Genomic DNA, 144179 nt, shown 5'->3' with positions numbered 1-144179 from the left:
TGGGGTGTGTGCCAGAGCATGCCTTCCCTTCCACAGGCAGGGCACAAGATCAAGCAGGTGGCAGAGAGCGGCACTCCGCTACTGATTGCCTTCAGCGAGAACGACCGGGCCATTAACCCGGAGGTCATCTTTAACATGGTGGACCTGATTGGCACCCGCAACGAGGACCTCTGGCTCTACGACGCCGACGGCAAGCTGGCCAGAGAAGGTGAGCAGACTGCATATGCGGTTCTCGGTACGAAAGGCTCCCCGTCGGCCCTAGCCTCCCCGGTACAGAGAGCCGACGTCACTTACTTTATGCTAGGGGCACAAGATGCGTGCACACTACTGAAGCTCCCGAAGCTTGCCTGGGAACCATGCCACAGTGCTGAAATCAATGACTACAGTACGGTGGCAGTCTCGAGTCGTGTTGACCTGGAGTGGGCAAACTGGCAGATTGCAGTCTAGCTTAAGTCCTAGCGAAAACCAACATGCCTTTTGACCGGCTGTCAATTTGCCAGTTCTTCTGAGGTACTGTGTGTAAACATTGTCAGCCAATCGGAAGGCTTGATTCGCTTGTTTCTCCAGCTCGAGTGGACGCCATGATATGTGGCCACTCTGGGGACATTCATGGACTCTAACCTAGGCATTTGGTGCGAGGAATGCTAGTGGCTCTCCGTTTTTATACTATGGTTAAGTTTTCACATCGGTACAGCCAAATAGTTTTGTATATTTCTCAAGCTGAGTAAAGCCCAAGTAATCATGCAGCAACTGCTTTTTCTTTGCCAACAGGACAGAGGCGCATAAAAAATGAATGAATCCCGCATTTATATCTTCTAAAGTTTTGCGCTTCATTACGAATTATCAAAGTAAAATTGTCGGCTTGTCGTCACTTCATCTTTGCTTTTGGGTATCTGAAAGTCGGGCGGCTGCCTCACCAACTGCTAAGGCTTTTGAGCTTTTTTTTTTTTTTTTTATTGAGCTGTCATTTTTTTTGCAACGTAATAAAAAAACTTGGCTTAGATTTATTTCTCAATGTTCATAGCCTACGCTATATATATGTTAGTTTTTGTCCACATTTAACAGTACTTGCAGAAACATAGAGAAATACAAGCAGCGTCCACCTTCTCAACTCGCGGCCCGAACGAGTGACTGCTTAATCTGGGGCCGAACGTATGCCGCCAACATTTGTCATAGCCGCGTGTTGCAATCTGGCAAGAAACATGGCGCGTGCCGAGTTTTACACATTGTTTGGGTTGTGCTGTTCCCCTCATTGCTGCGATGAGCGGGAGCCACTGCCCGAAGGGTCATCGAGGCATTAATTTTCATGAGCCCAAATCGAGTGCTCGCACAATGCTCGTGTCCAATGTATTGCCCACATTTAAATGTTGTCACCACTGGCTAATGCCTGTAATGACAGCAGCACTGCGATGTGCGTGGCCGTGCTGTGGACTTTTGCAGGCAAGAGACTCGAAGGGCAACTCCACCCAATTCAAAAAATTTTGAGATTACGAGTTATTTTACAATAAAAAGCACTAAGAAAAGGCACTAAAGTCAATTGCTTCGCGAAAAATGAAACATATCTTGTGAAATCTTACTTCAAGTATGAGCAGAAACCGAAACTAATGCTCTTTCGAGCAACGTTGGCTTCGGGCCGCCAAAAGCATGGCTACTACGTAATACGAGCGGTCGCATGATCCTCTACACAACGACTGGCAGGATTGGAGTTGCCCACCGTTTTGGGCGGGCGTATGCAAGTCACAAGTGTCGTCTGCACCGCAGTCTTCCCTCTTCATTTTATTTTGGTGTCTACGATATCCGGCGACGTCTTCACAACTGGCATCTGTCTCTTCATATTGTGAACAAAACTCCAAGAGACAATAATCAAAGCCGGCGAGGCGACGACGGCGGTTGGGACACGGGAGATGGTGGAACGGCTGGACTGGCCGGGCGGCTCCCAGGGATGGAACTGCTGCACCGATTGCGCCACTTTGTGCCTAATGACTTTTCATGCGCCGCACTGATACAAGAGTATAAATAAGAACAAAATTGCGCCAACGTGCATCCAAACTGAAGTTATAAAAAAGCCTCGTCGAAATTAGCCGTCTTGACGTCACATTGACACCGGAACTTTTGGCCCAAATGTGACGTTGGTGAATTCGGATCTGAAGATCTGCATCTGAAGGTTTGCACCTGCCGCCAACGTTGGCTGCCGTTGCTGCATGCTCACTGTGCTTTTCTGAAGTCCTGGAGTCACTTCAGGTGAAGATCAAAATAGTAGAGCAGACATGTGACTATTGCAATCTCACAGCTCGCGTTAGCCCACCCCGCGGCCCCGCGCAGAAAACTTATAGAGGCGAGTGAACAGTGAAGTGTATGACGGAGCAAGATACGAGCTGCCCGATAGTGGTTGCACTTTAAAGATTGTATGCGCAATGTCATGAGCTGCCTCAAGCGATTTGGCAGTGATGTCACAAAAGTGCTTTCGACAGCACACTTGCCGCAAGCTGTGAGGTTTCAAAAAGATTACTCAGAAAGGTTAGAGGTTGAAAAGCAAGAGGACGAGAGGCAGAAGAGGAAGAGCAGTGATGCGAGGGAGGCGAGCACGAAGAGAGTTCGTCTTCAAGGAGAAGACCGACAACTTGTACAGCGCATCATCTGTTTGCAAACTATGCACTTGAGCTTGCACAGTAATTGATTGAATCTGGTTCCAAAAAAAAAAAAGAAAAAGAGATGAAGAAGATTGAGTCTGGACAAGTGCTGTAGCGGAGGCTAATGCGAAATTGGCTCAGAATCTTGAAAAAGTGAAGTGTATCCATCAGAAATTGACTGAAGTCCCAATAGATTTATATGTACAAAGCCAATTATTGTCTTATTCTAGTCACTGAAAAATGAAAGACCATTTTCATACTTGCATTTTTATTTTTTCGTGCACCTCACTAGGTCAATGCTGAGCGATATAAGCTAGTATTTGTACCTGTTTATATTGGCCTCTTTCCATTTCGGTTTTATCATGTGTCACACTGTCATGTGCAATTTTGCTTTGTATATTCTGTGTAATTTGCACATAATTTTGTGAAAAATATGTGCAACTAAAACGTTTATTGAAACTTCCGTTAAGTTTACATGCAGTTATCTGCATGCCATGTTTTCTTTAGTTTTGAAAACCAGGTGACATTTAGCCTCTATTTCAAGATTCTTAAAACTAGTATGCTGCTCCCAACTTGCTCCAATACCTCGTTTTTCCTGCTCCCAGCCTGCTCCAAACTGCAGTTTTATCTGCTCCCAAGTTTGCTCCAAATCTGCTTTGCCCAGTTCCATCCCTGGGCTCCCAAGGCTAAGAAGTGTGCTGCGTAGGCCTTTTACACCAATCACACGGGCACCGCTGAGCCAATGCAATTTGCCAACACCCAGAGGAGACGCTGCTGATATCACCTGTTACGCTTACCCGGAGAAATAAAAGTACACACAAAAATCAATGCAAAACCCTCCCGCAATCGAACCTGTGCAAGAATGTGCACAGCACTACGATATAAAAACGTGCTATTGCAGACCTCGAAATCCTTACCTGTCACTGAGCAGCATTAAAAAATAGATTGGAACATGACAATATTAATTTGCAACACGAGAATGACGGTATAGGCAAGGTCTAAGACTCTTTTGGTCAATCTTAGTGGTGTTGCTTGCATCACAGTCTTCAATCTTCTTCCTTGCACTCATGATGGTAGTGTAGGTTACGTTTTTGTGTGGGCCTGCCGAGTGGTGTGCTGCGCCTGTAGCAGCTTTGCTGTGCTGCAGCTCGTAGACGGCGTCAGCTTCAAGCGGAGAAGCTGACGACCAGTCTGAGGTGAAGTGATCGACGCTGTAGGAGGCCGCATTTGCCTGTTGTTGCGTCATTCTCTTGTCTCGTCGGAACCGTGTTGACTTCTAAAGTCACGAGTGGGCTCGGCTCAGCGATGAAGGCTGGCGCGCTCCGAGAAGGAGTGCCTCGGTTGCATTCCAAGCATTATGAGTCATACCCGTTGGGGAAGTTCGGCTGAAAGGACACTTGCTGATTGTGTCCGTGCATGGCTGACGAGGCCACAAAGCCTTTGAGTGGCATCGGGTTTTCGGCATTCACTTGGGGGTACCATTTAGAAACGCAGAAGGTTCCTTGGGTCTGGGTAATGACGTGTTTATTTCACGACAACACCACACGTTTGTCCGAGGGCCAACAGAGTCAAAGATAACGGCGCTGTCTCTTTTGACAGGATCGCCAGCCGGAGTTTGCGCTGCTGCTATTGACAATATCACGGAGGGGGAGGATAGGATAAAGAAAGGAAGGCTCCGCCGAGCAGAGCCTCCCCCAATGAGAGTCCCTCTCGTCGGATCTCAGCCGTCTTATATAGCCCGCGGGAATGGACGCGCCCGATGTGGTCGGATGTAGGTTGGCTCCCCAGAGGGGTGGACGCGTTCAAGTCAAGATCCCGAGGGGTGTGCCTTCGGCAAATCAGTTGAGAAGGGCAAGGGAGAGCCATTCGCAAGGGAATACGGCCTCTCCTCGCATCCGCGGGGCGCCCTGACAAAGTGACGCCCCGTGGCCTGTTTGAGCGAGGCCTAGATAGGGATGCGGGGAACACGTGGTTCTCACAGTAGATATGCTTGGTGCAAGTTCGAAGTCCACAGCGATGTCTTTTATCTTTCGATCGCTGTTCTGGCGCCCTCAAAACCTTCACTTTTGTTTCTTGAGAGACGGCTTTCTGCTTTGTCGCCATTTGCAGCTCCGCAACGCGTGGCGTGGTTGGCTTGTTGGCTTGTTGGCTTTAGTCTGCACTGGTTCTTGATGTCGCACACAGGGGTCAGCAGCGGTGCCCCTGCCGTTATCCACTCGGTTCATAGGTGGTGCTACCTCCCGAAACACACATTTTGTAGCGTGAGCTACACTGGCCGAGGTTGAGCAGTTTTGTGTGGCTCCCAAAGAGCCGTGCTGCGCATGTGCGAAAAGCAGTGACATCACACAACGCACAGCTGGTGCGCCGGAGCTGCCGCCGCGGCGCGCGCCTCGCCGGTCTGCGCATTCCAGAGGAGTGACGTCGGCCGCGGCAGTTGCACTGGCACCTCTGCGTGTCCAGCTGTGCGCCTCCGTTGCGCAGTAGCCAAGTCTGACGCTGCACCGGAGCCGCTTGATAGCGCCTCTCATTTTGTGCGCATAAGCTCACGCTACATATATCCTGGCATAGCCGACCTAAGCCACCGCAATTTTTTTGCACGTCGAGCAATCTAAGCTTCCGGAAGTTTTCATTCTTAAACTTCTTTTTGTATTTTTTTCTACATTTTAATAACTTTTGTAGTATTTTGTGATGCTAGAAAAGCAGGAATTGCTTCGCTATAACCGGTAGCGGGTCAGATCTCACAGTTTCGGTTTCGTTATAAAACTAGAACTCCATTCAAATAAAGCTTGATCAACTGAATTTCGCGATTAGTTTGCTATATCCGGTAATTTGCTATATGAGTGTTCATATAAAAAGGCTCAACTGTATCCTGAATTTCAGAACACCAAAACCAAACGGAAGGTAAAAGCTGTAAATTCAGAAAACATCTTAGGGGTAGCTAAAAAAAATCACCGGTGTGCCCTTTAATGGTGATTTCATATGTGCAATTCAATTTCAAATATCTCGTCTAGAACAAACAATACGACAGAATATGAAATTCCAGTTATGTCATTTTCTGTAAGTTTATAATTTCTCATTAAAAATTCCTTTTTTCATCAATGTGCAATGATTGCAAGGGTCCACCATACATCCTGAAACTACTAACATCTTTATGAAGCTGGTTTTTCTAGCATAAATAAATTACAGATCTGAGAGCAAATCGTCTGGGTGTACTTAGCAGTCTATGTTATTGCTAGGATTCCTTGTTTTCTGAGTTTATTTCTCGTGAAATTCGGAGAGTGTTTATCAGAGTTTACTTTTCGCTGAAAATTCTGGGTTTATTCAAGTTTATTTTTGTTAGATTCCCAATTCTCTGAAATTCGAAGTTTATTTTAGTGTGTTCCCAACCTTTTTAATTCAGAAACAGAATAAATAAAATACTGGTATCATGACCACTGATTTCTATTGTAGTAGGCTGGATCGCGGACCGCGGCCTCGGCAGGTGGGGCCGATTGTCGCCTTTGGCGGCCATTGATTGACACCACCAAAAGCATGGGACTCTGTGGGGAAAACATAAAAAAGCGCCGTTTTCCCTGTTTCTAAGCTGTTGTCGGCACTGAAACTTCTTGGCTGCTTTTCGGGAAGCCTGTCAAGTAACATGTGTACAAACATGAAAACTTGCAGCCCTCACAGTTCTTATAAATAAATGTTTTGTGGTCGAGTGTGACTCCGCTGGGCGAAAAAGGAAGTGCAGCTCAATGAGGCGAGAGTTGCCTGGAGTTACCGCAGAGTCGGTGGCGATTTTGTTGAGTTGGGTTTAGCAGACGACAAGCTCGAAGGCTTTGCTACGTGGAATTTGCTCACTCCCGGAAAACCGCTGTCGAGATAAAGCTTCTTTGTCATTCATCAACTTGTGGGCCTCCCCGAGGTCGGTTTCATTGACAGCAAGTTTTTTTTTGTTTACTCCCCTACGAGAGCAAGCTTGCCAGCTCAGCTGTAGGTGCTCTGCTGCGTTTGATTTTTTTTAATTGGCGTTCGAACGTCTGACAAATACTGATTCGATCTCCAAACACCCGACATAAGGATCACAGCATGCCATAAAATACTTGCCTTTGAGCACAGCGTACATGCTTGAATATTCTTACTTTTGTGCATTTCTCCCATAGACTTGCGTGTATTGCCCGGTGTCAAGCAATGGCCGCCAATGGCGACACCGACGGGCTCGCGATCCAGCCTACTACAATAGAGATCAGTGACCATGACCCTTTATACTGAAAGAACCTTGACGAGCTAAAAGGCAAACCCCTTGGTCAGTAATTTGAGATTTCAAAGGAAACTGAAGTGTCATTTCCTCAGGACCACTGACCCTGTGCTCGACAAAGTTTATTTGTAAAAAACGCGTGTTTTTTGTTTTCTATTTTGCCATTGTAACCTTAAAAGTCTGAGCCATTTGGATAAATCCGAATTGATAGAAATATTACCGGCAAGTGTTTTTCAGATTTTTTTTTTTTATTCGAAAACATGGAACCTTAATTATAGCTAATTACTTCTAATCTATTGAATCTAGGAAAAAGCAAGATATAAGGTGCTGTTTAGTTGTTTCTGAAAACAACAATGCCAAGTTTATTGATATTCATTTATGCAAACATCAAAAGTTCTGTAATGCAACTTATAACAGGGGTGGTCCAGCTGCGCCAATTGCGCCATTTTGATAAATTCTCCTTTACCTGCGCCTTGATGCGCCTGAAGACACAAATTGCGCCAAACTGTGCCAAACCACGCCAAACTGCGCCAAAAAGGGCTAGTCGGTCCGTGAACGAATCCTTTTTTGGAAGAATGGCGTTTTCGGCTGGCAACCCGGTGGGAGTTTTATTTTCTAGGCTAGGTGGCGCAAGCTGCCGCCCGATATAAAGGGTAGAGCCGTTACCATAGCCATCACAATCCAATTCAGGTTTCCGGCCCAGTGGCATTATTGCGCATTATTGTTTTGTTGCGACCGTTTTGATATGCGGCATTGTGGCTGTTCATTTCTGCATCGCCACTACTAAGTCCTCTTGAAGATGAGCCAACGTGAGTGCTTTTTTTTTCTGCATGCGCATTTTAAGTTACAGACCCCATAGTAGAAATTTGCTTGGACGCTCGTTCATCGGCAGACCAGCGGCATCAATACCGAATCTGGTACTCTTTTCGATCGTGTGGTCGTTGCTTGATTTCCTTGTTGCGAATTGTTGCGTGTTCCTTTTCATGTCAAATGCCGTAAACGATTGGTCACTCCTTGGTTGTCATACTGTCGCACTGCGTGTGAACTCGGAATAGAGCTTACAAACATGTTTAATAAATCGCTATAGTTTCGGATTCTCGGACGCCTTGAGTATATTTATCACAATCACGAAAAACAGGTCGACTTACAATTGTGTAAATACATATTCACCGCGGTAACTTTAAAGCTTGTAGATCATGGCAAAAAAGTTTTGGCGTATTTTCTTTTTTTGTTTAAAATTGTAATTTTGTCCTTTTTTTCTAGAGCAAAGCACCAAGTTTAAAGACTCAGTACTCAGTGAGGTGGACTCAAATAATGATTTAATTAGTCTCTGGTGCAAAAAGGGAACTCACAAAACTGATGCATTTTGCGTCCTCTGCAATTCATCAATTTCCTGCGCACAACATGGAGTAGCTGCCATCAAACGTCACGCAGCATTGAAGAAACATGTTGAAGCTGCTGCAAGGCACAGAGATGCAGACGGAAACCTTCAGCCCCCCAAATTGGTGCAAGCCGCATTGGATTTCTCACAAGGTGCTTCTGGCACATCACTCCAAGACCAAGTGTGGAAAGCAGAATCAATTTTCGCTATGTCCGTTGTTTCAAAGTCTATCCCTTTCTCGTGGGGAGACAGTGCTACGGGAATGTACGAGTGTATGCTCCTGGACAGCGAGGTTGCTAAGAAGTTTAGCGTCAGCAGGTCCAAGTTATCACGCATCGTGTCCGATGGACTCGGCCCTTACTTCAAGTCCAGAGTTGTGAGTGAGCTGTGCCACCCAAATGTTTTCTTCTCCGTGATGATCGACGAAACCCCAAAGCCAGAGCAAAGAATGCAGCAACTGGATGTGCTTGTTAGGTACTTTTCTAACAGCCAGCAACAGGTTGTCGTTGAGCATGTGCAATCGTACAACCTCGGGTGTGCCACCGCGGAAGTAATTGTGGGCTGCGTAGAAGACGCGCTGACTGAGCTACCGAAGAGAGGGCTTGTTTGTTTTTTCAGTGACGGGCCTAACGTCATGAAAAGCGTGAGGAACAAGCTCCAAAAGGATATGCCATCAAGTTTGGTTGACATCAACAACTGCAACCTTCACAAAGTCCACAATGCTTTTGCAAAAGGTCTCGATGCGTTTGGCTCGGATGTTGAGGAGGTCGTCCGAAACGTCTACTACTACAAAAGCGCTGTTCGTGCTGAAGCCCTCGGAGAATGTCAGGAGGCTCTAGGGATTGCTTCTCATCTGTTTCTGCGTCATGTCTCCAATCGCTGGCTCACACTTCAAGATTCACTGTGTCGCGTCCTAGAACAATTCGAAGCGCTGAAGTCATACTTTCACAAGGCAAGCATGACAAAGCAGCGAGTGGACACTCAGAATCTTCACAGCAAGCTTGCTGCAGCATTTTCAAAGAAAGACCTTTATGCCAAGGTGTTGTTCTTGAAGAACTGTGCCGAGCTTTTTTCTCGGTTTCAGACACTGTTTCAGAAGCAAGAGCCCCTGCTACACATACTCCACGCGGAGTTGCTGTCTCTAGTCCAGCGAATCCTCAGCCGTTGTTTGAGGAGTGCAGCCTATGTGGACAAGAGTGCGGAGGAACTGAAGAAACTCTATGTGCAGGAGTCTACCCTGTGGAAAACCAAACCAGAAGTGGGTATGGACACTGAGCAGGCAATGCTGAAATGGGATCCAGGTGAAAAGAAGCGGTTACTTCTTGGGGCCCGTGCCTTCTACTTGGCTTGCTCGAAAAGACCTCCTGCAGAAGCTGCCTCTTGGCAATAAAGTCCTTCAGCTCACAAGTCTCTTGGGATTGCAGCCCAGCGACGTGGAGTCAGAAGTCCGATCCTTGCGATACCTTGCTTCCCAGCTGCCTCAAGTGCTTGAGAGCGACCACGTGTCATCACTGGTCGATGAGTGGCATCTGCTGAGATGTGACTCTGCTAAAAGCCTTCAGTTGATGGAAGATGGACGGATCAACACTCGTTGGGCTACAATATTTCAACAAAAGTGCGCAGCTGGTCAGCAGAAGTACCCACTGTTGGTCAAGGCTAGTAAAAGCGCTGCTCTCTCTACCTCATGGCAACGCGGACTGTGAGCGAGGCTTCAGTGAGAATAAGCATCTCCTTGAAGGCCGAGCCTCATTGTGCATTGCGAGCATCAACGGATTGCGGCAAGTGAAGACCTACCTGCAGAGGTATGATGGAGATGCCACAAAGGTGCTCCTGTCACCAGACCTTCTGCGAAGCGTCAAAAGAGCAAGAGCCTGGTATGAGGAAAGAATTGGAAGCAGAGAGGCCGACATGAAGAGAAAAAAGCCTGACAGCGCACAAGTTGATGCTGACAAGTCGCATGACAAGCGCTTAAAGAAGCAGTTGGAGGAAAGGGTGATCTTGTGCCGTGCGTTGCTGAAGAGGGCGGAAGAGACCATTGGTGCAGGACTGAAGTGCCAAAGCTTGGAAAAAGTAGAAGGTGGCCAAACTATGTTAGCTGAAGCCAATGCTACTTTGTCACGCACTCTTTGCGAGCTGGACGAACTGAAAAAGAAATGCAAAAAGCCTTGAGTCAATATTTTTTTTTTTCACCTCCGATATATAGCCTACAGTCAAAAGGCAAGAAGTATTAAGCAGTATTTTAGTTTTCATCTGTGATGTTTTGTTACATAGTTAAGCCTTAGCTGCAAGAATGTTCTGTCATAAATAAAATGGTTTTCTTATGGTGAGTTCTTTTCTTTGTAAATTACTATATGAAATTCAGATGTTCGTGACACACACAGACATATATATATATGGGGGGTGAGGTAAGATCGACAAGGGCAGCCGTAATATGTATATATATAATAATAAAGACATGGCACAGAACTGCTCTATGTTCATGCTGCTCCAAAATGTTTAGTTTTCCTGATACCAAGGTGCTCCAAAACGAGCTTTTCCCTGCTCCAAAAGGGGAGTTTATGTGATATGAATTGCTCCAAAATTGGGTTTTTCTTGCTCCAAAAATTGCTCCAAAACCTAAAATGGCTGGACCACCACTGTTAAAAAAGTTAAGAAAATCATGCTTCCAAGTTGTTTTTCTTCTGTGACTTTTATCTTCTGAATTCATAGGAAATAGAATTAAGCTTTAGGATGCAGTCCAGCTCAACACAGAAATACCAAGATGCCTAAAATGTGTTTATGCAAATGGTATAAAAAACCCAATCCAAAAATGACCGATAAAAAAAAAAGACAGAAAATCATTGAGCTTTTTTTTTTATGTGCGTGTCCAGGTTCACAGGAGTCCTGTCAGGCTTGTGCCTCTTGGCCATTCTCCTTAGCTTCTCCCTCTCCGTGTGATCCTTGTCAGTCTTGCTTTTCCTTATCGGGGCTCCTGCGGACCAGACAGTTCCCAGTGCAGTAGCCGAGCTGCTCTGATACCTGCTGGTCTTCACCATGCCTTGGTTGAGGCGAGACACTGCTTGAGTGACAGCCCTTTTCACACCAACCAGGGAGTTGTGCTTACTCTGAGTTTTGGCCCCAGATCACCGAGTGTAGGTACTCAAGGCCGATCAGCAACATACCTTTGCTGCAGCATTTAAGGGGGACCTGGTCGCCTAGCCTCGTAGCGGTTTGTTGTGTGGCAATGACTCCTTCTGGTTTGCCAGTGGTTGTCTAGGAGCACCAGGAATCGTCCCCTTTGGCACAGTGCCTGCGGTCCGGGGCTTCGTTTGTCGACGTCATGTGCAACAAAGTTGCCTCCACCACCGCCTTCATCCCTGGGACGTTGTGCCTGTGGCTCCTCAAGGTGTATCCATAGGGGTCCATGATTTTTTTTTTATCTTGTCTCGAGTCAGCTTCTCTCTTCCTCAAAGATTCTCCCCTTGTGCCTCCTCCTCTGCCAAGTTGGGAAGAGCTGCCCCCATCCACTTGTGCACATGGTACAGGCAGTCCTTCTTCTTAACATCAAGGCAGCCCTAAACTTTCTCCTGCGGCTGTCTCTGTCAGAGAAGGTAGTCGTGTAGTGCAGCCCATTCCTCCCTAGAGACCTCTTGAACAAGATCTAGCTGCCTTGGCTTCTTTTCGCCCAGCATTGCAGTCAACAATTTTTAGGCACTTGTGGTTCAACCCAACCACCATAGCCATTGTCTTGTGGGTCAGTTGCGCCCTGGCAGCCACGGCAGTATCCGGAGAGGACAACGCGATCCAGCACTAGGCCCGATAAGACAGCTTGAGAATGCGTCCCACTGAAATGTTTGAGTGGTATTCACGAGTCTTTCGTATCTCATTGAAAATGGTGTCCACGTTTCCAACGGGGTGAGAAAGCTCTGGTATGAGCCCTTGACCACCTGTACACTTGCTGCTTCTATAGCTGTTGCTGCTGCCTGGCAAGCTTGCTCTATGGTCTCCATGTGTCCCCTGAAGGTCTCATGCTGAGGCCCCTTGTGGGAGACGTTCAGGGTGGTACGCAAGCCCGCGAGGGCAGTTGCACCTTTTTCTATGCTTGGGATCCTCTTCATTGCTCCCAAGTTGATCTCGAAGGGCACGATCTCAGTTGCTCCGGCAACTCTTGGCAACGAAAACTGGTGCTCGGCGAAATTGCAGCTTGGGCACGTGAGCACTGAGTTCACTGCTAGGCCATACTGCCTCTCGTCGCACTTTGAAAGTTCACCAGTGGCCATCTTACACTTGCTGCCTTTGGACGCAAAGGGCTTCCGCAGAACTTTATTGTCCGCGATGACTTACTCTATGCCGCGAGCATCGTCGCTCGCCATGCTGACGTCCAAGAGCTTGAACTTTCACAAAGTCACAGACTTCTCCGCTGACAAACACTTTGTGTCATCCGCAGTTTGTTTGCGTTCCGCACACGCCTCTTTCATGTAGAATTCAGTGTCAGTGTGATTCGTGCGCGAGCTTGGTACAGCCATGTCCATAAGTGGTAATGTGCCTTGCGGTATTCTGGAAGTTGTTGGTTCAGTCACGTCCACAAGCGACAAAATGGCTTGCTCTGCCGCCGAACTTGACACTGTCGTTTTCAACAATGTGGTGCTTTTCTTATTGCAAGCACATCTACATTTACTGTTCACTTTCCACATGCTCACTTTCAAACAGGCGTCCCCCACCATCGAAATGTGCAGAATTAAACGGAACAAAAACGCGAAGTGGGCAAATATACACGAAAATTAAAAGCTAAACAAAACGAGTGTGTCAGGGTTCAAAATATTTACAGAAACGATGAGAAGAAAACCAGGGGCACAAAGAACACTTGAAAGCACAGCAAACACTAAAAGTTTAAAAACGGGAGCTGGAGAAGTGCAAAAGCAGCGTGCGTCTCCAACGGCGTAGCGAACGAAAGCTGACGACGCATACAGTCAAACCCGTTTATAACGAACAGCAGGAAATGGTACGATCAGTTCGATATAGCAAGTAGTTTGATATACCAAAAATCATTTACAACGAGCTTCCCCGATGCGTTCGTTGTAAGGCGAAGAACTTCTCTTTCTTTCTCATCTCTTTGCTTCCGCCTTGTAACTTTGGACTAAAAGTTTTTTAGTTTCTTTTTTGCATGCGTGCAGTTTTTTTTTAGCTTGTTTTTTTTTTCTGAATCGCTTCTCTTCGTGGGCAACCGCTTTGGGATGAAAAAAAATTTTTTTTTTCTGTGTGTGCGTGCAGTGTTTTTTTTTTTAGCTTTCTCCTCTTCTGAATCGCTTCTCTTCTTCGCTCAACTTCGTTCGCAGCTTAAGCTTCTAAAATTTTCTTTATTTCCTACTTTTCTCTTTTTTTTTTGGGAGGGGGGGGGGGGGCGGCAAGGGACAGGCTAGATGATGATTGTTTGCGTGTTTTTAAAAGCCTTCTTGGGGGAAAAAGTTTGATATAGCCAATGTGTTGTTCCTTATAAAAAGTACTTTTTACATGCGTTTTGATTTCAATTTTTCATGAGTTCGATATCGACAATAATTAACTGTATGTGGGTTCGTTCTAGACAGGTTTCACTAGAGCACGCTAGAGAGTGCACTGGGGAATTCAGGAGAGCAGCCACACGCTTTGCCCAGTCAGCGTCCTTCGAGCTCTGCTCATGCTCTTCCGAATAGCATCGATGACGTCGCTGCCTTTATGCAGACGCTGCTTCAAAGTGCGCCAAAACGAATTGCGGGAAATCTGCTTTCACACACGACCAAGATGGCGTCGGTCGGTTCTGTGGTTGCAGAGCTTCATTGGCTTGACACTTGGTCATTTTTTAGACTCTAGGTGACAAGTCGGGCCCTTCAATGCTTACAAGTTGTCATTTTGTTTGTGCTTAGAGATTGAATTGGGCATTAGTATCTTGAAAGAATATACTTTGAATAAAATTTTATTTGTTGAAATGGAATTTTTTACTATGCAAGACCCATGCCCCTTAAAAGAAAACTCTGCTTTCATCTTTGATATTGTACTGCAACAAAGGAGCTTCTTGGTCAATGGGGTTGTGTGCAAGTATGCTTGAGTCGCACTAGTGCCAGTAAGCTTGTCAGAAATCAGAAACATTTCAGTCTAATATCGTTGCATAACCCCTTTTAATGCATGTCAATGTCTGTACATACGAGTCACATTCGTTCAACATGGTGCACTCAGTGCAGTGTAGAGCTTCGAGGAAGATTGCCACTACCTTTCTGCGTAGTTCCGATAATTGGAGTCTCGTCTAAGTACTAGAATGAGAAGTAAAAGTGAGCAAGGATGTTTTAAGGCTTCTTTGGTGACTGGGATGCTCGCTTTCAGGTGCCCAAGAAGGCTCGAAGAAGGTGCTGCTCTTCAAGAAGGGAGGCCACTACCTGTTTCGCCGTCACCCAGAAGTCATCAACTCGGCCATTTTGGAATGGCTGCACAGGGTCTGCCCACCGGGCAAGTGACCACGGTGACTACACCCTCAGTTGCAGCAACCTCCAGTTGTGGCATCCCTCAGTTGCGGCATCCCCCGGTTGCGACATCCCCTAGTTGCGGCATCTCCCAGTTGCGGCATCCTCCAGTTGCCGCCCACCCCAGTCGCAGCATCCCCAGTCGCAGCACCGCCTAGTTGCAGCAACCTCTAGGTGCAGCAACTCTTAGTTGTGGTGCACCTAGCTGTCAGCCTGGGTCAGTGGCAAGTTACACGTGATCCTTGCTGCTTTCTTTCTCGCTGGCTCGAGAAGGGACTGCAGTTGGGTTCATGTGAACCGTTTTACGTCCACATATTTTGTATCCTTGGCCCTAGCACTCTTAGACGGAGACCTAGGGACATATGAGGGTTGAAAGTGCAGGTATGTATTATTAAGCACTCATCCAAGGGCCTTTTTCGATACAGTATCCTTTCTAATATATGCAGCACCTGTTTAGATGTAGTGCCTATTGTAATAGCCATGGGCTTGGATAGGGCGACTTCCAGTATGGCATCTCTTTGGTGTGACCTTTGTTCTAAACTGGTGTCTGACAGGGGTGATCGTATGGTATACTATAGGTCACTTGATCCCAACGAATCAGTACTATATTCAACTTGCTTTCATTTCACCCATCTTTTGTACTTCTGTCTTTATTTTATTTTATTTAGAAAAGCTGAATCTCAATTATGGCTGCATTAGACTTTGGAGTAGAGGGCTCTTGACCTTTTATGCAAGTAACCAAGGACAATCCAACGATGGCTTAGGCTTGAATCAACCGGTAATTTTTTATGAATGCATGTTGTTTTGTCTCAGGAATGTTTGTTCTCTTTCCCCTCGCAAGTTTTCAGTTCGCTTCAGGACTGCAATGGGGAGCAGTGCTGCAACTTGTTTTTTAGTCGTTACTCTTGCAGGATTAAGAGCAGTGGAAAAGTGTACCTTGCTCTCGTAAACCTATTACTTCATCTTGAAACGAGCACAACAAAGGATTACTGGATTTAATATTTCTTTGGTGACATTTGGCAAAATTGGTGTAGAATTTTGTTTCTTTGCAAGATTTAAAGGCACTAACAGTGCAGGTCCAATAAAGTTTATTTGTACCAAGCTTTGCATTTAGCCTTCGACTACAAACCTAACCTTGCTTTATAAAGTTGTCTGATTGTGTTTTCACCGAAGACATCCAACCAAGATCTTCCTAAGTGTCAGAGAAATCTGCAACTCTTGACAAGGTCCATGCAACAAGAGTATTTTGTGACAGCACTGTCGCTGGTGAAACCTTGGAGCACCGGGCTTTGAACAGTACTCGCTATTCTCACGCCTATGGACCAGAACCAGAAAAGAGACATTGAATGCTTGTTGGAGGTAGAATTCACCTTCAGCACCCTTAGGTGCACCTCTTGCTGATTGTCCCGATGATGTCAGAAATCACTCAAGTAGGATTTATGTTCTCTTCACCTTTTTTCTACCCTCAGATAATTTCACACTGGGTATTCTGGAGCTCATAGTATACTGTAACTCCTCCTGTAATGCTGTTGAAACTGGTCTGAGTCAGAAGAAAAGACCAACAAAGTTTCTATACCTACTGTATGTTCTGAATGCCTGTGGGTTTGTAGGCAAATTTCTTGTCATCCTTCGTGCTTTCTCTGTAGGAGTAATAGAAATGCTGTAGTATGAGTGATTGTAAGCCTCTTGAAGTAGGCCTGTAAGCGTTCGCTGTCTGTGTAAAACAATCGGTTTCGCGCACTCTTTCGACGAAGGTGGCAGTTCTCTGCACGCCGTTCGGAAAGTGTGAGGAGGTTGGGTGAGTGCTGGACACTCCCAGGCACTTCTGAATTTCGGCACCCCTTGAAGCTGCGATATCTACACTCATTCCGGCTCTTGCTGCACATTGCTCAGCTCTGTAGCCCTACAGCACTTTCCCATTAGGCGCTTTCTGGGTTTTGATTATGTGAAGAGTGCTAACATAATCTTTTGGTTGGTAGTTTCATGGAATCGCATTGCTGTAATACACTCGGAAAGCGATGAAATGTGGCATACCAACAAACAATATTACTGTTTCCGTGCAAAGCAGACAATGAGTTTATGGTAGGGACACTGTGTTCACTTTTTGACCACTGTGGCGCCTCTCGTGTTCTGCTTTCAACTGATATGTAGACAGGAGCTCTGGAATATAAGTCTTAATCTGCATAGCCGCGCTCTGACAAGTAACCCGTCGCAAGCAATCTCGACCTTCGTTTCACATGTTCCATTTCCCAATTGTTGGGAGTCTGCTCTCAGTTCTCCTTTGTTTACACTATTTTTTGTGTGTGTATTTGCCAGGGTTATGTTTTTGTTCTTCTGCACCAGTTTCAAGCTGCATACATTGGAGCACTACTGTCGTTATGGTTTTGTGTAAAGACTTCTGTGCTTTGCAATAGAACAACATTTTTCTCCATTTCTGTTGAGCAAAGAGCGGTGCCAAGTGTTCCGACTTGATAAAAAAATTCTAGAATTTCAAGCATTGCTGTGTATGACTAGCATCTGGCATCTTTGATGTGCATAAAAAAAATTTCTTTCTCTTTATCTTTATTTTTTGCCTTTCAATCTATTTTTTGTCACTCTATCTTGTGTGTGACGGTTGTGTCAGGGTGCCGGCTTTAAGCAAACACTGACATGTTGTGAGATTAACGTAATGTCCCTAGATGTAACTCTGAATTCGTGAAGAGGTTGAAAGAAAGGGGCGAGACCGTACTATCACAATCAATATGAGTGAGTACACAGCTCCGCATGGCCCGCGGTACTATGAGTGCCCCCTGTCGATTCCTTTTTGAAGTATAAGTGCACCTTGCGGTTGAAACATAACATCTTTAGCAATTGCCATACCACTCTGCACTTCCAGATCGTCTGCTAGCGAAAAACGGTCGGCGAAACCGCGAGACTGTTCACCAATGACAAAGAGCATTTTTTGCTAACGATGTGCGCCAGCAAAAATAACTTGTATTAATATTTTTAGGGTCATCCTTTTGATTAGGAAGTTTTAGTAGACGATTTTCATGGCTCCGTTAACAATACCCGATGCCTCGCTAACGCCTTTAAGCATGCATCGTATTGTTATCGGAGGTATCAAAACAATCAACAAAGATTGCCTATTATTTACTTTGCGTGAGTTCGGCGAGAGCATATGACCACCGATGTGCACAGACAAGAAGTTAGCACAGTGCTAGCTTATGCGATACCTTTTGCTCCCTGGTACTGTAAAAGCAACATGACACAACATAAAGTAATCGCAATTCGGCGCGTGTCGCGGGTCCAACGTTGTATTATTCTTTTTGATACTGATTTTCCCCGCAAGAATTATATGCACTAACAGACGACCCGGAAATGCAGAGTGGTGCAGCGATCGCCTCACGATATGTCTCGACCACAAGGTGCGCTCATAGTTGAAAGAGCAATCGCCAGGGGGCACTGATAGCACCCCGGGCTACGCGGAGCGGTGTGTGCACTCGCATTGATTGTGATGGTACAACCCGATACAGCCTATTGCTTTGTACCATCTTATGAACAACTGATGTTTGCTTCGAAAGGTAGAATGTTCACCTCAACACAAATACTGCATTGGCCGTTTTGAGTGTTGTGTGTCGGAAGCAGCGTGCGCATCATTTTCACATTAGCAGCAAGTACCACTTGCTCGCGCACATGCCGAGTGAGCTGTGTGGCCTTGAAAGCCATCCATCCCCAAGCTGATATTGCGATGGAAGCTATGTGCTCGTTGGACCAGTCGCACATCTATTTTTTGCCTTGTGATTATGCTCCTGCTCTGCGCAGAGAGTGGGCTGAAGCGACAAGAGGGAGGCAGCTGATTGGCCCGGCAGGTGCGGTGGCCCCACCGCTGTCTGCTCGGGGATGAACGGCTTACGGAAAGACAGTCTCGTAATGAGACGTTTGTGAGAAAATGTTTGGGCTGCTTCCGGGCCAAATTTTGCGCTTCCGAGCACCTGACATTTTAAAAAAGTGTGGAGGCGATGACTGCCAAAAGTATCAAACCATAAACAAAATTTAGCGACTCCTGAAGGCCATCATTTTTACACCCGTGATGTCGGTCTTTGTCTCACGTTCGTTTTGACTTGTGCTTTGAAATTTCCTGTTAGTAACAGGGGCAGCGATATATATATGAGCTCTCATCTTGAACCTCGGCTCACAGGATTGCGCAAAAACGTTTTGTGGCTAAGCGTGCGCTTTATCGTGACATTATTTTGTGTTGCGTGCGACTGAAGTTCCTGTTGCTGATACTCGATGTTCTCAAAGTTTGAAACCTGGAGATAAAAATAAGGTGTGATAAACAAACTGATTCTTGTATAATGATAAAAGTCTGTTGTTTTTTTCTCATTTTTGTGATTATGTAGAGATTCGTCCAGTTAAGAAACTCATTCCTTAAGCAGCTCACCCATGCCCTTGCTCTATTTGCTGTGTAGTGCACTTGGTTTTTGGCAAGTCTGCTGATGCAACTTTTCAGCACCAATATTTTGAGTGCATGCGACACAGAATGTGCAGTGGTGTGCGCAACTTACTTACACCCTTAATTACAAAAAGGTGACATTTTCATAGTTATCAATACTCTTCGAGTAACACATTCACCACAAAGTACTCTTTTTTTTTTTGTTTGTTTGGCACTGGTTGGAACACACTCTTTTAGGCTCCTTTCTAATTCTTCATTTGCACTTTCTCTGCATATTTGGTGTTTGTCACTAAACTTTCTTTTCACCTTTTCTGTGCCAAGGAGATCTTTCTTTTGTAAGTGAAAGTCTGACACTTTTCTGTCATCGATTTTTTGCTTGCCATGTTCTAAGTTTGTAGCACCTGTTCTAGCCAGTGTTGAGCAGATATTTCATACCTCGGAAATTCCAAAGCTATTTATTGAATCTTTCTGTACTTTTCCTGTGATCTGAAGGATAGCAGCTTCTGAATCGGGTATTTCTTTTTAGCTGAGCTTTGTTTAAGGCACTGTTCTAAGTAACTCCTGGGCTAATGCTCTGTTGTCCTATTGTCATGCTTAAAAGAAATAAGTGTGTAAGGGGACTCCACAGTTAATAAAATATATAATTAATTGAATCATGTTTCTTTGAATTTGTTATACAGTCGATCCCCGCAGTAACAAAACCGCCGGGGAAGGAAATGTTTTTTGTTCTTGCTAGAATTTCGCTGTTGCGAATATGGACAAATAAGCACACATTACTTTCCACAACTAAAATTGATGCTGTCCTTGGATTTCAGAACCTTAGAAAGTGAGCTGCACGGGATACTGAACTTCTCCAGAATATTTGACTTCTTTCTGCCAGCTTCGGCGATGAGTGCAGACTTCTCCTGGAGCGTCAAAAATCTTTCGAGGCGGCATCTTTCGACAGGCCAAACAAAAGAAAGTAAACATGGCGCGAGCGGTCTTGGCGTGCACGCAGCAGATGGCGAAATGGCAGCGGGCGGCCGGCGGTGTCATCACGTAAAACGTCGGATACCTACGTGGTTGCCAACAAATGGGGTAACAAAATGCTGTTTTCAGCGACCAAAAAAAAAAAATTTATCTCGTTGCTATCATCATTAATATTTGACCGAATGTGAGCAGCAATGGCCGCGCCGATGCTTGTCGGAAACGTATCTGTCCGACTTGTCAGATGAGTGTGCTGCTTTTCGTACTTCTGGGTGGCTCATGTGCCGAAAAAATGCTGCAGATTAATGCGGGACTGCTTTTTAAAAACTCCTCGCTGTTGAGAGGGTGCAAAGGCATTGAACTCTGAATCCCGGAGAAAAGCTCACCGGAGAAAAGCTCACCGGAGATAAGCTCACCGGAGATAAGCTCACCGCAAAACCGGCGGATGCGGAGAAAAGCTCACCGGCCATTGAGCGTATGCGCAGAAAAGCTCACCGTTATTTTTTCTTCTTTTTATATGGAGGCTGTTGGATCGTGCGTAACATATATCAATTTATTATCATTAAAATTCGTCAGCTTTGTAAAAAATAAAATGTCCTTTTGTAATATTTATTAAGCTTAATGGGTATATTGCTCCCAAATTAATAACCGCGGGTCAGTGTTTTTTGTGGCTTACTCTCTAGGCAACGAAAGCCTAACTGAAAGCTTTATGAAGTTGAAGAACAGGAAAAAGTTAAAAAAAAAAGTAATGATGACTGCCTAAAACCTAGAAATCAAAGGTGTAAATGCCGAAAATTCAAAAGTGCACGCGCAACACCGCGGTGCCTGAAATTCTCTTTGAAGCTTTTGTTAACATTTGAAAACAGGATAAAACAGTCAATAGGATATCGAGGCTTCTTTCTCCCACGGACATGCACGCTTTCTAACCGTTCGTGCTGGTGTTTCCACACGTTCCCTTTGTGTGATAGTGTCCTTCTACGGTGCGCCAGCCATGACCTTCAGAGGTGCACACTGTCTCCGTTGTTATTCGTGAGCTATATAAGAACTAGTCATTTGTAAGGTTGGTAGCGGATTGGGCGAGTTGGTAAACGTTTTACATGATGAAAACCGCTCAAACAACGACGACGACAAACACGACACGACGAAGCTGTTCGTGCAACTAAAGTTTTGTTAGTGAAATTAACAGAAAGAAAACAGCGTAGCCGCCACTGATTACATTAACAAACATCTACTTATCTATTAGGCAAAACACAACATTTGGACCTCAAACGATTCACACACCGCTATTAGCTCGCAAAAAACAAACCTCTTTATCTGACAGAGCTACCGACGGCGCACCCTCAGCTGTCAATAAATTGTTGCCTTTTTTACCGGTGTGGGATGTTCTGACTTTATACTTGCGGCTTCATTAATTTACAGAATGGGTGATTACCAATTTCTGAGGAATTAGTAAATATGCCCAATGAACCTCAAGAATATTACAAAAACGAGGACATATCTTTAATGAAGTAACGAATGCGAATTGTGTTAAATTGCCACGTTTTACGCAGAATCAAGCTAAGCTAAAAAAAAAAATATCGGTGAGCTTTTCTCCGCATCTGCCGGTTTTGCGGTGAGCTTTTCTCCGGTGAGCTTATCTCCGGTGAGCTTTTCTCCGGTGAGCTTTTCTCCGGTGAGCTTTTCTCCGCCGCCCTTGAACTCTATGTCATGAACGTTTGTTGGGGCCGCCAGATTTCTTTGTTGCCGCGACAATTTCGTCCTTGAGGGCTTTTGTTATTTTTTTTTTTTATTTGTACTACTGGTCCTTGTTCAGGACCATTGTAGGAATGGTTACATTCATGAGGTTACAAAATAGCCTTCAAACAAGCAAACAAAACATCAAACATTGAGCGGTTCAACTGTAATTTGAAGTAGTTTACACGAATGACCCGCTCATAAATGCGTTCCCGTTAGCGATAAAGTAACGCACATTACTTCTGCGTTTATTTAAATTATGAACACGTTTTACTGTTTTGACGGTACAGGTGTGCATAAGCACCATATTTCAAGAAACATTATGTTAGTGCAAAAACTGAACATAATTATCTTTTTTACTCTTTCACCTAAATACAAAAAAAATGCAAAGAAAAGCACAAAAAAAATGAAATTCACGTCGCTTGGCGCCTAAAAACAACTTAAAATTGAAGTGTAATTTTTGTCTTGGAAAGAAGGAATGAGTAATGTAACTGTGTTATTTGTTACTTGAAATAAGTAATGTAGGTATGTTAACCATTACTGTGTTGAAAAAGTAACGAGTCCATTACTACGGTACTGAAAACAGTAAAGCGTTGCCAGTAACGTGTTACCACGAACACTGGTTTTGACCTCAAATGGAAATTTTCTGGCACCCCGTACTTGGGAAGAGAACATCTTCACTTCCTTTTTTCCTCTTCTTTGACTAAACTCCCTTCGCGACTTGTCCGGCCCCCTCCTTGTTGGCTTCATGGAGACTCTGTCCACCACTGAATAAGGCTGGCGACACCTGTTTTGGAGCATATTTTATGAACATTGCCAATGTCGCCCGATTCATTGCCACACAGAATTAGTTTGCTTTCTGTAGCAAGTGTCAAAAGAAAACAGAAGACTTGTTATTGACTTCTTTTAATGTGTCAACATTAATGCCCACATGACAGGGAAAAGCTGACGGTATCCATCTGTGAACAAAACGGTTGAAATGGAAGCATGCCATGTACAGGGGAGCAGAGTAGTGCCGGGCAGCGATGGCATGTCCGAGTAGCAGCGTCGGTGAGACGGTTTGTTTCCGTTTTTCTTTTTGCACATATAGAAAGAACAGCTTTTCCTTCTTGCATCTTTATTTTTTTTCCGCCCTGAAATTCTACATTCACGAAATTTGAGCGTGCTAAATTCACCACCTACAAGGACACCTTCATGAAAAGTTTTATTCCACTCTGTTCATTGGCCTACGGCTGAACATTGCTCGAGAACTCCCTGCGGATTAGCACGCTCGAGATTTCGCGGGCTGAAGACATGTTTCAGTGATCTCCGTGTGGTGTTCATGTTGAGAAACGACATGAAGGTTGTTGTTAGCATTTATTTGGTCGCTCGCTTAGGCGTAGCCGAGTTCTTTGTTTGCGGTCGCCAGGCAGCTGTTTACCGCTGTACGGGTGAGCTCCCGTTCTCTCTCCTGAGAAACACAGAAAAAAACACGAGATTCGGTGTGTCATTTTCAGGAGTGAGCGTGCACCGTGGTATTGTTATATTTGCAGAAGAAAAAAAAAAAACTACACCAATGCGCAGCTCTGACGCAGTGCTCTACACATTCCTCAGAAAAGGGAACAAAAGTTTGTTCCTTCTGATTATTGTAACGTGTTCCCGCTCCGTACGTTCTTAACTTGCGCGCACGCTCGCACAGTCTAGATTTCTGCAGACTACACGCGCACACAGACCGGAAGTCGATTCCTGCGTGGACGGCCAGTGTTGCCAGATGGTCCCACCAAAAAACCGCCAAACGACTGGGAGGTATAGCCCAAATATAGCCAAAGCCGTAAAAAAATACAGCCCAAAATAGCCAAGACTAAAACAATGAATTTTAAGCCTTATATTGACAATTTCTTACGCTCATACAATACATGTTACAATCTTTGTTTCAACCCTCAGATGTACCACCTTTTGTGTACATTATGTTACTTGTGAATTTTTTAAGAAAAGCTTCGGTAGGATGAATATCCCTACCGAAGCTTTTCTTAAAAAACGAAGAAAAGCTTCGTAGGTTTTCAGAAGTACAAAACACACAAAGACAGCTTTATTGCGAAGACCGGGAAATATGATCATACAATAAAAGAACAAAATACAGAAGCAGAACAGTCATAACACTGGGTGTTTCAAACCAGAACCCCAATATCTCGGGTCCTTACTAATATCCCCCCCCCCCCCCCCCCCCGGTCTCTTTTTTTTTTTTCTTTGTGAAGAATATTACTATCACCCATTCATGTTCACGCTATTTCTGATTGTGTTGTCGCTTCTTGGGGTGAGCAACGAATGGAAGGTAGTCAACTGTTTAGCGGTGAAACTGCGGATTCTCATTTTTACAAACCTGGCTGCCTAAGGATTCTCACAATGGGCACCAAAAGCAGCATTTGGAGAGTTCAGTCTACGTCCGGGCAGAGATGCGTCCGGGTTGAAGGCGCGCTACCGGGCCTGTGGTAATAGTGCAATCTGTTTGGTTTGCTCCACTGCGCTGTAGGGAGACCGCTTGAACTCTGTAAGCATTGCTTCACTGCGTAATGCGAAAACCCCAAAGTCTAGAAGTTTGAAACCTTTCTCCTTCCTCTCCCTTCTCTCGACTAGCCAAAAAAGAAACTTTTTTTGTTTCGAAACTGATTAAAAGTTTGAAAATTAACTAACCGAACCTGAAAGTTCGGCGTCGAATCTGAGGTTCGACAAAAGTTCGCCGCATTCTTAGAAATAGCCCAAAATAGCCACATAGCCAACCACGAAATTTTGACGCCAAACATTTTCCACAGGAGCGCCGCCATCTTGAATTGTCGCCACTTCCAGTATGGGCGACGACAAAATAGTAAAACGTTTCAACCTGTAACTAGTAAAAAAATAGAGGGGAGCCAAAACGAGAATGTGTGACGGTTAGGCTTATATCCTAAATGTCTGGAATACTGGAAGTGACGACAATTCAAGATGGCGGCGCCCTTGTGGTAAAGGTCTCACCGTTCCAAGTAGGTCGATGCAGAAAGGGAAAAACACTCTCGAACCAGAGCGCTGCGCCAACGCTCCGCTTACCCTTTCCCTCGAAAGCTCGTCTGCTTCACGGAGTGGACTGTTAGAAAGCACGTGCACAGTGTACGGAGGCAAGTTGTTTCGACAATGTTAGGCGCCGCTTTGATATTATAGCGTGTTTTCGCGCTTGACATGGCCTATGCAAGAAAAGAATCCACCGGGCAGCACTGTGCCGTAATTGGTTGTACAAATAACCCAAGCAAAACGTAAAATAAACGCCGATTCAGTGTGCGAGATCCACGCTGTCAAACAGGACGAATGTGGGTGCGGCATGTTTATGCTGCACCGGTTCCCCGCTGCTCCGGACCTACGACGCCGGTGGCTGGCGAATTTAAACAGGAAAGACTTCTTGCCATCGAAGAACAGTCTTGTGTGCTCCGACCATTTCGTGGACGGCCGGGGAACTGCGGAGAACCCCGTGCCGTTCCTTCGCCTGGACTACGACCGAAAGGTAAGCGGAGGGCGGCTTAGACATTGAAAAAAGAAAACATTTGCGTGACTCCTGGTCTACTGACTTAATAGTATACGCCGCGACACAGTTTGCGCACAAATAATTCTCACGCGAGGCTATCACAGAGAGGCACATCAATGTGCCAATATTGTGACAGTGGATTCCAACTCAGAAAAAAAAAAGAAACGGATCCGTCGCACTTGCTATCTGTACTCAGTATTTATATATCGATTCATATTTAAATTTGAGGTTTCTACTATTTTAATTAAATCAGACGTGGCAGCGCAGGTCCGAGCCGCTAACCGCGCAGTTAGTTCAAATGTTCCCGGAGCCCCCAAGCTGCGAGAACTCGAGTTTAGTGCAAATTCACGTGCCGTTTGCGTGTCATCCAGGCTTCGTTCAATCCCCAGTTTCACTAGCGATCCTGAATTTCACTAGCGATCCCCAATTTCACTAGCGATCAAAACGCCGAGTTCGGTTTGGGAGCAACGACTGCCCCAGAACCGCGCTAAAAATTACGCACAAAAAGATGCCAGGAAAGCAGGATGCACTTTTCCCCATGCCTGACATACAAATTAGGATAGTACTTTCCTTCATGGACGAAGACGATGAGCCGAGAACGCCGAATACGGTAACAGTCCAGTAATGGCGGGCGGTCATTCGGACGGATTCAGATTCTCCCAAATGCCCGGATGAGGGTAGGCGGCGCTACACTCGTTAAAATGGCGTCGGCTAGGAAGCCCAGCTTGGAACGGTGTTAGCTCCCAAACGAAAATTTCTAACTGGGACCAGTTGGCACCTCAACTGGTTTCAACTGGGACTAACTGGTACCGCCTGGGAATGAACTGGGACGAATAGGAGTCCAACTGGGACCAGCTGAGGGGTCAACTGGTTTGAACTATTCCCAGTTGGGAGTCAACTGGTTTGAACCATTCCCAGTTGGGAGTCAACTGGTTTGAACCATTCCCAGTTGGGAGTCAACTGGTTTGACTCCCGGTTGGGAATAGAGTGAACTGGAACCAGTTAGGAAAGTAACTGGTTGGAGCGATTTCCAGTCGGACTTCAAATGCCTTTCCCGTTCCCAGTTCACACGGAGCAAGAATTTTGACAAGTTGGGGGTGTTTGCTTATGAAGAAAACTTAAATTTTTAGATTTATACAAATAGGGAAATTTTTAATTACTGTGTACATTTATATATTTATAAAAATAATATAAAAATTTTAATTAACTAAATATTTTTTTAATTGGAAAATATAATTAGTGACAAAATGTGTTCACCTAAATGAACATTTAGTGCATCATTAAAATATGTTAAAACATTTATTTAAACACCCTACAGTATTTTTTTCTTTTAATAAATAAATTTATCTTTTGGCCAATCAGAGCTAGCCGGCCGCCGTGGCACGCGGGTGCGGAATAGTGATACGCGTTGTCGACAGATGGCGCTGCCTATGCAGTCGGAGGTTCATACTCTCGCATCAGGGAGATCAATTAGAGGGAGATGATGCGATACAATATATAGGAGCAGTGATGGAGGAGAAATTTCGGGAACGGTTACATGTGGAAGATAGGAGAACCGAAGGAAGTAGCAGTCCAGTTTGTGACATCGCGGATTTTGGACAAAGAGAATGGGAAAAGGCGGAACGAAGAGTCCCTAGTGGCACGTCGACGGGCACAGATGGTATCCCTATCAAGCTGGTGAAGAATTTGGGTCCTAAATCTAAGGCAAAACTAAGGGAGGTAGTGAGTACCATGATAAAAAAAGGAAATATTCCAGATGAATGGAGGCTTAGTAGGATGAGTATGATATATAAGGGAAAGGGAGATAAGTCTGATATTAGGAATTATCGTCCTATAACCGTGACACCGGTTATTTACAGGTTGGTAATGCAGATTATAAAGAACAGACTGGAGGAATGGGTAGATTGCGAGGGCATACTGGGCGAATTACAGAACGGGTTTCGAAAACAAAGAAGGTTGGAGGACAATTTATTTTCTCTAACACAGTGTATAGAAATAGCGCAAAAAGAAAACAGACAGCTCTGGCTGGCATTTCTGGATATCAAGGGTGCCTATGACAATGTGAACCAAAGAAACCTGTGGGACATAATGGAGAACTTAAACCTAGATGAAGGACTAACAGCACTATTAAGGAACATTTACAAAGATAACAAGGTGATTATAACATGGGAAGGAAAGGCGACAGGGAAAATAGAGATAAGACGAGGCCTTAGGCAGGGGTGCCCGTTATCGCCTTTGCTGTTTATGTTGTATCTGAGAGGATTGGAGGATAGACTAGAGAAGAGTGGGCTTGGGTTCAACCTTTCTTACAGTAAGCTAGGCCAAAAAATTCAGCAATCCTTACCGGGATTGATGTATGCAGATGATATTGTACTAATGGCTAACAACAGGACAGAGTTGCAGGAATTAATGAGCATCTGTGGTAGGGAAGGAGATGAATTAGGTTTAGAATTCAGTAGCGAAAAATCGGCAGTCATGATTTTTAACGAGGATGAAGTTGAGAGGCTGAAGATACAGAATATTACAGTTGAGAGAGCTAGTAAATACAAGTATCTAGGAGTATGGATATGTGATGGTGCAGAATATCTCAGAGACCATGAAAAGTATATAATAGGTAAGGGCAACAGAAATGCAGCTGTAATGAAAAATAGAGCACTTTGGAATTACAACAGGTATGAGGTGGTGAGAGAGATTTGGAAAGGGGTCATGGTGCCTGGCTTGACTTTTGGAAACGCAGTGCTATGCATGAAATCCGAAGTGCATGCGAGACTAGAAATAAAACAGCGCGGAGTAGGTAGACTGGCTTTGGGGGCACATTGCAAAACGCCAAACCAGGGAGTACAAGGAGACATGGGATGGGCATCATTTGAGAGCAGGGAAGCGGTGAGCAAGGTAGAATTTGAGGATAGGTTGAGGCAAATGGACGGGGAGCAATGGGCACGAAAGGTTTTCAGCTATTTATACATGAGGAGTGTAGACACAAAGTGGAGACAGCGCACTAGGAAATTAAGGGGAAAGTTTTTGGGCTATAGCGAAGATACGGAAGAGCAAGTCTCAGTTAAGAAGAAAGTTAAGGCCACAGAAAGAGATTGGTGGCTAGAGGGAATGCAGACAAAGACGGCTCTGGAAAGCTATAGATTAAACAAAAGAGTTATTGCCAAAGAAAGCATTTATGACAATTCTAGGGGAAGCTCATTGCTGTTTGAGGCAAGAACGGGTGTTCTGCGAACCAGAACATACAGAGTGAAGTACCAGGAAATTGATACAGTGTGCACTGCTTGTGGAGAGGAGGACGAGACGGCTGAGCACTTGATACTCTACTGTAAAGGGCTTCACCCTATGCCTACCGAAGACAACATAGACTTAATAAAGTCATTGGGTTTTAGAGACAGCGAAGGGAGAGTGGATTTCAAGACTGTAGAGATTACCAAGCAAAGATTAAGTGAATGGTGGCAGAAATCGAGAGAAAACTAGGTATTTTCTTATCCACTGATAGCAAGGGGGTTTCATAGCCTCACTTTCTTTGCACTGCGGAGTGAATATAGATTTCACATTTAAATATTATAAGCTTAAATGGTAAAACAAAATGGCTAGGTGGCGTAAGCTACCGCCCGATCCAAAGGGCTCAGCCGTATTCATCCATCCATCCATCCGACGGACGCGGTAGAGAAGAGTCGCCATCGCTGAAGTTGGCGTCGTTATGAAAATGTCAAAACTACAGCTGCGCTTCTTTTGACCTAACTGTAAACACGCCATTGTGGCGGCGGTGAACTTCGAGGATGGAAAGATGCAGTTCAGCGATCGGAGGGCACCCAGGAAAGACCGGACGGAAGAAAACGCCGCGGAGAGCACAATGGCGAAAATAGCGGGAGGTCTACTTCGAAAATGTTCGACTGTTGTGACAGAGATTGCAAGGTGGGAGCGCTACCGCATCCTATCGGACTTCATCTGCGCAACGCGGGATCACGGGTGAGCACCTTCACGCGATTGGGAGAGAAGCTGAGGACGTCTTCACTAACAGACGCCAGCGGCCGATCTTCCTTCATCACATGAATACTACCTCTGAAAAAGCGATTCAACCGTCCCGAGCAAGTCGCTAAACCCGGAGCGTGTACGTCACCGAACCTATTATTTAGTTTCATTCTCCAAGTTTTTGACAATAAAGTCTTGTCAACCTTCCATTTTGTGCCGTGTTTCATTGTTGCTGGAGTTGGTACCAGCGGTAACTGGGACCAACTCCAACTGGGACCAGTTGTAACTGGGACCAATTCCAGCTGGGACCAACTCGAACTGGGACCAGTTGGACAACTCCAACTGGGACCAGTTGCAACTGGGAATTGTTCCATAAACCAGTTGCAGCTGGGACCAATTTGAAAATTTTCGCCTGCCCAATCTGGCAACACTGCGTGGACCTAGCCAGGGGGAAGGGGGGGGGGGGGGGGTACAACCACGCCGGAAGTGTCGTGGTGCGTGGATGGAGCCTTATCAACGTTATTAGATTAGCTCAGTTACGGAACTGCTCATAGGCGCCGCATGCACGAACAGTACCCCCCCTCACTCACCACGAATCGCCAAGCGTCGCTCGACGTGCCGCCAGACGGTTGCTTTGGTAACTGAATCAGGATACGTACGTTTCAACGTTACTAGAAACTAGGGCTGGGCATCGATTAAAATTTTTAACCCGATTAACCGCCACCCTTTAGTCGATGAATTAATCGATTAATCGGTTGCGTTAATTTTTATAAATACTATATTAAAAAGATTGCAACAACTCGTCTTGCCTTTGAAGACTTATATTACTTTCTGTTACACGGCGCAAAGGACATTTATATTGGAGGATACATATATTGCTAAACGATTCAAAGACTCGCATATTTTAGCTCCAGCTCCGAAGACAAAGAAGTTTGTCCACATTCTCCAAAAAGAAGTCCAGAAGTCAGGGCGTGGGCGATGATTTCTCCTTTTTTCAGAGAAAGGAACCTCGATGGAGAAGCCGTTGATTGTTGTCTGCGTTTTGGCGGATGGTCCTTGCTGCAGCTACATGGGTGCTTCGCTCGTAGGCGATACTGAAGCGAAGTTACGCTTCCACTGTACGAAAACGGCTTTTTGCAGATGATGCAGTGGACTTCCTTCGAGTAAAAAAGTTCACCGCTAAAGTTTACTAAACTCATACTTTTTAGTGAGATTGCCTTTCATACTCGTGAACTCGTCCATTTTTACGTGCCGAATACTGGAACAAGTAACCACGGCGTTGTTGGCTTTGCAGCGTGTTTTTCTGCTTGTTTGTCTTGCCTGGGCAGGATGTGTAACGTGAAACTTCACGTCCTCAACGCGTGAAGTTTCGCGGTCGCGCGGGGATCAATTGCGGGCTCGGCTTGTTCGTCTGGCCTCGGCAGAACTGTAATGTATATCCTCGAACACGTGACGCTTCGCGAGCGCGAGAATTGAACGTTGCTCATAGCACCTGGCTGGAAACGGACTTCTTTGAGTACCGATTAAAAAACCGATTAACCGGTTAAAATATTTGATCGCGATTAAAGCCTTAATTGATTAATCGGAAGGTTAATCGATCAATTGCCCAGCCCTACTAGAAACGTAAAAACCAACGGAAAAAAACTCTCTTTGTAGTAAATTTTATTGGAGTTTAGTACAAAATGGGGGGCGCGTGATGTTTTCTAATATCTTTAGTTTGCAAGGTTTTGCAGTACAATTAATATTGTTGTCATACAACCATGCCTCAGCGGCGATTTCAGGTAGCGCGTCCCGACCTAGGCTGATCTTAACTTGGCGATGAATTCGCGGCGCGTCCGCTGGGGACACGGGAGTGGCATCCCTCTGACCCTTTCTACTGTATCTGTTTCGGCTCCGAATTGGCCGCTTGAAGCCAAAACAATGGTATGTGCAGTTCCTTGAGTGACCGCTGCAGGGTAAATGGCGGCGTTGTGATCGCCATTGGGCACTTCAGCTGGGCTCTTTGGAACGCATAGTTATGAAACGAAAATATAGATGGCGCTTCAAACGACGCTTGGCAGAATGAAGTGAGTGAGGGGGGTACCCCCCTCCGCGGGAGTTCCACAACTGAGGTAATCTAATAAAGTTGAGCCTTATCTCCTCCCGACTTGGCTACATCCCCGCGCGTGGATGTAGACCACTGATCTCTATTGTAGTAGGCTGGATCGCGGATCGGGAGCCCGTCGGTGTCGCCACCGGCGGCCATTGCTTGTAGGGAGGCTCAAGTGAGGGTGGGTGCAACTGCTAGATCGGGGATCACGGGACATGGACGCCATTTAATTGCTAAATTTTGCAGGGAGTCTATGGGGCAAAGGGTCGTTTTATTTTCTAACTCGGGTCATAAGAGCCCATTAAAGGGGCCCTGCAATCATATTTAAGCGTCTACCTTTTTTGCGGTTTCCACGTCTCTTGGGGTTGGGGCAAGCCAGCGGGCACGGAGAGAGTAACTAAATATCAGTGCGTCATCTTTTAACCGGACGACGCGGAAACCTCCTCCACCGACGAGGGCGACCCGCGGTACCGAAAGCGCGCAAAATGTGACGTCTTTGGTCCTGGGCTTGCCACTGGTCAAAGCCGCTAAGAGCTTTTCTTAAGTCGAGATACCAAATATAAGTGTCGCGAACCGTTTCAATTATGTATGAAAGTAGTTTTTGTTCACTATTTTAGACCAGAAAAGAAACAAATGCAGTTTAGAAAGTACGGAAACGAGAAATGGACCCGTCGACATACCCGCCACCAAGCGGCGGAAAAAAACGGCGCATACTAGAAAAGGCTAGTGGGATGAGGTAACGACAAACGAGGAGCGCAGAAAGGTCCCGGATGTACGCGGCGGCGCTGTGGTCGTATACCGGCTCAAGAATCCGACCGGTTCCGAGCGTTCCGAAGGCCTTCGGCGCGGGCCCTGCTGGCGATTTGGCCATTTGGCGGTGCGTCAGCGCGAAGTGGCTCCCGTTCTGAACTGATCTTTACCCCGTGTTTGCTGTCGTTTGTGGTTAATGAAATGTTATGCCGAATTACTGTTTAGTCGCGCTGCAAATGAGATACGAGCTGCCCTGGCCGCCCGCTTCATACAGCCTATCCAACACGTGCTTTAGTGGCGCCCTCTCGAGCCGTCGACACGGAGTGCGGCAGCCGTGTGCGCTCGATGAGCTCACTACTCCTCCTCTAGTTCAAGGCCACTCAAGGCAGGACCTAAGACGTCATGAAGGAGGTTATTTTTTGCTTGTTTTTGTAATTCTAATTTGCCTATAACTTTTAAAATGAAGCGAAATTCGAGAAAAGAAAAGTTGGATTAGGTTACTACGTTCAGTACGCTCAGGTTCAGTGCAAATTAAAAACCAGTCAAAAAGTCATTGCAGGGCCCCTTTAAGGTGCTTGAATAATTTACACAAGGTATAAATGATTACTTTTCCATAGCCACCAGTTTTGTTGCGATAGGGTAAATATTTTTTAATGCGAAAAATGGTAAATTCCGCCATCTTGGACGTTGCTGCTTGTCTGGCAACCCTGCTTAACGAGAAGGAAACGAGAGAGGCTGCGCAGGCGTTCGTTGCTTGCAATCGGAGGCGTGAGGAGGAAAGGCGCATGGAGCAACAGAGTTGCAACAGAGCGGGCGCCTGCTCTCGTGCAGGCAACATTGGCGCATATCCTTTCCCGAATCCTCTCTCTCAGGCGCCGCCATGAAATTGCAAACGCTCTCCAGGTTTTGAGTTGCACCCACCCCAGGGTGTAAGATAGACAGGTGGGGAAACGAGAGCCAAATGAGCGACCGCATTGTGTCCCCTCGGTTTTCTCTTTTTCTGTGGCGCCATCTATGTGGAGCACCGCGAACTCTCACTTCGGTGGCCGACCGGTGGCGACTGGCTAAACTGACGGAGATAGTTTCTCGTGGATTTTCAATGGAGGACTGTCGTGCTGTCGGTTTATTTTGCGCACTCTCCCATAGAGTTCTATGCAAATCCGATTCCGATTTTTTTCTTCTCGCCGCAGCCCCATCTGTCGCAAATCGGGGGTACCCGCTAGCAGACGAGTACACAATCCGGTCACGGCGCTGCGGTAGGCTTCTATGGGCCATTTCCCCACCTGTCTATCTTACACCCTGACCCACCCTCACTATACTTCGTTTCACCTTATGTTGTACCGCAGCGAAGGCTAGAAGCGCGAGCTCATAGCGTTGGCAGCTGCTCTAAATTCACGAGAGCGTGTGCCTCCGATATGTGCCCCAGAGCAAGGAGCTCGCGCTTGTAGCCTTTCCTGCGGTACATCATAAGGTGAAACAGAGTATAGAGCCTCCCTAATTGCTTGACACCAGGCAATGCACGCAAGTCTATGGGAGAAACGCACAAACGTAAGGATATTGAAGCATGTACGCTGTGCTCGGAGGCGAGTATTTTATGGTGCACTTCGATCCTTATGTCGTGTCTTTGGAGATTGAATCGGTATTTGTCAAACGTTCGAACGCCGATTAAAAAAATCAAACGTACCGGAGCACCTGTGGCTGAGCTGGCAAGCTTGTTCTAGTATTGGAGTAAACAAAGGAACTTGCCGTCAATGAGACCGTCCTCGGGGAAGCCCAGTAGTTGATGAATGACAAAGAAGTTTCATCTCGACAGCCGCTTTCCGGAAGTGAGCGAATTCCGCGTAGCAAAGCCTTCGAGCTTGTCGTCTGCTAATGTCAACTCAACGAAACCGCCATCGACTCCGCGGTAACTCTAGGTAACTCTCGCCTCATTGAGCTGTACTACAGCGGAGTCATTCTCGACCACAAAATATTTAGTGATAATAACTGCAAGTGCTGTCAGTTTTAATGTTTGTACGCAAGCTATTTGCCGGGCTTATTGAAAAGTATCCAAAAAGTTTCAGTGCCGACAACAGCTTAGAAACGGGGAAAACGGCACTTTTTCTCGTTCTTCCCATAGGAACCGTGCGCATCTAATTCAAGCCCCGACCAGGGCGCCCCTAGCGGCAAACGGGTCCGTTGCATCGGGCATCTTCTGCCAGTCGCTGCGTTGGTTGTGTGCGTTGTGGTGGGTTAGCGCTGTAATTTCTGAGATGGCTATTCCGCACCAAGAAAGCCGCAACAATTGCTGCGTGGTCGGCAAGATCGCGCACGGCACGAAGTACTACATCGTCCCTTCGAAGCCGTTCGAGGCGGAGTACTGCGCGACCTGGGTACGACTTGTGCGTAAATACAGGTTAGTGGTGCTTCTTACCTTCCAGTTTGCGCTTTGTTTAAGCTGCTGACGAATAATACAATTAACTTTTTTTCTCTTCTAGCGACGATGGAACAGCATCGACACCGACGGCAAACTCTAAAGTGTGCAGCGAATACTTCACCGGAATCGAGAAGCGGAACGCGGTCGCCCTCCTAAGCCTACCGTTGGATGTTTCCATCAGCGTATACAGGAAGATAGTAAAGAGAATCGCGGAACGGCGCGAAAAAAAAATCGCCCAGTTATTGTCAAGCTGATTCAGAAATAAACGTTTATAATTACCGCAGTCCACTCAACGCCAACAAAATTTTTTTGCGGGCGCGCTTAATTTTGTTTGCAGAGTACGGCGCTCCGTGACATCCACTTGTCCGTCGAAACGGACCTCGTTCACGTCGCACACGCGGCCAGATTCATGAAACAGTTTTCTCTTCGTCATATTGGCACCACGGAAGAAGCTTTCTGGATTCGTAACCGCCTTAAACCCCGTCGTAATCACCCTGGGAACACTGTCCGCTGTGCTGCTAATCGCCACTGCTTCCCCCCGATGGTTCTGCGCCGGCTACCGAAGAAGCTTTCCGGATTCTTAGTCACCCACTGTCCTCTGTGCTGTTCGTTGCTCTTACTTCGCGATGATTCTGAGCCGGCGGCAGCGGCTTCCGAAGGAACTTTCCGAACTCGTAACTGCCTTAAATTCCGTCGTGATCACGACGGGTACACTGTCCGCCGTGCTGTTCGTCGCCATTGCTGCCCGATGCTCCTGCGGCGGCTACCGCCAGGTCGCGGCAAACAATGCGGAGGGCAAGTTCGTCTGCTTCTTGCGCAGGGGGTAGCGGTGACGTCAGAACGCCGAGCCCGGATTGGCTGATCGCGACCCCCTATCTGAGCGTCGTCTGCTCCTTTGCAACGTCGTCTGCTCGCAACGTCGTCTGCGTTTGTCTTACCTTTTCTGTGACTCTCGGAAGTGCAGAGGCCAGATTCACGAAACGATCTTACGCCAAAAATGTGCGTAAGCAAAACTTAAGAACAAATTCGTATCCACGAAACGAAATTTTCGTAAGTTTCGCGCAGGTTACGACGAAATCCTACGACAGCTCCGAAGCTGTCTTACGCACTTCTTACGACCAAATCAGCATGGCCGACAGCGTCGCAGTCGCGACGACCCACAGACGTTTATTTTTTTACGTGCGCTTCTCACGCGTTCCGACTTCAAGCAGCAAGAAAAAAGTAAAAAGTACCTGAAACAGACCACGACGAACAAGAACGCTGGATCCACAAACACCCAGGAAAAGCTCCAACGGCCACGATTCCACCGAAACCGACGAAGCGAGCTCAGCAGTTAGGCCTAGCAGGCACTCCGCGACTCGGCGACCGTCTGCCCACGACCGGCTGGCGTGCTGAAGTGAATATGCCCGCGCGACCCTTGTGAACCCTTCCCGTATTATATTTTGATAGCTGACCTTAATTTTAGATTAAGAGCTAGGTCAATTTCTTCCTCTTGTTAGCTCCTCGTTTCCCGAGGCAACGGTGACTCTCGCCGGTGAAAAGCGGTGAATCTCCGACAGACGCAGGAAAGGTAAAGCAGCCATCGCTTTGACTAGCAGACGTAAAGCAGACGACGTTAACTGCGCCAACCCGCCGACGCCGTTAAAGAATGAGGGGTCTCGCCGCACACGAAAGGAGGAAAAAAGTATTTGGGAGGGAACTTGGGGGCACCAACACGCTCACTCTCGGTTCTTAGCAAACAAACCTCGGCGTTTCGGGAGACCTCGCCGGTGAGTCTTTTGACTTCCCTCCTTGATGCGCGTCTGCTAGTTGTTAGACAAAAACAACGTACCGCTCGAGCTATTTCGTCTGCCCTCTCTGAAAGGCGAAGTCGAGCTCGCTCGTAAAGACCTGCACTTCCGAAAGTCGCAGGAAAGGTAAGACAGACGCAGACGATGTTGCGAGCAGACGACGTTGCAAAAGAGCAGACGACGCTCAGATAGGGGGTCGCGATCAGCCAATCAGGGCTCGGCGTTCTGAAGTCACCGCTACTTCCTTTCTCATGCGCAGAAGACGAAAATGAGCCCACTTGCGAGGCGAATAGGCGACCGCCGCGACACGGCCGGCTTGCTCGCTTCCTATACACCTTTTCCGTCTAACCTCGACCCAGCGCGTAATGTGCATTGTCTCGACTCGGCGAGTCGGCGCACAGCGCGAATAGTTCTTCCGGTTCTAACACTTCCGGTATGCGGGAGCAGGCCTAGTCGGCTGGCAAGATGCTGAAGATGCGCGTTAAATGGGTTTTGAAGCCCTTGACAGCGTAGTGAGTTGTAATAAGGTGTGTTAATACGTCAATGTATCATGTCCGCGCATATTTGGTCATCGGGCTGCCACTGCGCAGTCGTTGGCTGCAGCAGCAATTTCCGAAAACGGAAGATAGCGCGCGACAAATTGTGCACCGAACACAAGAAGTCGCAAAGCGAATGCGGCTGTAACGTATACACTTTGCATCGCTTCCCCGCTAATATCAGCGGGGAAGCGATGCAATATCAGCACGTAAGAAAAGCAAATAGGCAGTATAGAAACATACATCTACAAGCGCAGTAATAGGCCTCGACAAGTCAAATGTAGAACGAATTTTGCAGCTTGTGGTGCAAATGTAAGACCGTGGGTGTAATTATTGTTATTGGCTACTCAAGTTTTGTTTTTCATTCCGTTCATTCCTACGAGGATGTGCACTATAATTTTGTGTGTTGCTCGGTAGCGACGCCTGTTAAAATACGTTAATGGAAACAATACGAAAAGAGGGCGCAAAATCGTCGTCGCCCTCCCATCTCACCCCCCTTTCACCCCCATCTCCTGAATAGTTCCGACGCATCTGGGCGTCATACGAAGTAGAGATGTCCCGGTAACTAGCGATCGTACCTCGACGGTGCACCATAACAATAAACCTTTCGGCCCGCGTCGCCAACTCCCATTGTGAGTATTTCTACGATTAAACGATGATACTTCTATGCCCAGGGTCGCCCTCGCTCGTGCATAGAAACCCTCGGTTAGTCATTCGCAGAAGGCTGTCATTCTTCACAAACAGCAACACGCGAAGAGTAAACACTGGTAAACGTCCTCAGGAAAAGTGAACATGCCTCCGATTTCAATTACCGGCGACGCTGGCGACGAACCTCTCGGCGCTGTTGGCGCAACAACGGGCGCCATGAAGGCGAATAAACACGCCAGAACGCAAGAATAATTCACACTTTCAATAACAAACAAATTAGGAACTCACTAAAGGGAAAACAATGAAGATACGATGCACGGGGTCAATAAGGACAACGCGGGAGCTAGGAACAACGCTGCTCTCCGCATACCAAAATGGGCGCACAACAACCGTACGCCAGACGGCGCGGCTGTCGCTGCAACACGCAAGGTGGCGACGGCTACGCGGAAAAGGTGTATAGAGTCCCATGCATTGGCTGGTGTCAATCAATGGCCGCCGGTGGCGACACTCGGCCCCAGCTGCCGAGGCTGCGGTCCGCGATCCAGCCTACTACAATAGAGATTAGGGGTGTCGCGAACTTTTGTCGAACCGGATTTTTAGGTCAAACTTTCGGGGTTCGACTGGGTCGAACCGGTTCGACGAACCTCCGAACTTTTCACCAGATTCGACCGGTTCGACTTTGTCGACACTGTGGCCAGACCTTGATACAAGCATGTCTAGGTTTGGAGAATTTTTTTTTGTATGCAATGGGTTATTTTATTTTATGAACAGTTGCAATTAAAATATATAAATTCTTATCACTGAAGAAGTTTATAACTTAATTTTTTGTACTGAATTAACTGAAAGAACCAATCAGCGCTGCCCTTGATTCATCCCTTAGCCATCACCATCCAATCCGAAGCCAACTGGCTTGCCTGTCGCGCATGCGCACACGAGTCGAACCTCAACACAAGGTTCGCCGAACTTTTCACTAGAAGGTCGAAAAAGTCGAACCTGGTCGAACTCGAACCGCGGCCGGTTCGCGACACCCCTAATACACGAACTCATCTCTGTTACGTCACGGCGCGGTGGCGGCGCGTCGGTCGCACTTCCGGTCTGGAGCTGTGGGCAGAAGTCCCCATGCCAGACGTGTATTTCTGCGTTGTTTTGAAAGGAAGGAGACAAAAACTTGCCTTCTCGTCAAAACGCCGCGACTGGGACTGTACCAAAAGTGTCGAGAAAGGTTTGAAGGCCAGTTTTCACGTACTCGGTTCGTCCGAGAATATGAATATGTGCCGTGAAAAGGGAAAAGCAGACGCCGTCGGACAACGACTGCTTGGGCGGGAAGCACTTTGGGTTGAATTCACGGATACTTGTGGTCATCAGATTTATTTGTTTTGTTCCAACATGAACGCCAGAAAACCGTCAAGTTGTGCGGACCACCTGCGGACTACGTTCAGTGCGTCTTCAAGCTCAAACGGCCACCTGATCGTTCGAATTGTCGTCTGCTCTTTCGAACGTTTCTGCTTGTCGTCTGCTCTCTTAGACGACGCCGGCCCGTAGACCAAATCATGGCCGGGTACTTGCGATAAGAAGCAAGTGCACGCCTCAAAAGACTTAAATTTGGAGGTTGGTAAGCAGGCTCTTTGTAAACAGCAGATACAAGGAGATTTCGATCATTGTTACCAGTGACCATCACCGACTTGCTAGGCCTGATTCGCATGGTCCGATTCTGGTTTAGATTTTTAGTATCGACGTCGACCATCTCAGCTACGGTTCACGCTTTTGCAGCCCGAGCGACGTTGCGACTGAAAATTGCGAGCGAAATCTCATCACGCGAATCAGGCTTTAGCGTACATTCTGCGGCGTCCACGCGGAATGAATCGCCGCATGTCACATTATTAACGCGAAGTTTTGCGGTGTAACGAGCCTTGTTAATTTCGCTGAGGCCTTTCAAGTAGTCAGACGTTGCCAGGAAGATGTAGAGTCAACAATTCGAACGCGAAAAAGGGCAGGGGGACTCACACAGACGCCGATAACATCGCATTTCAATGGTTTGTTTATGGGCGACGGCGAACTTCTTGCCCACACCACCATCGCGCATGCGCGGCGCCGGTGGCGTCCGCTAGGGGCGCTCCGGGCGCTGCGGTTTGTTTGTAAACATGAGTTGGTGTATAGAGATCAGTGATGTAGACACGCCCATAAAACAGATTACCCCACTAAACGAAAAAAAAAAAAAGAAGAAAATTGTTCCTTTTTCCGTTCCAGTAAAAATGCAATTAGTTTCTGTTCCAGTTCCACCGATGAAAAATGGAAGAGCGGCGTTCCTTCGTTCCTCCTAAAAGAAACGCGTTCCTTGGAACGCCGTTCCGTACAACGTTCCCTTTGCGTAACACCTGTTAGAGGGCGCGCGCTCCGCATTAATACTCGCTATCATCATCATTGACGGCGCGCTTGTGGCCGTCGCCATAGAGAGCGTACATGGCCGTTGCATCTGTCCTACTAAGCTTACGAATGTTCGTGGCGCTTTTTCTGACAGAAGCAGACGACTTTCAAATTGTTTCTGCTGCAGTTGGTAGTCATCGGCACATCTACCAGTGTTGCGGAATGGGCACCCCCATTCCATTCCAATTCCATTCCGGGGAATTAGAGTTTTCGATAATTCAATTCCTTTCAATTCCTAGGAATGGAGACACTGAGCCCATTCCCACTCCTGGAATGGCTAAATCGTTCCATTCCATTCCTTTAATTCCTAAACGTAAAAATTGGCACTTGACAGCTACATTTTGTTGCCGGCATAAGCAGCATTGTTTTTGCATTACCAAATGCAAAAACAATTGCAAAAAAAAAAAAAGCTATATTTTTTAAAAAAGCACTGATTTTTACTGAGCGGACCGCTGGTGGCAGAAAGTGTTTATTTACAATGTGCTGCAAACATCGAGAAAGCCCCTTGATATGTCAATGCTTGTTTAAGACATCGGTCTCGCGACCACGTCGCTCGCAACAAACAGCAAAACTTAAATCCACTCATTTTCATTTCTTTTTTTAACTTTTTTTTGCATTTGACTTTTAAGACATACGCGGCCAGCGTGTTTGTTTGATAAGACCACAAAAAAATATCCAGTTCGTGCGTGGCGCAGGAATAAGCTATATTACTGTATTCTTCAAATACAGCAACATGGCTAGTACACTGCTGGAAGCGACTCCATGCACAGCGGCAGAACACATCCTCTGACAAAATGCAACCTTTGCGGCGCAGCACGAGGGACCGTATAGACCATGTCACGAAACCTGTTTTAAAACACGTAAGTTCACGCTTGCTTTACGAATCTCGATATTTCTTATTCAATTCAATTTTTGGCTGGTTCGCCTGCCCTTTTCCACCCTTCGCATACTCATTTTCGTGTTTCCTCTTCAGACGGCGAATAAAGTTCGATGATATACGCCGACTGCAACGTGTATAGTTTCGTTGCACAACTTTCAGCGTGCAGCTTGTTTATTTTTTTCGCGACTAATTTAGAAAAATGTCTTCTACGATGCCATGACTCAGTCTGTATTTATCTTGTCTTCTCGTCCGAATTGTGATGTTCCTCTTCGCGCTGATCGAGTGGCGGGTTCAGGCAGCAGACGGTACCAACCGATTCATTCTTCAGCCTCGGTGTCGGTTGTTCGCGTAGTGGCGAAGGGGTCGGGAAGTCAGCGTTGACAAAGCTCTTCACATCAAGATACAATTAACGGGGTAATACCGCACCGTTCGAATTGACATTCCCCGTGTGTCCTCATTAACACCGTCCAACTGACTTCTCACCGCCTCAAATAGGGTTCAGGACAAGGAGCACAAATGCAGACCGGACAGCCGAGACGCGCGGAAGCCAAAACCTCAGTGGCAGCTAGCACCCAGCTCTCCTTCTCAGTTGCCCTCACAGCAACGGTCGCACCTCGTCTGGAGCGGGACGGTCTTTCTGCAGGTCTAGTCAGTTCGGTCACACCAATAGCGGTAATGATAGTCTACTTCACCTTACGATGGACCTCAAAAGACAGCACGAGAGCCATCGAAACCAATCCAGTGCTTTCTGAGTGCTGCGTCACCCTGCAGTCCCGCTCACGGTACTGGATTGCCTAGGGTGACTCGTAGCGTCCGCAGCGGTCCATCGCAAGGTGAAACAAAGTATGCAGAGACTAAAGTCAAGGGAAATGAGCGGGAATCCGCTAGCTTGCTTATAACTCCAACCCACTAAAACATAAAACACAGAAAACAAGCATCGGAACAAAGACCAAGTAATAGGCGGACATACAATACAAATGCAGTACAAAAAAACCAGCCTCGGAGCAAAGCGCAAGAGGAGAAGAGGGAAGTGAATCTCGCTTTGTTTTAATGCCGAAGCAAACCCATATTTCGCACTTCAAAGGAGTGCGCACGAATGAACGTGGAAGGCAGCAGGGTTGGCTGCCTGCTAAACAGCGCGCCTCGATCTATAAGAAAACTATACCTAATCATCTTTTGACGGCGCCCAAGTCAACGAGTTATCAGAGCTCTGCGAGTTATGAGTCGCTTCCGCTCCCAGATCTCAGTCTGTGCGCGCGGGTGCATTCTACAAACCGTCGCAACAACAACAAAAAAAGCATGACAAGAAGTACGATGAGGAGTTGTGCATGGCGGTTTCTTTCTTTGCCGCTCCCTTTTCTTTTGCTTGGTGCTTGGTTTCTTGTTTCGCTCTCGGTCTAACGCCATCCAAGCCCGACGCCTGCGCGTCCGTGAAAGGCGCCACGTTACCCCCCTTTCCCCTTTTGCTCTTTGCTTTGACGCTTGTTTTTTTGTATTGCATTTTGTTGGCATCTAAGTCTGTTAGGGCTCCTCGCGGGCTAGCAGTTTCCCGCTCATTTTATTTCTGACTCACTGACTGGCTCGGTTTAGCTGACCGTAAACAATAAAAAAAAAAAAAAAGAAGAATTGTGTTTTATTTTATTCCCATTCCATTCCGGGCAAAAGGCACCTAATTCCATTCCCATTCCATTCCCTTCAACGTTGCCGCCATTCCATTCCTATTCCATTCCGGGGTCGTGAAAATGCGGAATGATTCCGGGAATCATTCCAACTCCGGAGTGGCAACTCCGCAACACTGACATCTACTATTGCAGTATGTGCAAACTTGCCCTGATTGTAGCCACCGGATTGTGGCGCCGACGAATTTGGGTTGTTCGAAACGCTTCGCGCTGTCAGCACAGCTAAGGCAGCAGCATTTTACAATAATGCAAAGCGTATGCCAAAACGGTCGTAGCGCTTTTCATGCTTAAATTGTAATTTTTACTGGCGAAAGGGCAAAAATTAATCAAAAACCATGCTGAACCTCGAGAGGAGTCGCGACTCGCAAGCAGCCGCGGAGCAGTAGCAGACGAAAACGCGTGGAATAATGCGCCGGCAGCGCCACCTAGCTGCAAACAAATCGGACACGGGTTCGGGCCCCCTCCAATGTACAGCGTCTATCGGAAGTTCCATAACTGAGTTGATCTAGTAACGGTGGTTCCGTACAACACCACTCTGACGTCACGCCGCTGCTGTCGCGCTGCTGTCGGCACCGCGCAGACTCTACTTAAAGGGGCCCTGCAAGGACTTTTTTACTTGTTTTTAATTTGCACCGAACCCGAGCGCACTGAACGTAGTAACTTAGTGAAACTTTTCTTTTCTCGGATTTCGCTTTATTTTAAAAGTTATAGAAAAATTAAAATTACAAAAACAAGCAAAAAATAACCCCTTCATGACGTCATTGCTTGCTTGAGTGGCCGTGAACTAGAGGAGGGGTAGTGAGCTCAGTAAGCGCTCACGGCTGCTGTACTCCGTGTCGACGGCTCGAGAGGGCGCCACTAAAGCATGTTCTGGATACGCTCTATGATGCGGGCAGCCAGGGCGGCTCGCACTGCATTTGCTGCGCAATTAAACACTAATTCGGGATGACGCTTCATTGGCCATAAACGACAGCAAACACGGGTAAAGATCAGTTAAAATCGGGAGCCACTTCGCGTTGCCATACCGCGAAACGGCCAAACCGTAAGCAAAACCTGCTCCGGAGGCCTTCGGAACGCTCGGAGCCGGTCGGATTCTCGACCGCAGCGCCGCCGTGTACATCCGGGATCTTTCTACGCTTGCCGCTCGTCGGTAAGTGATCGAACTACCCCTTTCTAGTATGCGCCGCCTTTTTTACCGCTTGGTGGTGGGCATGTCGACGGGTCATTTCTGGTTTCCGGACTTTATAAACTGCATTTGTTTCTTTTCTGATCTAAAATACTGAACAAAAACGACTTTTATAAATAATTGAACCGGTTCGCGCCTCTTATATTTTGTGTTTCGACTAAAAAGAAGCTTTCAGCGACTATCATATGTCATGTACAAATAAAAACCTTGTCGAGCATAAATACCCTGTCAGCGTTCCTTTAAGACCGCCGTCCTCGCTTCAAACAGCAGAGCGCTGCCTCTTGAATTATAAAATAAACCTTCCTTCTTTATTTCTTGCTTTTGTGACCCATAAATAGGGTTTTTGCTTTCCGGTTGTATGTTTAAAAATCGCTGAGAATCGGACTGAAAATCGCTGAGAATCGGGTCTTTCTGAAGCCATTAGGAAATCGGGTTCTCTCGGGTCTTATTTATGAAGGGCAAGCGCCTGAATTGTGTTATTTACCAGGGTATTGAACCGAACCCGAACCGAAAACCGGAACAAACCGTTATTTTCGCTCTAACCGGAGTTGACCCGGAATTAAATAATTTTTCTCGCTCCGGAGTGGAACCGATATGTTTTCCATGCAGTTATCGGTTCATACGCGAAGACAGGTTGTGTTAAAAGAGTGCGTGGCAACAAATACACTAACCTGAAAAGTAAACCAAAGAAATTAAAGAAAAAAAATGTTTTCGTGCAAACCAAAGTTGAACCGGACCGGAATAATTATTTTTTTCATTCCTGGACAAAACTGACCAATTCTTTTTGCTGTGTTTCGTTCATGTGGGAAGTCAAAAAGCGCAAAAGATTGGTAGCGGAAAGGTCTGTAACGTTCCAGTATCAGGTTTTCACATAACGGTCGTCTTCATAATAGATAGAGGTCGTCTCGAGAACTCAAACGAAATGAGCACAGTAATTATAAATTCTCCGGGATTTCTGGTCCCCCAACCATTTTTTGGGGACCAGAAATGGCTTATCAAAGAAAATATAACACCAGGACATACCCAATTCGGACGTCAGCAAAAGTGATGTTTGGTGTCGAAACGGTGAGTTGGGCTAGTTGGTTTTTCATCACGGATTAAACACACACAAAAAAAGAGGACACAGAGAGGTATAGGCAACACGCCTAGTGTTGTCTATACCTCTCTTTGTCCTTTTTTTTTGGGGGGGGGGGGGGGGGGGGGGGCATTTAGTTTGATCTTTGTTTGGTGTTTCTTGTCTTCAATTTTGTAGAGCTCTCTGCAATTTACTTTAAACGCCTTGATTTCATTGCACAACTGATCGGATAAGAAAGCGATATGAAGGCCCATGAATATTTTAGAACCTGCACTAGTTGCCATACTCTAGCGCATCTAATCTGCTTTCAAAATAACTCAGCGGATTTAATAATCTGTCCGAAACTAAAGTCTAGCACCGGGAAGGGAAAGGGAAGATTTAATGAACAGTTACAGATACAGAAAACAGCAAAACAGTGTCCATCTCTGGTAGGAGACACTGCAAGGACCAAGACGTTTTTTCCTCGTATAAACAAACATCAAGGCGAACAGCTCTTCATGAGCGTTGCTAGAGAGCGAGCCGCGGCTTTCAAGGGACGCTAACGTGTTACAGTGTTGAGAGGAGAGAAGGGAACGCGCTCCAGAACTCTATCCATTGGCGCAAGTAGCCCTGGGAGTGCCTGTAACCCAGGTCAGCGTGCGGCGAGCCTTTTCTGCACTGAAGTTCACTCTCGACTCAGAGGTGCCATCTTTCCCCGGATATGCATTCTTCGGTCAGCTGCCTGGCACAGAACTGCGCTTTCCACCACGTCCCGACGTGCCTCAGCACTAGCTCCTTCGTTCCACACAGTAATGTGAGCCTTTGCTTTCTATATGTAGCACTCTTACAAAATATGCATAGTTTATCTTTTTCTGTCGTGAATTGTTTTTGTAGCATATAAGTACAAACCGGTTCGAACCGGTTTGAACCGTTATTTTTTCACTCCGGAGTTGAACCGGAGCGGAACCGTTTTCCCTGAACCTGAACGAAAACTGGAACAAAAACATTTCGGTTCGAAACCCTGTTATTTACACGAACAAAAGTAAACAAAGTACGATAAAGCAATGGTGCACGATATTGCAGTATATTTCCGCCTTCTGACTCATTCTTAAGCGAATATATGCAGAAATAACGCAAATCGAAGAACTCTCTTACCACCCAACAAGTGACTGAGGAAGCAGTTCTGAAACAAATCCAGAATTGTTCTTATTTCCTATAAATTCAGCTGATTTCAAGACCGGTATATGGGGTAAAATCGGGTTTAACCCGATTTGCATAAAAACTGTTCGGGGTGCAAAAATCTGGTAATATCGGGTTTTACCCAAAAAAGAAGAACCCTACCTATAAATCATTAAAGCTGACTTCCCCTGCATTTTCTTCTCCGAAATCTATCTCTCTGCCTCCCTAACTGCCTTTAATTGAACGCGTTTTTTCCTGCCCATTGTTCTTCGGCAGGAATTTTATCCTAAGCTTTTGTGTCCGTTTCGTCCACCTCGTGTTCAGACTCCTCATATACAGATATTCATAAATTTTATGCACCCACGGCTTGTCCCCTATGTCGGTTAGTCTGTGGTCAAAATTTATTTTACTCGCTGCCTCTCAGCTTCTAAACGATGACCACCCCATATCACCCTGCACTCTCTCGTTTGGAGTGTTCCCATGTTCTCCTAAAGCTATCCTGTCAAACGCTGTCAAATTTCACCTGAACTTCGGAACTCATGCACAAGACTGCATTACCAAAGGTCAATCCTGGTACCATTGCTCTTTTCCATACTTCTTCCCCCACTTCTTATCTATTAAAAGTTCCATAACGCCCTTTGCTTCATAATGACTAAATTCCTTTTAAAAGGAATTTAGTCATTAGTTCAGTCATTAGAGGTATTTATTTACTTCATTGATTCACATTCCCAGATATTTGTACTTGTCTACCATATCTATCTCTATGCCTTGCGTCCTTAAAGGATCTCCCTTGGTGTCGTTAAAAAAACATAATTTAAGATTCTGTTCAGCTGGATTTCAACCTGAGAGCGTCCCCTTCCGGACCGTAGATTCCAATCAATTTTGCAACTCTCCTCGGTTATCTGCTAAGAGTACAATATCATCGGCACACATTAAGCCTGGAAATTTCTGCCTCCCTCTTTTCCCTCTCTTTATGTACAATATATCGAAACCCGATTCACTTTTCTCTAGTGTTTTCTCCATTTTTCTCCCCGCAGGGGTGCTTGGTGAGTGGCGTCACCACACAACCCAGCCACGGGGGCCGCCATAACCTCACGCAGGGGGCACCTACTTTAGTAGGTGCTTGGTAAGTGGCGTCACTACGAGCCCTGAGCCATGTGGGTTCGCCGAACCACGCGTGGTTGTGTTTGGCTTAACCCGTGCCAGAGAAAAGGGGATCCTGGTGGTTGCGCTGAGCCCGGGGTACGTTTGCGCCCTTCGGGGCCCCCCGGGCAAGGCAATATACCGCTTCGGCCCCTGCTTTTCGTAGACGGGTGTCCTGGCTTGGCCCGACCAGGATGATTCAGTCAGCCGCATCTTCTACTCTCTTCTTTCTTTACCTTTTTCCACTTCTTTCTCTTTTTTTTCTACACTCTCTTCTTTCCTTTTTCACCTTAGGCAGTAAAGGCCAATCCCGGGTGGAAACAGGTCCTGTCCCTGCAACCACAGTCGTCCGGAGACCTTCTTGTGGAGATCAGTACAAAGCAGCAGACTGATGCCCTCTTTGGTCTCAACTCTGTGTCAGACTATAAAGTCAGTGTTGCCCCTCACCGCAAACTGAACACCGTCCAGGGAGTTATTTCCGAGGACGACCTGCTAGAAACATATGACGCAGAACTGGTGGAGGGCCTCTCTAGCCAAGGAGTTTTCGCTGCATGACGAATCACTATTCGTCGTGATGGCGCAGAACGCAAGACGGAGCACATTGTCCTAACCTTTGACACTACCACTTTCCCTGTGACTTTGAAGACAGGCTACCTCCAGTGCCGAATCTGATCCTACGTGCCGAATCCTCTGTGATGCTCCGAGTGCCAACGGTTCGGCCATAGGCCGCGGAGCTGCCGGGGGGCCGACACATGCTCTAAGTGCCCACGCAAAGAACATGTTTCCGACATCTGTGACGATGAGCCAAAATGTGCCAACTGCGAAGGTAGCCCACCCATCGTACTCGCATTCTCGCCCTCTCTGGAAACAAGTGAAAAAAAATACTGACGCTGAAAGCCAAAGAAAACATCGTACCCTGAAGCAAAGAAACGCTTTTCATTCGTATTGAAGGGTGGATATGCCGAGGTCATGCACAGGGGACCTGTACGGCCAGTGACGGCATTGACGGGAACCCAGACGTCACCGGATGATCTGTGGGTCTCGTCCAAGTCCCCTCTTAAACCCACGGAACGGTGCTAGTGGCATTTGGTCCCAAGCCCAGGGTGGATACTGCCTCGCCAGCATCCACTCCAGAGCAGGGGATGGCACCCCCTGCATCTTTTCCTCAGCCTCAGGGTAGGGGCCTGCCAGCCCACGCCCCTGGTCCGAGGAGGCTTGGCGAGCCTTCAAGGCATTCGACCCCCAAGGGATGGCCGTCGGCGATGCCTGAAGAGCCCATGGACGACAGTGGGTTCAGGTCCGCCGAGGAGGCTCGCCTATCAAGATCGGAGTCCCCTCTCTCTCTGCCCCAGTGACTCCACTGGGAGGCAGACAGATATGTCAAAAAAAGAAAAAGTCTCCACGTGTAAAGATTGATTTTAAACCATAGTGACGTCTTCTTCTAATTCCGTTGCGTTTTTTAATTTATTATTAATATTAATATGTTGTTTAACTTCACGCTGCTACAAATAAACACCTGGGTGTCAATTCGCTTTTAAAGACTCCCTTTTTCCCTCCGTCCTGTACACACACTTCTTGGAACTGTCGTGTCCTTATTCGTAATATTGATGATGTAAACATGTTCCTTGATGAGCTTCGTCTCGTGGCACTTTGTTTACAGGCAACTCGTCTCAATGACAATCACACACATGTCTTACATCGTCACTCAGTTTTTAGTAACTTTCCTCATATCCTTCCGCTAGTGTTGCAGTAATAGCGCAGCGTGGGGTGGTGTGTGCTCCAGTTCCTCTTCAAACACCACCTGAGGCAGTGGCAGTTCGTGTGCTCTTTGATCGCCTCATCACCCTTGTATCGCTTTACCTTCCACCTAACAATCCACTGCATCTCCATAAACTCCAAGGTCTCGTAGATCAACTGCCCAAACCTTTTTTAATCTTAGGTGATTTTAATGCCCACCACTCCTTGTGGGGAAGCTCTCGTCAAGATTTCTGCCGTGGAGTTATTGAACGGCTTTTATTATCGTCCGGACTCTGCCTTTGGGTAAGAGAGAACCAGCTTTTTTTATATCTGCTCATAACACATTCATTTCAATAGATCTTTCCATATCATCACCATCTTTACTTCCATTGATATTTCCAAATCATCACCATTTTTACTTTTATGCTTTTCATGGAAGGTTTCAAAAAAGCCTCTCGGAAGCGATCACTTCCCCATAGTTTTAGGAAGTGTTATCCCTCTTCCCTCGATTTCGACCCTCCTTCCTAGGTGGAAGTTGGAGAAGGCCGACTGGGCTCTGTTTGGTTCACAAGCTGTGTTTTATACCTTTAAATTTACTAGTATGTCTGCAGAGGAGGCAGCAATTTCTGTCACTGAATATTTAATCAATGCCGCTGCATCATCTATCCCACAAACCTCTGGTATGCTTCCCAGGAGATGCAAACCCTGGTGGAGCGATGAGTGCACAGCCACTCGAAAGAAACATAATAGGGTTTGCGGAATTTTCCGCCTATATCCGACTGCTCTCAACCTTATTGAATTCAAGAAGAGCAGATCCAAGATTTGATGGAAGAGGAAACATGTAAAAAAGACATCGTGGGTTAATTTTTTTTTTTTTTATCTTTAAATACCTTTGTTCCGCTGAAAGAAGTGTGGGACCGCCTGCAGAAAGTTCGAGGAGATTAACAATCTTTTCGAGCTCGTCTTTTTTCCTCCCCCTCTGTATCGCTCAAGAATCAAGCAAATATTCTTGGTGAACATTTTCAGCTCTTTAGTAGTTCCTCTAATTTCAGAGCAAAGTTTAACACATTCCAGCCTACTGCTGAAAAGCAGTCAATCTCAATATTATAGGATTCGTCAGTGTTTCATAGAACAAATCATTCACTATACGTGAACTCAAAGTAGCACTTGCTACAAAAAAAGCAGGCTGCACCAGATCCAGACAAGATTCATTACGAAATGCTTAGGCACCTGTCCCCTGAAACACTTTGCCATTTGCTGGCGTTTTCTAACCAGTTATGGAAATAAGCTGCATACCCTCAGTTCTGCAAATGTGCTCATGTTATACCTCTATTGAAACATGGCAACGATCCCTCCATCACTTCAAGCTACCGCCTTATTGCGCTGACTAGTTGCCTGGGGAAGGCATGAAAGGCTCATAAATTGGTGTTTTCTTTATTTTTCGGAGGCTGAGAAGCTTTAATGCGAAAGCATTAACTGTCCCGTGGAGCGAACCGGCGTTATCAGCTTTGAAGACCCCGCGCCAAAAGGCACCTAAATTCTCCCTAAGTGAAGCCGATTTCTGATGGATAGGCTCACATTGGCTGGCGCGCGTCAACAAGAAACAAGGCTCTCATTGGCTCTCGTGTGGCGTAGTTCCAAAAACTGCCACCAGAGAAGCCCTCTCCATGGCGACGCAGTGCACAAAACGGCCCGGCCGCCGGTAAGAGGGAGCGCAGAGCCCGCTCGGGCAAATCCTGGAGAGGTTGTACGGCCGAGCTCATCGCGGCGAGGCCACTTCACGAGAGCGCGCGGTCAACCGTCGGCCGCTACCTCGGCAGTACCGAAACGTGACCGTCCACGCCACTACGACGCAGACGAAGTGAGGGAGCGGAAGAACGTTCATGCATGCACATGAAGTGCTTAGGTGTCCTCGGACTTTTGATGCGAAAGCATTAACTGTCCCATGGAGCTAGCCGACGTCATCAGCTTTGAAGCCGCGCCAAACGGCAGCTAAATTCCCTTCTCCCAATGGAGCGAAGTGAAAGCGCGATCTGAAGCCTCCCAGTTTTGAAGCTGCGCAAAACGGCAAATAAAAGAAGCCGAAATCTGATGGATAGGGCCGCCACGCGTCAGTTACAAGGAGCACCACCCCATGGCGCTACGTGCCCGCGCTGGGAAAAGGAAACGGTTGCCAATGTCAGCGGCGGCGCGGCCACTTCAAGACAGCGCGGTTTGATTATGACGTAATCAAAGTCAAATGGTACAGGCGACGACGTCAGAAAAACGCGTCACGTCTTAACATACAGGCCAGCGTGAAGAATCCATTGCATGCGTACGTCTATTCTGGCGGCAGTACACGAAGTCTTTCGACAACACCTCTTGGCTTCCAAACGCTTTTTTTTCACCCAGGGTATACGGAAACGTTACGTTTCCCAACAGGAATGTAACCAAGACCATCGACTTGGTTAGCATGACGGACGCGAAAGAAGTCATTTCCGCCTGTTAAAAGAAGCGTGCACGCAACACAGATAAGTGGTGGCAGTATAGACCTACTCCATCTGCGTCGCAGGGGCATGGATCGATCGTTGTGGTGTGCCATGTGGGCAGCCCGCTTGTGCAGGATCCAGATTTGCATAAAGTGAAACGTCTGCTCGTGCGCCGCGGCGTGACGTCGGAGCCACCATTACCTTCCTATAGCACGGCGCAATGAATGTCGCCACTTGTCAGAGACACAAAATCGTCTCCTTTAGAACTCCTGCAAAGTTTACAGCATGGATCGTTTAATCGATTTATTATATCTAAATGAATTGTCTCTTCGGTGGAGAAATTGATCATTATTGTGAGGAATCAACTCTTTTGTGATACGTTTTCAAGGCTCGCGTAGGTCTTATGCTGCTCGAATGCTCTCGAAGCTTCTTCAAACGGGAATTCATTTGCGAATGAGACACAAGACAAAGTGTAGCTTCCACAGTGCTGCGTTGTGGAAGTTACGCTCGCCCTGCCAACATAGCCTGAAATAGTTGACAACGACTGTAGCTCAGCCGCGTGCCTGACCTGAACAATGCTAGAACTCGCAAGGAGTTTCGGATCCGCGTACGAGTTGTAAAATGTGGTTCAAAGACTTCCAGAGCGTTTCATTCGTAACGTCTTCACACGTATCCCTCTTATATTTGTACGCTTGGGCAGGCCTTGAAACGTTGCAGAACGGAAAAGACAAAATTACCTAAAACATATTATTTCCCTGTTAATGATCAACTGTGAATCAATACAAATCAGTCCATTGAATTTATACCCTCGGAACCAGCAGACGCATTCACAAAAAGAAAAGAAAAAACTAAAAACGAATAGTTACTAAATACACCTTTTAATTTTTTCTTCTTTTTCTAAAACAATAGTTGGCTGAAGCAATTCCTGCTAGCCGATGTCACAAATTCAGCCAGCTTTTCTTACTTTAACGGTGCAATGGACCTTCTTTGAGAAGAGTTCTTCGCGTGCGCTGGTCTTCTTCACGGAGCGGCGAAAACTCGGAAGTACGAATAGCGTCCGGAAGGATAGTTGCGCTACCTCTTCCTGCCTCCTCCTCGACTCAGATGAATTACAGGGGGCAGGAGAGGTAGAGCAACTCCCCTTCCGGGCGCCAATCGCATTTCGAGATTTCGCCGCTTGGTGTCGTCGAGACAGTGGGACTGGATGCACCATTAGATATAGAGGTACTGTTCATGTTTACTACTCCTGCTACGGTCTCGAATAAGATCAGCAGCATGAATAAAGAAAGTAAACATTAAAATCGACTGCCGCTTTTCTGAAGGGTGTTTCCTGCTTACCTCAAGTTGACTCAGGAACTCTTCGTACTACATAGAAAGAAAAACAAGAAAACACTAAGTAAGTATTTAAGAGCACAAACATCCTACACGCTGCATACTCACGCTCGTGACGTCATGGTAAGAAAAAAGTGCATATCATCAGAGGCCCGAACTTTGTACGGAGCGCAAGTTCGTTTGCTTGCACAGGGGTTGCGATGATGTCAGAACGCCGAGCTCTGCTTGGCTGATTGAAAAAGAACTAGTGGGTCAACCTCAAGGCACCTAGCAGTGCCGTCTGCCCACTATATCCTTTTCATCAAAGCGAATCGGAGCTCGGAGTCGTTCTGACGTCGCCGCAACTCCTGCGCAAGAAGCAGACGACTTGCTATGCTCTCCGCATACTGGTGGCTGACAGTGCGCATGTCAAGACAGCCGGTAGGGCCGACACTCGGCCAACTTTCGAGAAAGATCCGTAGCTCAATGAAAAAACGGTTAATGTGCAGGCCAGCTGGTGCGACTTATACATGATGATTGAGACCTGAGACTGGTTTGAAAAACGGAACACTCGTGAAGGAGGAAGAAAAAGGGAAAGACAACGCCTGAAACCCCCCGGGTCCGAAAACACTCTGCTCGCCGTGGTTGGTGGTTTCCTCCTTTCCACTCTCCTCCCTATTGTGGGAGGAGCTTAACCTGCTATTCATTACCTCCAACGTTACTAAAACACTCAGTTGGGAAACTCCCATAGAGACAGCTTTGAAAAAGTAGCCCCAATCTTTCTCCGAGCACCTAGCTAATGACGAACACAACGCCACCATTACTCCCACAGCGGCCACTCGAGGAACTGCACGTGACTTCTATTTTGGCTCTCAGACCAGATACAGTGGGAGAGGTTACAGGGGCGCCACACCTGTCTCCCCGGCGGACGCGCCGCGATTGGCTATTGAAGTTAAAATGTACCTAGGTCGGGACGCGCTAGCTGAAAGGAACGCTGAGGCATGGTTGTATAAAAACAATATTAATTGTTCCGCAAAAACTTGCAAACTAAAGATTATAAAAACATCACGCTCCCTTCATTTGGTACAAAACTCCAATAAATTTCATACAAAAAGAGTCTTTTCCGTTTGTTTTTACGCAAAAACAGGCTTTCAAAAAGCTCAAGGTGACCACAGTACAGACAAACGATAAAGAGTGGCGCTGTTGTCGCATTTAGCTCGGTCTCGGTGGACGCCAGCGGCCCAGGTTTCGACGGCGAGTTTCCCAACTGAGTGTTTTAGTAACGTTGATTACCTCTAACAAACTATATAGCCTTTTCTTTGCAAACGCCACCAGTCGGCGCTTCAGTCTTTGACGTCCCAGTGAACTTCCGGTTCATAAGAATAAGGAACAAAGCCCACCTTAACACCGCTGCTTCAAATGTTAGTGAAACATTTATCCACCAATTCTCCGGGTGAACGCCGAAAGAACCAAGAAGCGCAAGATCTGTTCAAATTTTTCGAATATTATTGTAAACCAACTTGTCTCCTTCAAGACGTTAAGTCGTACAGCCGAAGGTTCTCGCTTAATCTCATACTTTGTTCGTGTAGCATTTATGCTTTTTTGCACTGGTGACATAAGCAAACTCGACAGGCTTGTTAAGAAGGAGCGACCGGAAGTCGCTTGGGACGCAAGCAGCAGATCATGTTTGGAAACAGTTAACGGGTCTATTAGCTGTGAGATGTTTTGGTGGCGCCCTCCTATGGTTCCCTCTCATGACGTCATTACCCTGTGAACAACAAGTTCGATGGTGTTTGTAATTAGCATGGTAGAATCTTGAGATCGTTGTACTCTGAAAGCAACACTGCCAACATCGTCAAAATGAAAGCTCCTGCAGCCCTCTTATTTCTGTCGGTGAAAAATCTTTTGCTGACGTCGTAGTCAGCATTCGGCCAGTCATGGCAGGCCGACCACAACGAGGCTTTTGACAGCGCACCTCGTCGATATGACCCGATCGCACGTCGGAGAAAAGCGTTTATGGTTACGCCGCTGCAACATCCTAAAGTCGGAGTCACACTGCTCATTCATAATACAAAAGAGTCTGCAAACACGAGTTCCCGCAATATTCGTGTTTCGAATGCAGCGCGCCAAGTGTTCTCCTTGAACTCATTACCATGTGGCATTCGAAGCACGGATCTCGCGTTTGAATTGCATACAGACAGAGAGTTGGCCACATTCGAATTTGTGAGGACGCCCTGGAACACTGCAGCTCACTTTCGACCATTGGCGCCTTTTCATTTGCCTCCTATATTTCCCAATGAATGACCAAACTCGCTATATATGGCTATGGTCGGCTAGACGGACAGGTATTACAATCGATCGCTTCATCCAGTGGGAGAAAATGGCAAGGCTGCTCAGCATGCAGCGTTAGCATCGATATGCTCGCAGCATCGCCACAACGGCACCCCGTCGCTCTCTGTGGACAATAAAGAAAATGTCTTCATCGTTTATCAAAATCGTGAAGTGTCGCAAAATGAATCTTTCCTCGAAATACAGCTTGCTTACGGCTGACCTTGATTTAAGTATTTTTCGTCGCCAAGTACAGCCCGCTTCAATGTTCGGAATCATTCGAGCTCTCTTGGGACACTAAATAACGTCGCCTTTCAGCCTGCCGATCTCGGAGATACATACCTATGTCTTGCAGCCTAGGACGGAACAGTGTTTTTGTGGCTGCTTACATAACTCTAACGAATTTGAGCGCGGCACATTGAGCTCGACGCTGCAGTGAAGCTGGGGGCTTGTGAAGCCCCTTGATGTACTTCTTATCGATGGCTCTCCGCCCCGCTAAAACCCACCAAAGCTACGCATGCTGAATCATTGAGTCACTTTCGTAAGCGCGATTGTCACACTTCCTTCCAGTCCACCATATAATGCGGCTCCGTTAATACAAGAGGGCGGGCACGTAGCCGCACAGCAGGATATTGTTTCGGAGGGGGGGGGGGGGGGGTGTACGCTCGACTTCGGCGTACCTTCAGCACTGTGGCATCCAGCACTCACCTACAACAGCGTATCATCCTGCCACGATCGGCCTCTGCGAACGGACGAACAAGACGCTCAAGCAGATGATCAATTTGACTGCAGCCACAGGCGACAAGTAGGCGGACGTCCTTGCCTACGTTGTCTTCTGTTATAATACCGGATTCCAGGACACCGTCCTTCAGTCACCTTTTTTTCCTTGTCTACGGCCGTGACCTTGCGCTCCCCCTTGATGTCGTTTATGGTCGTCAGGAGCTCCCTGAACTACGCTATGCATCGGACTATTCAGTCGTTGTCCACGAGAGACTGAACCAAGCTCGGAAACTGGCCGCCAAGCACATCAAGCTCGCTTAACAAAAACAAAAGAGCTACTCCGACAGGGGACGCAAAGACGTCACCTTCGAGAAGGGCCAGCTCGTGTTCACCACCCGTGGGGCTCAAGGCAACACGACGGTTCACTGACCCCCACCGAATTGTGAGCCGGCTCTCTCCTGTGAACTGGAGATTGAACTCATGGACGGTAATGGCCGCGAGGTAGTGCGCGTGGAGAACCTGAAGCCGTATTTTGCACCCATCGCTGAATTTGCACAGCCTCTCCCCGATGACAGAACTTTTGAAATTTATAGTGTGCGCACTTGTTTATAGGGTGCCTTCTCATTTAGCATCTTGTATTTCCATATTTATTCACTCGCGTGCATATCTGAGAGCGCGGCATTTGTTTAATGTCGTTTTGTCTTTGTCTCATGAAAGCGCACTGTCGGGTCGATAGTTACTAAAACCCGGCATGTGACAAGCCGCAAAAGACGACTCGTGCAAGCTCCGGTGCCGCGCGTGCGAGCGCGAGGAAAAGAGATAAAAATTAAAGGAAAGAGAAGTTCTGCATGAAATCTCGGAGGTTGACGTGTCTTTCCTAAGCTGGGAGCCCATTTGTCTTGACGACTACAACAAATCGTTGCACTAATGAAGACAAAATTCTGCTGGCGAATTTCCATCCTTATATTTCTAGTTCATATAATATCTTCGTGATAACGATATAGTTTGTGTAGAGCGAACCGAAGCTCCGATATTGCCCAAGCAACAAGCTCGTAACTACCTTTAGTTTAATTAAATATGTAAAGACAAAACGCTGCGCGCTCCGCTCAATTCAAGATGGCCGCCGTGGAGCCTCGACGACTCACATTAAATTGGCAGAACTATAGTGACCGACAATTGAAGAAACACAGGGTCCCAAGGTCATTATCATCACTCCCCGAAGCCCATCGGGATTACGGCGTTGGCCGATAAGTACGCCGACACGAATTAAGGAGCAAGACGCAGGAGCGTATGCGCTATTCGTTTCTAAAAAAGAACAGAAGGTCTCTTGTGTTATTCCTAAGCCGATCCCTGTGATAGCGAACCTCCGAAGACAGCGCGCAGGTTGTGACGCAGTTTTGACGCCGTTAATCTCACGGCATGGCGCACGCCCGCTCTTCATCGCTGCCCACCGTGCCGCTGCCCGAGCGAGAGTGTCCTCCTCTCCCGCTGGGTTCGCGCCGCGCGTGCGCGCCTCCGCCGATTTTGGCACAAATAACGCCATCTCGTGGTCCAGTGGCGAACAGTGGGTTTTGGTAACTTTTGTGTCGCCGACGTGTTTTCGCTCAAGGACTGAACGATGAGACATATAAGGTTTTCGCCTTTGTAATCAGCTATTATACCGACTTTGTGACTGGCAGATAGACTACTACTGTACAAGACCCTCGTTAGATCCGAGCTTGAGTGTGCGAGTTCGGTGTGGGACCCAGGCCATGAATTTCTAATTAATCAAATTGAATCCGTACAAAATCGTGGCGCACGTTTCATTTTGTCTAATTTCTCATGTTTTTCCAGTGTATCATCCCTGAAACTAACTTTGCATCTTCCGAATTTTTCATTGCGTAGAAAATTATCTCGTTTGTCCTTATTTCACAAAATTTATCATCACAACCAGCACCTAAGTGAAGAGCTTTTTTCTGAACCATCGTATGTATCCCATGGAAATGATCATCACCCTAAAGTCAACGTTCCTTTCAGTCGCACGCAGCTCTTTTTTGATTCTTTTATCCCAAAAGCTACCAATGACTGGAACCACCTGCCCACCTCCATCGCCACAATCACAAACGCTCCTGCATTCAAGTCTGCCATTGAAAACTAGTATGTTAACTAATATATGTTGAATTCTATTTTTTGTACTTTTGTTTTCCCCCCACTCCCTTCTGTAATGCCGTGTGGCTTTGAAGGTATTGAAATAAATAAATAAATAGGTTCTGGCTCTGTTCTCACCATGGCCGATCCGGACTGCCTGTTTGTCTTGCACATTGAAGGTATTGAAATAAATAAATAAATAGGTTCTGGCTCTGTTCTCACCATGGCTGATCCGGACTGCCTGTTTGTCTTGCACATGATATCCACCAGTTCACGAAGCTTGAGGCCCGGTATCCTGTTGAGGATCTCGTCTACTAATACCTTGACCTGAGGAGAGAAAGGAGGCCGCCAAAGCACGAGGGTCATTAAAGGTTAACTGGGGACTTCTATTCCTAAAGGGGAAACGAAAAATCCGACAATTATAAAACTATGTCAACTTTGGTAGCTGTCTGTTTGGCGGCCGAGTTTGTTAACGCAGCGCAGCTTGTAGCGCGGGGAGCGAAAGCTCGCGCTGCAGAACCCAGGGATCCTGGGCTCAATCCCCACCCCTGCACGTTTCTATCTGGATGAGCATCGAACCGGCGTACGGTCGGCCATCAGTACTGCGTGATGCACTTTAAAGATATTGGGCTAGAGCTAGCAGTCGTACTACACTGGCTAAATTTCTCATCTACGTCGTAAAGTTTACGACGAGGGACGATGGACAATGGTTTACGACGTAAACCATTGCCGCCATATTTTAAAGGCAGAACTGACCCTTCGCTATCTGAACAAGAGCGTTTAGACGGGTATGTCATTCTTGAAATGGAATGCCCATAGTCTACTTAGCATGTACACCAAGTTTCGTGATTTTTAGAGCTCTAGTAATTTTTCAATATCCAATTTACGAATGTTGATCATAAAGGCTACAACCATTGCATTCATCCATCCAACCCATGATACCTATAAACCACGTAATCATCACTAGGAGTTGAACGCTCTCTCACTTTAGGCGCCCTACCCTCGCCTAGTGCTACCATAGCACAGCATCAGGCAAAAATGAATCGGACTTTATGTCTTCCCGAAAGAAATCAGCCTCCGAAAAGAGTGGCTAAAAGGTAAACAGAGCCTGACGAAGCAGCAGGAAAAAAAAAAAAAAAAAAAAAAAAAACGTTTTTCGAAATGTTTTACGGTTTGGTTCATAATTTATATACATCCCATTAAACATTAGCTCAAGAGTGTAAGATTACAGGGCACGAGATAGGGGGGGGGGGGGGGGGGTGCCGAAGTGTTCCCCAACGATGGAATCCCCCTGATCACTCGCTCCGTAGTGGTCAATCTCAATCGGCAGCTCCGCGGTGCCCTGTGATGGCCGTTTTTAATACTTCTTTCTAGATGTATTTTTGCGGTTATAACTGCTATTGCGGCGACATGTTTCAAACACAAGCGTGCTTTAAATGATTAGGACAATCACACATAAAAGAAGTAGTGATCGATATGCATCTCTTGAAATGTAACAAACTTCTTCCAAAGCAGTCTTTATTTTTTATTTTTTCAAACGAAACGCAGTGATGTGTTCGTTGCACCATTCGCGTCAAACTGCGGAAACTTGCTTATCCTGCTACACCCTGCTACATTTCGCCAATATATCATGAATTTGCTCCAAAATTGCCTTTTAGCTTCTCCAAAAGGTGTTCCAAAATGACTCATACTAATCACATCACTGAAAACGTGAAAACACGGCGTAATCCAATTTAGAAGTCGAATACTTTCCGCTAAAAACAGGAAAAAAAAGGAAAAAAAAAAAACACCTCACCCAACTTTTGATAGTCTATTATTCTACAACCTGATTCCGGCTGGCGTTACTTTTTCGTTTTCATCACACCAATCGAGACCGCAGATAAATGCTTTCGCCGTCGGGCGATGGTTAGCGTACAAAGCTTGCGCGAACAAAATAAAATTGAATGGGGATTGTACACCGAAAATAATTTTCACTGAACGTTTTGAGGTGCCTGGCATGGTGCTGCGTTTTGCAAATGCGAGTTGTAACGGCGCGCCAAGCATAATCTTTTTTATATATTTCATTTTATTTTATTTGTGTGCAGGCTTCTCCCCGCAGTTTATCTGTGCCCTGTCATACAGGCTGTCAGCCAAAATAAAACGACTTCAAGTATATTTAGCTCTTCTTACTTCATTGTCGATTAAACCTTATGCACAAGCCTGAGCACTACCAAGCTCATTTTCCAAACAGACACACTCGATGTTGTTCCGCGGTGCTACAACGAGCCGATGGTCCCTGGAAATTTCGTGTTCTTTGTCATTAAACTAGACGTTCACTTGTTTCCAAGTTCATTGAGACGTCTGAGGAGCCGGAGTGTTGGAGTGGTGGCGTCGTTGTCTTTCCCGTGGCCGTAGAGGGACCACCGCGTGAAGTACTCGAACGCGGCAGCAGACGGCGAAGCGCTTCTAAAGCGGTAAGTATACAAGTAGCATGGCGTCGGCACCACTACGGGAATTTGCCCGCCTGCGCAGTGCGCTTGATGAGATCGGTTGATTACGTCACTGACCCACCAAACATGGCGTCCTTCCCGAAGGGGGTGGCTCGAGGTTTACTAATCTTGCCATTTTCAAAACAAATTTAGCAAAAAATGTAGAAAAATATGCAATATGTCGCAGCAGTATTGTTATTTCACAACTTAGTTTTGGCCTTTCCTAACGTTTTTATTTCGATGCTTCTATTTTTTCTAGAAGAAAATGGGGTGTACTCACCTCTTCGGGTAGTTTCTTTATCGCGCAGGCAAACATGATTTCCAAATGAGCTCCGGGATAGGCTGAAGACGAACCGAGAGAAAAAGGTGTTGAAATGCACTTAGAAAAAAAAGTTATAAAAATTATTTAACGGCAGTAGTTACAACCCCACCGTTACTACATTTCTACTAGGTGTTCACCATGGGCGCTGACAGCTTAACAAAAGGTCAATTTCGAGCATATTATTAAAGCGCCGTTGTCAATGAGAATATATACAGTATCAGCCGACGGGTATACCGAAGAATGAAAAAGACGAAACAAGGCCGCGTGTTCATAATAGGCCCATAGATCAACTCAACTCTCTGACGTCACGTCGCTGCGGTGGCGCTGCTGTCGGCACTGCGCGTGCGCAGACGCTTCTCTTCTCCCGGATCTGGTTTCTACGCGCGCGTGCAGTTTGCCCACACTGGGCAAACGCGGGCCTGTTTGTAAACAGTGTGTTTGTGTTTATGTACAAATGCAGTGTGCCTATACTTTCCCTTCGAAGAACTTGGGATAGCCTATCGCTGCCACCTACGGAGAGAGCTCGAGGGAATGACGCAGCAGAAAGTATGCTTACACCAAAATGCAGTCTGCGCTGTGACACTGCATGGCGTAAACACGTAAAACGGTAGTAGAACGTTGTGCTCAGTGTCACTGTGCAAACGTTTTTTTCTTTATTTTTTTTCTCCTTTAGGTATAAACATATTTCCAGCCCCGTCATTTGCCGAGCTCTCTCCGTAACGTGCTGTGATTGGTTCTTCGAAGTGCTTCTTGGGAAAGTAGAGGCTCCAGATTTCTTACGTTGTGACTTGTGTTCACGCTTCTTGCTTTGGGATTTGTCGGTGTTCTTATCGGCTAATATCGGAATCACGCTGGCTGCGTAGCGAAATTAAGATGCTCGAGGCCCGCTCCCCCTCCCCTGCATTTTGTAAGCTGTCCATAATTTGTTGCATAAAACTCGCGTCTCTATGAATGGGCCTCTCTCTACAAGGGGTGCCGGCGTCGTGTTGCGCTGTGTCTCCAGTAGGTTGCAGTATAATTTTCCTGCCTTTCTGGGGCGTCCTAGAGTCACTGAATGTCCCCAGAGTACTGGATCTCATTCAGTCCGCTTACCGGAAGTCAGTCCCGCAGAATCCAGTTCAGATTGACTGGTTTAGCCCGTGGCGGAAGTTATCAGTCTGCCCTTTTGTGAATCGGCCCAAAAAAACAAAAACGGATATAGAATGTTTTCGCGTTACCGCGGCTACGGCTGGTACGCACGGGTGGGAGCTCTGAGCATTGATGAGTGAAGACCGAACAAAAAAACGTGTTAACTTTTTTTATTTTATCAAGTAGCCGTTAATGTGGTTCTGCAAAGAAGATTGCCAGCTCTTTTGCTGGTTTCAATGGCGCTGGTGCTGCCTTTCAAACTCTATGCCTCAGCCGCTAAGTCTAACACTCGACTTCGATGTGTTTCGAGGCGAGGGAGAGACGTAGTGTCGCCACAGGCCAGGGATTCAAGTGCTCACATAAGAACGAACGCTACACGTACTATACACGCTTTGCTTCGCCCCCACATGGCAGCGCCATATTGGAGATCGCGACGGCTGCGCCACGACTCTGCTCTAAAACGAAGCTTGGGAGTTTTGATGCTCTGGGAACATTCGGTGACACCAGTGTTGTACGGAACGGCGTTCCTGGAACGCTTTCCTTCTAGGATGAACGAAGGAACGGCGCCGTTGCATTTTTCATCTGTGGATCTGGAACGGGAACTCTTTACAATTTTACTGGAACGGAAAAAGAAACGGCATTCCTTTTTTTTCGTCCAGTCGGGTAATTTTTAATTAATTTATAAGAGAGAAATTCTAAAAAGTACAAAAAAAATATCATTACATCGACTAGGGGCACGTTAACTTTTTGTTACTTATCCCAGGGTTTATTTTGTGTGGTTCTCGCTTCGTAATAGTTGGGTACTGGAGAGCAAATGGACATTGATACTTTCTTTTTAGCGCCCGAGACTGCGGTACTAAAAACCAAAACTTTTAGTCGAAGGAAAATACACAGAAATAGGGACGTCTCAAACTCAGCTAGTTTCTCTGCTTCCACGAATCCTCATACACGCAGAAAGCTAGGGCCGACTACAACCATCACTGAACTTTCACAAAGAGACCTACAGTTACAACAGGACAGGCTACCAGACATCGAACGGATCCTTGTATCGCGAACATTGATCACTTTAAAGGTACACAAAAATTAACCTTTATTCTCTTTCTCCCTGTCCCCCACCTTCAAAATGAACAACGAATCCAACTTTCACGAAGAACTTGTAGTTTTCAAGACTGGCCTTGCAAATGTAAAACAATGAAAGTGTCTCGCCGTAACACTACGCCTTTTATCTATCATCTTGATAACTTTTCTTTAGAATGTGTGACTTCATATAAATACCTCGGTGTGCATATTACTTCTAACCTCATGGATGAAGAAAGAATAAAACAATTAAAACAGGGACAACACAACCACATGTGGTTGTGTTGTCCCTGTTTTAATTGTTTTATTCTTTCTTCATCCATGACTTAAACCAACACGCTCTTCTCTCAAGCATACTTCTAACCTCTCCTGGCATATTCATATTAACCACATCATTGCTAATACCAATTCTATGTTAGGCTACCTAAAACGTAACTTTTCTCTAGCACCAGTTTCTCTCAAACTAATATTATTCAAATCTTTGGTTCGCTCAAAACTAGAGTATGCAGCTTCAATCTGGGATCCTGGTCAGACAACGCTCACTTCTCATCTCGAGTCAGTTCAGAACCGCGGCGCTCGTTTCATACTTAACAATTATCACCGTACAGCTAGTGTATCATCCATGAAATCTCTTCTCTCCTTGCCACTGCTTTCTTTGCGCCGTAAGTGTTCTCGTCTATGTCTTTTCTATAAAATAAATAATTCTAACCCCATTCTTATAGAAAAGCTCTTCCTCGTCCCACCTTACGTTTCTCCACGCATTGATCATCAGTACAAAGTCGGCATTCCTCATTCTCGAACCTCAGCCTATCACGATTCTTTCATTCCTAGGACATCATCAGAGTGGAACCACCTTCCGGCGTCATTAATATTATTACCCTCGTTAGATGTGTTTAAAAGTGCTGTTACTAATTATTTTTGCGAAAGTGACCCGTGACCTATTCCATGTCTTCTATTACTGTTTGTTTTTTTGTTTTTTTTCACTCACTCCCCTCTGTAACGCCCCCAGGGCCTTGAGGGTATGTAAATAAATAAAATAAATAAATAAACCCTACCCTCTTCTTCACTTGCTCGTCTCGCTGACAGAAACATCGAGAAGAAAGTGTTGTTAAGTTCGAACAAGAGACTGATAGATTGAAACGAATGAGGTTGTTGTAAAACACCCGTGCAATATGGGGTAACAGTACATATAGCTCGTCTGAATCGCTCACCACAAAGATAAATATGGCTGGAAGATGACATTTTTAAAGGTGAATATATCAACAAATGAAACCTTGCTCCCGCTTGTTTTCTTCTCCTGGTGTCCTTCCACCACGGCAATAAAATTCGCATGTTACCATTTGATAGGATAGATAAAAAACAACAAAAACAAATTTGTTTGATCTAACTGAATATGGTAATCATCAAAATACAAATGTGACGTATATGTAACGATACATTCCATTTTTTAAACTGTGACGGGAACGCGTTCCTTTTAGAGCGCAGCCTTTAGGCGCCCGTTTCCGGCTTGAGCGGCGTTGCCGTCGCCGTCGGTGTAACCGCACGTTGCATTATGGGACGTTTCTCATAATGAAGTCACACGTGACATCACGTCTGACGTCACGAGGGTCACGAGTGACGTCACGAAGGTCACTCGTGAAGGTCACGACCTTCACATGACCTTCCCTCGTGAAGGTCTCGACCACTGATCTCTATGACAATTGCTGGATCGCGTTTGCCCGCTCCGCGAATGCGGCCACTGGCGGCCGTCTTTTTGGTACAGTTATATTATTTCTAGCCAAGGTGTACAGCTGCTGCAGCCACTATCATCCATCCATGGCAGACAGCGTTGTGGCAGTTGTGGTGGCAGGCTGCCATCAAAATAGCGTGGCTTATATTTCATGCTTGATTGAAATTGTTTGACGAAAAATATTTTTGAAACCCGGCGTGAACGGTAGCCCGATCTTTGAGGACCCCGCGAAATTTTCACGAAATTGCAGCTCCGGGGAAAAGCAGCGCAGCACGCTTCGAAAGTCGCATCAAAACAAGCACCGAAAGCAGACGCCGATACGGAGTCTGCTTTCGATGCGAGCTGCGCTGCTTTCCCCCGGTGCTGCGCTTTCGTAGAACTTTCGCCGGGTCCTCAAAGATGAGGCTACCGTTCACGCCGGGTTTCAATAATCTGCTTCGTCGAACAACTTCAATCAAGCACGAAATATCACACACGGGACAGTGTACTAGATCCACGGCTATTTTATGGCAGCCTGCCGCCATTGCGCTGTCCGCCATATTACCTGTGATGGCTAGAGATAATATAACTCTACCAAAAAGATGGCCGACCGTGGCCGCACTCCCGTCCATAGGCGGAGCTGGTCAAACGCGATCCAGCAAATAGGCTAGAGATAAGTGGTCTCGACCTTCACGAGGTCTTCACGAAGAAGGAAGGAGAGGGAGGAGAAGGGAAGGAGAATTGGAGAAGGAGAGGAAGAGGGAGGAGGAGGGGAGGGGGCGAGGGGGAGGAGAGGGTACGGAGGAGGAGGAGGGAATGCCCTCCTCTCCGTTCCCTCCTCTCCTCCTCCTCAAAAGCTGCGCTCTAATTCGGTATTGCAGGGAATTTTAAACGTCTTTCCTTTTTTTTAATCAACCAGCGCACACGAATGGTCGCCGCCCGTCCTGGAAAGTAAGATGCAAATAGCATAATACGTCTTTTGGAGCGGGATGTATTAAAAAATGTGAGGACCGTCATTTTTGACAACGGATCTGCCTCTATAATCAAACGCCTTCGGGACTGGGCTTTACAACGCGAAATTACCTTGCAACGGTCATCCCCATACCATCCGACAGCCAATGGCATGGCAAAAAAGGTCATCCGAGTCCTCAAACAATACATAATGATATCCAACCTTTAAGGGCGGCTGTGGCACATCACAACCGTTCGCTCTTGGGTGCAGTTCACATTATGCGGTCTTTGGAGCATCTCCATTGCAAAATTGCCAAATTTCTGAAAAGCTGAATAAACGAAGGAAATCAGTGGAAGAATAGTTCAAGGACCGAGCCAGCATGACGAAAAACTTCGACGCTTCCACAGCGGTCAGGTACCCAACGTTCAGCTGAACGACTTGTTCTTAGTTCGTGAAGGCCTGCCAGGGACAAACTTCAAGTTCCTTGGTCCTTTTCGCGTTGTCAAGAGGCCCAGCCAGCGAGGCATTTTGAAAACCTTTGGATATCTAGATAGTGATGGCCAACTAGAGTTTGCCACAATTGGCAATGGTTCACTATATCGTCGCAGAAGGAATGAGTCTGAAAGTGGAAATATGTAAGGAGATCGAAGAAGACGAGGACTGATGTACGAGAAGAAGAGAAGGTAGAGGATATACAATAAAACAAAATAACGATGAACGATTTTTTTTTATAATGTTGCTTTTGAGTTTTTATGTCTTCAAACACTACATTTCATCGTAGAACACTACAATTACTACTGCTTCGTGATTGTGTCTACAGCGTTCATATCGGTTAATGATGGGACCTCACTGGATGCTGTGCGATAATAAGATGCTTGGGGGGACTGTCACACCCTACCTTTTTTAAAGTGTCGATGACTACAAGCAAAAAACATTTCCAGCTTTTTTTTTTTTTTTTTTTTTTTTTTTTGGGGGGGGGGGGGGGGGAGCGGAGTTGTACAGGCTAAGTTCTCAGACTCGTGTTCACGGCTGAGAAACTCTGACTATTCGTGGACTAGGCATTGCATTTCTATCAAAATAAAATCTACAATTTGTCGGCATTGTTTTGAAATAACTTGTGTCTAGGCAGGCAGCACACTAGAGAAACGCCTAGCTTTGCCCTAGTGTGGCAATCCTATAAAAGCTTAATTTTGGGCCTGATGAGGTTATGCTCATAGGCGTTAGTTAGTGCCAAAGTACTTTTCTTTTACTTTTCTGTGGCTTTTTTTTTTTGACCTCTTGATTGGCCAAAGTTCGAGACCTGAGCCGTAAATGCCGTGCCAAACAACCAGCAATGGAGCCTAATTCTCGCACTTGTTTGGCAATTTAGGCTGCCAGGTGGAAACCGAACAGTCAGAAGGGGAGCCCAATTCTGGCATTTCCTCGGGAACTGAAGCACAAAGGCACCAGGTGACAACCGAACGACCAGGCAGTGAAGCCTAACTCTGGCACTTGTTTGGAAATTTAGGGCCAAAATCAGGACTTGTACGTAGTTCAACTACTCTACTCAAGTTACCGTAGTTTAACTTCTTTTCTGAGTAGTTTAGTAACTTTCAATTACATTGTTATTTCGGTAATTAGTAGTTTACTTTAATTACTTTTTTGAGTAACTTCTACTCAAGTTACAAATTACTTTCGAATTTTAGTGGTTGTTTTGCCTATCAACAAACATTCCTGCACAAAGTAGATAAGATGTTTGAAGATCAGCTGATATTTGCAAAGAGGGGGAAGCATGTGGCGTAGGAAGGGGGGGGGAGAAAATGGTTTGGAGAGTCCGAAACCCCCCCCAAAATTTTCAGTCGAGAGGTCACAGGCGCGCGTGTTCATACTGACTTCGCGAATTGTTCAATTCAAAACCTTTTGGCATAATACTCTTTTTGTGTTGTTGTAGGTTTTACAATAAGTTTTTACAACTGCATTCCACAACGAATGCATGCCGTGGCAGGACGAGCAGCATGATTACAAAGGTTACCAAACGAAAGAAGCCCCGGATTTGTTTGAAACTGAATTGTATCCCAATCACGTGATAGAGTTATGTCCAACTAATACGTGAACGCCAATAAATAACCAAATGTCTTTATCACTCTGAAGTTGTAATTTGGAAATTAAATAAAGTTGCATATCTGTCCAACATTTTGCCGATTATACCACGTTTTGGACGCGTTTATATTTTTGTTGGAACGACAAGTTTTATAGAAAAATTACCTTTTATCGAGCAGGTATTTGCACAACTTGCTCTCTTTATTAGAAGTCCCCCATTGACGTCATGCCGTGTGGTTCTCATGGCCGCCGCTCGCGGCTGCAGGCCGGGAAATATTTTAACTTTTGCCTCGCTATTACGCGGCGGAATCGCAGCAACATTTCGAAGGAAGGAGGTGCGTTTTCTGTCCTTTGTCACAAGATAAACAATGCCAAAAGTTGAAGATGCAAATTCTTTTAACGTTAACTCGTTGCACAGATCCTTTAAAAGCATGCTTCAAAAGCTCCGATAGTAGGGAGTTTGAGCGAGTCGTTTTTTGAACCCACGGTTCCGAAATCACGAACGGTGCAGCTGGTCCGTTCCGTGAAACCCTACGTGAAATTTGACATATTTTAGCAATTCGTGAAACTGGAGCAACCGTGTAAACGATGATGATGATTATGTTTGACCGGTGGCGCCATCTTTTAGTAAACATATGAAACATTCTGCAACGTGTAAATTCATGTCGGATCGTGTTTCCGGCGTACGAATCATGTAAACAAAACGGCCGACGTAACATTTACCGGTCAGAATTTCAAGAACTGCGAAGCTAGGGAGAGTAAACAATTACACCATCTTCCCGAGGGGAATCATGGGGTGACGCGGAGCATCGCGGATCGTTCGGGTTCCGCCGCTCGCTTCGTACGTTTACGTTGAACTTGACGGTCCCGAACCTCAGGTTCTGCTGCTCGACGTTCTCGAACCAACGCGGCTTCCCGTTCTCGAAGGTCGGGTTCCGCCGCTCGCTTCGTACGTTTACGTTGAACTTCACGGTCCCGAACCTCAGGTTCCGCTGCTCGACGTTCTCGAACCGCCGCTGCTTCACGTTGTCGTAGTTCAGTATCCGCCGCTCGACGTTGACGAATGGACGCCGCTTCTCGTTGCCGTAGTTCAGGGTCTGCCGCTCGCTTCAAGCGTTTGCGCTCAGCGTCGCGTGCCCTTCGCTGCGCAGCTTTGTCTTCAGTGGACGTAGCGTTGCTGTTAGTTTGTGGGGTGGTGCTGACGCTTCCTTGCGCCAACCCACTAACTGACGGGACTGTTGCTTCCATCACACTTCATCGGAAGAACGGAGTGAAGTGGAGTAAACAGCGGGTGAACTGAACGCGCGCAGCGCGCTACCGCTGCGTATATTCACACTTGAAGGAGAGGAGACTAGAGGAAGAGAGTTGCGCATGCGCGCGCGGTGTGAGTAGAAGCGAACGCACGCGAAGTGCACGCAGCTGGTAGAGAGAGAGAGCGGAGAGAGTAACGCGCAGCTGTTGGAGAGAGGGAAGGAGGAGAGTTGCGCATGCGTAGTGTGAGTGCGGACTACGACGCCGCGGGACATGGACCCGAACAAGAGGTGCTCCGCATCTAAAAGTATCTGAACGACCGTAACGGTATCTGCCGTGTCTCCGTCATCTTGAACTTGAACGATCGTTCACGTTGTGTGCCGTCGAACCAAATCATTTCGTCTGCTCGCGGCCGCCGCGGCAGCTAGTCTGCTCGCAGATCGCAAAAATTTACTAGCATGCGCAGTTCACAGCATTCACGATCGCTTACCATTGTGAGCAGTCCTCAAAATGATTTGGTTCAACCTCTCCAATGAAGCAGAGTAACAGGATGGCAAATTGCCTCCGTTTGTCCTAAGCCTAACATTCGGCTGGGTCGGCGGAGCCAGTCGCCAAACCGACCGCCATCTTTTTTTTACCCGAGTCGGGAACGGTGCTGGCTGCATTGCGCGGTGACGACTGCAGCGGCCGGAAGGGGAGAAACGAACCAGAAGAGCCTCCCGACGCCCCAAACGACTCGCGCGCGCATGCGCAGTGGCGTCGCCGATGCGTTCGAGGACGAATCGTTCGTGTGGAAACGACTTGCTAAGACTTCCTAATGTGGTACGCGGAGCACGATAACGGTTCGTTAAAAGTCCCAGTTGTTCTTATGATCGACCTACTTTACTAACCGGATACGCAAGCAGAAGAGCTTTCAGGCGTGCCCCAGAGAAAAGAGCTAAAACCACGGATAGGTGCACTTTGTTGCGAGAAAACATTGTATAATATGCTAGCATTTTGCTTTTTGCTTTGGTGCTCACGTTCTCTCCAAATACATTTTGTTCTGCGGTATTTATATGCTTTACAAGTCCTATGGGAGCTTGCTTGGCCGCGTGCCAACGCCTTTCAAAGCAGGAGGCTATAGCAGACGATGTGCAATGGACCGATTCTACTAAAGCCCCTTTATCGGAACCGCAGCGCCACCGTTTCGCCAGCCAGGGCGCGCCCGCGCTCTTTCCAAATTGACCCTATTCTAAAAACGTTGGACCTTATTTACTACGTGTTTTTCTTCAGGGAATAAGCAGTTCGTTAGCAACTTACTTTCATCCCCAATCCAAACTATTTTTTTCTTTTTTAAGAGGGAAGATATTGCGTTTTTTTTTTTATTCGACTCGTGTTCAGTCATTGAAGATCCGAATCCCCCCCCCCCCCCCCCCCCCCCCCCCCCGAACTTTGATGGATCACTCGTGTCGACTGTCTGCCCCGCGCTGGTCTGAGTTAGGTGACGTCATAAATCAAGTTATACGGCCTTGTTTTCTAAGAGGTGTTTCTCAACCTCGTGTCCACGGCTCAAATATTGTTACTCTTCGTGAACTATAGTCACTGTGGAAGCCAAATAAAGCTGAACAAGATGAAGAAAACTACCCACATCAATTTCCGACAGAGACTGAAATCTCACCAAAGTATCTTCAAGAAACCCCGCATCATCAACCAAAGAACATGAAGATCTAAAGAATAAAACAAGTATCTGATGTATAGAGAAAACGAGATCGCGGACATGCAATGCAAAGGTTGGATATCAGTCGTCACTTGATCTGCACTCAACAACGCCATGGGGGCTAAAAAAGCAAGACCTTTCAGACTTCTCTGACTAAAATCTGGCACAACACTTTGCCGAGAGCTATTCTCATTAACTGCGACCCTTAAAGGGAAGTGTACTTTATGGCTTTTTAGCAAAAACGTTACGCACGGCGAGGTTTCCCTAAGACTAATGCCCTGATTCACTACCCATGAGAACTCCCCTTTCGGAAGTTTCGTAATTGCCAACCTACTAGACCTCACATAAGCAACAGCCAAAGAACCATAAACAACAAAATAGTTAAAGGGGTACTCCGCACGGTTTTTTCATTGCGTCCGATTTGCTGGAAATTTTGCTAAACTCACCAACAAACATCACTAAAATAGTATCCCAAATATTAGGTCAAAATATACGTTTTTTCGCGAAGTTATCGAATTTACAGTTTTGGTCCTCACCGTGTTTTTCAAAGTGAAAGTTTCTACTGGCAGAAACGAAAAAGTGACGTCAGTGGAAGGCAGGGGTTCACTCTTTGAACTGTAGAATTTGTTCCCAACTGATTCGAAGCAGTTTCATGGTGTCAAATGAATGTTTTGGAAGCTCCCTACAGTACTCGAACAACAAAACGGAACAAATGATTGGCATATTCTCTTTTTAAGATGCTTGCTCGACTGGCAAGCCTGCCTGCCACTGACGCCACGGCACTGAAAAGTGCGGGTATATTTAAATGTTGGCTTTCGCATAATTTTCATTTGCCGATTTCACAATAACTATTATGAATTTCGCTATAGTAAATAACCTACCGGAAAAGGTAAACGCCGGGGAGTCAGAACATATAGTTAGTTGAGGCAGTTTAAAAAACCTGTGGAGTACTCTTTTAAAACACGCGTGGCATATTATCATTAAGCTAATACTTCGTGATTTTTTTGTCGGGCGTTATTGTCGGCTCATGCCGCATTCCTATTGACTGCGAATCGATAACAAGATGCTGGGGGACAAGAACGGTGTTGTTTAAGGTGACCATGAAACTATTTTTCAATTTCTTCCTCCTTAGCTTTCCTCCTGAAATCGAAACGAGAAATCACGTGTTGGTTACGTGCTGGGACACCGGACGCCATGGCTACGTGCTCCCACCGTGCTTTTTAAGCACAACGTGGAACTCGTCATTCGCAAGCGATGTTAAAGTGCCCGTCACGTCACTCATTGGCAACGAACGCGTATCTGAATATTCGTCAACGAATTGATTGCTGACGAGCGACGCATACGTCCGAGTAACGCAGTGCTCATGTCCTATGCGTGAGCGGGCGAAGAGCTTGCGAAGGAAAAGTGATAATCTGTTGTGCTCTATATTTTCAAATTTTCATACCGAAAAGCAGGCTTTTGGCTTTTCTATACCCTCGTGTACTACTAGTCTTCTTTTGGCTCACTATAAACTCTCTGCGATTAGTAAAATCCCAATCTAAAATCATTTTATCCCAGCCCAAAATTGATTTCATGGTCCTTTAGGCGGTTACTATATCAATTTTGTTTCTATGGTATTCTGGTTGCCAGATTCTCCCGGTTACTGTAGTAGTCATTGACAGAGCGTAGCTTAGACATAAATAAACATGCTTTCTGATCTTTTAATAAGGCAACCTGATTGCTTGTTGAGTGCTATTATTAAGATGCGCAGTAGTCGTCATGCCTTACGTTTTCTTAGCTGTCAGTGAGTTTATATACAAACAGCTATATTTATCTGCGGAACTTTGGCTCGCAAAAGATAACCTAAATGTTCGTTTTGACATTTGCAATGATATTGACCTCCACCAACACGGGCTCTTTGCAATAAATCCAAGTCCTGCTGTAGTTTTATTAACAAGTGAGCAAAGGACACGTTCTTTTAAGTACAGGCGCAATTGTATCGAGCAAGGTTAATGTTATATTTCCAAAAAAATATCATAATGAAGAGACTGAATGCGAAGTGATGTATGGCTGGCTATCAGCCTCGGCTCGGACTGCCCGAGCGTCGTCGTTGTCGTCTTTATTCACACCGTTCTCCGCACCTGGATACATAACACACCTTCACCCCTGGTTCGCTATGGCTCATAGCGCGACACCGGCTTCTTGACTCTCGTGGATCTTTTCACTTTTCAGCTCGCTTCGACGTTAAAACTGGTCGATCCGACAAGGGGAGCTTCCCTTTGGCTAGGGCTGGCCAATGGAGCCTGAAGCTGGAATGCGGGACGTTGCGGGGATACTGGCACCACAGGTACAGGCGGTGGCACCGAAGGTACAGACGACGCTGTTGGATTTCTCGGGGATGTCGGCGAAGAAGATCCGGGTAATGTAACGTCCGATAATGGCAAATGTGGCAACTGATTACCAGATGTTCCTTGTTCCGAAGCGGAACAAACTCTCTGCCGCAGGTGGTCACCGTGGCGATGCCAACATGTGCCGTCATCCAGAACAACCTGTGATGAGGATGCGCTTGCTGGGTGCACTACAGACGCAGGGATCCAGTCAGGCGCTTGTCGAAAGTTCTTTGCCCAAACACTGTCACCTGGTTGCAGCAGTGGCTGTCGTCTAGCTCCATGATCACAACGTTGCTTCTGTTTTAGTTGTTTTAGTACGACCTTAGAACGGAAATCCGGACGCAACAAGTCCTTTGCAGCTTTAGGTTTCCGTCCCATGAGGACCTCCGCAGGTGTTAGTCCACTGCAGTGATCTCGTGAGGTGTTGTGCGGTACTGCAGAAGGGCTCGTGAAATCTTTGTCTGAAAATCTCCCGAAGAAGGTTTCTTGAGTTTTTTCTTGATTGTTTGAACGGCTCTCTCCGCAGCCCCATTAGATGCCGGGTGATACGGGGGGATCCTCATACTACGAATTCCGTTCCTTTTCAGGAATTCCGCAAATACAGCACTTGTGAAGGCTGGCCCGTTGTCACTCACGATCAGGTCAGGCAATCCGTGCGTGGCAAATATTGATCGAAGACAATTCACCGTTGCCTCCGCCGAAGGTGAGGCCCATGAGGGAACGACCATCACCTCGAGCCACTTGGAGTAAGCATCTACGAGGATTAAGAAATATCGTCCTTGAAATGGTCCCCCGAAATCTATATGAAGGCGTGACAAAGCTTTCTCGGGAAAGGGCCAAGGTGTCGTTGGCACTGGTTGTGGTGCTCGCTGGCGTTCCTGACAGACAGAACAGCTGTTGACCTTGACCTTAATGTCTTCGTCAATGACATACCACCAAACGTGACTTCTTGCCACCGTCTTTATTTTGGTGATTCATGGGTGTCCCTCATGCAGGAGATCCAGCACACTTCCTGTTAGACTTTTCGGAACTACTGCTCTCGTACCCCATAGCACGCAACTGTCTTGCACGCTGAGCTCCTGCGTTTTTGTAGCGTAGAGTTGCCACTCTGGTGTAGCGGGAAACGTTGAACCGGCCCATAGCACCTCACGTATTTTCGACAACACCGGATCTCGTTCCGTAGATGTCGCAATAACTTCTGGGGAGAAAATTTTGTAGTCACGTTCCAACATTAAAACATCTGCGGGATTTGGCACTGTGAATTTCTCAGTCACCAGTGGTAGGCGACTCAGCGCATCAGCATGACCAAGAGTTTTTCCAGGACGATAGACCAAGGCGTAGCTGTAGCTAGCTAGTTTCAAGGCCCACCTTTGGATTCTTGATGAACACTGTGGGGGAATGCCTTCGTCAGCGCCTAATAGTCCCAGCAGTGGCTTGTGGTCAGTGACTGCCTCAAAAGGTCGACCCCAGAGATATTGTTGAAATTTTGTTATTCCAAACATGAGTACAAGTGCCTCTTTTTCCAGGTGGCTGTAGTTCTGTTCTGTTGCCATCAGACGACGTGATGCGAGCACAAAAGGCTCCTGTGCGCTAGTACTCCTGTGCGCTAGTACTCCTGTGCGCTAGTACAGCTACAATTCCGTAGGGTGAAGCGTCGCAGCTTAGCACAAGGTGCTTCGTGGGGTCGTAATGTGCAAGGACACCAGCAGATGTTACCAGCTCTTTGCTTCGCTCGAACGCGTATTCTTGCTCTCCTGACCACTCCCAGCGTGTTCGTTTTCCCAGCAACCGATGTAATGGCTCCAGGACACTTGACAAATTGGGTAGAATCTTCTGCAAAAATTAGCAGGCCCAAAAAACTTTGTAGTTGCTTTGTTTCTTGTGGAGTTGATGCCTTTACAATTGCTTCCACTTGGCGAAGAGTGAAGACCTGTGTGGCCGATCAGGTGTCCCAATACTCCACCTTTGATGCAAAAGACTCGCACTTTTCAAACTTCAGCTTCAATCCTGCATTTGTTAGCCGCTGAAGTACTTTTTCAATATTTCTCATGTGATCAGAGTCATCCACTCCAGTTATTAAGATGTCATCAAAGTAGACGACAAAGTGCCTGAGGTCACAAAGCAGGTTTTTCATTTCTCGCTGGAAAATTGCTGGCGCTGATGAAACAACAAAAGGTAGCGTTGTGTACTCAAACAATCATTTGTGGGTATTAATAGTGACATACTTTTTTTGAGGCCGGAGAGAGTACCACCTGCTGGTAAGCATCTTTGAGGTCCAACTTGGAGAACTTGATGCCTCCGGAGATCCTTGTACAGAGCTCTTCGACTCTCGGAATCGGGTACGTTTCCACCTGGGCTGCTGCGTTTATGGTGACCTTAAAGCCTCCACAAATTCGCACCCGACCATCTCTTTTTAGTACCGGGACAATCGTTGCTGCCCAGTCAGAAGTCCTGGCTTGTTTCAAAATTTCTTCCCGTTCTAGTCGTTGAAGCTCTTGAGTGACCAGATCTTGCAATGAAAAGGGGACTGGTCGTGGCTTGAAGAACCGGGGTCTTGATCCATCTGAAACGCAAATCTTGGCTTCCACGTTCTTCAGCAGACCCAGCCCACCAAAAAACACCTCTGGAAATTCGCTAAAAAGACCCTCTGTTGATGTATTATGTAGGTTTACGACGTCAGCAACAGGTAGACGCAGAGCTTGTATCTATTTTCGTCCCAGCAGAGTTGGGGAAGCTCCACCAACGACGAACAGAAGAAGAACTTCTCGATCGTTGTACTTCACCAGGGTCTCGACGCAACCTTGAACCGGTGTCAACTCTCCTGAGTACCCTCTAAGAACGACATTGGAGGGGACAACCTTCACATCCGGCAAAAATTCTCGTAAACGTCTCTCTTCCATTAAGGAGACGCCTGCCCCAGTGTCGAGTTCTATGTCAACTTGTTTGCCTTGAATAATGACAGTTATAATAATTGGAGGAACCTGAGATGCTTTCAGTTGCCACATGTTGTACGTTGGGGGATCATCCCCACTGTCCTGATCGTTGGGGTCGTCGAGGCTGTGAACTGTAACCGCCGATGGCGCCTTTTTCGACCGTCGTCCTGGCGAGTTCTGATAGTCTCGCGCAGCTTTCCCATCTTCCTTGACGCTGCTTGACTCGTCATAGGATCTTGCTGTGCAAACCGCTGAGAGGTTAAGCACTTATAATTTTTTAATAGAAAATTATTTCCATTGTGTTCATGTTAAAAGGTGCTGGTACGACTAAAATATTGGGACACAGCAACAAAGTTTCGGGCCAGATTTCTACTGGAGCGAGGAATTCTGTATACAAAATCTACGAAGTGCCACTCCGGTCGTTGCTTCATAAAAGTGCTAATGTAATGAAATTCCAAAATATGCATATTTCGAAAAGCAATTTTTTTTTACTTGCATAGTAATTGACCAGCCGATTTCATGTTCTGTTTTAGCTTGTTGGAGACAATAGGCCGTTTTTGTATAGGTCGGGTTTGATTGTTTCCGCAACCTGATTTCTTAAAGAAATCGAGGTATAGGGAGACAACAGTGGATCTTCAGCTGTAAAACGAGATGGAGAATCGGCGCCTGCACGTAGAAAACCTAAACATTCACCGAACGCGCATTGAGGGGTCGGTTTTACCTTGTGAAACTTCAAGGCGTAGCGAAATTTCAAGGCGTAGACAACAAAGTGCGTCGTCTGCTCGCTGTGCCTATTGGGAGATGGAGCCACAAGTTTCATTCATCGTTCACTTGGTCGTCTGTGAATACGTCCGCCACTGACTTTCGCAAATTTGTTGGTCTGATTTATTTACAGGAAGAAACTTGCACTTTGAAATTTCACAAAAAAAAAAAAAAACCGACTACCTCAATGCCCATTTGGTGGAAGTTTCAGCTATCTATATGCGGGCGCCGATTTTTACTACTCGTTTTACAGCGTAACATCCACCGAGCCACTCTATATGTCTATGTTCGAAACTTCCCCCCTAAACACGAGAATATTTTTTTAAGATGAGTTATTTTGAGAATCATTTTGTTACAGGTTTACTAAATCTCAATGAGAATAATTTTAATGACTAGCATTTTTCCAAGTTTAACTAATTGTTCTTCGTATAAAAATATTTCAGCATGACAAACGTGCAGCGAACGACGTACAGTGCGTGACAAAGTTAGTGCGAACCGATTTTGGCCTTTTCAGTTTGGCTAATTTCTCTGGCAGAATACAAAAGAACCAGTACGCCTGGAAAATTTTGAGGCACATTGTTTCCTCTCATCTTGTCGATTTTTTGGACTCTCCTTCTTTCGCCACCTCGACACAGTTCTCGCAAATCTGTCCTCAGAAACTCAACTTCTCACTCTCACCGATTATCTGCTTTCCATTCTTGACCGTAGGTCCCAGTTGACTGTGCCTTTCTTGATCTTTGTGAAGATTTTTGAAAATATTTTTTACTAACTCTTAATTTTTAAACTTGGAAAACTTTCCGTCTACCCTAATTGTTCTCTCTTGGATTAATATTTTAAACTAATCGATCTGAGTTTGTTGGTACAAATCAAGGTAATTCCTCCCTAAGTTCTGTTACTTCTAGCGTTCTCTGGCGAACCGTTTGAAGACCTCCTTTATTTTTTATTTATACTAATGACGCACCAAAGTGTGTATCATCATCAATTTAATTGCTGATTATTGCGTAATTTATTGTGGAGTAACTAAGGATTCTCGTGCCTCACTTCTTGAAGGTGACCTATCTGCGGTATCGGAATGTTGTAACCTATGGCAAATGACTCTTCATATTAACGAATAAAAAGCTACAAGAGTTTCCGAGAATATGTCGCCGTTGTCATGCTTAACGTGGAATATCCCAATGCGATCCTTGACGTCTTTCAAACACCTCGGTGTTCACATAACTTCTAACGTCTCATAGAAACCTCATACCGATCACAGTATCGCTAACCCTATGCTTGAATATCTGAAAATAAATATTACATCAGCCATGACGTTGCTAAAATTACTTTTGTGCAAAACTCTAGTTCAATCTATGCTTGAATGTGCACATATCATCCTGGGACCTTGGCTACCACGCTTGGCACTATAGCCTCGAATCTCTGCTTTATCGCGGAGCGGGTTTCGTATACCATCATCGCACCGCTAGTGTCTTATATATAAAAACTACCTTATCTCTACATTATTTTTTTTGTTCACGTAGTAAAAAAGACTAACTGAAACGTCTTCTGCAAAATTAATAATTGCAACGCTTAACTGAAAAGCAAACTTTCTGTAGTCTTTTTTATACGTCTGTGTTAACACGAGTCGATTATCATTTTTAATCGGCCACGGGCATTGTCCAACGTCAGAATACATCTATTTCTTCATACCAAAAACGTCATCTGAGTGAAACCGCCTTGTAACATAATTTAGTAAACATAATATGCATTGACTCTTTTAAAGAGGCATCAACTCATCAGGTTAGCAAACTTCATGCCGAACTGATTATTTTCCAACTAAATTGCCTTCCTTGCTTTTTATTTTTTTTATTTTTCAATTACTGTAAATGTTTATGACCACCTTTGTTATACCCTCTGGGCCCTGAGGGTATGGGAATAAGTAAATAAATAAATAAATAAATAATCAGGTTTTTAGTGGCTGCTGACTTCCAAAATGATAAGTCTCTATGAGCAAGATTCCCCTCGCGTACCTTCCTGCCAAATATGGCAAATTCCCCGAATCGTGAACATTGAACAAATGAAATTGCAGTCCAGTTTTTCTTAGAAAAGAATCTTATAATTTCTTAAGCTGGCTTCGATGTAATTTATTAACAAACATATTTTTTTCAGGCGAATTTTTTTTAATTTTTTACTTGAAACTAATTTTAAAAGAAAGATCGGTCCTGTCATAATATCGGGATGTGCGATTTAGTTTTTATAAATAAATAAAAAAAATCAAACTTAGCTGATATATCATTATGCGTTAATAGTTTATATATATTATATCTTAATATATCAAACTTGCTTTGCGAAAATATCTTTATAAGACTATCGTGAATCCTAGAGTGAAAGCCGTTGCTGTCGAAAGTCGAAGAAATCCGAAGAGCTTACTGCAGACGTCGTAGGCGCTCACGATATTCGGGACTGCTGTCAAAAAGAACAATGCAAAGGCGAGTCCGAGGATCGGCCAGTTCGGCATGCTGCTCGATGTTAGAAAGACCGCTAGCGAGCTCTTGTGGGATGAGGGACGGAATTGTGAAGCGCTACATAAAAAAAAACTCGCCCGCGCTTGGTTTAATGAAACGCACTGTGCGCATTCCAAATCCTATTTGTGCTCATACACGCTCAAAATGCGGGTTCGTGTTCGTTGAACGTGTGCACAGCTGACCACGAAAAATAAAAAAAAGACGTAGTTTATTTTTTTTTTGTTATTTTAACGTATAACCTACAGCACTCCCAAATCAATTTGCTCTTGCCCATGAAAATAAATAAAAGAGCTTTGGGCGCGTACTCGTCATACGATCGCAATTAATGGTTTGACGTCGACTGCACAAATAACGCCGAGCTCCGAGTGTAGGGGTATACTTTATGTTAAACCCTATCGAAACACTCCAGGAAAAAAAAGAACAAAAAAAATCCCTCCGACCTTTTGGAGGGTATTTACCTCGTTTTCCCTCAACAATAGACCCTTTTCAAAAGTCCATCAAGCAACATTGGCGGTCGCCATGGCTCGGGCACAAAGGGTGTGATTGGATCCGAGTCCTCGCCGAACGCTGACGTCACAGTCGTCTCCAATGCATGCTCAGGGTCGTAGCCTCCTATATACTGACAAAGCCTGGCAGATCGCCACGAAAAGCGGCCGCCGAAATGAAAAGGTGGAGTGGCAGACAACGGATGAGAGGAGAGCCACGTGACTGGCGCCCCGCTGCGGCGAGACGCCGAAACACACTTCTCCCGAGCGAACAAGTGTGTTTCGGGTCCTCGTTGCTGCAAAAGCTGTGCGCTGACGTCCAGGTTCCCCAAAAAATGGCTCTTTGATGATCTGTGCTACCAGATCCTCGCGTTTCAAATCTTCGACCGGGCACACTGTGGCTCCGTCGTCGAACTGCCAGGCTTTTGAGTGTAGACTATAGACCGTTTTATCGTGGGTAGCGCCATTTTGAGAGCGAGAGAGAAAAGGGGAAAGGGCTACCGGCGCTTTCCCCCTTTCTGATTGTGTAGAAAGAGTAAAAGTCCCGGATGAGAGGCTTGGCCGGTGTTGGGCGTCTGCAGTGCCCCAACTTCGTTCGCGCTTTCTTCTCTGTTCTAAACTCAGAAACTTAATTAGAGCCATGGTCTTCGATGGCGACAGTCCCCCGGTCATCGGGACACCATTGCTGGGTGACAGGGTGCACGAATAATCACAGAAAGCGTCGAATAGTGTCCGAGGACGTATGTAGCTTGCATGGAATCCGGCAAGGCAAGTACGGCTGGAATGTTTTTAAGCTCCATTGCTTTCCGCATGACTGGAAATGATGAACCATTTATACATTTTTGCTTGCAATGGGCCTATTTCAACGTAGCCGCTTTTAGTTGTAATCAACAAGCGATACACGAAACGGGAACCTCAATTAACTTTGTAAACGCCGGAGCTGCTACATATCGTCTTGCTGTGCTGTTTTTATCTTCGTGTCCCTGTTCTTATATCTCCTTGTGAATGAACGACGAAGGCTCTCTAGACGTACTTTTATCGAACCGCAGAAAGCCTCGAAGCACAATTTGATGCAATATTTTGAGTTCTCACCTCCAATTTCTATCGCTGGCACGTTCGCTGCCGCTTTTCCCCCCGTCGCCACACTGGCGGATGCCATGACTCAAACAAAGAAACGTGCACACTGGGCTCGAAAACGCAGATCGCAACACACGAAACGTTCCTGCAGCGACTATCAAACGCCTCAAAGCGCCTTAGTCAACGGAAACAACCCACCAGCGGCACTTCAAGGAGCGCTTTTGCCGGCTCTCTGGTATCGCGCAGGAGATCGCGATTGAAAAACAAACAATAGAACTACGTTTTCAACAATTTCCAGCCTCACCCGGCGGCGGAAATGAGCCTTCAAATAAGTGCTGTAGATGATAAAATCGAGTCAGTCAGCACTGCAAATTATCACTATGAAGATAAATTCAGTTACATAATTTGACAAGCTGAAACAGCAGTTATCACGAGAAAACTCGCACGCGCATTGCGAGCGTACCCCATGTTCATCGGCGGTACAGCGTTCGGTGCGCGCTCCATTCACGAAATGTTCCGAGCGAAGTCGAGAGGATGGCGTTGAGGAAACGCCTTTTCGGTTTACGGACGCAATCCACTGCCGCCGGAGACAGGGGTCATGTGGAAAGCGATGGAGCTCAAAGACATTGCAGTCGCTCTCGCCTTGCCGGGTTCCTTGCAAGCTACATATGTCCTCGGACAGTATTCTATGCTTTCTGTTTTTATTCCTGCATCCTATGACCCAGCAATGGTGTCCCGATGACCGGGGGACTGTTGCCATCGAAGCCTCTGGCTCTAATTAAGTTTGCGAGTTTAAAACAGGAAAGAAAGCGCGAACGAAGTTCGGGCACAGCAGACACCCAACACCGGCGAAGCCTCCTCATCCGGGACTTTCACTCTTTCTACACAATCAGAAAGGGGGAAAGCGCCGGTAGCCCTTTCCCCTTTTCTCTCTCGCCCTCTTTCAGTAAAACGGTCTATACTCGGCGACAACTTTTCTTGGCAATGCAGTGGAAGGTACGTCCCGCGTCCCCTCTCCCATTTTGAGTGTACGCAGGCTCTCCTCCTCCGGGGGGAGAGCCTGCGTACACTCAAAATGGGAGAGGGGACGCGGGACGTACCCGGGGGGAGAGCCTGCGTACACTCAAAATGGGAGAGGGGACGCGGGACGTACCTTCCACTGCATTGCCAAGAAAAGTTGTCTATGTCAGGGTACGTGAGCAAGAAATGGCGCACAGGCGTTGGCGCGGACTTTTTGAAAAGGATATATTATATACTTAATGAGAGCTTAAGAAACGCATGGCGTGGCTTATTATGTGCACGCTTCTTGTCTCCTGATTGGTTGTTCGGCATCGGCCAATGCCGCAATCCGATTGGTTGCGGAGGTATAATGAGAATCTCGGCAGTCTTGGGAGCCCTGGGTTTCTTAATGGCATACTGAACCGAAATTTCGATTTCGCAAAATGAGACCGCAGAGGCGTTGAACGGGACGCTACGAAATCCAAAACATAAGTCATACATAGATATATCAAACACATAATCGTATTTTTGTAAAAAAAAAAGAAAAAAAAAGGCACGATTAAGCGAGGATTATGACGTCATAATCCTCTTGGAACAGTTGAGAATGCGGGTAAGCGGCCTCGCTTCTCTCCACGTTTCGGTTACCAGCTCGAGGGGACGAAGCGAAGAGGAGAGGAAATGAGAACCGTGAGGTCACATGTTTCGTCGGCCTCGTCGGCCCCGTTCAATCGCGCACTTATTCTCCAAAATACCTTCTCTACAATCTAAGCACTCTACGGACAATACGCGACAGGGGCGACGCCACCGGCGTGCTCCTTTCCTATAATGCCAGCTTTTCAAGCGAAAGAAACCGACACACGAGCAAAACTCACGAACGTCCAGAACATATGCTGCCACCCCTCCAAAACTTTGGAAGCTTCTCCTCAAACCTCAGAAAACATTGCAACCAACGTTTTGAAATCTAGTACGTATGCTGAGCGACATGGTTAGCGCGAACACGACTTCGGCGCTTTTTTTTTTTTTGCATTTGGCTCTGACAGTTTACTGACGGGCATTAAAGGCTGCTTCACACAAGGCTGATTCCCACAATTGCAACAAAGCTGGTTCACATAATTGCAACTTATTACGACCGATTTCGTCAAAAGTTCTTGTGATCTCTCGCAACGAGTAAACAAACACACTGGCGCCACCTATCGGGCAGTCATGGAACACTTGGGATTTTCGTATATTTTCTACTTTTTTCGCTCATGATTCTTTCATTATCGGCCCGAAAAATTTCTGGCAAGTTATAAACGAAAATGCTTCAAAAATTGTACGTACATTTGATATCACAAATAGTGCAAAAACTTGGCTGTAGTGAAATGCAGTTCCAAGGTCATCTCATAGAGATTCTTTGCCACGCACCATTAATTTCGATTTTAGATGTGTACCGTTAAAAGGCATTCCCTAACTGATTTTCTATTTATTTATATTTTCTAATCAGAGATCAGTTAATTGCTGAACTAAACTGGCTAAATGGCGCAAGCCGCTGCCTGATTAAAAGTGTTCAGCCGCATTGATCTATTTTCTTGTCTTATAAAATCAGGAAAATTCAGTCGTAAGAAAACACAAGTGTGTGAACTAACCTCTAGAATACTGCCTTGAATGAGGACTTTTCGAAGCACTAGTCATTTTTATGGCAAGGGTTCAATTTTGGGGCTGAGGTGCCAAGGCGGCCATCTTAATGAAGCTCAAAATTTGACCCCTAGATGGCGACACCGATCCGTGTGGCCGAGGAACTATGGTATACTATGTTGAATAAACCTGAGACTGGGGCAGACATGAACATATAAATCGAAGGAACAGAAAAGGACAGGACGACGTCTCAAACTCAGCTACCAGGTTTATTTAGTCCTCCTCCTCATATAGCCCACAATCATCCACCACTAAAACAAAAGGACAACCTCTAACCAGTTCAAACGCCAAGCCCTCCAATCACCCACCACCAACACAAAAAGACAACCTCTAAACAGTTCAAACGCCAACCCCTCCAATACACAAAGTAGCACCACTACCATGGACGGCCTTCGTGCCGATTGACAAAGATAACTCTACAATCTCCCCCAAAATTTAACAAAAAGGTAAGTACCTATCGTATTCTTGCAAAGGTTCACAAAAGAAAACTCTCTCCAACAGAAACAAAAAAAAAAAAACTTTATGTTTGCGATGAAGGGATGACACACATTGAACCTGGAACGGGGCTGAGGTGTGTGCAATATGCACATCCCGAACAAAAAAAAAAAAAAAAAAAAAGAAGTGAAAAAAAATAGTTATATTTTTAAAAAGCTTTTGAAATTTTTACCGAACTCGAACGAAGCCTGACTTATGCAATTGCCTAGAGATTTCATCTGCACTGTCTCCCTAACTATACCCGTTTTCACCTCAAGAAAAAAGCAAGTTTCGCGCATTGTTCATACGCGGCGCGAAATAGTTCTTACGAGATTTGGTTATCAGAGGAAAAAGCGATGCTTTTGGCGTTTGAAACGTGTACGTCTGGATAAGATAACATATATAAAATCTAACGTTCACCCACATATATCTTAATTATCCACATAAAGGGGGAAATTAGTAATGATCCGCGTGGCGCCGGACTTTTTTTAGTATGGCTCTTGAGGTGAAATTGGGTATAGTCTTCTCGCATCATTCCTCTCCTTGTGAATGATTTCTGTCACCGACCAAATCGTAGTGCAGTTGTTACATTCGTGGACATGTTTTGCGATTTCTGAGTTTGGTGCACTGTTCTTCGCGCTTCTTTTATGTTCACTTAATCTGTCGTTGATGCATCATGATGTCTGTCCTACATACTTAAACCCGCATTCCAGTGACCATCTCATACACGGCACCATTCTCGCAATTTACCGATTTTTCTGGATGGTTCTTTTTACACTTATTCGCACCTGTTTGAAATGGGTTCGATCTACTGAGTTTAAAATCCGAGCTAAAGACCGTGTCTACTCCCAACTTTTTCGCACATGCCTTCAAGTTGTGCGAAATTTCATGAAAATATGGGATCACAGCAAATCTGCCCCAGTCTCAGGTTTATTCAACGTGGTTAACATTCACCAGTTCGCCTGCACCCTTACTATATTAGCAATGGTATGGCCCGGGGCGCCCGAGTTACGGCTAGTCCCCTGTGCACGTTGCACGTTCACTGCGTGCTCTCGCCCGTCACGCGGTGACTGCGCTGCCCGGTTTGCTCTTTGCTCGGCTGCTAAGCAAAACAAGCTAGCCCAGCCAGCTCATCTATCGGCAGATACCAAGCTAGATGGCTTTCATTCTCCGATATGGGCTTCTGATTCGCGGTGCAGTAATTTCTGTGTGCGCTTGTTCAAGACATCACGAAGTGAGACAAAGGTCTTGCGGCCTGACTTAGAATTTTTTTCGTGATTTATACGAAATAAGAAATTGCTCGGCGTAAATGTTTAGCAGGCCCTCTTTTTCAAGACACGGGTTGGCATTGCAAGGACGTCAACTAGAAAACTAGCGACGCTTGGCGGTTGATTTATCAAGAGGATAACAATTGAAAAGCGACTGAATGTTACAGAATACTACCCCAATAAACGAAAAGTTAGGGCTCAAATTAACGAGGGATGGTTGAATATATTTTAAGACAAAACCTTGAGATTAGAGAAAACAAGGAGGGAGCTTGTCTGTTTTGTCGTCCTTCGTTTTTTCTTTTCCAGTCTTGAGGTTTTGCCCAAAAACACTGTTTCGCAAAAAGACGCTGCATATTAGTTAGAGCAATGTGCCTGTGCCGACTAAGTTAAGCTGTGCCGATAGTTTGGTAGATCACTCTGATAACTCTGATAGGTATACTCGATACTTTGCCACGCCTTCGTGGGTGCATACCATACCATATGAAATCATCAAGTGAAGAGAAATAAAGAATTTCAATTTGCCATGAGTGTAAAAAGTATCTGGATGTTTTCATCTCAATTTAAGCACAATTTTGGGGTCAATAAATTAATTTAAAAAATATATAATGTTTGGATTTATTCTTGAAATTATAGAAAACGCAAACGGCAAGCTTGGTGGATTATTTTTTGTTCCTATGTTATTTACCATTGCAGCGGCCGAGGCCAGAATTATACGTTTATCCCACCTTTCGGGGATCACAAGTTTCACCGCTCGCTATTTTGTCACTTCTCAAGCAATTCACTAGGACTGCTCTCTGACACTTTAAAAATAAATTTCAATAAAGTAAATACAATTAAAATAAAATATTGTTCTAATAGAATAAACTGTAACAATCTCCCGTTGGTGATTTTTAGGAAAGTTTTGCAAGTTCTTACATGAGGACTATTGAAGATGTTTTAATTACATTGATATCACCATAAAGATCAAATGAAGCTATTTTTATTTAATATAATTTCGATATTACTTGTACAACTTAATATCTCTTATATACACTTTCTTCATTTACCAAGGCATTATGGTGATATATCATAAAATGTAAATAAAATATTGTGTAATAGAATAAAATATGTGACAATCTCCCGTTGGTGATTTATAGAAAAGTTCTGCAAATTCTTACGTGAGGACTATATTGAAGATATTTTAATTACCTTGATATCACCAGAAAGCTCAAATGACGCTATTCTTTTATTTATTCTAATTTATATATTATTTGTACAACTAAAATGTCATATACATTTGCTTCATTTACCTATTTATTATCGTGATATATCATAAAATGTAAATAAAAAATAGTATTTCGTGTATGAAACGGAAATAAAGCTTGAATCTTTTTTAAATGTGCGTTGAAAAACTGCAGATTGTTTTATTGCGGATAAAAAAAGAAGAAACTTTCACTTCTAATGGCGTACTATTTAAATAATTTTTAGACAGAGGTGTTAAGTATTATTTTAAGGTAAATAACCATATGAAGGCCACAATATTGCCCACAATATCACCTATAGGGCTGTGTGGCTGAAGTTTCGCTGCGCATACGCAGCGCCACTCCTCCCCCTGGCGAGGTGCACCGATACTTGTTAGAAGTACGAGGAGCAGACGACGCAGGAGGCTGGTGCGCTTGTCGTGCTGGCCTCGCGCTTCGTAAAGTAATGTAACGAATGCAAAAGGCACCCAAATGTCACAGCATCGTATTAAACAGAAAGGTATCCGCCTCCCGAAAAGTTTTGTTTAGTTCCTGGGAGGTGATTCAAGAAAGATCGCCAGAAGCATGAATCGCCAGCTGTGCGGAGGACAGGTTTAATTATTGTTTCTCTATCTTGTCGCGTGATTCAATAATGCAGCTACGCTTGCTCGTCACATTAATAGGGAGTTTTCGTAGGTCACACGTGAGAGCATGCAGGGGTTTTGCGTTGCTTGGGGGCGGTATGAGCTGGCGCCCGTGGGGCCCGCAATCCGACACTGACGTTCTACGATAAGTCCCTAATGTAATAGCTACGATGGTTCCCCATGGCTTTCTACAAACGAAACCCGAATATGCAGTTACCATTTTTTTTTATAAAATACTTTAAATTGGAGAACCAAGCTCACTTTGCTTACCCGCCAATTTTGTTCCCCGATGTTAACAAGAGAAAGCGGGTAAGCGGCAACAGACTTGGGGGAAAAATTAGGCAGATAATCGTAGCCCTTATTGCGTACTGACTTGAACGCGTAATTGAAAACAAATTGACGGCTGTATATTAGTTTTTCTATATAATATTAATATGATGTAGTTAGCCCACAACAGGCATAATTACTTCCTAAGGGCGTCACAAAATTAGACACTAGAACGTCCCTGGGTCGACCAATTTGAGCGTGTTGACAATTTTAGATGTTCCTAATGTAATAGCTAGGATGGTTCCCCGTGGGTGTCGACAAAATAAACCCGATTATGCAGTTACTATTTATTAAACAAGTTTAAATTTGAGAACCCAGCTCACTTTGCTTACTAGCCAATTTTTCCTTTTGATACATTAGTGGAGACTGGGTCGAGAAAACTAGAATCAACCGTGGACAGAAAGAGGCATCTCTCATACACGGTTAATATTTTAAGATTTTTCGCCCCAGTCTCGGGCGATTCATCCAAATTGTTAATATACACACCGGCTCGCCTGCGTTCTCACAGTAATTTCTATCAATTTTGTTCCCCGATGCTTACAAGAGAAGGCGAGTAAGCAGCGAAAGATATGATGGGAGGCAGATAATCATAACCCGTATTGAGCACTGACTTGAGCGCATAGTCTAAAAGAGATTTACACTGACGGCCGTACTCTAGTTTTTTTTTATATTATTAAAATGATGTAGTTAACCTACAACAGGCATAATAACTTTCCAAGTAACTCATAAACATCAAACCCGGACATTCCTCGGTCAACCAATAAGAGCCTGTGTTGGCAATGTTAGATGTGTAAATTGAAAGCAGCATAAAAGGGGACGAGGACAATGCACGCCACAAAGGCCAATAACTAAACATTCAGGGCTGAAATTTATAATTAAGTAATATTTTCTTGCAGAGAGAGAGAGAGAGAGAGAGAGAGAAGTAATATTGACGATGCTATCCTGGCACACAGACTCAAGACATATCATGTTTAATTGTACCTAAACAGCTAACAAAGCAAATAGTGACACAAATTTTTTTATTTGTTGTGCCCCGGAACAGTTCAAAATTATCATTCTGCGGTCACATAAAAATAAGTTTAAAAAGATGGGACGCTTTACAACGCAAATGCAAGTCGATTGGAGATCCCTTTCTTCACTAATAAAATTAAAAGTGGGTTACTGACGCACGTGCATGAATTGCGATTCTACCGCTTTGAGGGCAGCGACAGATGCGCGCAAACACAGCAAAGTGTTGCGGCGTAGAGTAATATACTATATATATATATTTTTTTTGGACCCACTCAAAATAAAAGCGGAGGCCTTATTGACGTACCGTTTCGGTTTTTTATTAGAACTTGACCAAGTGTTGCGATCAGGCTGTACGTGCCTCGTCATTAACTTCATTCGGATGAATTAGAACAGGCGCGGCATGCTTCCATGAGCAGGTAACTCCGAAAAGGGACCTGAGTTCAAGGTGTGTATGCGACAGCGCAGCTGTGCGCGAAAAGACGATTTAAACAATATTGCATCCTCATCTTTGTCCGAATAGGCCTGACTTTGAAGAGCTAGCGAAACCATAAAGAAAACGAGCATTTATCTCGAGGCGGACGTTACAGTCGACGCTGTCTTGCACTTGCGAGACACACTTCGCAAACGACAAATATTCCTATGCCTGGATTATTTGCTCCACCCCGGAGACCTGACACAAAGGCAACCTTTCTTTGCGGAGGTTCGCCTCCCTAAAAAATGATCGCAGTTTTTTAACGGACAGAAAGCTTCAACGCGGTGCCCGCCATTGCATCTGGCAGCGCGATGGGACGGGCGTACGGCTAAGTAGGGCGAATTTGGGCCACGGCGCGGCGCCACTGGTATCGCTCCAGCGCGCCCCCTGGCCCAGCCGAACGGTCCCATGCGAGAACGCTGTCATAATGCACTAGTGATAAGTATCAATTTTCAATTTCATTTCATTTATTTTATTTATTATACCTCCCAGGGCCCGAAGACATTACAGAGAGGAGTGGGGTACAGTATTTAGAATTAAAGTAAATAACAACGAAAAGGCAACAAATACACAAAATTACTACGAAGCACGTTGAACAGGTTAGTAATGGCAATTTTAAAATTATCGGAGACAGTGATTGTGCAATGGCTGTGGTCAGGCGGTTCTAGTCAATCGAGGTTTGAGGCAAGAAATAGTCATTAAAGGTGGAGGTGCTGCAATGGGGAATTCCAACTTTTAGGTGATAATCGGTGCGCGATGATATGTAAAATGGTTAAAAAATAGCGCTTGACGAAGGGTAGGGTTAGAGTGATAAATCGGATGGAACATACATAGACGGGATATTTTTCGACGAAGAGAAAGAGTAGGCAAGGATAGGGATCCTTTCATTAAAGTAGTGTTAGCTGTGCGGTGATAGTTCGAAAGTATGAAACGGGCGGAGCGATTATGGATGGATTTTTCGGCACATGCAAGGTTCCAAATTGAGGCGGCATATTCAAGTTTAAGACGATTTAAGGTTTTATAAATAAGAAGTTCTAATGAAAAAGGAACGAGAGAAAAATTTCTTTCGATGTAAACCAATTATTGATAAGCGTTTTTCGTGATATAGTCGACATGAATATCCCCGGACAGATCATTTGAAATGGGAACATCGAGGTACTTATAGGAGGACACAGAAAGAAGGGTACAGTGATTGATGAAGTTTCAAAGGGCAAATATTAATTTGATAAGAGACACTCGTAGATTTACACTTAGAGATAGTAAGTTCCGTAAGTCAGTGTTTGCCTAGTTAGGTAGTTTTGATATCGGTCTGAAGAGCAGAAATGTCAGAGTCGGTTAATAACGCACTCGTCAGCAAAATGGCTAATAGAAGAGGAGACACGGGTAGAGAGATTATCAATATAAATAAGAAATAGTAGTGGACCGAGTCCTGAATCTTGTAGGACACCGGATTTGACAGGTGAGTTTGAAGAATTAGTAGAGTCATACAAGCAAAATACTATATTTTCTTTTTATATTTTTCGATAAAACAAAATGACACGTTGTATAGGAAAACACAATGCAAATAAAAAAGGTGTTTTATTAAGAAAAATTATAAGCCATTCCACTCTGTCAAGGTGTATGACCAGCGAAGCTGTCTAGCACACGACACAGACTGGCCCCGAGGAGCAAAAGAAAACTAGACACGCGCGATAGGACCGCCGCCCGACAAAAAGTGGACACGCGCGACGAGACCGCCACCCCGGGAGAGCGGAAGGAAAGAAAACTAGGCACCCAACAAACGCTTGGAACGACGACAAATAGAGGGCGGTGCGAGCATAGACACTGCCGACGCGGGTCGCACAGCGGTAAATCTTTGAGAAACCTTCCTTACCTACCTGAGAGTCTAGTGATCTTGAAAGTGGTGCCTTTTGATAACTAATCTACTGAATAGACATATTGCTAAATTAGCCAAGCATCAAGGAGAATGCAGGGAATGGTGTTCCACGCGCTGCACGTGCCGGCGTCTGCAGCAGTAACAGTTCTAAAGCAAAAGCCTAAAACAAATGACATCTTGCGCGCGCGTTCGTCAACGCTTTATTTTGGTTATTTACTTCCAATCTTTTATACGGGGAAGGAGTGCAGCCCCACACCTCTTGTCAGAAGGGAAAGTAAATGTCATTTTGATCGAATGTCATTCACCGTTTGGCGAATCGGCTCGTGATGCGGGTTGTGCACGTGGAGGGTGCACGCGCAGCATGGCGAATTAAACACGCGGATTGGCCGAGCTGTAATGTCCTTTTGCTTAAATCTCATTTAACGTGCCTGTCTGACAGAGGTATTAGTCCGCAGCACCCCCGTCCTCGCCTCGAACAACAAGAAGCTCCCTCTAGAATTGTGAAAGATGGGCTTTTTTGTAATGTGCCTCTTTATTGGCTTTGTTTTCTTTCCCTCCTGTGTAATTAGTACCATGTTGTCTTTGTAAACATTCTTTAAAGTTTCAATTATCCGTCGTCCATATCTAATCTCCTCCTTATGATCCAACAATTTCCTTGCATGACATGACATTGTCGTAAGCCCCCTTTATATCTAAGAACGATAATCAAAGAGGTCTAACTTCCTTATCTGGTACCTCGGAACAATGTGTTAGTGGAAATAAATGATCCTCCGACCATCTTTCTTTTCGGAACCCATTGTGTAGCTGTCTTAGCACATTCACATTTTTTACCTATGCCTCTAATCTCTCCTTGATAATCTGCATTTCCTACCTGTAGACTGCTGATTTCACGGTTATGGGACGATAGTTACTTATATCAGGTTTGTTCTCCGTTCCCTTGTATAGTAAACTCATTCTGCTTAGCCTCCAGTGTTCTAGGGCAGTTCCCTTCGTGGTAGCGCTACTTGCTGCTTTCTTTTAGCGCTTCCTTAGATTTGGGTCCTAATTGTTTTATCAACTTTATCGGTACGCCATTTGCACCTGTTGAGGGACCCGTTGGAACTCTTCGTTCTACTCTTTCCCGTTGTTTTTGTCCGATAGCCTCAACATCGCGGTACTTGTACTATTAGAGAGTTTTAGTAGATCGTTCCGATACCTCCGATAGCCCCGATAACGATACTATGCTTGCGCAAGGGAGGCGGTGGCGGAGTATCGGGATATCGTTATCGGAGTCATGGGAACGAACTACTAAAACTCTCTATTCTCCACTGGTGAGGCCCTTTGTATGTATCCTTGTTGCTTGAACTCCTCTCATTACTGTTCCTATATATTTCATTGCCTCACCCCCTTCAAGCTGATTACCCTCAGGAATGACAACATATTTCTGCTCTGACTTTGTTTTATGACTTATTGAATTCAAGCGGTTCCAAAACTTCCTGGTTGCCTTTTCTTTTTTCTTTTTTATTTACTTTAGACAGCAATTGCGACCCCTCCCTCAGAATATTTTCGTTAATAAAGCACGATGCCTCCCGTCTACCTTTAATGAATGTATCCCACATTTTGTTTACCTCACTTTCTGGTTCCTTATTGCACTTAGAATGTGTGTGAACTGGCCTCTTGGCGTTTCTCTATTGCCTTTTGTACGTCATGATCTCACCAGCTCTTATGTTTGCGTCTATTTCCCCCCCTTTTATTGCACATCTTAGACAGCTCTCATTCGAACAGCTTAGTTAGGGTTGTGTAACTTCAATCCGTTTTAGTATCCTTAGAGACTATCTCATTTATTTGCTTAACGACAATCCAACTGCCTCTCTGTATAAAATGTTTGGTCTGGATTTTGTCTTGCTCTGTCCCTGCGTTTCCTTTCCTAGTAAAGCTCAGCTTAATTGGTTTGGGATCACTACCTAGGCTTCTTGAACCCCCTTCATTTATTTTCATTGTATCTAGGCTGCTATACATGCTCTTTGAAATCAGTGCGTAATATATCGTAGACTGTAAACTACTCGTTTCCCATGTTATTAGGCCGTCGCACTTAGAAGTCTTTACCTAGAGTAACTGTATATGCTCCGCTTCCGGAGCAGAGTACCGCACTGGTCCTTCCAAGGCGGCCATGTTGGATCCAGGGCTGCTCTGCGGAAACCAACCGCCGCTTCTGCAAGTGCCCCGGATGCGCGAGCTACGCGATCGTCATCCGTGTCTTCTTCCGAGACTTTGAAAGCATGTTTTAAAACATCGCTCGCGTTATAAAACAACGCGATTATACTGTATCCAGTGGCTGCACATAATCTTGAATGGGCAAGGAACCTTCATGTTTGTTCCATTTTAGTGTAGGATGTATATTTCGCAAACACAAACCGAGAAACATGATCCGCCCGAAACTCTGCGCCTGCAAGGTCGCTTTCCCGCACAAAGTTCGGATCCACCTCGGTGCGCCTGACCGCTTCTCTGCCAATAGGGAGTTGGCGGCGAAAGGAAAAGGAACGCGATACTCTGGCTCTGCAAGCAGAGCCTATAGAGTTACCCTACCTTTACCGAGCGGCCAGCGCCCTTAACAGCGAAAAGAGGCACTTCATCGGCGACATAGCCCCAGGACAATGACAAGGAGGTGCCACAGTCGGCTGCTAGCACGGTGGAAGAAACACGTTTAGGTGATGACTCTAGCCGCACTTCCCGCGGGGAGCGAGCGACCAGATCGTGTTCAGAGCTAGCCTCGATTCAGGAATAGTTAGTTCCGCGCCGCCGCGGAGGGCGCTGAGGTATGAGGTCTCTCCTCGGCGGCCACGGTGTTTGCGGCGTAGCGTGCTCTTTTTTTTCGCGGTGTGGTGGTGGTGTGCGGTCAGTGGCTGGCCTCGTGTTTAGCTTTGGTGCTGTGTCGATCACAGGTGCCACCACGAAGGTGAGCCTTAACACGAAGAAGAAGAAAAAGAAGGAAGCGAACACATGTTTACGGACTCTGTCGACTTGGTGGCGGCGTGGCGGCGGTGAGGTACAACAAGAAGCGGTGAGCGAGGGAATGCGGGACCACCGTGGGAGAAACAACCGGAGCGGCCGGTTTGAAAGAAACTACTTGGGCGCCATCTATCCCCGTGCGAGTGAAGCGCTTAGTGCGCCTAATATAATGTGGTCGCCACGTCGGATAGAGAGTCATTACCTAAATGTTTCTTCCACCGTGGCTGCTAGTCAGCACGGCTGGCAGCCGAGAAGGGCAACTTTGTGAGGGACATTTCACCGAGCGATTGGACACGAGCGGTGCGTCACAGTTCGGAACGGCGACAGGAGGTTCAAGCTCGAGATCGGGATCAATGATTCTCAGCCTCGGGCCATCTCAGAGTTGCGAAAATTCCCCATAGGATGGCGCCATCTCCCCGCTACAAAGCGTCCGCCACTCACACTTCCGTCCACCGATCGTAATTCAAGCTTTCGCCGCTGTTTGAAGAGAGCGCACGCAAGCGTGGGCACAACTCTTTTTGAAAAAAGAACAAAAAAAGTTGATTGCAAGAAGATTGTGGAAACTCAGAATGTGTTAGTCTAGCATTCTTTGTCAGAAAGGTGCTTTGAAAACGTTTGCAGTTTTATCTCCCTTTATCGATCAAACCGCCATATGCAGTATTGCGTTTTATGTGGAAAGCAGTGATTGCAAACTCCAGTCTTTGCCTTCCAGGCACGCGACACCGTGTCTGGGGTCGCGACGTCCTCTTTTTCTAGCGATTTTTTTTTTTCATTGATGGAAGTGCTGCGCTGTTTGCGCCAAATTTCGCTATGAACGAAAGTCTGGTACATCTCACGCCAAAAGTTCTGTTTTGGTAAAAATTGCGTCACACCTGCACCGAAATGGGCTTTAGAAACTAAGGAATATAAACTATTGCATTATTGGTCAATTCTAATATTCTCACAAGTAGAAGAAAACTAAATTGGCGCCCATCTGTAATTCACAGCGTTTCTGCTCACCGTATAGTTTGTTCCACGTTAGGTCAGAGCACAGTCGAAGGCTCGAACACATAGGTCTGTTTCTCTGGGAGACTAGGACACGGGGCGCGAGTGCGCCCGTAAAGGCCAGTTCAGATACTTGCGTTTGAGTGCGTTTGACTGCGTTGCGTCGAGAACCGCAAGCGAGTCACCGGCACATCTGTGCTTCGTATGAAGCGTGGAATCCAATTCAAGCAATCATCGTGGCACGCGATATACGCAGCAGAGATGTCCTCGTGTCTCGCAGACACAACGCAGTTGAACATAGTCAAACGCAAAAAACCGTCTGAACCAGACACGACCTGGCAATGCTTGCATCGAGCACAAAGCGCCACTGCAGTGTTCGTTCATCCACGAGCCATGGTCATTTATACGAGTGCATCGGCATCTGTTCACGCGCAATAACAGAGGGTCTGAAAAAAAAAAAAAAACCCAAAAAAAACAAGCTACAATAAATAAAAGAAAAATGCAGCTTATCAAAACAATATTAATGCTTTTCTTGTAGCTTTCCTGTTCTTGTTAGAGCAGAGCTGTTTATGGCTACGGTTCCGTGGATTTTTCATGTTCGTCAGCAAAAACTGAAGTCCCGAATTTGATACAAAATTGCTTCATTCTATGCAAAAGCGTATGCGTCTCATCACCTGGATATGCACTCTCAGTAGATTAGTTATCAATGGGTACCGTTTTCAAGATCAGTCGCCTCTCAGGTAGATAATAAAGGTTTCTCAAAGTTTTGCCGCTGTGCGACCCGCGTCGGCCATGTCTACGGTCGCACCGCCCTCTCTTTGCCGTCGTTCCAAGCCCCGCTTCCGTGCCTAGTTTCCTTTCCTTCCGTTCTCCCGATCAAGACAATAAACGTGTTCGTATATTTGTTCAAAATTTTGTGTCACGCCTGTGTCCTGTGTAACAGCTTTCTCTGGTCATAAACCTTTTATTTCTTCGCCTTAAATTGTCATTCACCAATGCAATCCTGCCAGCTTAGCGCTCGCCAGCAGTTGGAGAAAGCGCACTGACATACAACTGAAGCGACCGAGAAATCTTCGATTTAGCTCACCAGAGGCGCTAGCCAAACCTGACAGCTACATACCTCTGCAACCGCGAACACACGTACTAAAAGCGCAAGTCACGGAGCATTCGGTGCGCTGAATGCATTTTGCCGATGAAAGAATGAGTACAGAAATACTACGAATGCCACGATGTCGCGCTTTTGAAGCTATTTAATTTCCAGTCGATGTCGGTGATGTCAGGACCTAAAACTCGCGAGAAAACAAATTGCAAAATAATTGGATGGTAAAGTGAAGGTTCGTCCTTTTTTTTACGATTGCGTGAGGGACCCGATGACTAAGAACGTCGATGGTCTGCGGATGTTGGTGGTCATAAAAATGACTGACAGGACTCCATCAAGGAGAGAAAAATAAAAAGAAACGTTTATTTACAGTACAGATCAAATCGTTGCCCGACCGACGTTCTTCACAACCTTCGCGCCTCCTCCCTTTTTCTTCTCCTTCCACCATGTCTCGCACGAGTCACAGCCGCATCACTCACTTTAAATCATCACTGAACGAAAAGAAAGACGAAACCGAAACCCCGCCTTTGGATTTACGGTTGTCGTTTACGTTGACCTTCATAGGTAGCTACTGTGATCACGAAGAATCTGGATATTTTACTCCCGATGAAATCCCTCGATTGTCGTGTCTGCCACATGGCCCCGTGCGCAGTTACAGCGTACCGCAGTACTTGCGCCGCTCGCGTAAACCTTCGCCGCCTCCCGCGCGCGCGCGTCGAACTTCGCCGTTTTGCATCGGAGTGCTAGGAGAAGCGGCTGACACGGGGGAATGCTTGGGTTAGCGCGATTAGCTCGGAAATTGTGCTGAGCACTATGTCGGCCGTTTTTGGCCTTGGCTGTTTCTTTAATTCTAATTTTAAAAAGGTTTCACAGAAAAAGAGGTGAAAATAAACGCGAGTCTATTTTTTTTAATAAATGCGGTAGTCAAGGTAGTTCCCGTGCGAGAGCAGCTAACTCGACTCTGGTTCGAAAGGCGGTAAAGGGCAGTGCCAGCTTCAAAGCAGAACTGTATGTTTTCGTAATATTGATGGGTGGTTGTTTTTGCAGCTTAGGATATTAGAATCTCGAGTTTGATAGGTTCATTAAACTTGAGGGGACGTATTTTTACAGCGGAGATGTTAAGGGCTAGTTTCCCCAGTATTGTGTCCGCCAGCAAACAAATGATGACACAAAACTCTGGACAGCTACTGCCTTCTATGAGCAACGGCGGCAACCAGACAGCCGGTTTGCCTGTTGTCTGGTTGTCGCCGTCGCTCATAGACGGCGGCAACCTTTCCAGCCTTTTTACTCTGGCTTGCCGACTTGCGGCCCGGCCATTACTTCATTCCAATCATAGTACAGCTTCGCTGGTCTTCCTTCTTCACCAGGCTGGAAAGGCTGAAAGCTTTCTTAGCGATAGACATACCTTAGTGGATATGCTGATTTTTGCTGGCGTTTTAAGGGATATATATTTGCACGCTAAATAAGCTGCCAAGTGTAAAAGGGGGAGGGGGAGGTAGGTTTTATCTTAATTGAAGTGTGGAGCTACGCTTCGTTTTCAAACATGGTTTAAAGAGGTACGGAACGAAATATTAGCGCCTATACCTTTGTGCATACGTAGTCTCCTTTACGGCAGCAGCTCTCAAACCAAAGTCTTTCGTCCGTAAACGCGAGTAAAGCAATTTAAAAACGAATAAAACGGTTTCCCAATACCACCTGGCAGTCGGGGGGCCAAGCCTCGTCGGAATGTCCAACGTCACGGGCCCATCAGTAGCAGCGCCACGGCGCGGCGTGTCCGATAAAGGCTCCTGGGAACGAGCGGCGCTTGGCACACCCCTCAGTTCTAGTGCACCACACCTCGGGTATTCTCACTTGGTGGGATTGTAACGAGTTGACGATAGAGCTGGCACCACCTAGTGACGACGATCGTAATTACGGTACGCGTAGCCGTGTACGAGCCCGTGACGTTGCGAGCGTGACTTCATGGGCAAATATCCCGAGATGCATCGCGCCGCCTCAATAGCTGATGTTGAAGCGCTCTTCATAATCCGTTCGTTGGAGCGAAAAATATAGCCATCCGCTGAAAATACGAGCGTGTGATTATCATTTACGCATCTCATGGATGATATTTCGCCTGCTTCTGAGTGTTCCGGAAATACTTCAAGTTTTGATTCTGTACCCCTTTGATACCCGTTGTAAATAGAACCTACCCTGACCTGAGCCTGATTGTTATTTTTTTTTAAAGGCTGTGTGCTTCGTTTGTCTATAGTTATTACAAAATATATTAAGTAATATGCCTCAGTATTAAGGACGATGCTTCAATCGTTATCAAGATGGACTAATTTAGCAAACGATGCAGTCACTTTTTTTATGTCACTTGTTAACAGATGTTAGCTCCTGCTCCAAAAGCGTCAATGAACCATTTTGAACCAATATTTTGCCTTCTACAAAACCTGCCACAAGAGGTCACATTCCTCTTCCATCACTGCTCTCGTTTTCGAGGCTTTCGCAAGCTGGCAAAGTCTTCTCGAAGTTTCTCGAATTTCTCGCTCCTGCCTCTTCTGTTTTCCTTCAGTCTTTTTTTTTTTTTTTTTACAAAGGCCACAAATGTAAAGACCTAGCATAGCATATGTGCAGGCCTAGCACATATGCTATGAGCTTGTCCCCAGGCGGCTGCTCCAGGTCGCAGAATCACTCAGGTAGAGCAATGGGAGACCGTGTTGCTCAGCTCCGACCCAGCTGATGAAAACTGGGCCATCCAGCTGGCCGAAGACGCTGCTAGAACCCAAGGGCTCTTGGCCGACGCCTAGGATCACCAGCTTCTCAATAAAATTATTTATCTCTCTCTCTCTTTCCTTCAGCAGTTGCGCTTCGTGGCCGGCGTTTGGCAGCCGGCCAACTCTCTTCGAGCTTGGCAAGCTTCACTCACTTTATGAAAAAGCCATATCAAAGTTAGGATCAGTAAGAATGCTATTCTGCATTTTAGTACCACAACAACTAGATAAACAAAAGTATCTGCTAGGGCTGGGTGCGGATTAAAAGTTTTCACCGATTAATACCCAGAATTTACTCGATTAATTACTGGATTGATCTAACTCGTTCATTTCATCATATAATATATTTTAAGAAGTCAAAATTATTCCCATTTTTATGTTTTTTTATAAACAGTGCATTATACAATCTTGATTATTAATCAACCTCCATATGTGGTCGAGGAAAGTTAAAATACTCACACCCACAGATCATCACATCAGCTGCACGAGGCACAGATGTTCGTTGATACTTGCCAGCAAGAGCGACCTCCTTTGATCGTTCACAATAGTATCTGCTGCGCTACACGATCACTCGCAAGGCTGTTGAAGTGTCTGGGACACGTGTAACCTTCTGCACTTCCCTGGAGTCAGAAATCACGCCCATACCTTTAATATCAGATTTAAATTACCCATACATTTTCTTCCGTGCAGTTGGTTGCACTCGTCCACGTCTGCGCGGTGAAAGCGTTTAATTTTTACTTTCTTTCTCCTCGTCAAAAATTTTTTGACTAACCAATTAAAAAATAATCGCGATTAAAAAAATTTAATCGGTAGGTTGATCGATCAATTGCCCAGCCTTAGGATTTGTGTCGTTGACTTCTTAGTCAGTTGTCGATCGATTGTGTGCTGTATGCTGGTATGCTGTATGGATGTTGTGTGCATGCTCGTATGTCCCTGCGCCATAGTCTCCGACAGTTTGAGATTTACGCGGAGTATGGCTATATATGTTCGCGCTTCCTGCTTCATGATTGGTTCTTCCCCGCTAATACCGAAACCTCATTGGCTGCGGGCCGATAATACGATATACCAGACTCTCTCTATGCCTTGCTGTCAGTCTGAAGTTGCAGTTGTTGCATTTTCGTATTCTGATGACGGCTGTGTCGCATCGCGCAGTTGTTAAGTACGTTATTTCTGAATAAATTAACTTGGTGTTTAATGGCGCAGCCGCATCGAAGGCTGTATCCGCCAAATTACTTTATTACTACGTTTTTTTTAAAGAGAATACTTAACGTGGCAGCACATGACTATGTCGAAGTTCTGAAATTTCGATTCTAGACACGTTTTAAACAAAAGTAACGACAAATTTCCTGAACATTCTTTTATCACTTTTTGTATTACATTTAATATTAAAAATAGTTTAAAGAAACAGGCTACAATATGCCAAGTGAAATACTGTCATCTTTCCTCGCATGAGATTTAGACCGTATTTATTAATCAATAACAGCGGTTCATTTTATACTTCAAAAAATACTCACTTCGTGGTAAAAGTGCACGGGAGTGGCCAGTGAACAAAGTTAATCAGACACGTAACCATGATCAGATAAAAGCATTTACTTTGCACATATTTGTTTATTTTTTTATTCTTAAGTGCGATTAAATTCGAGTCAAACTGTTCTGGGAATTGAAATGTATTTTAAAGACGCTAAAATTGAAAGTCGTAGAACGGCTTCGATATGCAAGTTAGAATATATTAGTATGTTCCTGTTTAAAACTTAGTGACATCGTCAATTATGTCGTCGGCGCATCCACCAAGGACAAACTGCCGAGATCGGGACGGCTTTACACAAACGACCACGTCACTGTTCCAAGCGTCGTTGTGGGCAGGGTTTTCGGCGCTCTTTTAATAACGTGAAAATTTATCAATATCTAAAGAACCTATTACATTTTAGCAAAATAGTTTCATTGATCTGGCATCTAATAGTAATTGCCGTTGATACTGCAATTTTAACATGGTTCCTAAAACCAATAATAAAAGTTAATTAACAGATATTCGCTAATTAGTCGACTTTTTTCGTGAAATGAAAAATTCCCGAAATTTAAGGGCACGCGAAAATTTCGGTCCTGAAGAGTTTTAGTGCAGGCGTCTGGAATTCTCGAAATTTAGTGGCCGCCATTTTGTCTTCTGTGACCGATTCGCGAAAAATAGGGGCCGCGAAAATGAAGGGTTTTACAGTATCCGCAGATCTAATGTCGGTTGAGCCTGATAAATACATGGTGCAGACGGCAGTCGTCTGCACCCCGTTTTGATGGAGCCGACGCAGCTGCCGCCATAGCGACCCGTACGCCACAAGCCGTTGAAGTTGCACTCGGTCGGACTCGACTCAAGTGTGGGAATCGCCCTTAAGTGTGGAAAGGAACATGCACACTGAATTAGAAGGAACGGGAGAAGGGCGGCAAACAGAAATTTATTTGGTACAACGCTTTTATATCTATCTCTCAAGGTCGTCCACAAGGTCTAAAAAAGTATGCAAGTAAAGAAACGTTGTTTTCAAGGTAACCCGATTTCTAAGCCAGTTCTTATCGATCATACCAAGGCACACAACAAATCAGCAGCCCCCTCCCCCCCCCCCCCCCCAAGAGGGAACCCGACCAAAAAAAGTCTACATGTTCCATCCCAGTCTCAGGTTTTTGGACATAATGATAAATACGCGACAGCTCATCTGCACTTTGACAATTTTTTTTTATAGTCAGTGTAAGTTTTGCAATCCCTAAAGTTCATTGTGACTGGCAGTTTGTTCCCGGAAATAGTTTATTTATTTCTCAAACATGGATTTTTTAGTCTTCGCTGAAATACCCGGTGTAATGCATGAGTAGGCCGTGATTACACCAGAGTGCATTCGACTGGGATCACACCAAGACACATCAAATCGAAGCAAGTCAAACCAGGTCACGCCAGGATACACCAGCACACCAGACCTTTGTCCAAAATTCCCACTCTGGTGTCAACGACAAAAACACCAGACTTGGTTTGATAGATTTATTCAGTGGTTTACCAACGTGCGTATCATAAATTGGTTTATTTGTCGATTACTGCGATATTACCTTAGAATTGATAACCATTCTGATGTCACACTTTTAAGAGGACATATGTGAGGTATCCGATTGGTGTGACATATGGCAAATGACCGTTAATGTTAACATATGAACATTTATGAGAGTTGCACGTAACAACACGTCCCCGTTGTCATGCTGAAATTATAAAACAGAGCTTTAATCTGTGACATATTACAAATACCATTGTCTTTACATAACTTCTAACGTCCCATGGAACACTCATACAGATCCGACTTTCACCAACCCTAATTATATCATTGGATATCTCACTAAAAAATATACCTCTACCCCTGTGACTAAAATCCCTATTGTACAAAACTCTAGTTCGATTTAAGCTTGCATGAGCCGCATCATTTGGGACACCGGCCAAACAATGCTTGTGACTAACTAGCCTGTAAGTCCTGCTTGATTGCTGACACGTTTCTTGGTAACTATCATCGCATCGCTATATGAAAACCACCTTATCCCCACTTCCTCTTTCCTTACGTCATAAAATATTTTGCTTAAGCATTTTCTAAAAAAATTTTTTTAGCGTTTCACCTTTAAACAAATTATTTAGTAACCCAGTGCTTCCCAAATCTCTTACCCTGCAACCCATAAAATGTCGTGAATCCACCCCCTAGACATTTCACAATGCCGCAAGCTTTTCGATTTTAGTACGTGAACAGTAATACACAAAGTTTACGCTAAACTTATATTTCACAGTTAATATAGTCAGAGCTAATCAGCTGGGCAAGAAACCATCACAAAAAACAGGTAACAAAGATTGACTTTTTTGTAAAAACTAAAGTGAGCTTGCTTGTTAGAACATATAGTTTCTCAAAATGAGGACAGAATGTGGATACAGCAACTCTCAGTTCAGTCTCAATTTTTTTTTATCGATGACCAAACAAAAAACCAAAGTTTGCTTTTTAGGGGAAAAGCTCCTTAGGGTCTAGCCTTGTCCGTCCTTCCGTCCGTCCGGCCGGCCGGCCGGCGTCCGTGCTCACATAAAAAAAAAAAAATGTTTGCGCAGTCGACAGGATCTGAACCTGTGCGGGGAGACCCCAACGGATTTCTAGTCCATCGCCTTAACCACTCGGCCACGACTGCGGGACGAGTAGGGGGCTCTGAGATGTGGTAGTAACGCAAGAGCTGGGGATGTCATGGATGAAACGTTGCATGTAGCCGCTCAACGTCTATAGAGGAGAGGGCGCTGCGGTCAAATGCCTATATAATCGCGTTAAACTTTGCATGCATTGGCTCAACGTTTATAGACGAGAGGGCGCTGCGGTCAAAGGCTCAAATGCGTATATAACCACGACACATACCACAAATACTCTTTCTTACATGGACCGTTGACTTAAGCGGTGGAGATGCGTTATTTCCCACGGCTTCTAGCGGATCCAAGCTGATCCGCTAGAAGAACCACTGGCTCTGCATTTCACCGACGATAAGGCAGTAATAATGAAGTCGAAACGCAACCCGGAACTCAGCACTACCTATAAGCAATAAAAAAAAAATCAGCACCATCAGCACTACCTATGGACAATAAAATCGGTATCATCAGCACCCCCAGAGCTTCGCCCCAATCAACATCATTCACCACGTGGAGATGCGGTCATTTTTGTTTTAAGTTCCCGAACTGCTTCGGCCACCCCCCGCTAAATCTGTCGCGATCCCCCTTCGGGACGCCACCGACATTTTGAGAGAAACTGCTTTCGCCTCTCATACATTTCTCCCCATACGATTCTAATTTTAAAGTCGGCCCATGCCATACTGAAACGTCAGCGTAGATTGGCACCTTCGAATCAAGAACGTCATCTGTGTAAAACCACCTTCCAGCATCGCTAGTGAACATACCATCCATTGATTTATTTAAAGAGGCGTCAACTAATCATCTCTTCTAACTTCAGAATGAAGTGATTATGTTCCAGCAAAAGCCTTTTCTTTATGTGCTTTTATTTTACTGCTTACTTACTTTGAATTTTTGTGCCCACCACCTCTGTAGTTCCCTCTGGGCCCTGCTGGTGGCATTCGAATGATTTTTAATATACACTTTAAATGGCCACTTTCCTTGATTACTATAACTAACCACGAGAAAGATTCATCACGCGTACCTTTCTATCAAGTGATGCAAATCCCTAAGCTTATATTACAAGATGAAAATGCAGTAAAGTCAAATTTTCGTAAAAGGTTTTTGATAAAAAAAAAACTGGGTGTTTTCACGTCATGCCGTACAATGATAGTTCAATGCCACATGGTATAATGATGGTCCGGGTCATCCTTTTTTCATATGTACTGTAAACGACTTAATTTTCGCGAGTACCTAATTTTCGCGATTTTCGCGAATCGCGAAAAATTGGCCCCGCGAACACATACGGTAAAATGTATATACATTGGGATCTATATTGAGATCCCACCGCGTCGCGAAAATTAGAACCCGTGAATTATTTAGAGACTTCAGCCTTGACCTAAAACGCGAAATATTGAGCCCGCGAAAAATAAGTCGTTTACAGTATGTAAAAAATATATGTGAACGCCGTGTTCTTGGGAGGTGCATTCACCTATATATAAAAGTCGTACCGTAGCTAATTTTTTTCCGGAATAATAGAATTAAGATTCTCGACGCATGGACATTGCCAATTAGTTTCCTTCTGGTATCTTGCACAGCCTTCAATTTCACAAGGAAGCATGCACGTAGTAATCAATTTTTCTATTTATTTTACTAAAGGTTTACAGCATGTACCCAGAATATTAAAAATTGCAATAACACATTTATTTGCAAAAAAAGCTGGGAAACACGTCAAGAAAACACGTTTTAAAGACATATTCACGAACTATTTACCAACCAACTACTCTATATAAAATGGCGCTGAATGTATCAAAATAAGCATATTTAAATGCATTTACGAATGCATAAAAGTAATGCCTAGCCGTTATTGCAGCTCTGTTATTAAATCAGAAACACATCTGATTTTTCTCAAAGTAGCAAACATACACGTCAATAAAAAAAAAACAAAAAAACTCCATCTTTTATTTTTTATAAACTCTCCTAAATCGTCTGCAGTGTCTTGAACTTAGTTGTGATGGCGAAACATTGAGTTACGTATGACTTTCATTAAAAAGAAAAAAGGCAACTAACAACAGGCTGAAGTTGCGCTAGTTGGTACATAATGCAAAAGTAAACGGTCAGCTCGAATGACAGGGACAAAACACAGACAGGGAGAAACAGAGACATACACACCGCTGACTATCCACTGAGACTTTATACTTATTCTTCATCAATTTAACCCAAAGATTCACACCTAAAGTAATGCCAGCGGTGTGTATGTCTCTACTTCTCCCTGTCTGTGTTTTGTCCCTATCATTCTAGCTGACCGTTTACTTCGGCAACTAACTTTCACTTAACTTGAGCAAGCTTGTTTTTCCTCATAGGGGCTTTGCCGCACGACTTTACTTCACGTCTTTTCCGCTAGGTGACGTCACCTCCCCTGGAAATCACTGCCTCATCATTTTCGAGTAACAATCTGTGCAAGCACTTCCGTCCTCGTCTATCGGCGGCGAATGCACCGTCAATCCCTTCCGGCCTCCTCCAGCGCATCGGGCTCGTGACTTTCGCCGCGAGGAATCTGACGCGGTGTAGCCGTGCACGGTGGCGACACCGAGGAGGGTCTCATGGACCGACCGACGAGCGAGGCGCACTTGGTTTCCTGGTGTGGCATTCCGCAACAAGCTGGTCCTTCCGGCAACGGGTTTTTTCCCACGACCCCCGCTGTCGTTACCCTCTCCCCACGGGGCTGCAGACAGAAACAGCGGCGGTACATCCCGGGGAATCGTCCCCATTTGGGAAGGGGAAGAAAGAAAAGAAGAGAACAAAACGTCCGTCGCAGTTGAGGGGGCGACTCGACCGGCGGTTGGAGCCCGGGGGGGAGAAACCTTGCGCCCGCTCGTCACTCGTTTCCTCGCTCTTCTGTTTCTCTCTCTTTTGCGTGGGATGGCGCTTGGCGGGACGAAGAAGCCAGATACTCTAAAGTACCCGAATATGTGGAGAATACGGTTCAGAGTAACGACCCCTGAGATAAATATGTGATTAAATGGGTTTTCGTTAGTAGGAGTAGAGGTGAAGGCTGATAAAGTACCTTATTTCGTAGCATTTGCTTAATTGACAAGACTATCGCGTTTCATGACTGGCTGATGTCAGCCATCTTGCAGCCGGAAAGAAAGACAAAAAATGGCAAACGCATGTAAAATGTTTAGTCGGGAACTGTGAAGAACTGGTAAGTTACGACCGGTCCGAAGGTGTAAAGACTAGTTCGCACACTGGCGTCAGCTTGCAAGCGAGTGCGCTATCAAATCTTCCGCTCTCTTGTGGTCTTTTACGACGAGAGAGCACATAACTACGCTGGCGCCACCTATATGGTGGCCTGTGAATTGCACTTCACTAGACTAGCGTGAAGGTTTTGCAGTGTTTGCGAGATAAAATGTACATACGATAGTACGCATGCGAGATATTCGTTATAGCACTGTCAAACGTTTTTTTTTCGTTCTTTCTTTTTAAGCCTGTTAAAAGATAATCTGCGAAAAACAATATACAGAGATCTCAACTCTTCCAGAGCCTCGCAAAAGATGGCGCCAGTAAAGCCGAGGTGAAAAATCAAACTTTTTGGTTTCTAGGCTAGGTGGCGCTAGCTACCACCCGTTATAAAGGATGCAGCCGTTAGCATTCACCTATCCAAGAGATCACAAGACTGCACAATAAAGCACTAAAATGAACCAAACGAACGTGTGTAAGAAGTAACCTCTAGGCACACGGGTAATTGAACCAGCACTAAATTTCTCCTTCATCTCTTTTGACGTTCTCTAGCATTCACATCCGCTAGCCTTTAGTGAAAACCTACACCATCAGCTATCAATCTTTTTCTTCTTCTTTTTTTTGCATTACGTTACAAAAGAACTTTGCCTGGGTCCTCTATATTACGTAACACGGATTCGGCCGCTGGTGAGCCAAACCCCAATAAATTCATGTGATAGTTGTTGAAAGGGCCACTCAAAAGGATTGTGAGATCGTATGTTTATGGTGATAGGTTAATCTACAGGCTCTAAGCATTTGTAATGAAAAGAACCGAAATTGCAATAGTAGATGGTCGATTTCTTTATTAAAAATCGAATCAAATATCGTGGCACCCCCTTCTTTCCTTGTGAAGGTGAGTTATACGGCCAGGGGGACGTATTATAGGGGGCTAATCGTAACAATCAGTTGACTAATTAACTAAAATTCGTTATTAACTTTTTAATTAATAAAAATAGACATATGGTTCCAATTAGAAACTTTCTCAGCGTTATCGAAAACCACTAAATCCGTCATTTTCAGAAAGGCTTCCGGCGCGGGAGAAGTGTAGTATTGTATTAAAGTTACCACTCGTGGAGCAGGTACAAAACTAGCGGTTGCGATAAGGCGCCCGCGCAATTTTTCCGTCTCTTATCTAGCACCAGCCTTGTACCTGCTCCACGAGTGGTAATTTTACTACAATACTACGCTTCTCACGCGCCTAGTCTTTCTGAAAATGACTGATTTAGTGGTTTTCGATGACGCTGAGCAAGCTTTTAATTGGAACCGTATGTCTATTTTCAATAATTAAAAAGTTAATTAACGAATTTTAATTAATTAGACGACTGATCGTTACAGTTAGCCCCCTAAAATATGTCCCTCTCGCCGAAAAACTCACTTCCACAAGCGCCGCAGGTGTAACTTTCACGGCTTCTTTTAAACAAATCTGTTAAGCTTAAAAAAAAAAACCTGTATATATATATATATATATATATATTGGTAACGTTCGGAATCTCCATGCAGTTAACTATTTACGTTGGTGACATTTTATTCAGGTGGTGAGAACCCGATGATGCCCAACACCGCCTAGAGGACAAGGCCGTAGTGCTGACACTTTTGCGTCCCTAGGAAAGGCCAACGCTGGACACATGTTGGAAACGAGTGCTGCAACAGCGCTCGGCTTCGAATCATGTTTGAACCGAACGTTGATGCAATCATCGTGCACAATCTGTGACCAGCGTTAGCCTTCGCTAATGACGACATCCCTATCAGCATTACGGCTTTGTTATCTCCTAGTCGTTGTGATCCCCCCTCTCATTCCTCTAGGAGAAAATTGCGCGCATGTATTTCTATTGCTGTGAGTTTCGTCGGACGTTTTGAGATCTTGAACTGCTCATTTTATTGACTAAAGTCTAACAAACAATATGCCATAGAAAACGAGCTTCTACAAAAAGCATACTTGGGAGAAGATCGTGTTGGTTCAAGTGATGGATGAAGAAAGAAACAATTAACACTGGGACAACACAACCACATCTTTCAACTAGCAACAGAGGATTAAAAATTCCCACAGCGAGCAGCCAACTAAACCCAGGAGTGAAAGGGGGGAGAAAAGAGAGAAGGGGAGATAAAAAACGCGAAGAGCAAGTCAGAGAGGTGGGTTTATCTCGGATTTTAGAAATTCAACCACAGTATTCGTCAACAGGAGGGAAGGGTTTGACGCGTTGTTGTTTGCTGTGGTCATGGCGAATGACTCTATGACCTCCCTGCCTAATCTGCTGTTATGCCCCCCCCCCCCCCCCTCCCCCGAAGCACTTAAAGACCGACTGCCAGTTCGCGCTTTCCACTTTCCCCCCGCTTCCTCCTCTCCCCCTTCCTACACTGTCCACCGTCATCTATTTCCTCCTCCCCCATGGTGAGGATGATCTTCTGCCTTGCCGAATCTCGAGTCTGGTCGTCGGCCTTTAAGCATTTAATGAAAAAAAAAAAAAACTGAAAAATTGCCCTAGACTTTTTTTTTATAGCCCGCCACTTTGCAGTTGGATTAGAGAAAGTGGCAAAGACATATAAAGTGATTAGAGATCGCAATGCGGCAATTGTGGTGATGAAGCTACCTCACTTCCAAAGCACTTAAACTGCGACGAGGGTCTGGAACTACTAAGAAACTGTATCAGCGCTTTGGATGCCTTTGCACGTCGGTCCATTTGGTACGAGGCTCAAAGCACTTCGGAAACATTATACTGCCACGTATCTCTTCGGTTTACGGGGTCTTGTAGGACCTGCCGTTCGTTCGTTGCACTCACACATCGGCTGCACAGTGCCGTCGCTCTGGTGGATGGACCTGCGGATGCCTAGCGGCTGTTTCCTTGGAAGCAGGTGCTGGCTTGTGCCACCTAGGCGGATATTTTTCCTCGTACTACATCCAGTGTTGTTTAAGTAAATGATCCGGTTCTGAAGCAATGCATATGCCGTTACCTGGGGAACATTCACTTGCTCTAATTTAGCTTTTTGTAGGCAAATCATGACGCACTGAGATTGTATAACTGTTATTTTTTTTATAGTGCGTTTGATTTCGCTCATTATCGAATATAACTTTTATGTTGATAGTATTTTTCTGCAGTGATGATCAGGTTTTAATTTCGACTTGTGCACTTTTCTGATAAACTTTACAGGAGGACGGGGTCAAGTCAGGCGACTCTAGACACCTTTTTCCCCATAACTGAAGCATATTTTTGATTTGATTTGACTGATTCGACCTCTAACAGATGTTCCCTATAGAGTCGTCGGAAAGCGTGTCAGGCAAGAAGCGGCTCCAGATAGCGGACACTTGGCGTTGGCAACGGTCGCCGCCGGAGTTCAGACCGCACCGAAGCGCGGGAACCTCGAAGTTCTCGTTGCGTGTCGTGCGCTTTCGCTTCGCCGCGGGGGCGAACCGAGTGCGGGGGTGGTGGTTGCTCTGCCTTCGCGCCACAAGAACTGCAAAGAGAGAAAGAAAAAAAAAAGAGGTGCAATCAGCCCCAAAAAAACTACCCCGCACCCCAAAAAACAGAAAGCACGCTCGAAAGGGGAGAGCTCTCTCTTTTTTTCTTCTTTTGCGGGGGCGATTTTCTATTCTGGCCAGTCAAAGGCCATCCAGATGTGGGGCCGAAAGGGCCGGCGCTCAATATGCCATAAATCACCGTCTCCCACTCTCATTGCGCGTCACCCCTTTGACCAGAATGGCACGGCGGTTGCGCCACGGCGAGCCGCATGCACGCGCAAGGCGGAAGTGCGCGGTCGACCACAAACAAGGAGGCAGACTTCCGGTGAGGACTGGCATTTGCATGACGGGGACAAAAGGCCGTTGCGATTCGACCGCGTCAGCACGTCCGCGTCGTCCGTCAAGGGACTGTTGACGGGCACGGCTGAGGCAGCCACTGCCCGCAGGCCGAGAGTGGGCCTGGTTCTCTCGGCCAGGGGGCGCTACTATAGCGTCCACAAGACGCAGCGTCAGAAGTGGCGCTGTAGCGTCCGACGGACTTGTAGCTAGTGATGCAAAACTATCGAAAAATTTACTATTGATAGTTTTTTTTCCAAGGCCGTCGATGGTCCACTACGGATAGTGTTTTATAGTGATTTATAGTGATATAGATAGTGTCAAAAACTATCGCAGGCCAACTACCCATAGTCGAATATTGATAGTTAACTCTCAGTGGACTATCGATACCATAGAAAGTCAACTTTCAAAAAACTATCGAGTGTTACGAAAATAAAAACACAACCCAAATGGGACATGACGGGGATTATCTACGGGCAGACAATGCGGAGCTCTGGAAAAAAACATGAAAGAGGAAGAAAACTAAACATCAAGTTGCATTCACATACAACAAATTTAGAGATAAAACAAAAACAATGACGTTTTTGCTACTTTTCTTGTTCACATAATTTGCATAGTCTTCGGCACAGTTTATCTTACACAGTTTGACCACTGTAGGATTGACCTGTGGTAATCCCAGACCACGTAATCAAGAGCCTTCTGTCGAAAAAGATACAATGTAGAACTAAACTGATGCTATATTATTCACAAGATCTAAATTAGATTGACAACCAAACAATCTAAAAACAGCGGAAGTTGCTCAAATAAATATTAAGACTCGTAAAAGCGTCCCTTACCACGGATGGGGTAACGAACCACCTTTGATGTTTCGGTTTTGTTGTTTTGCTTTTAAAGATGGCGGCCCCCATGGTATTCTGTTTATTGGCTCTTCGCGTCCGCTTGCACTGCGCCTTCGTTTTACCGTGAAGTGCACACGTCTGGACGACAATCACAGGTAATTTATTCACACAAAAGTTATGTCAAGCAGGCAACTGTTTATTTTCGCTCTTTATAGTATAATTGACACGAAAAAGTTGCAACAGCACATGCAATGACGCGGTTGTTGACGGGTTTCAGCGAACCGACACGGTAGTACAAACAGTTTGGATATTAACCTTCAAGCTATGTGCATAAAAAAATATAAACCGACGATCAAGCAACATAGTCTAAACGGGAGAGTCGCGGTAAAAATAGAGTCTCAGTAAAGGCATTTCAACACCGGTATTAGTAGAACCATTTTTCTTTTAACAATTCACATTACTACAAACTGGTAGCTGCGCACAAAAAATACACAGACGCTACATTGCTTCACATAGCAAGGGTGATTACAAACCAGTTGCTTTAACAGTAACCACAGGCTAATATAGTTAATAAAGCTTTGTTTGGAAGTGCATTAGATCTACCCGTCCTTTTCCCCGAGATGAATATTCGACATTCCTGGTCAGTTTTCTAGGGAGTATGTTGGATCTGGCCAGTCGATTTCTTTAGATGTTAGTCGGATATGTTTCACCACTTCCTCTAGAGAAAGTCTCTGCCCGAACAATACAAACTGTAACACATGACATTTTGCTACTTCTGCAGTCCCCGAAGCTCAATTCTGTCTAGATATTTATCAGAGCACAAAGGCTGGGACCTAAAGCTTCGTGCTGCAGCCTTGGTCCTGCCCAGAATTTCTTCTAAAGCTTGCCGGTTTGTCAAAGAAGCGTTGCAAACTGTTTATAGAATGTCGGAAGTACAGCATGTGGCAATACAAGTGACCAAACAGTGCTGAGGCCCAGTTGGCACAAAAGCCTCACAGTGCTTATCGTTCGTTAAGCTGTTCAAAGAGAGATATGAAAAAAGGACCACATTTTCTATCGTTGCAGTGCGGCAGTAGCACCTATAGCTTAGCATGCCGGAGGCAACACATGCGGCATTTTACCCCTTTTGGCTATCAATAAACTGGTCCGAATAATATTGCTGCTGATGACACCTGTTCAGTAGGGCCCTGCATATCCGCGGATTGCCCGCGGATCATCCCCGGATATCCGCAGTAAATTGGCGGATCCGGATAAACATGAATCAGATTTGGCGGATTGCGGATCGGATACAGATATCCCCGGGTCCGGATCTACATTTTTGCCGAGGTGGCCTATCAACATGTGTGACCGTGCAATCCAGAGTGAATAGGTGAGTGATACTATAAAGTTCATCATCGAATGTATTGCGGTAGCAAAATACTCGCTTAGCTAAAAGATAGCAATCGGGGAGATAATTCGTTTTTACGCCTATCAATCTCACCAGAGATCGCTTTAGAACGTTCTGTTTCGCCAAAAATACTGCACTTAGAGGAACTAAAGAACGCAGGAGCATCAGTCGTCCCTAGAAAGCGTGTTTTTGCTTGGCAGGGAAAGAGCGAAAAACGTTATTTAGGCAAAGAAAAGCCAAAGCGTGCAGGCCACAAGGAAGTAGAAGACTGCAAGTGGTTTCTTCGCCGACAAGTACAGTAAAGAGACTGAATTTGATTCTCTGGAGTGGTGGAACCCGACCCAGCACGAGTTTCCGCACCTCAGTCGTGTGGTGAAATTCGTGCATACCACCCCAACATCAAGTGCACCAACGGAGCTAGACTTCTCGTTAGCGGGTATTAATTTAAGAGAAGCGAACCAGTCTCAATCCGCCCATTGGACGATATTCCTATTTTTTTACACAGTGACCTCGACCAGTGAAACGTTGCGTTATTGTGCGCTTTCTTTTAATCGGCAGTTGGCACTGAGTCGTTTTATTACGATAGTCTTGTCAAGCTACTCATTACAGATTTCTGTCTATAATTCAGGTATCTGACCTCTAATGTTCTAGGAAGAGGCAGGCTGGGGGGGGGGGGGGGGGGGGGGCGGGGGGATGTCCCTGGTCCCTTGTTAAATTTAGTGGAAAGCACACGTCACGTGACCTATGCACCAATTCAGTTTCCCCTCTAAATTTAGCATACAAATTGGCGTCACGTGACCTATGTGCCAATTCAGTTTCCCCGCTAAATTTAGCCAGAAAATTGACGTCAGGATCTATGCACCAATGCAGGTTTCCCGCTAAATTTAGCGGAAATTTTACCTCACGTGATCTATGCAGCCATTCAATTTCCCCCTAAATTTAGCGGAAAAGTTGACGTCAGGACCTATGCACCAAGTCAAGTTCCCCGCTAAATTTAGTGAAAAAATTGACCGCACGTGACCTATCCACGTAATCAGTTTCCTCGCTAAATTTAGCGGGAAAAGTGACGTCAGACCCTATGCACCAATTCAGGTGCCCCGCTAAATTTAGCGGAAAAATTGACGTCACGACCTATGCACCATTCCCGTTTCCCCGCTAAATTTCTCGGAAAAATGTATGCCACAGGACCTACAGACAAATTCAGGTTCCCTGCTTAATTTAGCGGGTAACTTGAATAGGTACATAGGTCACGTGAGGAATGCTATCGCAATTCAAAGACAACCAACAATAGTGGGTTCTGCAATTGTTTTTAAGTATAGGGCTCCGAGCATGGGCAGTGGAGGGTTTGTGTTTAAAACTAAAACTGATAGGCATTGCAATCATTGAATATTGTGACATTTTCCCCAGTGGTGCACTCGCGCCTTTACCACATATACAGGAATACTTTGTTGCAGTGAGTAAGCGCCTTTGCTTTCCCAATTTTAATGATTTTGCCTAAATAAAATTACACAACATTATTAGTCTGTCCTTCATTAATGTTCATGTTTTGAAATGTGCGTCTGCTTGAAGTGGGCTTTATAAAGCCAAAAGGAATAAATATTAAAATTTCCTTTCTTTTGAGCGCATTTTCTAGACAGATTGTCAGTGTCAGGGATTCTCAAGACGATTTCATAAATGCTGTCATCTTTCCAGCGATGCGAAATGTCCCTGGAAGGATGATCGCTTATTTTATAATTATAATAAAACAGAATACAATAAAATAACTTTCACCGTGTCCTGGCACGAAAAATTCTTTGTACGAAGGTAAGCAGACGGCTGATAGGACACCATCCATATGCTTTAAAAAAATGTCATGCTTGATTTTATGATGTAAAATGAATGCGCGGATTAAGTGCTGGATGCGATCCCAAATTTTGGGAATGCGGTTCGGATACGGATGCGAAGTCTGCGGATGCGGGTCGGATACAGAAACAATTTTTTAAGAACACCGCGGATACGGTTCGGATGCGGATACGAAATCTGCGGAGGCTGATGATCAAAATGTTATCCGCGCAGGTCTGTACTGTTCAGTTGTAATTTAAAAAAAGAAAAGTACTAGCCTAACATAACCTAACCTATCCGTCGGAACCGCTAAAGGCAATAACCGCAAATGCAGTAATGTCTCGTTAGAATTACTACTCCGCTGTATAGACACCATTTCCGGAGAAGTACTGGGTAGATACATAAATTTTTGCCTTGTTATTGTAGACAACTCATGTTACGGACAATTTTGGGGGGAACGGAGGTGTTCATATTAACGAGACAGAACAGTATAAGGAATTGACTGTTTACTTTTTCATTACACTACTTTAATGTGCAAGAGCTCTTTTGTGAGTTAGTACGAACTGGAAGCACTCTACTAATACGTTGGCTGTTCAATGAGCTAAGTTACGCGTGCAATTTCGCGTCAAGGGTACTTTGAGAATACTAACAAAAGAACACTTTGCCCATGCTCACGGGAGGAAGAGTCTTGTTCCTCACCACTGGCTAACACCACATGGTGGCTGCAACTGGTTATTGTTGCCAAGTTGTCATCTTCCCGGGACTTAAGAACGAGATCTATTGGCGCGACAACAACCTGTGGTTCTCGCGCTGATTGAAACAAATCGAGTGTTCAGGAGCCTGCAGTTTTAATTGCCATGACTGCTCCATCCTATGCATGCTAAAAGCTGGGGACCACTTGTACAAAGCAGGACTTGATCTGTCTTCCTCACAGTTTGCAATGTGAATCGACCGCTTAAGGTCCTCCTTTGCGAGTGTCTCGCAAAGGGGTACATTAAGGAAAGCCTCAAAGGATGCCGTACATTGCGGTGTGTAAGAGGCACCCCAGAAATTCCTCCCCTGGCTAATGACTTCAAAAGGTTTTCAAAAGAGCCCTGCGGGAGACAGATGGTCATGAGGAGAGCCTTCTAAGCCACTGTTTTTCCCATATGCAAAACTGCCGCAACTGCACTTACCTAACCATTTACGCAGTTTGTTATCGAGAAGCTGCTTGTGAATGTCAAGTGATCACTTGTTGCTGCGACATTCATAATTGCATAGGAGGTCAAAAGATAGATGTCAGAACCCTCTTGAGGAATATTATGCCCCAATGTCAACTTCAATGGCCACACTACAGCTACCCTCTATTTCAGCATAACTTTAGAAAGAGAAAAAGCTGCGGCCCCTTCAAGCCAATCAGAGCCACGAAAAGAAGTTTGTGAGAGCTCTCTGCATTAGGAGTGTACTCCCACGATATATTGTCACCTCCCTCAGCCAAATGTTCCGATTGGTTCGCTGGTGCCGTAGCCATCGGTGTTGGGCAAGTTACGATAAAATGCAGTATAGTACCATTGGAACACCCTGTAGGCTGCAGTGCTGGAGTGACTAGGATGCGTCGACCTAGTTCCAGTAGCAGTTCACCTCATGTACAGATATGGCTTGAAAATGCTTATGCCACCCAATGATGAAGCTCTATGTCGACATATTTCCCAGCATACATTCTCTGATTTCCTTCTTGTGGCCCAGAGGGAGCTGCATTTTGATTTTAGAGCGCAGCTCTTAGGGGCCCGTTCCCGGCTTGAGCGGCGTCGCCGTCGCCGTCGCCGTCGGCGTCGGCGTAACCAAAGTCACCCCAAGGTCATCTTAAGGTCACGTGACCCCCAAGATCACCACAAGGTCACGTGACCCCTCCCCTAGGGTCACGTGTCCCACAAGGTAACGCGACACCCAAAGTCACGTGACTCCCCAAGTCACGTGCCCCCCCGAGGTCACGTGACCAGCTCGAGGTCACGTGACCACTCCGAGGTCACGTGACCCCCCTCAGGGTCACGAAAACCCCTCCCCCGAGGTCACGTGACCCCCTCCCCCGAAGTCACGCGACCCCCCCCCCCCCCGAGGTCACGTGACCCCCCCCCCCCGGGGTCACATGACCCCCCGCCGAGGTCACGTGACCTCCCCGATAACGTCATCGCCACTGATGACGTCACCGGCATCCGCATCGTCATCATCACTGATAACGTCATGAGTGACGTCACTGATGACCTCACCGACATCCGCATCGTCATCGTCATCATCACTGATAACGTCATCAGTGACGTCACTGATGACGCCACCGGCATCCGCATCGTCATCGTCATCATCACGGATGACGTCATCAGTGACGTCACTGACGACGTCACCGGCATCCGCATCGTCATCATCACGGATGACGTCATCGTCATCATCACGGATGACCTCATCAGCGACGTCACTGATGACGTCACCGACATCCGCATCGTCATCGTCATCATCGCTGATGACGTCATCGGAGTCTGCATTGTCATCGTCACTGATGACGTCATCAGTGACGTCACTGATGACATCATCGGCATCGTCACGTGACCCCCCAAGGTCACGTGACCCCCCCAGGTCACTTCACCCCCCTCACTACCCTTCCCTCCTCCTCCTCAAGAGCTGTGCTCTAATTCGGTGTTACAGGGAGTTGTGAACGGCTTTCACTTTTTTGTTTTCACTTTATCCCCTGCTCACTGATTGTCCTTCGGGTAGATGTCCAGGCCTTGCAGCTTGCCTCCACACGTTCGTTGCCCTCACAGTGTTCTGTCTAGACCTCCGAGGAACCAGCGTACTGGAACAAAACAGTAACAGAACACAGTGAAATGGACAGCGAGTGACTCGTCGCAACTTTAAAAACGCTGACCAACCCCAATTATTATTATGAAATGGACCAAGTGAGACACACTTTATGCTTCTAAATTATAAAAGTACTCCGCGTCTTACCGCTTGCCGTGCCAAGCAGAGATAAATGACGTCTGGAGCTTGGCGACGGGAGAAGGGGCAGGGGGGGGGGGGGGGGGGGGCGGGGGGAGGCTCGCCGCATGTTGAACGACAGGGGCGAGATGCTGCCATACGCACAGGGTATCCCGAGAAGGGAGGGACGACAGGCTTGAGTCCCAGAAACTGTCATGTTCGAGCGACGCCGTTTTCAGGGGTATCTTCCCATTAATTCCCTTCGAGGTACATCCGTCTGACTAGTCAATTCAGAAGTATGTTCAATGTACCCAGTCAACTTGCTTAGCATACCTGGAAATATAACTACTGGTAAATTCACTTTGAATGGTGGTGCGGATTTTTTATTTGTTTTTTCTTAAACTATGCTTATACTTCGATGCCAACTTTCCTTTTATTATGTCACAAATTGGACGAGGTTCGCTCCTGATTAGAGTTATTTGCAACGATACTGTTCATTTTCCCAGTAAAGTGGTATCTTCGATGCGCGGAAGTTGCGAAATCAATAAGCGTGAACAAGCTATTCATTAGGTTCGACAGGTTTAAGAGTCACGTCCCACGTACAGCCTCCAGATATTTTTCACCAATATCGCGCTAGCGCCTACCGGCCGGTAGATCAGCACCTTAACGCGGCGTAGCCTCGCTGACCTGCTCTTTTACGCCGCGATAAGGCACTGGTCTACGGGCCGGTCGGCGTTCGCGCGATATTGGTAACAATCTGGAGGCTTTACATGCACCTGAGAAATTAACCGGGTCGCCTGAACTGCGTTCGAGAAAAGACAATCATCTACTGCCTGACGCAGAGGATAGCACCAACACATTAGGAAATGTTTGGACTCACCGGTAATTAACTTGAAGGGGAAACCCGGAATCCCGAATGGCCAAGTGAGGAGGCCTGAGGGGGCTTATTTTGAACGCATTTACAGCGTGATCCTGTAGCTCACGTGACAATAAAACGCCAAGTGAGGATTCACCGAAAGGGCTGGAAAGAGTGATTCGCCGAACAGCAACACCGACAACACGGACCCCGCGACCGGCGAAGTTTAATAACATGGCTCCGGCTACGGCAATGAACTTATAAAGATAACGGCCAACGTTGCTAGAACAACTCAATTCAGTTAGGAAACTGCCATACAGCCTGCTCGAAAAAGTGGCTTCGATCCGTACTCGAGAACCAAATTAATGGCGATCGCAACGCAGCAATTTCTTCCGCAGCAGCCACTCCTGCAACTGCACGTCTGCACGAATCGGTTCAGGTCGGGCTTTTCGCCTCCACTTTTGCAGCCGCCCTTCGCCGAACATCTCCGCGGACTTACCAGTTGTGAGTCCTTTCCACGCTTCTACATCTGGAGGGTATACGATTCAGGCGTTCTGAGCATTTATTTAGTTCATTTTTGGCACAAACTGAGGCTAAGGAGGCACGATATGTGACACGCTAGGCTTAGCGCTCTAGGCCCAACCCTCCGCAAGCGGTATCGATACCGATGAGGAAGCTTCTCCCCGAGTTGGGAGGGAAGAGGCTACCGTCTACCGACAAGATTATAAGCCATGTTCTGGGTAAGAACCAGGTTCGCGAGGAGCCGCGAGACACCGGTAGATGCTCAGACTTGCCCCCAACCAAGACCGCAAATAAGCTTCGCAAGAGTAGAAGCCGCAGCCGCGCAGCAGCTGCATCTACTACGAGACACACTGTCACGCCACCGGGCAGACTATTTAAAGTGACGTTCCGACCCAGAGCGCTCGATCTTGGACAGACCTCACTGGATGAAGTTACGGCTGCGATAAACTCTGCGACACGCCGCGAGAAGTGCTGACCTCTTCAAGTGTAACTCGAAAAGTAACACTGTCTCTGGGAACACGGACAGCCCCGAAAGGGTCATACAGAGAATCATACTCAAGGCAAAACCGTGTATGCCTATGCGGCGGAACCGACAGACACCCGGGGATTCGTGCTGCCCAACGTGCTGAGCCTCGACGCGGTACGCATAACCGAGGAGATATTCGAGCGAGTGCAACCCGCATTTGTAGATCGTTGCAGCCCGCCGAATGGGACGATTCAAGGCCATCTTGGTGACCGTCGGAGAAAACGAGGTAACCAGCTACCTGTGCTACGGCCCCATGATTTGTCAATTCTACGACTATCCTGAGAGAAAGCAAGCTTGCACGTCGTGCCGCCAAATGGGACACAGGGCTGAACAATGCCTGCAGGGCGGGAGTAAGCTATGCCCTAACTGTGGAGTGGAGCACGAGCTCCCACCGATAGTGGACGGCAGAAGAACCCACACGTGCACGCCGAACTGCGTCATCCGTGGAGGCAAGCACTTTATCGGCAGCAAAGAATGTAACAAGAGGTACGTCCCCAGGCAGAAGGTGAAGCCCAGGGAGGACCGCAGGCATCGATTACCCAGTGTGGGATTCAGGGCGAGATCGGCCTCGTTCCCGCCCATCAACCAAGAGGACCCATTCGATGGAAGGGGTGACAAAAGCAGGCCTGCGGGATGCGCGGCAACCACCAAAACCAAACCTAACGCAGCCAACACACGGGAGCAATCAAATCTTCAATTATAGTAATTAAATATATATTTATACAATGATCAATAAATTTGACTTTATACAGTTCACATAACAGCTTGCGACCGACACGGAAGGACAATACTCGAAACTACGCAGCGAAATAGGGCTCAAGCTCGTTGGACAAGGAAGCAGGCCAAGCGGAAGTCTTGGAGAGGATATTTGTCCTCTATTAGTAGCTATGTCCCAGCAAAGGAAGTGTGGGACCGACTTCACAAGGTCGAAGGCAGATACCGATGTTTCACAGTTCCTCTTTTTCCATCTGCATCCTCATTGCACGACCAGGCCAATCTGTTAGGTGCACATTTTGCAGCCGTTTCAAACTCCTCGCACTACTCTTCGGCGTTTTTGAAGTTTAAGTCTGATGTAGAGAGAACAAAAATCAGCTTGGCAGGAGGAGCATCCGCACCCTACAATCAACCGTTCACAATGGTGGAACTCCAAATGGCTCTGAATGTCCGGAAGCACTCTTCCCCAGGTCCTGATTGTATACATTACGAGATGATTCGACATTTATCGAAGGAATCACTCTCAGCTCTCCTCATTTATTTTAATGGTTTATAGAAAGATTCATGCTTCCCTACTGAATGGAAACAGGCAGAAGTGATCCCGTTATTGAAGCCTGGAAAAGACCCTTCCCTCCCGTCAAGTTACAGGCCGATAGCATTGACGAGCTGCCTGGGAAAAGCATATGAAAGGTTAATCAACAAGCGTCTTGTTTACTTCCTTGAACAAAATGATATTTTGGATGCAAATCAGTGCGGTTGCCGACCTGGACGCTCCACGACCGACCACTTGGTTCGGCTGGAGACTTTTGTACGGGAGGCATTTGTGAACAGGCAGCATTGCGCATCGGTATTTTTCGACTTGGAGAAAGCTTATGATACCAGTTGGCGACATGGCATCCTGCGTGACCTTTTTATGCATGGAGTAAGCGGCAGATTGCTTTACTGCATTAAAAACTTTTTATGTGATCGCTTTTCTCGTGTACGGCTAGGGACAACACTTTCCGACTTGTTTGTTCAGGAGAACGGGGTTCCTAAGGGTGGAGTCCTGAGTGTTACGTTTTTTGCTGTAAAAATTAATTCTCTCTGTCAGGTCATACCTTGTTCCGTGTAGTACTCCCTATATGTGGATGATATTCAAATTTCTGTGGCATCTTGTATTATGTCTAGCAGCGAAAGACGGTTGCAGCTAACCGTAAATAAAATGACTAAATGGGCAAACGAAATTGGTTTTAAGTTCTCTTCAGAAAAAAAAACAATCTGTGTCCCCTTTTCTCTGCGGCGTGGGCTTTGGTTAGATCCGATTCTCAGTTTAAATGGAAATAGCATTGCAGTAAGACCAGAGCATAAGTTCCTGGGACTGATTTTCGACCGTAAACTTAGCTTTGTATCTCACCTCATGTGGCTGAAGCAAAAGTGTATGCAGGCTATGAATATCCTAAAAGTTCTCTCTCACAAGTCTTGGGGCTCCGATAAAAAGTGTCTTCTTCGTCTCTATTCCTCTCTCGTAAGATCACGTCTTGATTATGGTGCTGTTGTGTATACATCTGCTCGACCGTCTGCATTGAAGATGCTTGATCCAGTGCACCATCTTGGGTTGCGTCTAGCAAGGGGTGCTTTTCGAACATCCCCTATCCCAAGCTTGTATGTTGACTCTAATGAAATGCCACTCGAGAAAAGGCGGCAACTCCTTAGTCTAGTCTATGTTTACAAAGTTTCGTCGGATTCTAGTCATCCAGCTCATACTTATATCCGAGAGTGCAGATTTTGTCGCACCTTTGACCATAAGCCAACTGTTGTTCGACCCTTGAGTCTTCGTTTTGAGAACCTGCGTCTATCCCTTGGCCTGCCTCGTGAAAATGTCTACCTCATAGAAAGTGCAGGTCACACTGCCCCATGGGATATCAAGCCTATAGCTTGTGATTGGTACTTCACAAAATTTAATAAACATAATGTCTCGCCACTTGCTTTTCAACAAGAATTTCTTGCACTGCAAGAAAAGTACAAGACTTATCATCAATATTACACTGATGAAGCCAAGTCCTCAACTTATGTAGGCTCATCTGTTGATTCAAATTCGTTTACACATGTGACACGGCTAAATAATGTTGCTAGCATTTTTACTGCCGAGCTATATGGCGTGCTCTCAGCACTTGACTATATTATCCGGAGCAAAATGATGAAAGCAGTTCTTTTTGTAGACTCCCGGAGCGTTGTTACTGCAGCATGTTCACTTAATCCAACCAACAACAAGCTAACTCAACTGGTACGTGCTAAAGTTCAACTGGGCCTCGGAGATGGGAAGGATATTAGGTTTTGTTGGATCCCGAGCCATGTGGGCATTGCAGGAAACGAGGCTGCAGATAGACTGGCCGCCTCCTCGCGTAACCTCTTACCATCACACGCATGCATTCCATACCAAGACCTAACCAGGTCCATACGGCTTGCACTTCTAAAACTGTGGCAGTCTGAGTGGGATTTGGCTGATAACAACAAACTTCATATCATCAAGCCAAGCATCGGTACCTGGGAAAGCTCCTCTAACCGGAGCCGTTTCCGTGAGGTTCTTCTGTGCCGGTTGAGGATCGGGCACACCTTCCTCACCCATCGATACCTACTTGTTGGGGAGAAACCACCGGAGTGCGACCACTGTGGAGACACTTTGTCCGTTCTACATATATTTCTTTGCCCTGGTCTTCTACAACAACACAAGTTCTTCTTTCCTGAGCTTTTCAAGTACAGTATTCCTTTCCATCCTACCCTTTTCCTAGGGGAGCAACCTCTAATATCAATTGACCGTCTCTTAGCTTTTCTAGAACATATAGCAATTTTACACAAACTATAGTTGAAATATTTTTGGTACACCGTTTCTAGTTGAATTTAATTTACCTAGTTTGGCGGAGTATGGCCATCGTTGCTCTTGCGCCATAAAACCCGCAAACAACAACAACAACTCGAAACTACGCGAACTGTTGAGTCTGCGTAAACGTGTTTTTGTTTGCTGATTGGCAGCGTGAAACATCGGGTTGCAGGGTATTACAAAAATAACTTTGTGCTGACATGATAGATCGGAAGGCAAATACACGATATGTTCAAAAAGAAAGATAAAATTAATGGTATTTTTCTAAATAATTCCTTACAGCACGCCTTACTGCAAGAAGAGATGCATAAAGATGCATGTAATGAAATTCATAATTATACATAAATAGCGCGAAGGACAGAGAAAGATTCTTAAAATCTTAATATAAATCACATTTCTTCAACTTGCATGAACTCGAAACTTCTCGAAGTACTGCCTCGGGAGGCTACTGTTATACTAGGTTTTACCTGCACTTGTTTTGGGCTTTCACTTTACAACATGCTGCTTGAATATTCATGCGGTCTAACATTTCTCTAGGCTGCCGCATATCATCGCGAGACTGCTATAAATACTGCACTTTACAATTAGGACATCTGTTGCCAGTGTTGCGAACATCACATTTCACCAGAAAGCTTAACTGATAAACATGGTCTGCACGTGACGTCATCACACCGATGGTGGTTGTCGTTGTGATTTCTTTTTGCTGAGGAAATCAAATTCAATTGTGCGAAATGCACGCTCCAGGAAGTTCGCGCTCAGTGAAAGCCAAGTATTTGCCAGAAAGCTTAACTGCTAACATGGTCTGCATTTGACGTCATCACACTGATGGTGGTTGTCCTTGTGATTTCTTTTTGCTGAGAAAATCAAATTCAATTGTGCGAAATGCACGCTCCAGGAAGTTCGCACTCAGTGAAAGCCAAGTAAAGGCACGTAGTATTATTCTTAGTGCATCGTCGTGAGGAACGGCGCGAGCGTCTGGCACAACAAAAACGCGCTTTTAGGGGCGAAGCTCCGGGGCTAGCCATGTCCGTATGTCCGTCCGCCGTCGGGTGCACGTGCTCCTGCTTGTTAGCTCACGTGCTCACGAGCACGTGAGCACGTGCTCCCGTGCTCGTGTAGGGCAAAAAAAACAAAAACAACAAGAAGCGCATCTCCACGTGGTGAATGATGTTGATTGGGGCGAAGCTCTGGTGGTGCTTGTCTGCGTAGACGGTGAGCCGCAGCATGCCGAGCCTTTCGTTCGTTTTCGTCCATGTCAGAAAGTGAATCTGTGGTATGGAACGTGGTTATATACCCATTTGAGCATTTGACCGCAGCGTGACATGGATGAAAACGAACGAAAGGCTGGGCATGCTGCGGCTCAGCGTCTACGCAGACAAGCACCACCAGAGCTTCGCCCCAATCAACATCATTCACCACGTGGAGATGTGGTTGTTTTTTTGGCAAGAGTGTTTTTGCAAACAAAGTAGATTCCGGGGCCATGCTTTTTGGTCTGCGCCGAAGAAGCGGGGAAAAGGAACCTTTACAACAGGGTATGTTTTTAAAACTTTCTCCTCCCCCCCCTCCCACACACACACACACACACACACACACGCACACTTCTTTTTTTTTTTCTCCTCTAGAGAATTTTTTCTATTCCTGAGGAATTGCCTCCTCCGTTTAGGTGTTTTAATTCGACAATTATATTTGTCACTTGTTGACAGCAACCCTCCATTGCTTTTATTTTGCACCCCATGAAGTTTAAAGGGGTCCTAAAACGATATCGGGTTGGAATGTTCATGACTTTTCAGAGGCGTACTGGTCCAAGTCTGGACGAAGTATGCTCGCACAAACCGCCATTGGTTCAGAAGCTTCTTTGTTGCGGTGAAATTGCGCAGCTAAAGTGAGACTATTTCTTTTAGTCTTGCCTTTGCAAAGATTGATCAAGTAATTGTGGGATCAAAACCAGCCGCCTGACGACAGTCGAGCGCGGCTCATGAATTGGACACGAGAACTGCGTGAGCACCGTATGATGGGCTCGTAACAATCAATGCCTCGGCAAACACTTGGGTAGTGTCTTGTGTCTAACCACTGTGGTGATGAGAATAGCCGAACTATAACAATTTCTGGAGCTCGGCACGCGTTTTCTTCTTTTCCAACTCCAGCGCCCAGGGTATGATTAACGTTGGCGGCATAGGATAAGCACCAGGCCACGTGGCCGCTTCTGGCTCCGAGTTGGGGGGATGATGAGCATGGTTCATCCGATGAACCATGCTCATATTTCTCTCATTTTTTTTTGTCGACTACCACTGCCTAGAAAAAAGAGCTAACGCAAGTTTATTCAGTTATTAACGTCAGGGGGTTGTTCTAAGTAGTATATAGTGAATGTATAAAAATCCTTATATGGTTCCTTTAAACAAAACAGAGATGTGGTCGAAACTTGGGGAATAACTTGAGAACGACGCTCGTGTAAGACTTAGAGCGACTGCCAACGTTCGGCTGTCCCTCTGAAGTCACTAGGAACTTATTTGCTTTTTCAAGTAGCCCTTCCGTACACGCATGTATTACTATGTAACGTCATATTAATAAGTTGCGTTTACTCATTTCAATACTTCTATTTTCGGGGACATCTTTCCGAGGCAGTTCAGCAACAACGAAAAAATATTTGGGTGCTTCAATGATGTAAAATTGGTCGTGCAACATTTTTTGTATTTTCAGTAAATACTGTTAAGAAGTAACCCCTGATATTGATAGCTTGCGAAAACATCCATTACTTTTCCCTTCCGCGGAATAGCAGATGCAGAAAAAACAAAAGGAAAGAGAGAGCTGTCGATCCCCTCCTGAAGTCGCAATTTGAACAACCGGACACGTGATCTGACGCTAATTATATAGCGTTAGTGTTCATCACAGTCATGCACTAGGGTTTTGCAACCGAAAGCTTGGGCTGAGCTTCAGATATTGTTAGAGTTGGGATATTATCATATATAATTGAACATGAGCCGCTACCCGAATGTTTGGCGATGCTGATTGTCAGGAACCCGAGCACTGGACTTGGGGTTATGAAAATCGCTTACGTCACGGTATCACGTGACTCTCGGTGCGAAATCGTGATGTCATGTTACGTCACGCTGTCAACAAGGTTAATACATCCAGTGACTTTTTTTCAAATTAAGTCGACTTGACGCTGTGATTCACGTGACGTCACGGGGTCACGTGACACTACTTGACAGCATGTACTGACACCACGACATCACGTGACAACGTGACACATGGTTAATCATTGTGCCTATACAAAAAGTGTCATTAAACCCCCCAATTTAACATACATTGCAATTCTGTATATGACGATTTGATTAATAAATAGAAATACAGCTGCCAATTTTTTATTCCACATGTTCATTTTGTAATACTAACAAAAAAGAAGAAAAAATACCTTGAACCGTTTTGAACCGGTTATCGTTATATTTTTTTTCTGTTCGGTTCCGGTTCAGTTCCAAGATGGCGGCAAAGATTTCGGTTCGGTTCAGTTCCGGTTCGGCTAAAAATAATGATTCAGTTCCAGTTTTTGCTTCGGTTCGGTTCCGGTTCGACACCCTGGTCGGTACCAGTTACAGCACCCTAGATATTTCAGCATGGACAGTAACAACGCGCCGCGCAAGCTGTTCATTTGGCAGTGGAACAGGGGAAGACAGGGAACCAAGATCAACGCCCTGCGGATGCACCTCTTTTCCTCTGAAGCCCCACCAGAAGTCATAGCCATACAGGAATCCAGTGAGAATTGTAACATACCGGACTACGCTTGCTGCGAGCGGAGCAACGGGAATATCAAGAGACCCGTCCACACGTTCGTCAGACGGGACATTTTAGTCAAGCAGGGCGATGTCACGCTACAGGTTCGTAATAGACTTGTAATGGTTGAACTCTTTTCTAAAAGAAGAAACAACTGAGCACGGTCATCTGTAACACGTACTCCTCCCCTAAAGAGCACGGCACGGAACCAGCGTAGCAGAGGTCTTCAACACAGCATCGAGTATCGCGGCCGGCGGCCCCGTGGTAGTGCTGGCAGACTTTAATGCTCCCTGTATTGGATGGGGCAACAAGCACGACACAGACAAGGGCAAAGCTATAGAAAGACAGGCATCCCGATGTTCGATGGCGCTACTGAATGACCTGACCCACCCCACGAGGTGCGGCAACAGCATCATCAGGGATACCAGCCCAGACTTAACGTACGCTGCCAACGTCTCATGGGCGACGTGGAGCAGCCCCCACGAAACTGCGGGAAGCGACCATTACATACTGAAAGTCCGAGTAGACACCTGCATAGCACCACCGAGAGGAGTCACCATCTGCCTCCTGACAAACCGGGACAAGTTCCGCGACCGAAGGAGGGACAGGGTCCTTATCGACTCGCTAGAGTGGACAGAACACCTCAACGAGGACCAAAGTGCCGTCACGCGCGAGGTCACCAATCCCACCCAGGCCAAGAGCGTCGACACGAAGCTTACCCACATGTTGGAAGTGTACGTATCCCTCCACAGAAAATGGAAGACGACCGGCAAGAGCAACAGGAAGCTGGGGCGGTGCCTAGCCCTCTTGTTCCGAGATATAGAACAACACGCGGCGCACTTGACAGAACAACAGTGGACACAGATCTGCGATGAACTCAAGGGCCAACTTCACACCCGCAGTCCATGGTTGCTGTTTCGGCACCTGTTGAACCCAGACGAGTCTAAGCTGGAACACAACAAGGCGCTGATCAGACTCCTCAGAGAACTCCCGGGAGATGAAGACTCGATATGCTGCGAACTTCGAGAACGGTACTTCGATGCACCGCCATTGCAGGTCTTCATTTCATTTCATTTCATTTTATTACCTTAAAAAACTCCTTTTAGGGGGTATTACATCAGGGGTGGGGTTACAAAAATAATCAAACATAGGTGCTTGTCTTCAGGATGAGAGATGATTGGTAACATTTTCGAAGAAGATTGATGGGCAGGTGATGGAACAAATGTGGTGAGAAAGGCCGTTCCAGTCTGGAGCTGCTCGGGGGAAGAATGACGCGGAAAAAGTGACAGTGCGAGCGCGTGGGCGAGCCACCTGGAGAGGATGACTGTTGCGGTGAGATATGCGTGTGGGAGATACGATGTAAGGTGAGATGCAGAGGCGTGAATTAAATAACTTGTGAAACAAAGAGAGGGTGGCGATGCGGCGACGACAAGCGAGACTAAGTAAACCTGATTCAGATTTCAGGGGTGATACGCTGGTATTGTACGAGTATGAAGAATGAATGAATCTAGTAGCGCGATTTTGGACTGGTTCGAGTGCGTTGATGAGGTATGCTTGGTGAGGGTCCCAGACGGAAAATGTATATTCCAGCTTTGATCTTATTAGTGATTTGTAGGCGAGTAGTCTTACTTCCTGAGGGGCGTGGCGTAGTTGACGTTTCAGGAATCCCAGGGTTTTGTTAGCAGATGAGGTAATGTTAGTAATATGCGTACGCCAAGATAAATCGCTTCAAAGGGTGACACCAAGGTATTTATATAATTCGGTTAATTCTACGGGGGTGGTAGTGATGGCATAGGGAAAGAAAAGGGGATTGCGGCCGCGTTGAAAGGACATAACTTTACAGTTACTAGAGTTAAGTGACATTAACTAACGGTCGCACCATTGCAGCACGTGGTTAAGGTCGTTTTGGGGGGCAGATTGGTCCGATACGTTAGTGATGGAATGGTAGATTACTGCAAACATGCGAATATTACAGGATAAATGTTGCGGTAAATCATTAATATATATTAAAAATAAAAGCGAACCAAGAACAGACTCTTGAAGGACGCCCGATATGACTGGGATGAGATTAGAAGACTGGTTATTAACTAGGACAGATTGGGAGCGGTTGTTAAGAAATTCTTTAATCCACCGTAAGATATTATGGTCTAAGTTCAACTGAGCAAGTTTTAGTAGCAAGCGCTTATGAGGTACTTTGTCAAATGCTTCTGAAAAATGAAAAAAATGCCGTCAGTTTGTATGTTAGAGTCGAGGTTAATGTGCAGATCATGAAGGAAGAGGGCTAACTGAGTTTCGCAGGAAAATCCTTTACGAAAGCCGTGCTGCGAAGAATGGAAAAAGTTGATCGAGTCCAGAACATGCATGACTTGAGAGAAAATGACGTGTTCCATGATTTTACAAGGCACGCTCATTAGAGAGATAGGGCGGTAGTTTAATGGGGATTCTTTATTACCTGATTTGTAGACAGGAACGACCTTTCCCACCTTCCAGTCTTCCGGTATGTTACGTGTAGAAAGTGACTGAGAGAATAACAAGGACAAATATGCTGCAGAGATGTGTTTAGTATTTTTTAGAAATTCGGAAATAATTTTTTCTAAGCCGGCTGATGATGACAGTTTCATGTTGTCGATTACTGACGCAATACCATCAGCAAAAAAAGTGACAGGAGACATTGGACACTCGGTGTTTCCAGGGAGCACTGTAAATGACACATCAGATTCTGCAGTGAAAACCGATGAAAACGCGGTGTTGAAAATGTTTGCACAGTCAGCATCATTCCCAAGTTCGCCCAATTCATTGATAATGGCAACAGTATGCTTTTGCTGAGGGTTTATCACTTGCCAGAATTTTCGGGCATTTTTAATCAACATGTTTGGTAGGCCCACGTGGAAAAAAGAGCACTTGGCGTTTCGGATTGCGGTTAAATATGCATCCTCAGCCGCGTAGTATTTTTCCGATGCACTAGGGCCAGTCGACAGCTTGACTGAGCGGAAAAGACGTTCTTTTCTACTTTTTAATCTTTTGATGGTTTTAGTGAACCACGGTTTATGTTGATCTGCGTGGAAACTGAACAAGGGGTTGAAATTATTTGCTAGTTCGTTTAACTTATTTTTAAATATCAACCAATTTTCATGAATTGACTGCTTGTGAAATGTTGCCTCAAAAACTGGAAAAAAGGTGTTCAGCTCGTTATTTATAGTTTCATAATTTCCTTTATCGTACAAACGAATTGTTTTCTTTTCGGTATGACGTTTTGCAGGGATAAGCCCAAAGACAGCTTGAATAACTTTGTGGTCACTAATCTCTCGAAGGTAGTTTATGGATGATAGACTGTCAGGTTGATTGGTTAATATGAGATCTAAAATATTTGAAGATTCGCGAGCGACGCGCGTTGGTTCTGTTACCAACTGAGTGAGATTAAAATTGAGACAAACCTCAATGAAATCTTTTTCTTCTGAGTTGGTTACAGTTAAGGGTGATGGGTCAATCCAATTAATATTTGGGGAATTAAAGTCACCAAAAAGAAGAATTCGTGCATTTGGGTACTCTGCAGAAAAGTTGATATAGTAGGTCGTTTAGTTTACGGGAAAATTTGGTACTATAGTTTGGTGGCCTGTAGCAGATACCCAGTACAACTGTTTGCGGAGAAGGCTGACAGATGAGCCACAATGCTTCAATATCAGAGGGAATGGTAATGAGAAAACAAGGCAACTGTTGGCTAACGGCGATGAGTACACATCCACCTCGTGCGCCTTTCCGATCATTTCGAAAGATGTGAAAATTTGGCAAGTCAGCAAGGACTTCAGCGTCAGTGACGTCGGCAGTTAACCATGTTTCAGTTAGTAGTAATATATTGCTGATGGATGACGACACGAGATTAGATACAAGATCCCGCTTTGAAAAGAAGCTCCGTATGTTGGTAAAGATAACAGATAAGGAAGTATTTACACGAGGGGTGGATTGAGGACGGTTTATTGGTCGTTGATAGATTGGTGATTGTTATGCAATTCCTTTTACAGTTTGTGACAACTCGTCAAATATATAACGTTGCTTGCCAATGAATAGTGTTTTGTAGCGTAGCGAGAATGGGACTGCCATGTTTTTTAGCAAATGCAACTAAGTGATTCCGGGCGTTTTGAACGGGGCGCGAGAAATCTTCGCTAATGCCAAAGACGGTGCCCTTTAACTTACGGCTGTTCGAAAGAATGACCTCCTAGATTTTAAAAAAAGTTAGTTTTACGATTAATGGGCGACAGCGTCCGTTTGTGTGATGGCCGAGACGGTGAGCTCGCTCTATATCTGTATACGTTCAAGCGTCTCGTGAAGGTGATCAGAGCATAACCTAATTATCCTTTCTTCGGACTGGACAGAAGCCTCATGTGGGACGGGATCAGGAACACCGTAAAATATTAAACTGTTTCTACGCGAGCGGTTTTCAGCATCGTCCATTCGGGCGTTCATCTCTAAAACCATATGGGATGTTTGAGCAGTATCAGCGCGTGCCGTCTCAGGTCAGATTGCAAGGTGTCAATTTTTTTTTGTAATTTATTTATTTATTTATTTATTTATTTATAATATTCTCAGGGCCACAAGTGGCGTTACAGAGGAGAGTGGGTTTACATGAAGTAGTTGGTGATGGCGTCCCGAAATCTTCCACTGTCGGTGATGGCGATGAGGTTCTCGGGGAGGCCATTCCAGTCCACAATCGCAGATGGTAAGAGCGCCTTCTGGTGTGCGAGGGTGAAGCATTGTGGGCGGGCGATCTTACAAGGATGGTCAATTCTAGCCGAGATGTATGATGGGGGGTTTAAGAGAGATTGTTTAAAGATGGGCGTATAAAATACCTTGTGAAGAAGACAAAGGCGAGAGATCCTACGCCGTGAAGATAATAGCGGAAGGTCAAGGTGAGCTTTCATTAACGAGACACTCGAAAAACGGGAATAATCAGACAAAATCAAGCGTGCAGCACGGCTCTGAACAGATTCAATTAAATCAGTTAGCGTTGATTGATGAGGATGCCAAATTGAAGACGCGTATTCTAATTTGGGACGGACAAGAGTAACGTACAGGAGGCGCTTAAGGTTATTGGGAACAGATCTAAAATTTCGACGGATGTAGCCTAAACTTCGATTAGCAGATTGTACAATGTTGTTAATATGAGTATTCCAAGAGAGGTTAGGTGAAAGATGCACGCCGAGGTATTTATAGTGGTCTGTATATTCGAGTATAGTCCCATCCAAAAGTAGCGTAGGATTAGTTTCTGCTAATGAATTAGAAAAACGCAAGCACTTACATTTGTTAGTATTGAGAGACATTTTCCAATTCTGGCACCAGTCGGTTATTTTGAGAAGGTCAGCTTGCAAAATTAGAAGGTCATCTTGAGTAGTAATCTTACGGTAAACAACGCAATCGTCAGCGAACAGGCGAATAACAGAGGTGATACGCAATGGGAGGTCGTTAATATAAATGAGAAAAAGTAGCGGTCAAGCACGGTGCCTTGAGGAACACCAGAAGAAACAGCAGAGACGTGAGACGAGGCATTGTTAGCGTAGACGTATGGACGGCGTTGAGAAAGAAATTATTCAATCCAGATTAGTACATGAGCGTCAATATTTAGCGTGGAAAGTTTGAGAAGTAGAAGTTTATGAGGTACTTTATCAAATGCTTTAGCGAAATCGAGAAATACAGCGATAGTGGGGTATCCGGAGTCGAGATTCAAGAACAAGTCGTTAGTCAGATGAAGAAGCTGTGTTTCACGAGAAAAATTACGGCGAAAACCGTGCTGCACGTCACTGAAGAAAGAGTTAGAATCCAGGAATGAAACCAAATGCTTGAAGATGATGTGTTCCACTATTTTTAGACGAGATGCAGGTAAGAGATATCGGTCTATAGTAGGCTGGTGATGACCTACTACCGCTCTTGTGGACCGGAATGACCTTCCCAAACTTCCAGTCCTCAGGCACGACTCCCGTCCCCAGAGATTGACGAAAGATTTTTGTTAAAAAAAGGCTAGACGTTAGATTAGTGTTACGGAGAATCCTGGCATTTATGCTGTCAATTCCACATGACGAAGAAACTTCTAAGGATTTAATAATATTTACGATTCCATCGTAAACGTAATGAACCTCTAGTTCGGCCATTCGCTCATTCAGGTTGGCTATATTTCTGTCCGTAGTTTGTAGTTGGGCTTTGAGGTCTTGTACCTGGGAAATTATGTGAGCCTGCCCGACAGACAGTTTTTTTTTTTTAATTCAGCAAGTATAGACCATTCCATTTAGCGCTCTCGGGGCGGCACCATTTTGTTCGACAGCAGCGCCCTCTCCATGCATCCGGGAAATTCAGCGGGTTCGGCGGGGTAAAACGAGAGAGAGGGCACGCGCCCGACTCCGCTAGCAGACGACAAATTGGGAGGTTGCCATTCTCCATCTTTGGGCTGTACCAGCGGGCTGTACGGAACATCGAACTCTCGCTCGTGGCTGCCGTTGTGAAGTGCTTCGCGTCCTTAGAATAGTTATGGCTTCTCCAAAATCAGCCTATAGCTCTCTGTTGTTCTATTTCGGTAAATGAACAACTAGCATATCTTTCTTCTGTTACTTAAATAACAGTTGAGTCAGCCGGAAGTACTACCCTCAACTACTGCGTGTATTGCGGCAAGAGAGCACGCTTTTATATATTATTTCAGACTTCCACTCATGGTCGCTAAAGGCCTACACCAGTGCGAACTTCGTATAGTAAAAAAGTACAGCAACCGGATTTACTTTTCGCCGGAGAGACCGGCCAATTTGGCACAGTTTTCCCTGTTTTTTTTTTTTATTTGCACGCAGGTAACATTTCAATTGGACCCTGTTAGTCTTTTTATCTAGCATGGTATTACACAATAACTGGCATACCAAAATCTGCGCATCTGCGCTTGAAATTTCCAAAATGACGCGATTTTAAACAGAGTTTGTACGCCAGCCGGATGCTAGGTACAGCCCACTCCGCGAAGCAGACGACATACGGGTGAAAGGGGGAGGGCATTTTTTAATCTCTATTACTATCTCTACTATGACCCTAATGGAACGGTCTATATCTTCCGTAGGTCCCGGGTTGGTCTCTACGTCGCCGGACAACAACACCACTAACAAGGAATGCATAACTTCAACACACTCAACGGCAACTGACACAAAACACTGCGGGCTCGGCAGCTGTACGAGAAAGTAATAGCTCAATTTTTTAGGATAAATAACATACGGTTTACTAACCTGTATAGCGAAAGCGAGTGGATTAGTTGACTGTGTCGGAGCACAGCCACCAAGCCCACAGAGCCGCGCGGGAAGCTGTCGTAGCTTTATAGTTGACATGGCTGGGTCCGTCAATGATAATGATGGTGTTCTTTGTGCTGGGTCGAGGGTGTAGTTTCCGATCGAAGGCGTTGACAGACGTGCCGTCACGCAGTGGGAGGACAGATGGCAATCACCGGTGTCGCGTCCACAGTACGTAGGCACACATTCCGAGGTGACGCTGGGGAAGGCAATCAGTAGAGCAGGAAGCAGCACACAGGTGATGATGGAGGAAAACACCTGCATACCTGAATGAAAAAGCCCTCAATTTAACCCTGTTTGGCAGTCAATGTTTCCTAGTGGACCGCTGACTGTGCCTGACTGTACGTCAAGCATGTCTGATTGGCCAACAAGTTACTCTGACCGACAGTCAAACTCCAGTCAGACTCCGCTTGTCGGCTTTCTCATGGTTTCCTGGTGGCAGTCGGCCGCCGCGAAATGCCATCAAGATGTCTTGGTGGCGATTCTGATTGTACATCGATTGTCTCTGACTGTACGTCAAAAAGCTTTGACGTGCAGAGAGACGTACGGTCAAAGGGCGTAAAGTTCGTTCGGATACCACTATTTCGTCAAATCTATGAATACGAAAAATAATCTATGCACGAGAAAACGATTTCGGGACGTGAGCCCATAAAACCGCTGATGTTAGAGATATGACACACAACCGACCGACAACCCTGATCAGAAGCCCGCCGAAACGCCGAACACGCCACTTTCGCTTCGCCCATAGAGGCTTCGCCAGCTTCGCCGAGCTTCCATGAACGGTCACTCTCGACTCGTTTTGTTTGCCCGCTTGCTCCAACCTGTCGATCCTGCCCGGCCTTTACTATGTCATGTTTTAGTAGATTTTCTACTCGACAAGACCTAGCCTGTCGTGAGTTCCGACGATGTAAGGGACTTTAGCGGTGTAGTTGAAGACGACAAGGTGTACCAGGTCTACTGGGACGGAGACGCGCGAACAAAAGGATCGTTCTACGGCGCGAAAGTACTCTACATGGCAGGTGAGTAGAACTGAAGTACGGCGATTGATGTACGAGTGCTTTGAATAACATACTGAAGGCTTAACTGCATATGAAGCCGAAGCATTCTTTAGAGCGATGCGCTCATTGTCAAAATCTCGCGCTGCAATACTAAAATGCTCCTGACTCGGTCCGAGAGGTTTGGGCTAGAAAGTTTATACCTTTCTATCTGGCATGGGCTATTGACCTTACCGCTGTGTCGCACCTCATTCACAAAACCTATGCGAATCCGTGGAAGCTAGAGAGCAAGCATGCATGCTACGACAGACAGCCCTGGCTTCCGCGGACGAACGCGAGCAGCAGACATATCTGAACTAAGCTCGCGGGTGCTTTTTGTCTGCACTCTTCATGAAACAAGAATATTATTGTTTCATGAAGAGTGCAGACAAAAAGCACCCGCGAGCTTAGTTCAGATATGTCTGCTGCTTATTGTTTCATGAAGAGTGCAGACAAAAAGCACCCGCGAGCTTAGTTCAGATATGTCTGCTGCTCGCGTTCGTCCGCGGAAGCCAGGGCTGTCTGTCGTAGCATGCATGCTTGCTCTCTAGCTTCCACGGATTCGCATAGGTTTTGTGAATTAAAGTGTATACGGTCGTCCCGAAAGGTTCAGACATCGAGGGCGTTTCTTTGAAACATGCTGACGGTGCATGTGGTCCCGTTTGTAAACGAATGTCACTTTTGCCTGAAAACGCAAATTTCAAAAGAGGGAAAAAAACTAAAAAAACACTTTTCCTGATTTTTGATGTCATAAATTACATCCATTTTAAGGATTTGTGAACCGCTTCACCGCCATGCAAGATGGCCACCTCGGCTTGTGAACCATTTCATAGCCATCCAAGATTGCCACCTCGGAATTTGAGCTTTATATGAAGAGTAAAGCTATACGCACTCCGGAGTGCAGTTCGGACGGGAATGGCTATACGCACTCCGCTCAACTCGTATAAAATGAATGGTCAAATCGAGTTTCCTAAGTGATGTCATAGCATATTGTTATTATATAATAATAATAATAATAATAAAAAGAAAAAAAAATGTCATAGCATAGGGGTTAAGGTGTCCGCTTTGTACGCAAGTGGACGCGGGTTCGATCCGCGGAGGGCCTGCTTTTTTTTTCTTCTTTTTTTTTTTCTCCAACATTTTGTTTTGTCGAGGTATTTGGCGATATATATGAATGCGTATAGCCATTTTGTCCAAAATGCACTCCGGAGTGCGTATAGCTTTACTCTTATATAAATGCTACCCTTGTTGATGAAATTGCCTTGGCAGTGGTAGTCAGACGTCATCTGATGGACCATCAGGGCACGTTCCACCAGGGATGCTGACTGGCAGTCAGTGTCCCAAATTACGTATATTGATGTAATTTTCAATAGGGTAGCGAAAGCGAGTGGATTAGTTGACTGTGTCGCAGCACAGCCACCGAGCCCACCTAGGTCTCACCTATAGTCAACGATACGAGGGGGACCCCAACCCGACGATCGACCGTCCAATCGAAGAGGCTGAAGTGAGGGCCGTCCTGCACGACCTGCGACCCCAGTCGGCATCCGGTGCGGACAAGGTCAGCAACAAGACGCTAGGCAATCTAGATGAGAGATCGACTACGGCCCTCACAGGTTACTTCATCAAGCTATGGGACACCGGACAGCTCCTGCCTAGCTGGAAACACGCGATGTTCTGTTTCATCTCCAAACTGGGGAAGCCGCTGTACATTGCTAACCTGAGGCCCATCTCCCTGACCTCATGCGTAAGGAAGCTATGTAATATCTTTATTGCAACAACAAAGAACTTCGCTGTTATTTATGGGACAGCTTGAAGCCGCACAGCTCGCCTACATCGGCGAGCACACGATGGTCCGTGTTTCACATTGTCCTATGAACGCAGTGCCTCCCTGCCGACCCGACAGGAAGAGAAAAAGTTGATTTTTGAAAAGTTCGCATCACGTAAGTTTGGGCAAGTTCACTGAAGACACACACAACATCTGCATGCGGCACACAAGGTTTGGTCCACACGCCTTCGTGGACAACCCTCCTAGGCTTGAGCGGCTGCGGTTTCTTTGCCCCGGTGCGGCTGCCTCCACCCGGGCTGTGCTGGAGCCCTTGTGGGCCAGCCCGCCACACGCCGTTAGATGCCCGGCTACTCGAGGCACCAGGAGCGTTTGAACTCCGGTGTTGTCCCCATAGGCCAGTAAAATTGACTTGCCCTCAGTTAGCAGAAATGGTGCACCCCCGAAGACCGCGCTTCGTGTCGTGTGGCCCACTCAGGTACACAGTAACCGGAAGGCGGCCACCACACCCACAGGGACTCAGCCCCGGCTTGCTTGGTTCAAGCCACTGTTAATTGGAGCAAGACTGAGCTTGCTCCACTGTTCGAGCGCACGGGCGCAACCCGCGCATTCTAGGACTCTAAAAGGAGACGTGCGATTGCTCCCGTTGAGGACGAGTTCACCAGGGATGCACCCCTTTTAGTCTCACTAATCCTGTGGCAGGCACCACGAGGAGGTGGGAGTTCGACTTTGCGCAAGTAGGTAATTATCTGCTCTCACCCCGAATCCAAGTCGTGCATGCCATAGGGGACAAGAGAGCCATAGTTACTCCCGCCAAGGCGCGGTCATCTCGCCATTCCTGTTCAACCTGGCAATAGCACCGCTATCAAGACGGCTGGAACAGATCCGGCACCTTAAACATGCCGTATATGCGGATGACATCATTCTCCAGTGAGTCTTTTGACTTCTCTCCTTGATGCGCGTCTGCTAGCTTTTAGAAAAAAACAACGTATCGCTCGAATTATTTCGTCTGCCCTCTCTGAAAGGCGAAGTCGAGCTCGCTAGTAAAGACTTGCACTTCCGAAAGTCGCAAAAAAGGTAAGACAGACGCAGACGACGTTGCAAAGGAGCAGACGACGCTCAGATAGGGGGTCGCGACCAGCCAATCAGGGCTTGGCGTTCTGACGTCACCGCTACCCCCTCCGCAAGAAGCAGACGAACTTGCCCTCCGCATAGAGTATAAATATGACGGGAGTTGCTTTGTCATTCTAGTCGCTGTTAGCGATAGTTGATAACGCTGCGAAGACTCCAGGAAGCGCGACAAGCTAAACTAATTCGGCGAGAAATTAGGACATTACTAAAAAGTCGAATAATGTTGTTCGAGACGTCTTTATCTCGAAATTTTCAAATTCAACCTAAAAATATATGTAATTCCGGGCAGGGTAACGTATTTAATAGTAAGTGAGTGGGCGAGGACAGGCCTAACCATGCAAATAAATGTTTATATTGCAAATTAAAAGGACAAAATTTGATTACATTGTTCTAGCTTGTCAAACATTCCTTATGTTTCATTTTCTTGAAAAAATGATATCACAAATGACCCAATGACCGGATTGTTTGGCCGATATGTTTCAGTAGTCGCGGAAATGCTGACTTTACAGGAGCTGTAATGCTGGGGTAAACCTGGAAAGTTACTTTCTATGGAACACAAATTATTTATAAAAATATTGGTATATTTATAAGTTTTTTAATAAATATATTTATAAATGATATTTATTTATAAATAAATAAATAAATATCAAAGAAAATCCTGGATTTTCTTTGATCATTATGGGAAGCAAAAAATTAAAAAAAAAATACCAAAGGCCGCGCGATTAATAACTTCGAACTTCAGCTTCGAGAAAAAAAAATGAAAGTAAGTATTGCTAATATGATTTTAAATAAATGAAGCTCCTTCATTCTTATAGTGTTTACAGTACAGGAGACAGCCAAGACATACAGGCTATCTTTACAGCGTCCATGCTATGCATGATGATGCGCTAATGGATATGATGCAATATATCAATATAAACCTTTACCCCCCCCCCCCTTCCCCAACGTCATATAAATGAACAGGCACGCAGCGAGGGGGGGGGGAAGCATGGGGCCCCCCCCCCCCCGAAATCTTGCATCTCGCTATTCCTCTCCCCCTCTCCCTCATACAGAATTTTTTCATGGCGGCCCCACCCCCCTCCCCGAAACAAAATTCTGGCTACGTGCCTGTAAATGAAAGTCCTAAGAACAAACTAAAATATGTATATATGTCGGGCCTTAGGATGAACTGTATACATGCTTCTTTTGTTCAAATTAGCTGTTCATTAATGTTATAGCATTGTGGTATAATTATTCCGTGGAATATAACGAACTTATTTGGGGCGAGAAGGGGGGGGGGAGGGATCAAATGTTTCGCAGCGTCTTGCTGACAATAGCCGAGAAAGGGCGCGAGGAGGCTCGAGACTGAACCACAGAGCCTGGTTTCCGTGTTTTCGAATAAATACGAAAAAAACTGAAAAATACCCGCCGGTAGAATATTTGACAATTTGGATTTATCCGATAAACTCCTATTTTCAATATACCAAAGCAAAAAATACCGGTATTTTACCATTTAGTTTGGCCCTCAGAAAATTCCACCCCAGTTTTCTTTTGAATATCGGACCATTAACAAAAGGAACCTTGTTCCCGCCTATCTCGTCAAGGCTCATTGGTGGCAACAGGTAATTGTATTTTTCCGTCACGACAAAAGCACTGTTCAGGTTTCCAGTTTGGGTCAAACTATTTGTGCTTCTTAGAGGAAGAAAGAGTTGTGTTTCTTGTAATAGGAAAAGGTATGAATCATTATAGGTTTCGTAAAATAGGGAAGAGGGGGTGGGCAGTTGAAGTTTCTGCGACTTCAACAGTCCACTTCAAATGCTCTTTGCCAACCCAACCTGCGCGGCGGGGGGGGGGGGGGGGGGGGGTAGGTTGATGGATAGAATGGAATGAATACTATAGCTTCCCAGAGAGTGCCTCCAGGAGTTTAACGATTTTAAGCTATCGACGGTTATTGAAGCAACACTTGTTTGCAACTGTTGTCGTGGTACAAGTTAGCATTGCCAATGGCAGTGGCGCCAATGCCCAATCCAGCAGAACAAAGATCAATTGGCACCAGCGCATTTCTTTGAGCGTAGCACACGTTTATACTCGGATATTATTTATTTTTGTTTCGGAAAAAAAAAACAGAAAACACTAAAATTATGCTTCGAATTTCGGAGAATTTGGAATCGAACAAAAATAAACTCTAATAAATTTCGAATTTTCGGCAAAAATAAACTCCGAAAAACCCCTCCGAATGTGAGGGAAAATAAACTCCGAAAATATGGAATCCTACCTATATTAGAGAGTGTCCAACTGTTCGATCGGGGTCACGTGGTTTATGGGCCGCGTTTGCAAGACGAGCTGCGAGGAGGTGACGAAAAGCGTTGATCGTACGCGATCGTCTCCGCCTTTCCGCCTACTTTCCTCCTCGCCGCGCGACAACGCAGCGCATGCGCACTTGCGACCGACCTCCGCAGGAGGCGGATCTGCCATTAAATTGCAAACGCTCCCCATGATTTGGGATGAACCCCCTCTTTCATCTCTGTTATCTAAAGAGCGAACGTCCCAGTACTTTCAGGAAGGTTCCGGAAAGTTATTTGTCACCTTCGAAGGCTGCAAAAAGAAGTCCTCTACGAGCACTCCAAATCGAATGCACCTCACTTCTCCGTTACGCCGCAGGATGGCGCCACGCGCGAAGGTCCCGTTTGAGACCCGTCACTTCATGCGATGAAAAACGCAACGTTTTCAAAAAACGCAAAAAAAAAGTTTTTGCATTGATCAAAGCTGCTACTTAGACTTATTTTACCGCTCCCTACGATGTACTAGAAACCTGGACACTTTTTGTATAGCGAATGTGAAATGTAAACACGAAGGCTATTTTTATACATCTCAATATGTGATCGTTTTTGAACACCAGGAGGGGCACTAGTCTGGACATTTGGCGAAAGAGTCGGCGAGGAATCCCGCGGCCGTGATTGGCCGGCGCCGCACTTGACCTTGGCGCCGGCCAATCACGGCGGTCGAATTTTTCACCGATTTGCTTCGACAAGTGTTCAGATTAGAGCCTCAGCTAAAAACGATGGATTTTTTTAATTTTTTTTTTATTTTCAAACATGCTGTTTCATAATATACACACGAACGCTTTGTCAAGACCCCCCAAGGTATACATAATAATATAATAACGATAGCAACTAAAAATATGGCCTTGGAAATATTGTCACGGGTAGTGATTAAAAGAACAATAAATAAACAGGAGAAAATAAAAGTTTACTGGGGTGAACTTGTGCCCAAAACAAAAAAGAAACAGAAGATAAGAACAGAGCGTCGCTGGCGTCAAAGTCGGCGTAACAGCAGGTTCAAGCGCTGGGGCGAGACTGACTCCAGCTCGCCACGTGGAGCACCTTTTGTACTCGCGTGTGTCTTTGGAACATTCAGCCTAGAACATTCGGAACTCGATCAGACAAGAATGTTCCCGAATTTACTAGAACGTCAAGTTGAAAGAACAAATAAAAGTGCAGTCTGCTAACTTGATTCCAACCTAGCCCTTTCGCGCGACAGTCAAGCACGATAACCATTCGGCCACGCACGCCCTAGCTTCTTCTTTTTTTCTTTTTTTTATTGCATAATGAAAGCACCATCGGTCTAAGTACATTAAAACACTCTACAAGCCTTTTGCAGAGTATATTAAAAGCTTCCCATTTCAATGAGCGGTTTGCAAAGGTTGAGCCACTCGGGTTTGGTGTCCCGGTTTGTAAACACACTTTCCACCTGCTTGACCAGATTGAAAAAATAAAACCGCACTTCCTTCGCATTAGAGTCGGCATGGCGGACAGCCATGCGCGACCTCCAGATACTACACAAACCTAATAACATAAACATATCGTACGGAACGCCATCATCATTACTTACATTTAAAAGCCGTAGGCCGGATCGGTTAATGCACAACTGCTGTTTCAGCGTGCGATGACCCCCCACCCCAAAAAAAAAAAACAAAAAAAAAAAAACAACGTTTTAGTAAAATATAAATGCATGTTCGATGGTCTCGGTTTTTTTTACATAAAATACAGTCAACCGACCATGGCACATCTATACCCTTGGCTTGAAGCCACACTTTGACTGGCAACGTGCTAGAGTGTAATTTAAAAAAAAAGAAAGGTTTTACAGAAGGGGGTCTAATCATCCTTTTCACTCGCTTGAGCACATTCTGGCCCCCACTAGGAACGACACTTCTATACAGTGGGATTGTAAATAAACGAGTGTTTTCTTACTGACATCAGACAAGTATTAAGAAAAACGGGCAGACAAAAACGGGACTCCATCACCCACCTCCTTCTGATATCCAATTAATATTTTCTGTTCACCGCCATGGGACTAAACTAGAAAAAAAGGCAAATGATGTGACACTTTTGTTTAAAAGAACGTTCTAATGAAGGGATGCTCTTGGTCTCGCAGAGAAAAGAATCGTGAAACCAGCTGCTTGACAAACAAATGGGAGAGCCCCATCACGTACATGATGGAAGAGGTTATGTCGTCTCATCCGCTCAAATTTAGAGCTCGAAATAAACTTTGCGAAGACGCGATGAAACTTCTGAATTAAATTTAAAAAAAGAAGATAGTACAAACTGTCGCTCTAGCGAAGTAGACAGTTCACGTTGCTTCCAGCGGGAGGCGCGCCTGTCTAGGTTGGTGGTGACTCCCGACCAGTCGGGTTTGTTTACTCAATAACAGCCTTGTGGAACACCGAGGGAAGTGCACGGCACTCGGTCCCAACACATTCCTTCAAATATAGAGGGAGTTGTGGCCCACGCTTCGTGCCGAAAACCGCGGCACTTGCTCAGGTATATGTCTGCTCCGGTGGCATCACGAAAGTTTTTTGCCAACGTAACGGCCGCACTAATAGCAGGCTTATCAGGACAAAACAACGCGATGTCGTCTGCGTAGCTCATTATCTTTATCCCTTCGTTTTCTAGCCGAAAACCACGACATTCCTTACTTCTGAAAACGCTTAAACAAAATAGTTCCAAATAAAGGTTGAACAATAGCGGCGACATAGGGCACCCTTGCCTCACAGATGTTCCTACGTGTGCTGGTTCCGACAACTCCTTGTTGACAATGAGCCTGGCACTGCACTCTTGGTACGCCATTTTTACACCCTCAAAATAACTTCACCCACATTTGGATGATTTAACACATCAAAAATAACGTCATGCTTAGCCCGGTCAAAGGCTTTTTCTAAGTCCCATTGCAGCATGGCAACTTGGCCCATGCCGTCGTCGAATGCTTGTAAAACACTGCGGGCAACGTGCACAATGGTCAAGATAGATCGACCCTGGATGCCGCATGTCTGGTGGTCGCCAATAAGTTGACAAGCGACACTCTAAAGCCGACGTGCTAAAATATTCGCAAAAATCTTGTAATCTACGTTACAAAGGGTGATTTGGCGGTAACCAAAGACTTGGCGTAACTTCGCACAGTCATCGCTTTTGGGTAATAAAACAATGTACGTGCGCGAATGTTTTGCATTCATACGCTTTAGAAAGCACTTTCAGTAGAACGCTGGAGGCAGTATATTTGAACTTTATTATTATTTTTTTTTTAAATATAAAGATTCCGTACGTGCACGCGCACTCGAGTGTGCGTGCAATTGTACTGGATGTTTATACAACCACGTTCGCAACCGCTTTGCGAACGCGGATCCGCTTCCAGTGTGAATAAGCGGTAAGGTCAGTAGGGATTACCAGCAGCCATGGCGAGCTGTTGTCCCCAAAGTTCGCCTAGTAAAGTACACTTTGTCGGAGGACGAAGGTCGGCAGGGCTCTGGAGAACACACAGGGGATAGTAGCCCCTCGTTTTTCGAGGTGCTCGATTAGCGCGCGCAACTGAGGATCGTCCCTGTGACGTCGTTCCATGTCGTCGGTATTCACTGCGCCTAGGAAGCACTCGTGGACATCGTCGTCGATGCTACCGGGAGATGTATGGACCGGGGCTCTGGACAGGCAGTCGGCGTCGCTGCGCTTGCGGCCTGACTTGTAGACCACAGTCATGTTAAAATCCTGCAGTCGGAGGCTCCATCGAGTGAGGCGTCCTGAATGGTCCTTTAGGTTCGCCAGCCAGCAGAGCGAGTGGTGGTCCGTGACAACGAGGAAGGGCGTACAAGTACGGGCGAAACTTCGTGATTGCCTACACGACCGCAAGACATTCCTTTCCAGTCGTGGAGTAATTTATCTCTGCTTTGGACAGTGTGCGACTTGCGTAGGCGATGACTCGCTCGGTGTTTTCTTGCACTTGAACGAGTACCGTGCCAAGTTCTGCCTTAATGGCGTCCGTATGAATCTCGGTTTCCGCATCTTGTGTTAGCTAAAGTGACTGGATCCTGGGAAAGTAACGCCAAGCTCCGCGTGTGGTCGCCATCTTGGTCCATGAAATGAGCAATTTCTCCTTGACCCCTCCGTTCTTGGTGAGCCTATCTAGATTCGCTGGTGACGGGTAGCTTTATTCAGTCGTTTTTTGTATACCGAGATTTTGCTAACCACACACCGGCGAAACAGGCGTACACGCTCGTACCACCACCAGATGCTGTGTCGGTGCTTGGAGGCACTGAAAAATAAGTTTACTGTCTTGAAATGCGCAAGAAGAACAATATAATTGTAAGAGATCCATGGAGATGGGCCTGATTAATAAGTTGATCGCATATGAAGTGCTAAAGACTCTTATATTGAAGAGGAACACTTCCAGTACGATGTTGCTCCATCGTGATCTTGGCACGACTGGTTTAGAACGACCCCCCGAAAGCTTCGAAGATTTAAATGGACCAAGATGGCGATCTCCATGGCAACGTAGGCCGATTAGCCAATCGCCTTGCGAGGTTTGGGTCGTCTGTATGTTAGTATTCGTTTGTGTCCGGCTAGCAGGTAGGGAAGGCAATGGCGCTACTTTCCCAGGATCCAGTGACTTTAGTGTTAGCATCCTGCTGAGCACGAGAGCTCAGAGAGAGACGAGGACGACGATGAGCACCCGCGAAACGTGCAACGATACGAACGTTAAAAGCTCTGTACATATAAAATGATTTCTACCTTTTGACAACTGCGAATTTGACGA

At 45.7% G+C, this 144179-nt stretch overlaps 2 protein-coding genes and 1 pseudogene across 2 annotated transcripts in view; 2 read left to right on the top strand and 1 right to left on the bottom strand.

The window, feature by feature from the left end:
- LOC121833171 overlaps positions 1-447 on the top strand; it is a 17343-nt gene extending 16896 nt beyond the window's left edge. The window contains exon 3 of the mRNA XM_042286285.1: positions 37-447. Within this exon, the coding sequence (XP_042142219.1) occupies positions 37-447 (411 nt within the window). The remainder of the gene's footprint in view (positions 1-36) is intronic.
- Positions 448-8254: 7807 nt separating this feature from the next.
- On the top strand, positions 8255-10420 carry LOC120837150 (annotated as a pseudogene).
- Positions 10421-23225: 12805 nt separating this feature from the next.
- LOC121833170 lies at positions 23226-125360 on the bottom strand. Its single transcript, XM_042286284.1, has 5 exons — positions 125303-125360; positions 60568-60629; positions 58042-58146; positions 52672-52698; positions 23226-23303 (listed from the first exon to the last, which is right to left on the bottom strand). Exons 1-5 carry the CDS (start codon positions 125358-125360, stop codon positions 23226-23228), a joined length of 330 nt encoding a protein of 109 aa, XP_042142218.1.
- Positions 125361-144179: the final 18819 nt, after the last annotated feature.

This window comes from Ixodes scapularis, unplaced genomic scaffold, assembly GCF_016920785.2.
Source record: "Ixodes scapularis isolate PalLabHiFi unplaced genomic scaffold, ASM1692078v2 PGA_scaffold7__128_contigs__length_106722199, whole genome shotgun sequence".
Classification (NCBI taxonomy): Eukaryota; Metazoa; Arthropoda; class Arachnida; order Ixodida; family Ixodidae; genus Ixodes; species Ixodes scapularis.
The sequence above is the reverse complement of the archived record's forward strand: the minus strand, read 5'-3'. Positions and strand labels throughout refer to the sequence as shown.

Coding starts and splice junctions, on each gene's coding strand:
- LOC121833170 (XM_042286284.1), bottom strand. CDS start 125,360: ATGATTAACCATGTGTCACGTTGTCACGTGATGTCGTGGTGTCAGTAC. Junction 60,630..125,302: donor GTGTCAGTACATGCTGTCAA/GTAGTGTCACGT, acceptor GTTCGTCTTCAG/CCTATCCCGGAGCTCATTTG. Junction 52,699..58,041: donor GGCAGTCCGGATCAGCCATG/GTGAGAACAGAG, acceptor CTTTCTATGTAG/TACGAAGAGTTCCTGAGTCA.